Source organism: Podarcis melisellensis, assembly GCF_964234715.1.
Source record: "Podarcis melisellensis genome assembly, chromosome: 6".
Lineage (NCBI taxonomy): Eukaryota > Metazoa > Chordata > Lepidosauria > Squamata > Lacertidae > Podarcis > Podarcis melisellensis.
Genome location: NC_138538.1, coordinates 32,011,661 through 32,151,549, shown reverse-complemented (window position 1 = coordinate 32,151,549; position 139,889 = coordinate 32,011,661). Strand labels below are relative to the sequence as shown.

The following is a 139,889-nucleotide window of genomic DNA, read 5'->3' as shown; positions in this document are numbered from 1 at the left end:
GAACAAGTAAAATGAGAAAAAAGAAATAGTACACAACAACAAATGCGAACCAAAAATACAACCACAAACACTTAAACAATAAAAATTAATTAGTTAATAAAATTTCCAACTTCTTAAACATATTACTTGACTTCCTCTAATCTCTTCCATCTGAATTTCCTTGTAACTAAATGTAGCAGTTTTCCAATATTCAGAAGTTGTTGTTGTATTACTACTACTACCATCGGCCCTTCACCAGCAGGTCCCAGGATGGGTTATGACATTTAAAATTTTGATTTAAAAGCAACTAAAACAGGTTACAATCACAGGAATAGGGTAGGCCCTGAAAACTCACATCTCAGATGTCAAAGGCCAGGGTAAAAAGCTTGGTCACGCCACTGTGCAATGATGGGAGCAGTCTCCCCATGACGTTTTCCCCAATGCCAGTCCAGAATGCATCTGAATATTTCTCCAAACATGTGGAAGAAGCTGGTCACATGAACCTTTTGCACATATGCAACAGTCAACAAAAATGTGATTAAGAGATGCTCCTTGTCCCAGCTGCTTTTCAGACAGCAGATTGTCCATTGGTTGAAGACTTCAGCTGTAGAGTTGGAAGGGATCCCGAGGCTGATCTAGCCGAACCGCCTGCAATGCAGGAATCTGGATTAGTGTTATTGAGGATAAATGTTATTCGTGTTCCCCCCAACTGGCTGGGTTGTGGGAAAATGCTGGTTTGCTCTTATGGCTTTAATCTATTTCAGTGATCACATATTCATTTATTTACTCGATGTCGTAGCTGCCCTTTACCTTAAGGCCCCAGGGCAGGTTACAGCTACCAAAATAATAATAATGTATAAAACAAACAAAACAGTTGCAACCATGAAACAAGAAAAGTATAAAAGCCATGAAAAACAATTCCATATATAAGAATAGCGGCAATTATAGATGCAGCCTGGGATAAAGATCTCCATCTAAAAGGCTTGTTGAAAAAAGAAGGTCTTCCGTAGGTCCCGAAAAAGCAACAGGGAAGGTAGATGCCAAAGGGTAGCCTGCCACCAGGCCTGGTTTTTATATTATTTGGAATGGATCTCCTGATAAGATGGTATCTGCAGAGGGCTGTCTGTTGCAAAGCATAGGGATAAATTGGGTATATACAGGATGAGATGGTTTTTTAGGTATACCTCCTGGAAGGAAACCCGATGAACTATGTAACAGTGTTCATGCACACCCAGTACATATTGCACACTCTGTTTCAACATCACATCCACCATGTGCTTTGGGCTGCCTGATGGGTTTGCTCCGAGCACCGGCACCTTGCAGCACAGTAGTCATTAACGTTCCTTTGGGACCAGGCTTGACTTGGGGGCATTGGCTTGAAAGGTCTGATCATCACATCACTGTAGCCGGAGGAGCATGCTCAGAAATCAACATGGAGCTGCCCAAGTTGCCCAGATACAGCAGCTGTCTGGCCAGCACCATCTAGCCATCTAGTTTGTCTGAGCAACGACAACCAAAAGGGAGACACGCTAATAGGAAAACAGCTGCACACAGTGTACACCATTTAAAAAAGCCATCTGGGAAGCTGTACGCTCCCACAAGCAGCGGCAGATCTTTTGGTTCTGCCCTTTGGGAAAGAAAAAAAGATCCCAAAAGAGGTGGCAAAGCATCTTCTTTTTTAATGTAAAAAGCAACCACCCTCCTAAGCCAGTTTAAAACCTGCCAGGCGGCCACTCTCTTATAGCTGAATGTTTTTAAAATAGATTGGCATTAACTAGCAGGGCGCGGATTATCTCCATAGAAACGGTTCTCAATAGGCTGTGGCATTTTCAGATTGTCTCCTGATCCCCTCTTCCTCCCCCTGCCTGGTATCGCGTTAACTTTCAATGGAGTTTCACATCTCTCTGCCAGGATCGCAGGTGCAGAAACCCCAGGTCCCTTCCTCTGTTGCATTTCAGCTCTCTTTCAGGTTTGCTACTGGCTTGAGTTGAAACCGGCTTGCAATTCTCCCTCCTTCTGCATGGCTAGTTGGATTTGATTTATTTGTTTGTTTAAACTTGTATACCGCCCTTCATTCGTCGATCTCAGGGCAGTTCATAGCATAAAAATACAAGATAAAAACACAAAAGCTTTTAGTTCAACCTCAGTGTGAAGCAACAATTTGCATATTTTTTATTTGCCTTATTTCACATAAAGCGACTTGTAAACATTAGAGCTAGGACACATTTTCACATAAATTTAGCATAATTTCCGGATTTTAGTTCAAAACATTTGAACTTTAAAGCCTCAGACGATGCTTTTGACATTTAATATCCCCCAAAATGTTAGTCGTCCTCACTATATAGTAAAAATGATTTTTATACGAAACCATTAAGGAAGGTTTTGTTTTGTTTTAGCTTGCTTATTTTCTGGACAAAACAGAAACATTTGAGTTGAGATGTTTGTGAGGAGATACACAAATTGGTGGTAGAAAAATGTTCTGTGACAACACAACCCTAATCAACTATTTTGATTGGTCAACTAGTGTGGGGAGGGAGGACCACTGACCTCCCCATTCTGCCTTAGTGATTTGATTAGTAGATATCAGCATTGTAATTGTGTCAATTCATTTCATTTCATTTTTGGATGATTGCCACTGACCTTTTCTGAGTAAGCAAACTCAGCAGGCAGGCTGGGGTTCAGGGCAATGCCTTTTTCAGCACTGAGTGGCTTCTGAGCCTATGATCAAGAGCTGGGCCAGTCTCCCAGGCTGAGCAAGGTGAGCAACCCATCTTTAGAACAAGCTGGCAAAGGAAATGTGAATGCTTCCTTAGCCAAAGGCATACCCTCCAACAATTCCCCAGTGAAAATAGGGACGTCCTATTCAACAATAACAATAGTGTCCTTTTTTTTATAGCCCCACCCATCTGACTGGGTTGCCCCAGCCACTCTCAGTGGCTTTCTACATATATAAAAACATAATGAAATATGAACATTAAAAAAAAAACTTCTCTATACAGATGTCTTCTAAATGTTGTACTTTATCTCCTTGGCTCGGGGGTTGCAAAACACGTTCTACCTTGTCAATATCCTTCTTAAAATATGTGGCCCAGAACTGGACACAGTACTCCAGGTGTGGTCTGATCAAGTAGAACAGAGCAGGACTATTACTCCTCTTGATCAGGGCACTATACTTCTGTTGATGCAACCTAGAAAAAGCAATAGCGTTTTTTGCTGCTGCATCACCCTGTTGACTCATGTTAAGCTTGTGGTCTACAAAGACCCCTAGATCCTTTTCACATGTACTACTAGCAAGCTGGGTGTCACCCGTCTTATATTTGTGCAGTTTGTTCTTCCTGCCTAAGTGCAGAACCATACTATTGTCCCTACTAAAATTCATTTTGTTAGATTTGCCCCGATTCTCCAATCTACTGGTCACATTGAATCCTGATTCTGTTTTCAACAGCATTAGCCTGTCTGCTGGCACAGCAAATTTGATGAGCTCCCCTTCAATGCCTTCATCTGAGTTTGCGCCCTGGGGAGGTCACTGCTAATGCATTGGTTTGACTTCACCCCTGGAGGCACCCACCCACCAACAACCAGTTCTTAATCTGCCTTCCATGCTCCAAGTCATGGATCTCTTCACAAGTGTAAATGAGATTCCATTTATAAGAGAGTCATCCATCCCCCCCCCTTTTAATTTTTGGTATTAGGAAGGTTTTGACACCTCCAAACTACCAGTGGCCCAAGTTGGTTGACCTCTCAATGACTTCCCCTGTGTTTGGGCTTCCACATAATCAGCCTGGGAGATGGAGACAGTAAGTCTGGGCATCACCTGTCCTTTTGTGCTGCTCTTCTGCAATGCAAAAGGAGTTCAGCTGGCTAGGTGTTTATTTTCCTGCTATACAAAGGCAATTGCTTTAATTTAATTCACAGTGACAATCTTTGGCAGAGCACCATATGAGCCACATCCCATTAAGGAAAGCGCAGACCCTCACCCCAGGGCTTCTTCTGACAGCACCAGATATACATACATGGGGACTCACTTAAGTGGGGCCTATTCCCATTTTTCTTTTTCATTCCCCTTCTCATGCACTCGCTGGATCCTACCATCATTCAGTGATTCAAAATGATGGGTAGGCAGGATATGTTTTTAAACAAACAAACAAACAAACAAACACAATAAGCCAACTCTTGCTTTTAAAAAGCTGATACACCCAATAAAAAGGTAAAAAGGTAAAGGACTCCTGGACAGTTAAGTCCAGTCAAAGGCAACTATGGGGCACGGTGCTCATCTCGCTTCAGGCCGAGGGAGCCGGCATTTGTCCACAGACAACTTTCCGGGTCATGTGGCGCAATGGAACACCGTGACAGAAACCAGAGTGCCTGGAAACGCTGTTTAGCTTCCCATCTCAGTGGTACCTATTTATTTACTTGCACTGGCATGCTTTCGAACTGCTAAGATGGCAGAAGCTCAGACAGAGCAACAGGAGCGCAGATTCAAACTGGCAACCTTTTGATCAGCAAGCCCAAGAGGCTCAGTGCTTTAGACCACAGTGCCACCCGCTCCCAATAAGCCAGTTAATATCCAAGTTGCCACAGTACACTTTATTTTCCACCTGCTGTGCTATTTTGGTATTTACCATGGTGCTGACTGCCTTTTCCCCCCAGGGCCAATGAGCCGGCTCTTACTACAGATTCACCCTGCTGATTTGCCTAAACGCATAATTAGCATGTAAGTGCTGCCCATCAAGTGGCAAGTTTCCTGGCTTGCTTCAGTATCCTTGGAGTTTTCAGAGGTGACTGGGTTTAGCCTGCTGAATCACAAGCACCTGCTGAATCACAAAAATGGATTTGTTGCAAGAGGGAGAACTGGCCCAGTTGGCTGTTCTGCCCGAGCAGCCTGGGGCGTTATTTTCCTAGTCAGTTGCTAATATAAGGTTTCACGCCTCAGCTTTCCCCCAGCCTTCTGAAACTGGTGTGCAGTGCAGTGGAGAGCATGATGATGATGGTGGTGCCCTGAAATGATTAAACCCAAAGTTAAGTGCTGTGAGTACTTAACTTTGGTGCACATAACTTAACAACAGGTGCACATAAGACTCCTCTTGAAGCTATAGCTCAGTGTGGAAATGGGAGAAATCCCCTCCAAATCTGGTGGATCTGTGCGTCCCAGACACAGACCCCACCCCAAACAAACTGGGCAATGAATACCTTTAAAAGTTGATCATTGTTAACTTATAAAACACTACAGAGTTATTTTAAATATTTCATTACATCCCCTGCAAGTAGATCAGTCCCATTTGCGCAGATGCAGAGTTAGCTTATGCTTAGTCAGACTGTCTAGTGCAGCAGCTTTCCACAGCAAAGATCTTCTGCTCTCTTTCCCCAACCCCAAATTCACCTGATAAGGGATCCCTTTAACAACAACAACTGGAGATGTCAGGTATTGTACCTGAGACCTTCTGCCTGCATCGGATATGCTCTGTGGCTGAGCTATGGTCTCCTTGCCTTGAAGAACAGGGATTGACAGCTAAGTGCTGTGCATCTGGCTTTTCAGTGAAATATGGATCCAACTGTCTGGACTTTATTGAGCTTAAAAGCTATTGGAGGGGATAAGTTAGGAGCATCAAACACACATACACTGTATAAAGGTATAGCCTCCTGTGTGTATATAAAGGGGATTCTCTTGCATCATGCCCTTTGCAGAGTAATAGCTATGTGAACCTTTTGGTTGCTGACCTTATCAGCAGCTTCCCAGGTAATTCTCAAGAGCAAAACTGGCTGGCAGCACACAAGCCGCACCCAGATTCCGCCAGCTGCATGCTCACCCCTTTCCATGCCTCCCAGTGGCGTTGAGAGGGATTGCTTCCTACTAGGAAGTGAAAGCCCACACTGACTGCTGTAAGAGGTCTGGATGCTAAATATGTGTATACGTTTAGAGTTAATAATCGCTGTATCAAGGCAGCCTTTTCCCAAATAATGTATCCATCTTGTTTTGCTTCTCGTCCTTATTAGTGACTCTTGAGAAAGAATTTCCTCTTTTGGGCCGTCATTTACATTCTGTTTACGTTCCCATTTACAGTCTCTGAGAGCAGGGAATTTCCCCATTTTCCCCAGAGGCTTGATTCAGTGACCTTTGCTTCCTCCCTGGGAGTGTCAGTGCCAAGGTCCCGAGCGCCTGGCAGCATCGCTATGGCAATTCCGCTCACAAGCCAATGGGTGCAGATGATAGCAGGGTTTCTAACTGTGCCAAGCACTCAACAAATAGTGTTTGCTGAGTGGATGTTCATGTGATACTCCCAAGGAACAGGGTTGCCAGGCTTGGAGAATCAACTGACAGGAGCAATAAGGAGCTGAGAGGGGATGGTCATTTGTCGATGGCAGTGTGCAACACACAGTGAAAATGCTCTAAGCTAAACCGTGCAAGCCATACATATCGCCCACACAAAGCAAGCACAGGTGCCTTACCCAGCAGGCAACATAGATTCTGTTATATAATTCATGCACACAATTCTGTTGTGTAATTTATCACATAGTGTACCCATCGTAAACGCAAAATATCTTGACACAGGGTGGAACTGTTTTCTTTTGTCCTCCCCATCCCTTTTTCCTTCTGTGCTGCCTGTCTTTTAGCTTGGAAGCCCCCTATGTAAAACTGGCAGGGTTTAAAGAAGACGAAGTAAACAGGTTGCCTTTTACGGTCCTGATGCTTGCTTGGTCCTGATGATTCAAAGAAGGAAACACAGAGAACATGTGTATTTGTTCACAGAGAAACTATAATCAGTGACGCCACAAGGTTACTAATGCTCTCTCTTTTGAAAGCCCTGCGCCAGATATTGACAGTTTCTCATAACAAGATTATGGCAGTGAGAAGGAAGGAATCGCTTTTCAAAAATAACGTTCTCCACCTTCCAGGCTGAGTGTAGGCCAAAAGATTCAGTTGCCTCCAGGCCAGCCAGGTTACTCTAAACAACCATCTAGGGCAGGGGTCAGCAAACTTTTTCAGCAAGGGGCTGGTCCACTGTCCCTCAGACCTTGTGCGGGGCCGGACTATATTTTGAAAAAAATAATGAACAAATTCCTATGCCCCACAAATAACCCAGAGATGCATTTTTAATAAAAGCACCCGTTCTACTCATGTAAAAACACCAGGCAGCCCCCACAAATAACCCAGAGATGCATTTTAAATAAAAGGACACATTCTACTCATGTAAAAACACACTGATTCCCGGACCGTCCATGGGCCGGATTTAGAAGGTGATTGGGCCGGATCTGACCCCCGGGCCTTAGTTTGCCTACCCATGATTTAGGGCAGAACTCTGTGGGAGGCAATTGTTTTACTGTAGCAACTGATGAAAGGCCTCCCTTCCCCTTCCCAGGTGCCCCCAGGGATGTACAAGGGAAAGCAAGATTGTTACAGGAAGCACACCTGACCTATGGAACTCAGGACCACAAGGGTGAGAAAGCTTTCTTCAGCCTGAGGGTCAGATTCCCCTCTGGGCAGCCTTCAGAGGACCACATGTCAGTGGTGGAAAGGGCCAAAGACCTAAGTGAATGAGGCAATGAATGCAAATTTACATCTGTACAGTAGGCAAGATTTTACCCCTCTCTATCTTCCATCATGAGTGAGAGCTGGACCATAAAGAAGGCTGATCGCCAAAGAATTGATGCTTTTGAATTCTGGTGCTGGAGGAGACTCTTGAGAGTCCCATAGACTGCAAGAAGATCAAACCTCTCCATTCTGAAGGAAATCAGCCCCGAGTGCTCACTGGAAGGACAGATCCTGAAGCTGAGACTCCAATACTTTGGCCACCTCATGAGAAGAGAAGACTCCCTAGAAAAGACCCTGGTGTTGGGAAAGATGGAGGGCACAAGGAGAAGGGAACGACAGAGGACGAGATGGTTGGACACTGTTCTCGAAGCTGCCAACATGAGTTTGACCAAACTGTGAGAGGCAGTGGAAGACAGGAGTGCCTGGCGGGCTCTGGTCCATGGGGTCACGAAGAGTCGGACACGACTAAACGACTAAACAACAACAACAACAAATCTTCCATCCAGGCAAGCATTATCAGAGCTCAATGACATATTCCAGCCAGGCAAAAGCAGGTGTGAACTAGAGCTAGTGAGGGTTGTGGGCTGTGGAGAGGAGGTGCGGCCCAAGGATTGTTCAAGGGATTAGAAAGAGAGAGGCTTGGAAGGCTGCATTTGCCCCCTAAGCCCCAGGTTCCTCACCCTTGCATTGCTGTGAGAGGTGGTGGCAAGTCACTAGCTTAGACGGCTTTTCAAAAATATCAGTCAAATTCATAGAATTATCAGTCAATGGTTATTAACTATAATAGCTAAGCAGAACCTCCAGGTACAGAAGCAGTATATCTTTAGATATCAACTGTTGAGGACAAACAATAGGGAATAGCCATCACTTCCATATTGATTTATTTGCCAGAAATGCTTTTTATACTTCAGGAAACCTTTGTGCAAGCCTGCAGGTAGCTCCTTGTTGTATGTGGATTGCACCACTTTGACTACATAAGGATCCACACTTTTAAAAAGAGCCTAACCTCAAGAGGCCTCTGCAAGCTATCAGCTCAAATTTATCCCTCTCCCTACAGCCCGCCGGATGGGGAGGAAGAGAAAGAGAGGAAGGCGGGTGTCAGAAAGAGAAAAAAGCCTAAGCCACCCACTGCTGACTTAGGAATAACCCACTACCAACATGTGGCCCCCAAGAGATCTCCCCCAAAGGAAGGCAGCCCTAGAACCGAGAGACAAAAGGTTGTCCAGGCCTGGTATGTTGCAGTTCTGAATACATGCATGGTCCCGCCACCTTATTTGGTTATAGAAACATTACTGGCCTTAATATGGACTAGCCTGTTGGTGGTGTTGATGGGAGTTACAATAAAAAATTTTTTGGAGGGTTCCAGTTTGGGGAAGACTAAATAGACACTGCTCACTTCCGCTCTCTTCTCCAAAGCACGGGTGGCCTTGCAGAAGCCCTATGAGATGAGGGCAGAGAACAGAGACCTCAGATGACCTTTCGCAATAGCTCTAATGAGCGGTTGCTTCCAGACTCTCCAGGATCCACTGTGCTGTGTTTGTGATCCAGCCCTTGCCAAACAAAAAGGAAGGGGCAAGTGGGTTGTTGATTCTTCTCCACCCACCATGTGCTGCAAACACTGTCCTCATGCTGGGGAGGGCGAAGGGTCATTGCCCTATCCAACCCAACTGTAGACACACACACTTCTCCCAGAGGTCGCTGAGAGGTGAGGACGAAATCTGGCATTCCCTGCAGCAACCTCTCACTCTCTAACCCCCTGCTCCAGCACCAGCCCCCTTCAGCAATGCCTGCCTGGTTGCCATTCCCAAATGCAAGGTTACATGGAAGGCACAAATTGTTTGCTAAGCCCTAAACAGACAGATCTGCTGCTGGCTGCAAAGGGAAGCTGGGGTGTTATTCCATTCTGGTGTTTGCAATGGCAGGAGTTGCCGTGTGTGGGGTGGGGTGTATGGGGTTTCTTGTTTGTCAACTCTTGGGCAGAAGCAGGGGTCTTGAGCAAAAGTTTACACAACCGGGCAAGGATTCACAAACACTGCAGAAAGGAAGGGCAACTCAAGTTAGCATGTGCTGCCCATGAGAGGAGAGGTCTTTTTGTCAACCTGGGAAGGTAGCCCATATAGAAGAAGGAAAACTCTGGTCCTAAACCTCTGCTGCCTTGTGGGATAATAAGAAAAAGCTAAGGAGGAAACCCGACACAAATCCCTCCTTCCGGCAACCTTCTTCTGGCAACTCCTGCAGCCAAGCTGGTGCCAAACGTATTGCACTGACCACATCAGTGAAGCCAAGAGCAGGGTCTTGTCGTCGGGGCAGCCCAGGTCCTTCATACACATTGCCCAGACTTGCACCCTGAGGACATCACTTCGGTGCTGTTAACACAGCGGTTTGACTTCACTCCTGGAGACAAACTCCATTGTCTCTCGAGGCAGAAGGATGCCAATAACTCTGAGTCGGACATAGCTGAATACAATCTTTAGCTCTCACTGGGGCAGTAAACCTGAATCTATGTTGTACCACTGCAGAATGAAGGTGGTGACTGCAAAGGGGGGGGGGGAGAGATGATCAGTCTGTGTAACATGTAAACTATATCTCAGGGAGAAAACTAGGTTAGATTCCTTTCCCCTGACATCTAGTTTTCTATGCAAAGGATGTGGGTGGGTATTAAAGCATTCAGTCTGTTGAGTTCCCACCTGCGGTCTGAAATGGTACAGGTGAGGCACAGGTTTTTCACCTCAGTGAGAACTCCACCTTGGCCTCCTCCTTCAGTAGACGTGACTAGAGTTGAGCTACAGACAGGCTGGGTTTGCTAAGCAAATGAAAGCTCTTTTAGTCTCTAGGTCAGTCGAGTCACTGATAAACAACTATCGATTTCTATATATATATAAATCAGCAGCTGATTAAAAAAAAAGCCGGTCTAAGGACATTGAAGCAGTAAGGAAACACAGAGTGAGAGCATCTTCTGGTGTCAAGGAGAAAAAGGGAGAGGTTGTGGGGTAGGGGATTTTTCTACCGTTTTTGCAAACAGGTGTATGAAAAACAAAGACGCCTTCATGTCCTCCTTGTGGCTTGTTCTGCCTGTCCCCGATTTACCTGGAGTGACTACGTGCACCCAAAAAGTTTTTGCATTCTTGCCAGCAGAATTTGGCCCAACAGAAAGTGTCGCATTACCTACTTTGCCTCCCACATTCCCCGAGATCAACGCAGAAACAATGGCCTACATAGCAAAAACATTGACAGTTACCGAGAGAAACAAGCCAAGTGTCAAGGGCTGTGAAACTCATAATTAGTCTGAAACAGAAGACTGTCTGTTTTCTACACCAGCCAACGAACGTATTTGTGCAAGAGCTGGTGCTGTATTGGGGAGAAGATCAACTCTCGCATCAGGCATGAAAGCAAGAGCTAATACAGGACTGCCTCTCCCCATGTGAACCAACGGAGACCCCGAAATCATCCTCTAAGGGCCTTCTTCGTGTGCCTCCTCCATGAGAGATCCAGGGGGTGGCAACATGAGAAAGGGCCTTTTTTGCAGTGTCTCCCTGTTTGTGGAATGCTTTCCCCAGAATCAACGTCATCTAACATCCCCATATATTTAATAAACAGGTCATCTGGAAGCAGCCACAGCAACCGGGGGATTCTCTTGCAAGGAAACCTCACCACAGCACTGTTTTCCTTGTGTGATCTTCAGGGATGTCCAGACCAATAGAAATGCAAAGAAATTACATTGTATAGGGAAATTACCACCTGAATGATCCAACAAGGAGGAGAGATCAACAACAGAGAAGAAACATCTAACTCCTACCCAGAAGAAGAATAAGCCTGGACGCAACCTGCTTTTGTTGCTAAGATAGGGAACTCAGTAAAGGCCAGAATGCTGGTTTATCTCCTGTTTTATACTCTACACCTGCAATGTTAGCTGTTTAATCAATAATGTACTCTGTGACTGCACCCTAGCTGCCCCCCCTCCCTGTCACAGCATGTTCTTAATTTGCATCTTGTCCTTTTTTGCCCTCTCAACCTTGCAAGCCAAACTCAGAGCTAAATATTGAAACCTGACCTGTAAAACATTTTTTTTTGTAGGTGTTTCTTTGCTATTCTCTGGCCAGAGCAAAGAGGATACTCTCATTATTCACCCCATGTCAGAAATCTTGACTGTCCCCAAAGTTGCTGGTTGATGTCTTTATGAAAACTATCCTCAAGCCAACAGTTCTGTTTTAGAAGGATCTTTCTCTCTTCTGATTAGGTGTGGGCAGCCCTGCCCATCTATCAGAAATGAGCCAAGGGCTGCAACAGATCGAATTCTCAACCCTGCTAGCGCTACTGCAGGAGGGGAGGAAAGCAAGGACCACAAAGACTCTTACAAATACATTTGGTTTTTCAATTATATCGTTGATCATATCCAAGAGTAGATCTGTGGATCTTAATCCTTCTCTCTCTTACCTGCTCCCCATCCCCAAACGCAAAATTCTATTATTTTATTTTAATTTATTTAATAAAAAAAACTATGCACCACTTGATTGTAAAAAAAATCAAATCCTCAAAGTGGCCTATTTAAAGAACACAACAATAAAATTATGAGTACAAACAATTAAAAACAACTACAGTGGCACCTCTAGTTACAAACTTAATTAGTTCCGGAGGTCCGTTCTTAACCTGAAACTGTTCTTAACTAGAGGCGTGCTTTCACTAATGGGGCCTCTTGCTGCTGCTGTGCCGCCAGCACACGATTTCCATTCTCATCCTGGGGCAAAGTTCTCAGCTCGAGTTAGAGAGCCAGTGTGTAGTGGTTAAGAGCGGTAGTCTGGGGAACCGGGTTCTTGTCTCCGCTCCTCCACATGCAGCTGCTGGATGACCTTGGGCCAGTCACACTTCTTTGAAGTCTCTCAGCCCCACTCACCTCACAGAGTGTTTGTTGTGGGGGAGGAAGGGAAGGGGGAGGAAGGAGAATTTTAGCCACTTTGAGACTCCTTAAAGGGTGTGAAAGGTGGGATATCAAATCCAAACTCTTCTTCTTATTCTTCTCTTAACTCTTCCAGGTAAGCGGAGTTTGTGACCTGAAGCATTTGTAACCTGAGGCATTTGTAACTCGAGGTACCACTGTATTTAAAACATTCAAAAAATTAAAATCAGTGAGAAACTAAAAACATATTCAAGCACACTTCAACATTCTACATATGTGGGTAGGCTTGTCTAAGCAAAAATGTTTTCAGTAGGCACTGAAAAGAGTACCAGCAGCAGGTGTCAACAGGTGGGGAGTTCCACAGTGCAGCTGCTGGCATTCTAAAAAACTGCCCCTGCCATCCACATCAAGGGACAAACTAATATAATGTGGGAGATCTATGATCAGTTTTCTCAATGTTTCATTTAGCTAAAAGCAGCAGGCTGGGCAGACAGGTACCTAACCCACCCTAACCCTCCACAGTAAATAGTATTGGAGTGGGGTTCAGTTTGAAAAACAGCATGGAGGAAATGTTAAAATTTACCACTTTTAATGAAAATAAATATCTCTACTCTGGCTTTAAGGTTATGCTTATCATGAGGCCATTCTGCCAGAAGATCTGCTTATTGGTTGCAGGGATATTAGATGATGTTGGCCATTTCATTCTGCTTGGCTTGCAGGGAGGTTAGATAAAACAAAAAAAATTCCTTCCAGTAGCACCTTAAAGACCAACTAAGTTAGTTCTTTGTATGAGCTTTCGTGAGAAATATCAACAACCTCAGATATGCAGATGACACAACCTTGATGGCAGAAAGTGAGGAGGAATTAAAGAACCTTTTAATGAGGGTGAAAGAGGAGAGCGCAAAATATGGTCTGAAGCTCAACATCAAAAAAACGAAGATCATGGCCACTGGTCCCATCACCTCCTGGCAAATAGAAGGGGAAGAAATGGAGGTAGTGAGAGATTTTACTTTCTTGGGCTCAATGATCACTGCAGATGGTGACAGCAGCCATGAAATTAAAAGACGCCTGCTTCTTGGGAAAAGGGCAATGACAGGCCTAGACAGCATCTTGAGAAGTAGAGACATCACCTTGCCAACAAAGGTTCGTATAGTTAAAGCTATGGTTTGCCCAGTAGTGATGTATGGAAGTGAGAGCTGGACCATAAAGAAGGCTGATCGCCGAAGAATTGATGCTTTTGAATTATGGTGCTGGAGGAGACTCTTGAGAGTCCCATGGACTGCAAGAAGATCAAACCTCTCCATACTGAAGGAAATCAACCCTGAGTGCTCACTGGAAGGACAGATTGTGAAGCTAAGGCTCCAGTACTTTGGCCACCTCATGAGAAGAGAAGACTCCCTGGAGAAGACCCTGATGTTGGGAAAGATGGAGGGCACAAGGAGAAGGGGACGGCAGAGGACGAGATGGTTGGATAGTGTTTTCGAGATTACCAGCATGAGTTTGACCAAACTGCGGGAGGCAGTGGAGGACAGAGGTGCCTGGCGTTCTCTGGTCCATGGGGTCACGAAGAGTCGGACACGACTAAACGACTAAACAACAACAACATGAGCTTTCGTGTGCATGCACACTTCTTCAGATACACTGAAACAGAAGTTACCAGACCCTTCTATATAGTGAGAAGGTGGGGAGGGGTATTACTCAGAAGGGTGGTGGGAATGGGTGATTGGCAGATAGCTGAGATGAGCCTGTTGACGACTCTTAACGACTGCAATAGGTGGTTAGGGAGGTTAGATGATATTGCATAAAAGAAAGTTCTGTTCTACACTTTCTGGGCATTTTCCTGTCCCTTCCTTCTTGTGAAGGTAATCAACTCTAATGGTGCAACTTGAATTTGTTGGTACTTGATTGAATCTGAGGGGAATTCTATGTTCAGTTTCTCTGTTTTAACACCTACCCTGTGTGTTCCTTAATTGGCTTGGGAAATCTCTCTCAGCTCCATCAACACCCTTAGAGGGGATCTGAGGGATGTCTCCCCCATCTCCATCCACATCTCACTGCCACCACAAATGCATCAGCAGCCATGGGAAGGTTTCTGAAAGGTCTAGGGGCCAGCCCTGGCTATATCCCTCACAATAGGAGGCACTTGAGTCTGTGTTTTTGTCTTATTGTTTGCAGGGATCAGCTGGTCCTGGGAACATGGTTGCCATGAAGTATCTGCAAAGTCATGATAAATGCCACCGGTTTCTGAGGAGCTGTTTACTGAGCACTTCTGGGAGTAGTTGGTGTTAATGAGGTACCAAAGAGGAGGCCTGCCAGGAGTTTAACAAAGTGCCAAAGAGCCTGGGTAAAGAGAGAGAGAGAGAGAGTGGAATTTCTAAATCTTTGCCTGGAAACAATGAGGCCCAATTTGCATGCTCTGCATTGAAAGAGGCCAGCAGGCAAACAGTGGGAACACCTTCCCTGCCTGGAGGGACCAGGCAATTCCTGAGAAACAGAGTTTCCCAAAGGACAGGGCTGACCTCCCCTCCATCCCATCCGTGCTGCAAGGAACCAGAGTGCAATGTGCTGGAAAGCAGATACCTATCAGTTGGAATCACAGTTGCCAAAGGGTCTCTCATGGACTCTGTTGCATGCTGCCAAAAGAAAGGCTGCCTGTTTATCTAGAGCCCATGTTTGAATAACTACTTGCCTTTATACTTTCGAAGGGAGAACAGTCATTGTACACTTTGGTGCAGCTAGTGAGGCTATGAACTGGGCAGGAACCAAATCTAATGTCTGCAGTGACTCTAGAGTAACCTGAATCACCCTTCAAAGACTGTAACACTGTGTCCTCCTGCAGGAATGATGTTCACTCCCTTCGTTGTTTAATGTTGGGTTGGAAGAAGAGTTCTGTGAAACTCAGAAGCTAGCTCTCTCTTTGTGATTTAAGTTGTGCCTAATTTAAGTGTAGGGATGCGGGTGGCGCTGTGGGTTAAACCACAGAGCCTAGGACTTGCTGATCAGAAGGTCCTGTTGCTCGGTCCCTGCTGCTGCCAACCTAGCAGTTCGAAAGCATGTCAAAGTGCAAGTAGATAAATAGGTACCGCTCCGGCGGGAAGGTAAACGGCGTTTCCATGCACTGCTCTGGTTCGCCAGAAGCAGCTTTGTCATGCTGGCCACATGACCTGGCAGCTGTACGCCGGCGCCCTCGGCCAATAAAGCGAGATGACCGCCGCAACCCCAGAGTCGGTCACAACTGGACCTAATGGTCAGGGGTCCCTTTACCTTTAAGTGTGGTGATATTGGTTCTGTTTAGATCTTGTTGGATCTATCTATATCTATCTATCTATCTATCTATCTATCTATCTATCTATCTATCTATCATCTATCTGTATCCCTCCACAAATATTTTCAACAAACATGGAGGAGATTCAGTAAATGTACTGAACTGCATCTTCACTGGGAGAAGCATGTAGTTTTAGCATAGGGTCAATACCACAGTATAATAGTTTTGCATGCATAAAGTCCAGACTCCATCTCAGACTTCCCCTGTTATTGTTGTTATTACTGCTGTATTTTGATCATCATCATCAGATGTATACCCATCCTTCAGCAGCAAGTCCTGGGGTGGATTACAACAATTTAAAATTAAAAGTTAAAATCAGATTACAGCCACAGAAATAGGGTGGGTCCTGAAAACCCACGTTAGGTGTCAAAGGGAAGGGGTTAAAAGGTTCATCTTCAGTAGTCACTGAAAGCTGTACAGTGGTACCTCTGGCTACGAACTTGATTCATTCCAGAGGTCCGTTCTTAACCTGAAACCTTTCTTAACCTGAGGTACCACTTTAGCTAATGGGGCCTCCTGCCGCCACCGTGCTGCCGCCGCATGATTTCTGTTCTCATCCTGGGGCAAAGTTCTTAACCCAAGGTACTACTTCCGGGTTAGCGGAGTCTGTAACCTGAAGTGTTTGTAACCCAAGGTACCACTGCATAGTGAAGGTGCCAGATGTACCTCTGTGGGGAAGAAATTCCATAACTTAGGGTCTGCCACAGAGAATGCCCTCTCCTGGGACATCCCCACCCTGAACATCTGAGGGTGCAGGAACTGCCAAAAGGGGCCTCTAGGTGAACTTAAAACTCAGGAGAGTGTGTAGGGAAAGAGGCAGTATTTCGCATATTTGGAGCCTAAGTTTTTTCAGGTTTTAAACACTAAAATGAGCACCTTGAATTGGGCTCAGAAACAAACCATCAGCTAAAAGACGTTCATGCATCAGGGCTTTTAAGAAAGGCATTGGATACTTACTGCCCCCTTGTGTAAACAATTCAGAATCCGAGGTCACTATAAGACAACTTGATATGTTCAGTGTAACTATGTAACTCCCAGGGATGAGAATTTTTCAAGACAATTTTGAATTGGGAAATTTTCCAGAATATTTTCCTCTGCAAATCAGGGTTATTTGCATCAGAAGGTTTTCTGACTCCTTCCAGAGTGATATTTATTTTGCTTGTATTTAGTGAACAAATCAAAACACTTTGCCAAGCTTGCCTAAAATTGTATTTGCAGTTGGCATGCATTAATTGTTATCGAAGAACTTATTAAGCAGAAGAATATCCATGGACAAATAAAACACTGGGAATGTTTCTGGGAAATTTCTCACTCCCACATCACTGGTGACAACTGTGAAAAAACATGTGGAAATGCTTCATTCCTAAGAACAGAAGAAGAATCCTGCCAAAGGCTTAGCCCATCATTCTACTCACCAGATGCCCCTGGGAAGCTCACAAGCTGGTCATGAGCTCAACAGCACTTTCCCACTATTACTGCTTTAGCATGTTTAAATGCAGGTATTAAGTGTGAAAGAATAATATTCCTGACCTGTCACACCATCCTTATCTTGTTTGTCCAATGTAGATTGCAAACGCTCTGGACAACTGCCACCCCTCGTTGTCCTTTAGTGCTGAGTACACAGTTCAGTCACTGTTGTACCACATTCATAACAGTTGTGCTAAGAATAGCAACAGGAAAAAATGCTGGGTGGGGAGAAGGAATCGGGATTCCCCTTTCACAACTGTATGATGTCATTCTTCCACGTGAAAATGATGTCTCAGTGGGCACGGTGGTAGTGGCTAAACAGGACCCTGGAGGCTTAAAGGCTTGGAAATATTTATTTCAGACACACCAGCAGAAGACCAGTGAATGCATTACCTTTCTGCCTTTCTGCCAGACATTCAGGCTTGCTTAAACCATTAGCCAGAGTCCTCTTGATCAAAGTTTGCTTCCATTTCACTCCCCAGCTTCTAGGGGTGATGGCACACAGATTCACCCCAGAAACTGAGCTCAGTAGCTCACTGTTCTTACAATGGCCAACCAAATGCCTGTGGGAAACCTGTAAGCAGAATCTGAGCACAACAGCATTCTGCCCATCTGCAGTTTCCAGCAACTAGTGTTCAGAGGCAAACTATAAGGAGAAGACATCAGAGACAAACTGTGGAGGCAAAGCCAAGCCACCATGGTTAGCAGCCTTCGATAGACATGAATTTTCTTTAATCCTCTGTTAAAGCCATCTAGATTGGTGGCCATCACTAGCTCTTGTGGGAGTGAGTTCCATAGTTTAACTAAGAGTAATTGCCTAAGAAGAAGAAGAAAGTACTCTCTTTTATCTGCCCTGAATCTTCCAAAATTCAGCTGTACAACGCTGAAGAGATCAGCATTCCATCGCAGAGGCCTTCTGCTGCAGCCAGTGAGCTCCAAATAGCCGCTCTTGGCAAAGATGAGATATGCCGAGCGATCAAGCCATCCCTTCCCTGGGGCTCCCCACCCACGCAAACCTTTGGTAGTGCCTCATTGCCCTGCTTACACAACACCACCTGCAGTGATCAAAGACAGCCACTCTCTGTGTTCTTGCAACGCACCATGTTTCCCAGAAGGACAAGTAGGGCTGAGACCCTCAGGGGGGAGGATTTGGGCAGCCTCTCATTCTTACTCAATGTTAAAAATAGGTAACTGGCCTCAAGGGCACAAATTTCAGGTTTCTGGAGAAGAAAAAGCAAAGAGAGCTGCACAACAGCAGATTTCGACATCCAGCACAGAGACTGCACTGGTTTGGAGGAGTTTAGACGGGTCCCTTACGGCACAGCTGGTTCCTTCTGAGAAATACTGAAGGGCCTGTAAGTACAACATAGAACAGGAGCAGTGGCACCTGGAGGCTGCTGGACCCAGTGGGCAGTCTGTGGCCAAGGAGGGGCCAAGGAGCTCACATGACTGGGGCCAGTTTGTTCTGGTGTTCTTCCCATCCTCCTCCCTGGCACAAGTGTAGATACAAAAGCATTGAGGTTGTATAAATACTTAGCCTCTGCAAAGTGTCTAGCCTTGGTTTAGGAAGGGTCCCTGATGTCACAATTTCTAGCATGGATTAATGTCACAATAACCATATGTTACTCGGAAGTAAGCCCCATAGGAATGGCTTCCAGATAGGACTGGAGCCTGATTTGTTAGGAATAATAATAATAATATATTATTTATACCTTTCACAGAGTCTAATATAAGGATTTCCAGAATATTAGCCTTGTTTCGCCGTCCTAGGCTTCATCAGTAGTACAAACTCATATATGATATCACAGGTCAGTGGATCTTATAGCAGCTACTACTACGCTATAAGATCCACTGTTCTGTGAAAGGATTCTGTGGAACTGCAACAACCTTTTGTGTGGATTGTTGGACTCTATGAGCAGACAGGTGGAATAGACACTTTCAAATATATGGACCTTATGCATAAATTGATTAGAGAATGAACGAATCCACTGGGTCTTTTACTTTTTTCATTGAACTTTATGAGCTACTTCTGTTGAAATCTACAATTCAATACAATGAATAGTATATATATATTATTTTTTCAAATGTACAACCAGTTACATCTTGTGTGTTTATTGAATGTGCCTTCCTTTGGAGCACATCAGCGAGGCCAAGAGGAGGGTCTTCTCCTCTGGGCAGCCCAAGGCCTCCATACACACTGCCCAGGCTTGCTCACTGTGAAAGGTCACCCCTGGAGGCGCACTCCATTGTCTCTTAAGACAAACTGATGCCAGCAGCATGTCGGGTTTCCTGTCTCCCTCCAGCTCCCAGGTCCTCCCCCAGGCAGTGAATGTTGTGATAGGATCACAACTGATAATCAGAGCTAGGTCAGCTAGGTATAATATGAACCCAAAGCCATTTCTCTTACAAATCTAATGGCACCAAATATGACAAACTTACAACAATAATGCATTCGAGGAGGGAGGACGACGCAAATCAACATTTGAAATGGATGTGTTTTTGACTGGGCACTTCCAGGTTACTGAGCCTTCATTGTGATTTGTTTGCAAGGAGGTTAGATGACATTGCATCAAAACAAGTGCTATCCCACCCAGTCCCTATCACTTTTGTCATCGCAAGTGCCTTGGGGGAAAGCAGGTTTTTTGCGCAAGACCTCCCAGCCAACTAGAATTGTGCAACCTGATTTTGCTGGCATGTGACTGAATCCCACTTGGGAAAAATGACAATCTGTAAGATGCACCCTGTACACCAGAGATTTCCAAACTTTTCATGTTAGTGGCACACTTTTTAGACATGCATCATTTTGCAACACAGTAATTAGGTTTTCCTAGCAAACCGGAGGTTAAATTAACCCCTTTCCAGCCCCGGGAGGAGCGCAGGGAGCATTCTCGTGACACACCTACATGCTGCAGCTGACACACTAAACGTGTCGCGACACACCGTTTGGAAAGCTCTGCTGTACATCTCACATAAAACAACGTGGAGCTTTGCTAATTTTATGGAAGCTAATGCTCCATGTTGGGACGCGGGTGGCGCTGTGGGTAAAACTGCAGCACCTAGGACTTGCCAATCGCATGGTCGGCGGTTTGAATCCCCGCGGCGGGGTGCACTCCCGTCATTCGGTCCCAGCGCCTGTCCACCTAGCAGTTTGAAAGCACTCCTGGGTGCAAGTAGATAAATAGGGACCACTTACTAGCGGGAAGGTAAACGGTGTTTCCGTGTGCTGCGCTGGCTCGCCAGAGCACCTTCGTCACGCTGGCCACGTGACCCGGAAGTGTCTGCGGACAGCGCTGGCTCCCGGCCTATAGAGTGAGATGAGCGCACAACCCTAGAGTCTGGCAAGACTGGCCCGTACGGGCAGGGGCACCTTTACCTTTAATGCTCCATGTTAACTAAGAATTTGTAACATCCTGGATATAAATATGTGTTAAGAGCAGTGGTTGCTGCTCTGGATTAAGTACTCTCTGAATTGCACTGAAAGGTTAAAAAGAATCACCCCCGGGCTTAGCTAGCTCTGGGGGCAAGCAATAGTGATTGTCAGACTGAAGAAAAGGTGATAAAATATTAATTGCTGTTTGCTAAAGGGTTGCAACAATTGCAAAATGGTAATAACCCCATGCAAAAATTATGCTGACTCAGTTATTGTTCCTACTGGAAAGAGAAACACATTATCTAAAAGTTAAGATCGAGGAAAGTCCAGACACAACAAGCTGAATTTACTAGCAATAAGGCTGCTTTTAGCCTAGTTAATGTTTGCTGGCAGCTTTGAAGATGTGAAAGTCTTTTAAAATAAATGATTGCTACTTCTACTGTACGAACTGACTGCAACACCAGGAAACACATTTCCAAGGAAATTCACTGGCTATGGGTGAGGTCCTGATAAAGTTTTCATAGAACCTGGAATTCTGCAAGCTCTTGCAAAAACCATTTCTTGTACAGAATGGTGACAGAAGGCAATATGACTCACAAAGTGATGGAGACACAGAGGGTCCAAGTGTAAAGGTGTACAGGTCTAAAAAGAGAATTATCTATCTATTGCTACTCTTCTGGGAGAGGAAGGGGCAGGGTATGAATGGCTCAGCAATATCATGAAATGTGGGTCAGCTTGTAAGTAATAAAGTTGGGTGAAATTATAGCATCGCCTCAGTAGTTCAATCAACACAGCAGAACAATACCAAAAAATTAAGATGCTGAGCCTCTTGTCATTTTACTCTACTTTTGGTCTTATTTTATGTGTTTATTTATTTGTCTACCCTTCTCTTAGGCAAAAAGGCTTCCACAGCAGTGCACAAAAATCATTCATAAGATAGTCTCTGCCTTAAAAGGCATGAAGCACAAGGTAAAAGAAGTGAGGATGGAGGAGAAAGAAAAGCAAATACAGGCACCAGTTCTTAAAATTACTGTTTTTGTAATGACCTGCTGGAACTGAAACAGTTCAGGCAGCCTGGTGGAGTGGCTGTCACTTAATAATAATAATAATTGTTGTTGTTTAGTTGTTTAGTCGTGTCCAACTCTTTGTGACCCCATAGACCAGGGCACGCCAGGCACCCCTGTCCTCCATCGCCTCCCGCAGCTTGGTCAGACTCATGTTTGTAGCTTCAAGGACACTGTCCAACCATCTCGTCCTCTGTCGTCCCCTTCTCCTTGTGCCCTCCATCTTTCCCAACATCAGGGTCTTTTCCAGGGAGTCTTCTCTTCTCATGAAGTGGCCAAAGTATTGGAGCCTCAGCTTCCGGAACTGTCCTTCCAGTGAGCACTCAGGGCTGATTTCCTTCAGAATGGATAGGTTTGATCTTCTTGCAGTCCATGGGACTCTCAAGAGTCTCCTCCAGCACCATAATTCAAAAGCATCAATTCTTCGGCGATCAGCCTTCTTTATGGTCCAACTCTCACTTCCATACTAAATAATAATAATAATAATAATAATAATAATAATAATAATAATAGTAATTTATTTGTACCCTGCCCATCTGGCTGGGCTTCCCCAGTCACTCTGGGTGACTTCCAACAAGGATGAAAAATAGATTAAAATACCACACATTAAAAACTTCCTTGAACAGGGCTGCCTTCAGATGTCTTCTAAATTTTAGGTAGTTGTTTATCTCTTTGATATCTGATGGGAGGGTGTTCCACAAGGCGGGCGCCACTACCGAGAAGGCGCTCTGCCTGGTTCCCTGTAACTTGGCTTCTCGCAGTGAGGGAACCGCCAGAAGGCCCTCGGCGCTGGACCTCAGTGTCCAGGCAGAACGATGGAGGTGGAAACGCTCCTTCAGTATACTGGACCGAGGCCGTTTAGGGCTTTAGATAACAACTAGGGAAGGGCCAAAGGCAGCTGGTGTCTCTGCAGGCAGTGGAATTACCCAGCTTTTCTTCTCTCTGAACCACTCTGAGGAATGGTGGGAACTTTAAAGGGGGAGCTAGACCCAGCTGCCCAATACTTCTCAGGGCATTTCCAACACAGGCTGGTAAACCTGCCATGGAAGGTCATGAACAGGTGGAGGGGAGGACCAGTAGAGAACAGTTTGTGCAGGGCCCTCTCAAACCTCAAACCTAGTGTTACTACCCCATAAGTAATCATGACATTTGCCTTTTGAGATCTTCATGCTACCATGGTTGTGGAATATAAGGCTCTCCTGGGCTACAAGCATTGTACACTTTGTTGCTGGCTGAGCAGCTAACAATGCCCAATTATAGCTGGGTCTCCTATGTGACAGTCTGAGCTGTGTCTCTTCAGCATTCTTTTCCCTATAGAAGTATTAGACGGTTGCCCTCAGTCTGCCCCCAGTGCTCAGCAGCAAACACACAGTCAGGCACTTCTTACAGCACATGATGCTCACATACCTGGGTGTGAACTTCTGGTCTTTGTCGCTAGGTGCCAAGGTCTAAATGGGAGGGGAAAAGGAAGTGGGGCGGTTTCATTTCAAATGTTGCCACATTACTTCTCTTGAAAGAAAGGGATGGTTTTCATTCCACCTGGAAAATGTGGTGTTTCTGGACACTGCTAGGGGAAATCCACCAAGGGACTTGCTTAGAAGGAGTTCTTTAGGTAGCACTCTGTTTCTGAGAGCATGCAAACTGTCTAAAGTCTCTTTTATCTTGGAAAACCCATTGCCTAATCCTAGGACAAATCTTTCCCAACCTGGTACCCTCAAGATCCTTTGGGTCACAACTCCCCTATTCCTGACCATTGGCCATGCTGACTGTAGCTGATGGGAGTTGTAGTTCATGATATGTGGAGGACACCTGGTTGGAAAATGCTATCCTAGAGAATTGCCTGTGATTACTTATGGGAACAGTGGGAATTGATTTATACCAAGTCACACCGTTGGTCCATCTTGTTTGGTATCATCTACACTCAGCAGAAACAGTTCTCCAGCCTTACCTGGAGATGCCAGGGACCTTTTGCACACACATGTGCTCTACCACCAAAGGGTACTGCAGATGCATCCTGCACTGTAGACCTTGCATTGAGCAGTGGGGTTGGACTACATGACCACGAAGATTCCTTGCAATCCTATAATTCTACATGTTATAGCCTTTCAACCTACTCCGTGGTTAGAGACATGTACCCTGCATACGCTCAACTGCAATTCCGGTTATAGGGATGACCCTAAGTAAGATGACAGGGACAATAAATCTGCATTTGCTTGTCCTAGTCTCACAAGATGCAATTAGAGGGTTACACAATATGTGACAGGCTCTGAAGGATCTAATATCAAAAAATGTATTGTCAAATTGTTTATTGCTGTTATTATTATTATTATTATTATTATTATTATTATTATTATTATTAGTTCAGTGCTGGCTCAAGGGCAGCAACCACTTCTAGCACTATGTGACACTATAAGACATTTCCTGAGTAATGTTTGCAAACCCACAGGAAGATTAAATTCCTTGGGTCAGAAGTTCAACCACACAGTGACCTGGTTCACACATTACATTAAGCCACAGTTAAAAACAAACTATGCTTCAATGCAACCATGCAGCACGCTGGTGCACATGGCTGAGGAGGCTGTTGTACAGTGGTTAGCAGTGGTTTGCATGCAGAAGGTCCCAGGTTTAACCTGATCAGATCCCAGCCTCGCAAAGCAGCCCAGGGCTGGCCCAGAGTGGGTGGCATGAGCAGCATGCCCCCCCCGAAAAGTGTGTCCAGGGCAATCACTCCAGCAGCCCTCCCCTGCTATGCCCCTGCTTAGCTCCCAGCAGTGCAGCCCGCACGTGGGAGGAGTAAAACGCCTGCAGGTTCAGCCCTATGCACAATTCAAGTACGATCTAAAGTGACATGATGCAGATCATGCCTATATGCATGGGAGGGGAACTCGTTTCTGGTCCCCATTTACTGACTGGCAGGCAAACAACTTGAGGTCGTTCATACAGGCTCTGTTAAACATTGCTTTGTTTGTTGTGCAAACAAATGCCTACCACATCTTAGTCACAGCTTCACCAAACTGGTTTGGATGGAGGCAGCTGGAGGTACAGGGTAAACGGCATAAGAGAAGCGGAAGAATAAACTTTACATCATCTTGTCAAGCACAGCTCACGTAGGCAGAAATTCCCATCGGTTCATGTAAGAGCGAGATCATTTTGACATTTCTTTCTGGACCCTGCTTTATTAATAGAGAAGGTGTGGCACTTTCTAGAAGGGACGATCCTGAAGGATAAAGCAATGCTGGAGATTTCCCATGAATTTCAGCTACAGATTGCACCTCTCCGAACTATCCTGCAGCACCCACCTGTCAGCCTCTCTCCTTCACTTTGGTTTTTGCTGTGTGTCAGAGATTAACACTGTTTTAGATCAAGGGTCCTCTCAATATGCCATCTGTGGGCACCATGTTGTTAGCATCTGTCTACAGGGTTGTGTTATTGCCCCAACTCTATTCATTATTGTCATTGCCATGATCCTACACTTTGTCGAAGGGAAACTCCCCACTGGTGTAGAAATCATATATCGAACAGATGGAAAGCTCTGCAATCTGAGCAGGCTGAAAGCAAAGAGTAAGGTTACCATAACTTCTGTCATAGAGCTTCCGTATGCTGATGACAACATAGGTTGAACACACTCAGAGGATGACCTCCAAACCATCCTAAATATTTTTGCAGAAGCTTACGAAAAGCTTGGCCTATCACTCAACATCAAAAAAACCAAAGTGCTGCACCAACAAGTACAAAATAACCCCTCTGCAGCGCCACAAATCCAACTCAATGGTGTAACATTGGAAAATGTTGATCACTTCTCCTACCTATGCAGTTCTCTTTCCACAAGGGCCGACACTGATGCCGAAATCCAGCATCACCTGAGCTCTGCGAGTGCAACTTTCTCCAGATTGAAGTGCAGAGTGTTTGAGGACCGGGACATTCTCAGGGAAACCAAAATGCTTGTTGTGGGTGCTATTGTACTACCAACCTTACTATATGCTTGTGAAACATGGACCACTTATAAATGCCATCTCCAACTCCTCGAAAGATTCCGTCTCTGAAAATTTTTACACATCACTTGGGAAGATAGGCAAACTAATATCAGTGGAAGAAGCAAAGATCACTAGTGTCGAAGCAATGATTCTTCAACATCAACTTCGTTGGACTGGTCATGTTGTGCGGGTGCCTGTTGATCATCTTCCAAAACAACTACTCTTTCCAAACTTAAAAATGGAAAGCGTAATGCTGGTGGTCAACAAAAGAGGTTTAAAGACTGTCTCAAGGCAAATCTTAAAAAATGTAGTCTAAACACTGACAACTAGGAAACACTGACCTGTGAGTGCTCCAGTTGGAGAGCAGCCTTTACCAAAGGTGTCATGGGCTTTGAAGACACTCGAACTCAGGATGCAAGGGAGAAACATGCTAATAGGAAGGCACGCTTGGCAAATCCACACCATGATCAACTCCAGCCCGGAAACCAATGTCCCCACTGTGGACGTGTGGATCCAGAATTGGCCTCCACAGTCACTTATGGACTCATTGTTAAAACCATGTTTATGGAAGACAATCTTACTCGGCTACGAGTGATCGCCAAAGAAGAAGAAGAGTCTTGAGAGAGAATGGAGGGGACCATTTGCAGCCCTTAAGTGAACACTCTGGGGAGCAAGCCTGAGTGGTGTGTATGGAGGTCCTGGGCAGCCCAGACGACAAGACCTATCCCATCTCTCCTACCTTAGTTGTCTAGCCCAGGGCACTGCCTCAGGCCTAGCATTCTGTTTTTCTAGATTATCAATTTAGCACTCTCTGGCTCTCATAGAGGGGGGACGGAAACAAAATAATGCTGTGTTCTTCACTCCTAGCATACACAGTTTCCCCTGCTCCTCTTCATTTTAGCTTCACAACAACCCTGAGAAGTAGGTGAGGCTGAGAGATGATGGCTCACCACCAGGTGTGCTTCGTGGCTGAATGAGGATTTGAGCCCTAGCCTCTGAGGTCCCAGTTCCACACTCTAACCACTATCCTGCACTGGCAAAAACAACAGATTGCCCACTGGCACCTTAAAGACAAACAGGTTCATTCTCACACATGCTTTGTGTTAAGTTGTGGGTGAACATATCAGACGACACAGCGATTCTTCAAACAGCTCTTGTTTATTCACAGGCCAGAACAGAACTGAACTGAAGGGTTTAGTCAGCCTGCTTATATAGAGCTCCAGTACAACGTAACTGTAGCAATTTTCTAAAACTATCCAATCACTGAATGTCACTTTCGATCCCTTATTTCCATAACTATCTACAGTATCCCCCTGCTGGCCCAGGGTGAGAACTTCAGTACATAACACTTTGTGTCACAGCTTCCAGAGGAACGTTTGTCACACTCCTTTAATTTTACTTTGCCAGAATTTGCTACAAGCTTTAGTCCAATCAGTTGTTCTCTGAATGCCCAATAGGACAATTACTTTATTCAGTTGCAACCCCATGGGACAAGTGCAATAGCTGAGTTTTAATTCAGATATCTAACTTAAGCCAACAGAGTGGAGACAAAGTAGGAGAACAGAGTTAGGGTTGCCCAGATTTTGTTTTCCTCCAACCACTGCTCCTTTTTCCATTAAATTATGAGCCAGTAGTACTCATCTCCATGCTGAAAGAAGATTCGCTGACTATTTTTTCTACAATTCAAGCTGCTATGAAGCTCACCAGGTGACCTTGGGCCAGTCGTAGCTTAATCTACCTCACAGGGTTGTTGTGGGGCTCAAATGACAAGGGGGAGAACTGTGGGCCACCACCTTTAACTCCTTGGATAGATCTATCTATCATCTATCTATCTATCTATCATCTATCTATCTATCATCTATCTATTTATCTATCCATCCATCCCTGGTTCAGCAAGAAGCCTGGCCAGATTTGCTGCTCAGTTTGCAACCCCTGCTGACTGTCCACAAGAATCAAGTAAACCCCTGAGCAGCAATGGTCCTCAATTTGAGATGTAGGAAGCAGCAGACTGCGTCATATTTTCAGGTTAATACCTCCCATTGGAAAAACAACAAAGAGCCTTGCGGCAGCTTAAAGATTAACAAATTTATTATGGCATAACCTTTTGTGGACCAGGGTAGGAGCAACTTTCATAACTAGTGGGAGACTTAATGCCACCAGCAACATTCAGGGACAGCTTTACAGCCCTGTACCTTGTTGGCCATGTAAATAAGACGGCTGCTTTGGCCTTAATGTTTCTAGTTATCATGCAGACGGGGAGGTCAGGGAGCAAGACTGCTCTGTCTGGAGGGAGAGTCACACATTTAACAGCTGAAATCGAGAGGGCAAGGGTTTCTTATTACTTCGGAGCAGTCAATTTGCCTGGAAAGCTGGTTAATGTTTGGCCAAAGTCCTGAAGATGAAAAGGCACCCCCGCATGCAATTAATCTTAACCATTTGTGTTTGGGGGGAGTCAAAGAAGATGAAGAGTGTCTGCAAAGGAAAGGCATTGGAGCCCTGGATTTCATAAGGCTATGCTGGAGAATTATTGTCTCTGTGAAGTTTGACTGGGCCAGCCTATATCAGGGAATGGTACATGAACAGTCTACCCACACAGAGGAGCAAGCCAATTATCTTCCCCCTGATCTCAGCCAGAGAAGGAATTGCTCCATGTCTCAGGTTGCCAACCTTTTTGGAGTCAGTGGACACACTTGGAATTTTGAGAAAGCTGTGGGTGCCAGTCACAAAATGGCTGCCGTGAGGGCCTGGCACAACACAAAATGGCTGCCTCGGGGACACAGGATGATAATGGCCACTTCTAAAAGTGCAGAAAAAGAGACAACTGCCCCATCAGTCAGGTGAAAAACACCTACATATGCCAATGTCATGCTCACTCAGAGAGAAAGGTTTTTGCATTTTTCCTCTTTTCAGAACAGAAAGGAGGGTGGTTGTCCAATTCTGGCATCCAGTGAAATGTGGGCATGTTTAAAGGTGTGTGTTCAATGTGTAGGAGAGGCCAAGCAAGTGCAAACAAGAGCAAGAAGAGCAAACAGTCTCTTGTGCAGTGTGAATTTTTCAGAGGATATTTACTGAGACCTTTCACGGGTGCCAAGGGACGCGGGTGGTGCTGTGGGTTAAACCACAGAGCTTAGGACTTGCCGATCAGAAGGTTGGCAGTTCGAATCCCCCCGACAGGGTGAGCTCCCGTTGCTCAGTCCCTGCTCCTGCCAACCTAGCAGTTCGAAAGCATGAAGTGCAAGTAGATAAATAGTTACCGCTCCAGCGGGAAGGTAAATGGCCTTTCCGTGCACTGCTCTGGTTCGCCAGAAGCGGCTAAGTCATGCTGGCCACATGACCCGGAAGTGTACGCCGGCTCCCTCAGCCAATAAAGCGACAAGAGCGCCACAACCCCAGAGTCGGTCATGACTGGACCTAATGGTCAGGGGTCCCCTTTACCTTTACCTTCACGGGTGCCATAGGTGATACTGGTGGGCACACATGGGCACCACATTGGCAATCCGCATTTAGGCAATTAGACTTACCCTTTTAGAAGGGTAAGGACTTCAGAATGACTCTTCCTCTCACTCCTTGTTGTAATTTGAAGCAGGGTTTTCCAAGGGTAAACTAGCAATGGAAAGGATAAACAAGGGCTGTGCACACACAACATTTTAGTCTAGAATCATGGAGACTGATTACTACACACAATCGAAACCTACTGCATATTTTCAGCCCCTGAAAAGCACTTCTTGAGAAAGTGGTTTCATTCCAAAGATGAATCCCATTGGAGAGTGATTCTGCATTGACACACAGCGTGGTCATTGGACGGCATATGTAGGCGGCCACGGCAGTTGGTGGGCTGTGACTCAGTGCGTGGGCGAATGCCAAGATCGCAATCACCGCTTACCTTTCCAGTCACCTTTGGAATAAACTTTTCCACATATGCTTTTTCTACAGTTGAAGCCTATTGCATATTTTTTGTCGTTGAAAAGCACTTCTTGAGAAACCGGTTTCATTCTGAAAATAAACGCCTATTGCAGATTGATTCTGCTTTATCCTGCAGTGTGTCCATTTGGAAACATCTGTAGGCCATTCCCAGCAAAGCAGTGTGTGTGTGTGTGTCCACATCTGCTCAATGAAACTGTGGACATATACCAAGCTTGCAATTACCACTTTCTTCTTTATTCAGCTGGGGCAAGCGCAAGGCAGAAAAGGCATGGATAACCCGTAGAAGGAACATTTGTGGATGGCAGGATCTAGAATCAATGTAGATTGAAAGCAGCATGTTGAGGGTGATCACGAATGATTCCAGCTTGAGAAAAAACTTCCATTTCAGTGCTATAGATGGGTTATAATGGTAAATTATTATTATTCGCCCTGTGGAACGCCCTCCCACCAGATGTCAAAGAGAAAAACAACTACCAGACTTTTAGAAGACAGCTGAAGGGAAGTTCAGGCAAGCTTTTAATGTTTAATAGGTTTTTCGTATTTTCATATTCTGTTGGAAGCCGCCCAGAGTGGCTGGGGAGACCCAGCCAGCAGGGCGGGGTATAAATGGTAAATTATTATTATTATTATTATTATTATTATTATTATTAGACAGTGTGTGACTTCCAACACACAACTCTCTACTAGCTTATAAGCCCCATGCGATGGACAGAAACTCAGCAGCTTTCAGATCCTTAATTTCTGCAGCTCTTCTAAATTTACAGAGTTCTGTGTCACACTTCTTTATAGCAATGCGGAACAGGCTCAGAGTTAAGATTTGCCCAAGCCCAACACCAGCATTTCAGAGACAAGTGCTAAATTGAGGTGCTCCAAAGCTCATCCTCTTAAAAGGACACATGTTCTAGATAAGGTATGTAACACAGAGCACCTGACCAATTGCATAGTTGCTGCCATTATTATCATGCACATTTACTTTAGGAGGAAGGCAGATCTTTCGTGTAGCTAGGATGAAGCTCTGGGGGCTGCAGTCTCCAGGAAGGACCATCTCTGTGGAGCATGTTCTGCAGATGGAACCCATCTCTCTGCTCCCACCTAGTGGGGGCAAATGCTATTGCAAAAGCAATGTACAATGCAGGTTCTCCATGGCACAGTTCAAAAGCAGTTCAGCCCAAAGGAACCTCATTGTATACACCCTTGGGGGATTTTGCGGTTGACCTTTAGCATTGCAACCTATGAATTTGGGTCTTTCCTATTAAAGTATTATTTTAGTGGTGGGGTATCTAATTTGCCTACAGGCAGAAGATCCCAGATTCCCGCCTCCAGCATCTCTAGGTAGGACTGAGAAGATCCCTGTCTGAAACCCCGAAGAGCCTCTTCCAAACCACATAGACAGTGCTGATCAAGGTCGGCCAATGGTCTCATTCAGTACAGTGCAGTTTTTTATGTTCCAGTTAGAAGCATTAAAAAAAAAAGGCTTTCTGGCTATGCCCGAGTTGCTGGAATATGATGTACGGAAGACCATGCTCCAAGTTCACAATCTGGGCAGAGAGTTTGAAAGCCTACACAAACACTTTTTTAAAAAAAAACCAAGTTTTATTATAACTGAGGGAAGGAATAACTTTTCTCCAGCATACAATAACCTTGCAAGGCTCTATTCCTACTGGTAAAATGAGCCTACCTTTTAGTCAGTTGCTGTAAAATGCTATGGTGTTGCCCGGGTGTTCCTGTGAGGCAACACTCTCATGCAGCTCCTTGGCCTTGACATCCCTCAAACAAATTCTCTCCCCATTGTCTGCTTTTAAAAAACAAACAAACACAAAAAACAAGATTCCTGTAGATTTCTTTCTATCAGCTTTTTCAAAAAGGCAAAGTGATTTCAGAAGTAAACAATAAAACTATGTAAATTTACACCTGTGTCTTTTAGACCTGAATTACAAACAGGATTTCAGTAGCTAAAACTTTTCACATCTTGATACCAGGAAAACACACACGTGCAGCTAATGCAATTCCCAGCTGTAATGCAACTATGAGAGACACAAGAGCCCTGCCTGGAAAAAAGTTGGCAATTCTAAATCTTTTCAAACTTTACTCCACCTTATTTTTTTCTCCTGCTCCTTTCATCCTCATTTGTCATTTTATTGTTATAAAGCGTCCCTCTATAAATGAACTCACATCTCAATCTGCCAAGCACACGGAGCCAGCAGTATTTGCTCATGTAAAGACCTCTACAGGCAAAATGTTAGTAACCTTATTGCAATTATTTGCCTTGTTCAAGTTGAAACCTGTAAGAGGTGCTACAGAATCACCTACACTGAAGCTAGATCATGGGCACACTGGAGTCCTCCACTAAACATGACAATTGCCACCTGCTTACAGGCAGGGAGAAGATGCAAAGGAAGCCAAGCGGAGGGAGGGGAGGATAAGGACACCAAGGAACCAAGGAGAGAAAGGTAGATAAAGTAACAGCAAGACTAGAGAAGATGTATAAAATGTGGGAGAATGTGGCCAAGCCTAACAATGCTAGTTAGTATGTGAAGGGGTTAAGTACCTCAGAGTTCTAAATGACTAGACTCTGCGATGTCACATCCCCTTTTCTCCAAGGAGGGAGGAAGTAACACTTGTTTCCTGTTCCTCTCTTTCTGCTCAGGATAGAGGCAGACATGCCTTAACTGAGCTCTCTGCTTCAGATATGTCTCTGAGGCTGCTTTGCTGTATTTTTACAACTAAGAACATTTACCGGCATTTTATCATTGCTACTAAGGCAAATGCAAATATGAGACCTAGAAACTGTAAGTAAAGCATTTAAACTTACCTCGCAGTCTGTGGTCTGTTTTATTGGAAAAGTGGGGAAAGCGGCCAGTTGCCTTAAGGAGCTTTATTCAGGCTCCGCACTCCTAATAGGGGTGAGGGCAACAGACAGACAGGCCTCCATCCACAATAAGACCCAAGTTGTGCAGTTGCCTCTTTGGTCCCTCCCCTTCAGCAGAACTGCCTGCAACTACTCCTATGCACGTTCCACCTTTCCTCCATGCCTGTGGTAGGGTGGCAACACAGTGGCAAGGAAACAGGCAGGCTGTGTGCTCATAAAAGCCTGTGAAGGTATTGTGAAGGAATGAACCTTTTAAGCCAAGAGAAATCATCAGAGCCTTATAGTACATCTTTTGAAAAATCCTAATTCTATCTCACAGGATAGCAATCCCCAAATTTGTCTGGAATCTAAGTTACTGTACTGGAAGTTAAGTGCTGCACCCCAGTGATCTAGTACATGCTCAGTATAGCTGGCTCTTTTGGAAAGACAAAAGAGGTGGTTATGCAATGGATTTTGATGATGGACATGTTCATTTGGAAGGGATCCAAATGAGGCTTCCTTGGGTGCCCAAGTAGGGAGTACCGCCTTATTGCAAAGTGGCTAGTCAGCCTGCAGTACACAAGAATTGGGCACACTGGCTGTTCTTCAGGGAGAGTCACTGGCACATGGAATCTAGTGCCAATAAAGTGCATGGTCATGTTGTGCTAAGGCATTCAACTTCCTGTTGGGAATGCATGCCCTTGGGTTTACTTTTGATGTTGGGAGATGAAAAGCATAACTAAGCCCTAGAACCAGCTTTTCTTCCAGATCCTGTTGCTAAGGTCTTGGATGATGTCACCTCTCAAAGGTCTCATGGTGCTGGGTGTGTTTTCTTAAGCACATATAACAGGCAAATCACGAGACACTTGGATTGCTTTAAAGAGGTCATTCGAAGGGGGTCAAATCAGCAGTGATAAGCTTGCAACCAGAACCTCATATCTTACAATCAGATATTGTAAACACGGATGCCAGGATCCAATGGGAAAGAAATTGGTACACAAAGAGGCATTACATGTGCACGTTCGTCAGATGAAATGGCTGAACCCAGGAGCAATGCACTGTCCCAGTCTGCCTGCCTTTGAAAGTATTAATCATTTGCAGGAAGCAGAGAATAGGCTGGATTCAGGCCTCTGCTAGCCCTCCATGCTCCCCTTGAGCAGATGATCAGCACTCCTGAAGGCAATTTGAGTGTGGTTGCAGGCATGTTTGTTTCTTCTGAGTTCACAGCTCCTGTTTGCATGAGTTTTTCCTCCGATTGATTCAGGATAAAATCTGAAAACAGGCAATTTGCTTTTCCCATGTGAAGGAAGGAGCTGCAGGTTCCCCCTTCCATTGTGAAAGGGTCACACACTCAAACACCCGAACACATGTACTGCGAGGAATGTCATTATTCTTCAAAGGAGTGAGTTTAATTGAGCTTCATTACTTTCCTGCCCCTCACTTCCCTCTACAGCACGTGAAAAAACTGCCTTCTTGAGTGTTGGGTCAACCATTGGTCTCGTCCGCTCAATCTGTGGGAGCCTGTCTCTGCATGCAGGGGAAGTCCCTAACTCATCAAGGGTTTGAGTCCCGTTGAGTACCCTCACCTGGTTTAGGTGCCAGTTGAAGCCATTTCCCAGAGAGTGGCTGCTGTTGCATACTGGCAGCTTCTAGGAGCCACAGGTGAGAACTGAATGTGGACCAAAGGTGGGCAAACCACCCCAGAAGGAGCCCGGCGTGTACCCCACCAGAGGTACTACCCCCCCAAGACCCCATATACCCCTTAAACAAAGCAGTAGCAAGCAATCTGCTTCTTCTTTCCATGGAGGGAGTGACTGTGCACTGTTCATGTGTTCTATCCAGTGGCGTAGCGTGGGTTGTCAGCAACCGGGGCAAGGCAAGTAATTTGCACCCCCTAACCCGTGGATTTGCTCCCCCTAACCCTATCCCCCAGATGTTGCGCCCGATGCAGCCGCCCCCCCTGCACCCCCACGCTACGCCACTGGTTCTATCTCTGATGCTGCAAAAAAGGACAGAGAAATAATCTGAGGCATGAACGTTTCATCAGCAGACCAATGTGTAGAAGAGATGCCCTGGTGTTCACCTACAGAGAGGGTGGGATTTCCCCCCAGAGAATCCTGGGAAGTTTGTTAAAGATCTGGGGATTGTATCTCAGTTCCCAGGATGCTTTGGGGGAACCAATGTGTTTTAAACATATGGTGTGTGTGGAGCCACAGCCTTACTGGGTGGGCTTTATGAACCAGTGATGGTGTACTGTGACTGGGTGTGAATGGGGTGGTCATAACTGGGAGTGGGGAGCTGCTTTTTAATTGACTCCCCCCACACTGAACTCGTTATGGAGACAGATGTGGTTTAACATTGTGCCATCACTGTGGGTGTGGCCAGTGCTTGAGGGAGAAACTAATCTTCAGATAAAACCTTGGAATCAAGGTCTGCCTGTGGTAGAGTTTCTAGATTGACTTCTTCCCCCTCCCCTCCTTGTTACGGTACCAGAAATGTCAATCAGCAGCCCTGCAATCTCTCCTTTGTACAATAGGCTGTTGTTGTCACTACAGAAATTCCATGACACATCAGCTTGTTGTGCAACCTCTCTGAAGCTTTAAAAAGCTCCCTCAATTATAGGAAATTGCCCACGTGAAATTGCCCAACATCTTAGTCCTTATCAAAGGACAACGTCCCATAAAGAGGCCAAATGCCAATAAGAGGAGTTGAGAGTGCTACTTAAGCTTCCTTGCAACTTCAGCAGCCTCCATGGCAAGCAAATAGTAAGGCTTGGGAATTTTCCAAATGCTTTGAGGGGAGGGGCTGTGCCTCAGTGCTGGTGCATGTGATCTGGAACAGAAGGTCTCTCATGCAATCCCTGGCATTGCCGTGAAAAAAGAATCGGGCAGCAGGTGCTCGGAAAGACTTTCACCCGAGACCCTGGAGAGCTGCTGCCAGACAGAGTAGGTAACACTAAGCCAGAAGAACAAAGAATATGACCTACATTGCAGCTTCCAGCTACAGCAGGGGTGGAACAGAGGAAGCTGCCTTATATTGAGTCAGACAGTTGGTCCATCTCCCTCAGTATAGTTTATGCTCAGTGAAAACAGTTCTCCGGGATTCCAGACAAGAAGTGAAATATACTCGGAGTCAAGTGTTCCGGATCCGTTCCGGAGCCCCGTTCGCATCTAGAAGCAAACGTAGCCCATGTCCATGCGTCTGCATGTGCGCGGGTCACATTTCGGCACTTCTGCGCATGCACATGATGTCATTTTGAGCGTCTGCGCATGCGCAAGCGGGGAAACCCGGAAGTAACGCAGTCCGTTACTTCAGGGTTGCCGCGGAGCGCAACTGGAACGCGCTCATCCCGAAGCACATTCAACCCGAGGTATGACTGTATACATTATTTACACAATGAGCCCTGCGTGATTGGCTAATTCCGGGCTGCTCCTGCAGGCCAATCAGGTTGCTGATTCACTTCCACCTGGAGCTGGATTGGGTGGCTCCTGCGGACCAATCAGACCGCTGCATTCTGTTCTAGGATTCAGATCAGTACATAACAGGAAGCATTCCCAGCCTTACCATGGGGTGCCAGGGATTGAACCTGTGGCCTTCTGCATGCCCAGGGGGTGCTCTCCTACTGAGCTGTAGCCCTTCCCCCAACTGCAGCTCCCATCCTCCCTGACCACTGAGCATGCTGGCTGGGCATAAAGCAACAACACTTGCAAGAAGCTACTTGAACTGGAGGGGGGGCACAATACAGTGGTACCTTGGGTTAAGATCTTAATTCGTTCTGGAGGTCCGTTCTTAATCTGAAACTGTTCTTAACCTGAAGCACCACTTTAGCTAATGGGGCCTCCCGCTGCCGCAGCACGATTTCTGTTCTCAACCTGAAGCAAAGTTCTTAACCTGAGGTACTATTTCTGGGTTAGTGGAGTCTGTAAGCTGAAGCATCTGTAACCTGAAGTGTATGTAACTCGAGGTACCACTGTAGATGGAAATGCAACTTCTTCACTGATTCTTTCCCTTTCAGCAACTACTTGTTGGTAAAGCAGATCATTACCTTTCAAGCTTTACTTCATGTTCACTCAGTATCAGTATGAGTTAGCACATGCTAGTGCTAAATGTTTTGGCTTCCTCTCTTGGCTATGTGGAAAACCCATAAGCATTGTACAGCCTTTATTATTTACCCATATGAAGGTATGTTCATGTTAGGGACTTAAACATGAGCTGTTTTGCCTCAGGTGTTTACCCCAGATGACATAAGGAGTGGGCCTCTGGCTCATCCCTGCAGGTGGGCAGCAGTGAGTGAAGTGGGACACCATGTGCTAAAATAAGGATGGGACAATTGGTTCATCCACGAACCTCCGCCTGCAACAAGGACAACAGGAAAGAGATCAAGGCCTGCTTCTGCCTCACTCAGGTGGAATGCCAGGGCAAAGTAACATCTAAACACAGCATTACTGACATTCCAAAGATTTCTTTTTTTCTAATCCGCATGACTTTGTATCATTCGTCTGCATTAAAGCTTTCGTTTCCATCTCTGGTGTTTGCTAGGGTAGGGTGTGTTTGTGGCTTTGGCTGAGAGACTATCAAGGTTTTTAATCATCTGAAAATTGAGCAACGGCAGAGGTCGGCCTATATCTGTTCCTGTCCCAGGGTACAGTCTGTTCTCTCCCAAGGCACAAAAGGCGGCACCTTTGCTGAAGCAAAGCAGGTCTGGGTCTGGTCAGTATATGGGTGGATGAACCTGGGAGCAGCATGTATATGTCCTTGGGTTCCATGAAAGAAGAAATGAGGTATATAGAAATTTAGGGAAATAAATATATTATATGGCTGTCATTGCCACAATCAAGAAGGGATTGATTTTCATAAACGGTCTGGATTACACCACCTAACATTTTTGCTGCTTGTTTCTTCTGAATCATTTTAATGATTAAATGACCCAGAGAGTTTTATCGTCTACTCTAGATAACAAAAGCTTAAGAGTTAAGCCAAAATTTCATGATATGTTTATTATGATGTCTGCATTTATCTATTCCATAGTTTCAATCAACAAACGGAACGAAGCCATTTGGATTTGTGCGTGCATACGTGTCTTTGTGTGTGCGCATGAAGGCCCTTCCTGATTTTTTTATGGCGAGCACAGGAATGGGAGATACGTTATGACTTGGGTTGTTTACAGAGCTTAAAGCAAAACCTCCCCCTGGTTCTCCGTTTGGTTCTCAAACTTAATGTGTTCCGGAAGTCCATTCTAAAACCTTAGACTAATCATATCACATGTTTTACTGTAGCATTGCTTTGAGAACTCATGAGCAAATGGCTGTTTAGTACAGTAGTACCTCTAGATACGAACGGGATCTGTTCCGGAGCCCCGTTCGCATCTAGAGGTAAACGTATCTAGCGATGGCATGTCTGTGCACGCACACGTCGCGTTTCACCGCTTCTGCGCATGCATGTGACATCATTTTGAGCGTCTGCGCATGCGCAAGCGGCGAAACCAGGAAGTAACGCGCTCCGTTACTTCTGGGTTGCCGCGGAGCGCAACTCGAACGTGCTCAACTCGAAGCGTATTTAACCCGAGGTATGACTGTAAATGGCCAATCACTTACGGTAAATCATGCCTGAGCTTTCATTTCGCTTTAGAGAAATGCATTTTTAATGCAACCCCTTTATGAAATAGATACTGTCTACAACAGCATAATTTCATTTTCCTTTTGTTTATCAGCCAGCATCTTTTGTGTGTGTCCATCAATGTCAGACTTCAAGACAGGTCGGCTGTTGGGTACTGAGACTGTCTGTCTCCCCTTGGACTTCTTGCTTTCTGCTGATTTCCAGCAGAGGCTAGTAACTCATTCCAAAGGGTATTTAGGGGCACAAGGCACTGGGACATTCTGTTGTCTTAACATCTACAGAGCTGTGATCTTTGCACATCACCCAGCCCTGGGCTTTTCTGAAGGGCAGGGGAATGATGGGTGCATAAAATGCCTGCTACTGCCATATTGACGTTATGAAATGAAGTTCATTAACATTTATCGGCTGTATGGTTAATTTCCAGGAAAGTAGATTTATGGTAATAAAACTATTAAAATACACGAGATAACATTGTTATGAGTGCTGTTAACATGCTCCCTTTCTCAGTCTAAAAAGTTAATGAGCAGCCTTATTGAGACAGACTGGAAGGTCTTCACTTCCACCGTGACTCCTGTTCCTGTACAATGGTACTTTGTTCTCAAACTTAATCTGTTCCGGAAGTCCATTCCAAAACTAAAGCGTTCCAAAACCAAGGCGAATTTTCCCATAGAAAATAATACAAAATGGATTAATCCGTTCCAGAACTTTAAAACAACCCCTAAAATAGCAATTCAACATGAATTTTACTATCTAATGAGACCATTTATCTATAAAATGAAAGCAATAATCAATGTACTGTACTATAAAATAAATAAGACAATACTGTAGATGATAAAAATTAAATTAATTTTTTTTTCTTACCTGCGTCATTGTTTTGATGGGGGGCTTTTATCCATTTCTGCAGTCACACAATCAATCAATCAGTAGCCGAACTGGGTTCCACACAGTCACAAAAACAAATTAACCAAAAAAGCCTCAAAAACTCAAAATAAATAGTAAAAACAAAAGTGCCAAATACAGTGGTACCTTGGTTCTCAAACTTAATCCATTCCGGAAGTCCGTTTGACTTCCAAAAAGTTCAAAAAGCAAGGCGCAGCTTCTGATTGGTGCAGGCGCCCTGGAAACAATAGCTGACAGCCATATCGGATGTTCAGCTTCTGAAAAATGTTCGAAAGCCGGAACACTTACTTCCGGGTTTCCAGTGTTTGGGAACCAAGGTGTTTGAGTACTAAGGTGTTTGAGAACCAAGGTAACACTGTATTGCCTTGGTTCAGTTAGATCGGGGCACATAAGTTCTGGCTCTGTGCTATGCTATTACTATTGTGTTTTAAGAACAGGTGAAACCATTTGAGGCACTCTGGTGTGTTTTTTACAAGACTCTCTGGATTTGGCATACCAGGGCAAAATGTCAGACTGGTGAAATCAAATGCCAAAACGTTTATTTTGTCTAAGCTTGGGCAGATCCATAGCATACATCAGGGACGTCCAACTCCCAAGAGACTGTGATCTACTCACAGTATAAAAAAACTGATTGTGATCTACCCATTGTCATTGGATGGATCAAAGTTGTTGAGCTTTTTTTGAGGACAGCTGTTTTTTAGGGAACAAATGAATGAATGAGACTGAATGAGCACTATACACAGAACATACCAATAATCTAAAGTTGATTATATAAAACACACCTTATGGCCCTGAGTCCACAGTCCGATGGTGGAACTTAATCTGATGGCCCACTTTTTTGATAAGAAGCAAAAGTTGCTGAGCTTTTTCAGGAAAACGAAAGTTGTTCAACTTTTCTTAGGAAGCCAGAGTGGTTGAGCTTTTTTTCTTCTTCTAGGATGCAGTAGTTGTAGAGCTTATTTTACTCTTTTTTAAAAAAAAATATTTTGGGGGAAGGAGATCCCTGATGGACCAGAGATCGACCAGGATCTACCAGAAACACCCCGCGATCTACCAGTACATCGTGATCTACCTGTTGGACGTGCCTGGCATACATTTAAAGTGTGTTCAATGGACATTTGAAGGAAATGACTTCACCCAAAGAATTGAATTTTTCTCCCGCAGACCTACAATTCCCTGTACCCTTAACAAACTATAGCTCCGGAAATGTAAGGAGGCTGAAGGGACATTCTTTCACCTCTGGTGGACCTGCCCAAAAGTGAAGGCCTTCTGGAAAGTGATCTACAATGAGTTAAAAAAGGTATTTAGGTATACCTTTCCCAAGAAACCAGAGGCCATCCTTCTGGGCATGGTGGACCAGAAAGTGTTAAAAAAGGACAGAACTTTCTTTATGTATGCTACTACAGCAGCAAGAATCCTCATTGCAAAGTACTGGAAGTCACAAGATCTACCCACGCTGGAGGAATGGCAGACGCAGTTGATGGACTATATGGAACTGGCCGAAATGACTGGCAGAATCCGAGACTTGGGAGAGGAAACAATGGAAGAGGACTGGAAAAAATTTAAGGACTATTTGTAAAAACATTATAAGCTGTATGAATGTTAAGAAAAATGCATGATTAGGAAAATTTAGCTTCAGTAACTTGATGATGTGAACTCAGATTTAAGAAAGAAGAGGCGGAATCATGAAATAATTTTATCATGTTTATTTTAAATATACAAGAATTGGGATACAAAACATTAACTTAGAAACATGATAAATTGAAAGTTACAATAAGATGTGAAACAAGGTAACAAATTGCTGACGTTTTTATTACAAAGAACTCAGGGTTTGGAGGATGTGGGGAAGTCTAGCTGGATTGTAAAAAAAAATTATGGAAAGTTGGATTTTTTATATATTTCTTTTTCTTTTTGTTCTTTTCCTTTCTTTCTTAAGCTTTATATCTTTGACTGTAAGAAAAGAAACTCAATAAAATATTATTTTTTTAAAAAAAACTATAGCTCCAAGAATTCTTTTGGGGGAAGTCAGTGCTGGTCAGAGATCCAACCAGAGGGGAGTCAACCCAGAACGTAACCTTGAGTGGTGCTCAGTACCTGGTGTAAGATGTAAGTGTTGAGACAATTGGGGGCACCACTCAAGGTTACGTTCTGGATTGACTCCCCTCTGGTTGGGTCTATGACCAGGCATTTACAGTAGTGTATCTAGGAATTTTACCTCTTTGCCATGACTGGAACTTGTAGGTAGCCAGTCTACGCCAATGTAGTTAAAGTCACCCATTACTATGACATTTTCTCTTTGGGGTGCTTGCTCGATTTCATTCCTTCAAATATACTCGGAGTCCTGCAGTGATTTCATGCTCTTTATTGCAGCTTGTAAAACAGTGATTGCACCCCCCCAAAAAAAACCTCAGGCCTTTATATACATTATTTACACAATGAGTCCCGTCTAATTGGCTGATTCTGCTTCCCTCCTGGAGCCTGATTGGTCTTCTTCTGCAGGCCAATCAGTTGTTGCATTCTACGATCCTACCAGTCTAATATGCTGATTAACTACCTCCTGGAGCCTGATTGGTCTTCTGCTGCAAGCCAATCAGTTGTTGCATTCTAGGATCCTACCTACTTACTGTTCTAGGATCCAAGCTTATTACAGAACACCCCTCATCTCAAGATCTCCCTGAGCATTATGATCAGGAGGACAACAGCGCATCCCCAGCTCTAAATTACTCTAAGGGCCCGGTATCGCCATCCACCATGATTTGTGACAGAATCTTCACCCTTGAAGTTTTCTGGTTTGCTGAACTGAATGCCCTCTTTGACACACAGACAACGCCATCTATAGTACGTCCTTCCTGTATAATTTATATCTAAAGAAAGCCATGTCTCATTGGTTCTCTGCATTCCTCCAGGTTTCCATTATGCCAACTGTATAGCAATGCCATCATCTAAGACCAAGCAGTCTAGTTCACCCATCTTGGCTCAGAGGCTTCTAGCATTAGCTTATAAACACTTGTATGCTCTCTCTCTCTCTTCAAGTGTCTTGCTCTTGCCTTTTGACTTGTGTTGCTTTGGCCTTTCTGAATTGCTTTCCTGTGCCCTGTACTCACAATGCCTAATTTTTCACCAGTTTTTTCATCTTCAACGCAGAGGATTCATTCTGAATTGGACCCTCCCCAGCTCTTCTCGGCTTCCCTCCCTCCCCACAATCAGCTTAAAAGCTGCTCTGCCACCTTTTTCAAGTGCCAACAGAATCCTCTTTTAACATATACTAATGAATACATAGCCCTCTGAATTGTACTGTGACCTTTCTAGTTTGGCTCAAGGGGATTCACTCAGCAAGAGGTTTCTTATTTCTGATGTAAATCACCCTTGCTTCCCACAAGGCTCTACCACACAAACCCTCCAAGGTCTCTTACTGAGGCAGGTGGTTTCTTTCTGCTATTCTCCTCTCGCCGCCTCAAGCAATGCTGGGCTCTTTTCACAGCAGCCTTTAGCCATTGTGGTTTGGCCACCAGGGGGCCTACGGTTCAATAAAGGATGATTGGAGCGAATTACTGGGAGAAACGGTTTTTATTCTGGCCCAAGATCTGAGGGAATGCAGAACGGCAGTGAGGCTGGTCGAGGCAGACTGAAGACTTTCTCCGTCTTGGCTCAATCCGGGCTGAAGCATCAGGGTCGCCTCCCCCTGCTCCCTGCCCTCTGAATACCTCGAGTCAAAGCGTGGGAATTTTCTCCCTCATTTTCTCCTAGTTTGCCATCTCTGCTGGCTCTTTTTGTAAGTTGCCTTCTGTGTGCACCGTCCTCCCCATCTGTGCAGAAGGAAGGATGCCTTTGCCTTGGACAATGATGCTTTTGCTTCCTTTCCTGCAGCCTCTGGAGACCAGGGGGAAGGAAGGGGCTGCCCCGCTTCTTCAAGAGCCTTCGATATCCTCCAGGAGGGAGCAGAGGGCTGGAGAGGGTCATTTAACAAGGCACTTTGTCTCCCCAGAGGCACTGCTGGAGATGCCTGGAAGACCGGGCAGGCTGAGATGGCCAGGATCCCTTGGCAATCAGAGGGGGCGGCAGCTGTCGGAAGAGCAACTGAGGTGGAGAAGGACTCGCCGGGGAACCAAGGATGAAGAGCCCAAGCCAGTTCAGCAGTACGTTCCGGGAGTAAAAGTGGAGTTTCCTCGGCCAGTGCTCCCTGGCAGCTTACGGCCCACCAAGGCCCTGGCGCCGTCCAGCACGTATCCCTCTGAGCAGCGCCAGCGGAGTCCGGCGGTCCACGGGGCCACAGAACCCCTGGACAATATGACTGTGGCATCAGGGAAGCGCCCTCAGATCCAAAACCCTCTGTACCCAGTGACTGAGAGCTCTTACAGCGCCTACGCTGTCATGTTCCTGTCCCTCATTGTCTTTGCCGTGGGCATCATTGGGAACCTCTCCGTGATGTGCATCGTCTGGCACAACTACTACATGAAAAGTGCCTGGAACTCCATCTTGGCCAGCCTTGCCTTCTGGGACTTCCTCATCCTCTTCTTCTGCCTGCCGGTGGTTATCTTCAATGAGATCACCAAGAAGAGGCTGCTGGGGAGCATCTCCTGCCGCGTGGTGCCTTTCATGGAGGTAAGAGATTCCACTGAGGTCCTCCCTGGTTTCTCATCAGCAATTTTGTGCATCCTCTTTGGGGGGTAATATTTGAGCATGTGCCCAGCTACCGTATTTTTCGCTCTATAACATGCACCCGACCATAACACACACGTAGTTTTTAGAGGAGGAAAATCCATAGGTATGCCACCCGTAGGCATTCCCTCCATAATACGCACAGACATTTCCCCTTACTTTTTAGGAGGAAAAAAGTGAGTGTTATGGTCCAAAAAATACGGTATATATTGTGAGCTTGGACTTACACCCTCTAGAGTGTAACACAGTGCATCCTTTGCAATGTATTCTAACCTCATATGAAAGGCTGGAGCAGGCATAGGCAACCTCAGCCCTCCAGATGTTTTGGGACTACAATTCCCATCATCCAGGGAATTAGATGGTCCTATTAGCTAGGGATCATGGGAGTTGTAGTCCCAAAACATCTGGAGGGCTGAGGTTGCCCTTGCCTGGGGTGGAGGCTACACCAGCCTTCTTCCCAACTGGGTAACAGGTGTGTCCCAGATCACTGAGATGCCTTTCAGAAAGTGAAGATAAGTATGCTTGTTGGATGAGGAAAGTATTGTCACGGATGGTATTTTTAAAGCCTGATTATCATGGGCTTTCATATGAACTGTGCTTCGGCCATTTGAAAACTGCTGAGGGTCTTGGTGGACCACTTCATGGTTTTTCTGCCTCTTGTAGCAATTGCCACTGTGCTGGATGCTCTTTGGTTTCTATTTGTATTTTATTGCTTCTTTTATTTCTTATAGTTATTTCATTGTATTACACTTTGAATTCCATAGAAGCAATAGCAATGCAATTAAAAATCAGTATGGCTATTTAACATGGACATGCCATGGACCACCTGAATGAAGCTAGCCGACCACTGGTGGTCCGTGGAGCGCAGTTTGAGAACTCCTTGCGTAGTGATTTGTTGCTGCATTGACTCCAGATACTCGGAGCTACAGAACAAACATGGGGAAGTTGTGCATTATTTGTCTAGAAGAAAACAATATAGAATGGAAATACAGCTAATTTACGGAGCAAGGTTATAAATGCAAATACTTTCAAGTCCCCTCAGGAAGATAATGCCCCAATTAAAAATAATAAACATATCAAACAGTTGCACTGAATCCATTAACCAGCAGGGCTTCAGGCTGCTATAATGATCTAAGACAATTCAAAGAGCTGTATTCATACCATTGCAAAGTTTTATTTACAACTATTAAAGGTTTGGAGCAAGTTTTCTTCTAAGGCAAGGACAGAGAAGGCAGAGCTGAAGTGGCCATTCTTGGTAAAATTCTCTCCCAATGCATTCCTCTTTAGGATACCACTGCCTTTAACAGTCATGTGACAGGGATACTACATCATGCTGCGAAAGGCTCTACTTGTTGAATTTCTACCTGTTGTGCCTGCTTTTAAAAGAACAGAGACAGTCGCAGCCCTAACTTTAGGATCTCATCCAGGTACTTATCACTGAGAGATATAGACAGCAGTGTCATATGAACGTAAGAATAACCTCCTGGATCAGGCCAATGGCCCATCTAATTCAACATCCTATTCTCACAGTGGCAGGAAACCCATTAGAAGTGTGTCACATTTCTAAATTGCATAGAAGTTCCCCTCTACTTGGGTTGTGTATGCTTGTGCATGTGATGGCGCATGTTGATAATACTTCTGGTGTGTCTTAAGCTTTCACACCTGGGGATAACCTTATCTTTTTTATAGACTGGACAGTTAGTCTGAGGTACACAAAGGCTAAGTACCTCACTTCAGGTCCCAGGGGAAATCTGTGGCAAAGGAAGGAAATGAACCAGGGATTCAGCTAGTATTTGAGGAGAGCCTGTACTTACCATTATGGGCATGTGGATCCTCTTTTGATATAACCAGCAGAGGAAGGAAGAGCAACCAAGTGACAATTCCCTCTTCTACACAACCGTTGAAGGCGCAATAACTCTGCCCTCTTTTTCATCTGCTCATGCTATCAATATATTTGCTTTTGCACATGAACCTCAAGCATCCAGGCAGAAATGACCGGCAGAATCCGCGACCAAGAGAAAGAGACTGTGGAGGAGGACTGGAAGAAATTTAAAGCATATCTTAAAAATTGCTATAAATTTGAGGAATGTTAAAGTGTTAAGGGAGAGGAAGATGTATAATTACAGCTAATTTATCTTTTTTTTCTTTTTTGATTTAAAGTGAAAATGAAATGAGAATAAGTTAAATTTTGATTGATTAAAAGGGTTGCTGAAAAACTGGAAAACTAGGATGCAAAAAGGGGAAGGTATGGGGAAGTCTGAGAAAAGAGGCTCATGAAAATGAGGTTAAGAAAACAAAATGTATGTTTTGTCTGTGTCTGTTGTTGTGTGTTTTGTTTGGTGTGGTTTTGTTGTAAAAATTGGAAAATCAATAAAAATTATTATTAAAAAAAAAAAACCTCAAGCATCCGTGTGTGCAGGCAACTGCATCAGTCATGATAATGTATTTGTTTAGTGTTTCGGCATATCCAAAATACATTTTATTTTCAGCTGCATTGGTTTCTAAGGCAGTGGGGTGAGGGCAGATCTTGCACTCCTGCGAGTGCTCAAAACGTTGCACCTTTGAAAACAGGGAGGCTTACTTTTGAGTAAACATGGATAAGATTGCACTGCACACGCAACATTTGTGCGGAGTACCCTGCCCCCTTCCATGCCTTGCCAGAGTGTGCCTAAAAGACAGGTCTGAATAATCAACCGCTGTCAGTGAAGATGGTTGACGAATGCTCAGTATGGCAGATTTCTGTGAAACTCACTCTGCACTTAAAGACATGAAAACTAGGCTGTCAGGTGGAAGGATGGCAAAGACATGGTGGACCTGTACATTTGCCATGTAATTCTGCCATTAGAATATCGTTCCCTCTTCTGTCCCAAGGCACTTGGGCTTCAGAGGATTCCCATCCAAGGAAAGCAGCTTGGTGTGAGGCTAGATTCACACAACCCTTTATCTCCAGTCAGATGTGGGAAAATAAATTAACATGGCCATGTGGTGGAGCAGTTGTCTGATTGTCCAGGATTCTTTGGGAGAAACCATTATGTTTGAACTGGCACAAAACGGATGTGAGTTAGAGCCAACCAACGATCAGGATCTAAACTACTAGCTCATGTCAGCTTCATTCCGGTTTGACCATAATGGCTTCTCCCAAAGAACATTGGGGATTATGGGCCCAAACTAGACATTAATTACATGCTTGGATTGGCTACATCTTTCTTTTTGTCTCAATTTTCAAATATTATGTAGAATTTTAAAAATCAAGGCAAATAGCTGGTGTAAAACTCAATTTTCAATGGGAACACAGTGCAAGGAAAATGATTTTTTAATTTAAAAAATCCCACTCTCCAGATCAGAATAAGGGGCTTTGAAGCTGCTTTTTGTGAATGAAGAGACATTGCTGGTCCCAAATGCAGGATGCAAAAACATGGTTAAAGTCATGCCTAGTTTGGCTGCTAAATTTGGTGAAGGTGCTAAGAATTCTCTTACTGATCCCTAGTCTCCCCATCAAATTACATTTCCCTGAGGCCCAGCCCTCACCCCCAGGAAAACAGGTGATCAGTGACTGCTAGCCATGATGGCTATATGCTACCTCCAAGATCAAAGGCAAAATGCCTCTGAATGCCAGTTGCTGGAGAACAACAGTGGGAAATAAGAATGCTATTGTGCTCACGACCTGCATGTCAGCTTCCCATAGGCATCTGATTGGTCCCTGTGGGAAGCAGGACATTGGACTTTATCAGCCTTTGGTCTGATCCAGCAGGGCTTTTCTTACAACAGAACCATCAAGACCATTGTGTCAGCTCACGGCCAGGCTGCATTAGAGTTCATTCGACCCACAATTGACCCTGTGAATTTGTGTGGCTGGCTTTGTCTCATATAAGGCAAAGCACATAGGAAAGCTCCATAGAACATAGGCACCTTCCTTTGTAAACATTCATCATTCAGAAAGTAAACATCCATTCTTAAGGAAATCAGCCTTGAGTGCTCACTGGAAGGAGAGATCCTGAAGCTGAGGCTCCAATACTTTGGCCACCTCATGAGAAGAGAAGACTCCCTGGAAAAGACCCTGATGTTGGGAAAGATGGAGGGCACAAGGAGAAGGGGACGACAGAGGACGAGATGGTTGGACAGTGTTCTTGAAGCTACCAACATGAGTTTGACCAAACTGCGGGAGGCAGTGGAAGACAGGAGTGCCTGGCGTGCTCTGGTCCATGGGGTCATGAAGAGTCGGACACGACTAAACGACTAAACAACAACACAAAGCTGGAGTGTTCTCATTCGCAATGAATTGGAACTGCCCAGGTTTATGGTAGTGCTCTTGCACATATCTCAATCATTTCAACAGGGTTTGTACTAGGGAATATCCCAGTAGCTTATGCCTAGGACTGAGAAGACAGGCGATTTATTGAAAGCTAGTGTTTTGCGGACAAACGCAGGCTCCCTCGGCCTATAGAGCAAGATGAGCACGCAACCCCAGAGTCATCCACGACTGGACCTAATGGGTCAGGGGCATCTTTACCTTTACCTTAGAATTATGCAATAAGGAAAATGTTGGAACCTGGAACTGGGTGATGGATGTTTAAATTCCAACTGGAACGGAAATGAAATTTTGTGCAGATTAAAGTTTTGCAATTTCTTACAACCCAATTGTTTACTTTCTGAATGATGAATGTTTACCAGTGTGGGGCTAGGCTGGTAAGTGGGGGAGACCAATGGGACCATGTGTCGGTGGTCCTGAAAGCGCTGCACCATCTGCCAATGAGCTACTGGGCCAATTCAAGGGGTTAGAATTAGCACGGGACCCAAGTACCTAAAAGAGTGCCTTCCCCAATACCAGTCATCTTGGTCCTTATGATCAGCAGGTGAGGACTTGCTGGTGATGCTGCTGCTGGAGGCTGTCCAGTTCGTATTGACCTATAATGGGGTCTTTATAGTAGTGGTGCCCCATTTGTGGAACCACCTTCCCTAGTGAAGTGAAACTGTCTCCTGTCCTGCATTATTGACTTTTCAGAATAAATCCAGACACATTCCTGTTTACCAAGGTTGAAAGACAATGTTTCTGGCAACCCTGAGATCACTGCTTGAGAAAAGGTTTTAAAATTGCTTTTGGAATGTTTTGAACTATTTAGTCCCCCACCGCCCCCCCAAAATAATGTTTTAACATTGCTGTGGGCTCCTTCTGGAGTAAGGACGGGATATAAACCAAATGAATAAATAGAAAATGATAATAATAATAAATAATAAATTTTATTTATATCCCGCCCTCCCCAGCCGAAGCAGGGCTCAGGGCGGCTAACAACAATAAAATAGTACAAAAGTACAGCACAAACAACACTCTAAAATGACGATGATGTTCAGACTTGACCATTGGCATGTAGGTTAGTTTTTATATATATATATACAAGTTCCTTCTTCTCTCCTGTCCTTCCTTGCGAGAGAACGTGCCACACAGGCTGCTTACTCTGTAGCTTCTCTGGTCGGTTCCTAACTCGAAGCAAGATGAGAGCGATGCAGGTGGTGGAACATCTGTGAATGATTCAGTGCTTCGCTATGGGAACAGCTCCATGCATGGGTGAGGCAAGGAAGACAATGCAGCCTTGGTATTGTTTGGCAGGATCACAGGCAGTAAGGGCCTGCTGTAGGAAAATAGGGAAATGCAGTCACGGGTCAAGGACTTATTCATGCAGTCCACACATCCCAACACTGCCAGAGACCACTTCTGCTTGCTCTGGAGAAATATTTGCCAACATCTGAAAGTCCAAAACAGGCTGACGGTGCTTGCAGACATTTACTACCCTCCATCCTAGAAGCTGCAAACCCAGTGCCACTCTGAAGGGAAAGCAAGTGAAACCAGGACAGGAATCTTAGTAACTGCAGTCATTCAGAAAAAGAAAAATCCTGTTAAATGCTAGAATGTTAACATGCTTGAAACTGCTGACTATGAAAGCAGCATAGTACATATTCCTTATTCCACTCTGTTTGTCAGTCTTAAGTAATTTGCAAATTGCCTTTTAATAAAACTTGCAGAGCAGCTGTGCCTTTGGAAGACATTCTGGTTTAACCCAGCAGCTCAGCTTTTGCAAAAGTTACCCTGTGCCTTTGAGTTTCCCTCTTAGAACAAATGTCAAGCACACAGCAGCTAGCATTTGTTTGGCTACCTCTTCTCTACCTCAAAGCATCTCGGAGAGCAGAAGAATTATGGCAGGGAAGACGATGCTGAACTCATCTTTCACCTTCCGCTTTCTCCCAAAACTCCCCATGCAAGCTACTCCTCCCCTCCCAAGTTTTCTACCTTAAAAGCTCTTTTAAGGCTTTGTCTATATGCACATTTATTTGGGAATAAGAGCCTCTGTACAAATGCAGTGGAATAACCAGATTGCTGTTTTTCCTGGGACTGTCGTACCACTCTATATTGCAGATGGAATGTGGCAAGTTTGAATGATTCTTCAGGTTTGTTTTTTTAAAAAAACACCTATGTCAAGAAAAAGATTGTGCGCTGTGGTTTGGTGAGGTGCAGAGATCTGCGATGAGGCTTCACCTGGTGATTGTAAGGCCCAAGATGGGCCTTCTTGGGGAGGCATTCTTTTAGCTACATGGGTTCCAAGCCATTTAAGGATTTGTTTTCTAGTACTAACACCATGAATTTGGCCCGGTAGCTCACCGGCAGACTATGCAGTGTGTTTAGGCCCGGTGGCACATGGTCCCATTGAAGGCAGAGTAGGGATGCACAGCATCACATGCGTACAGAGCAACTGCTTGGAGAAGCAAAATGAAACACTTGGGCTGGGCCTACAATGTTCAAGGCAGCCCCTTCCTCCAGTCTCCCACCAGTTTCTTGGAGAGAAACAAGGGCATCGTGGGGTTTGTGTGTGTGTGTGTGTGTATCTTTAGATTAAGAGGAAACCTGTGGGTACCCATTCTCATGTCTTTAAAAAGCACCGTGAGAAGCAGCCCTCAGGAGTGCAGGCTGTGGCCTGGAAGCCTTCTGTTGGCTGCACTTAAAAGGAGACGGAGGGTTTCTGAGGATTTCTTCCCAATTTCCGATGCTTCCTGCACTCAATGAATGTCCCTTGTTCCCCTCAGAAGTGAGCGGGTGCCTGCAATTAGGGCCCTGGAGCTCTCGCGCAGTCTATGAACAACTGTTCAAATGGGGCGTTGTGTTTCCTGAGCCCAAGGAAAGCACAGCGTTTGTAATGGAGAGGGCAGCGTGAGGGGGAGGGCAGCCCCGGCTGCTATTTATTCATGCTCTTCATTGTCTTTCAAACCCACCCAGAGTTTGGCATTTTCTCCTCCACGCTTTGCCCTCTTCCCTTTTGGCAGAGGGGGATGTTTTCCTGGGCTTCTGAATGCAGCGGAAATTAGCTGGGACTGGCTGGGGACACCAACAAACTTATTTGAACTCGCTTATCCCTCTGAGAGCGGATGCGTTTAGGTAGTAAGAACCAGAAGGGGAGCAGGGTTGGGAGGGGATTTCAATGACCAGCGCTGATTTTGTCAAGAGCTTGCTAGTGGCCTGGGAAGGATTCTCAAGGAGGTCTCTCCCACCCAAGCCGGACGCTCTTGCTTTTAGTTGCTAATTGCAATCTGTAAATATATGAAAAGGTGCAGCAAAATTCGGTGAAGAGTCCCAAGGAGGTAGAATGGATTGTACCACTTCTGGGTGTTCCCCAACATAATAATTTCCTTGCAATTAGAAGTGTAGTGCATCATAGAGAAAAAGTTCTGGTCCCAACCCTTCGCCTGTCGTGCTGGCTTTCTGTTTGCATGAAATGATTAAGATGGGGGGCATTTGTGACTGGGATCTCTCCACCTGTAAGCTGATGTGATACAGTCCATTGTAGCCCCTGTCTTCTGCTGCATGAGTAGAGCCTGTCCGAGTCCGGTTTTCTGGGGAGGGATAGCTAGTAAATAAGAGGTGCAGGTATAGAAAAGTCTCTAGCTATACCACAGATAATGTTTCAACTGATATATATACAGTGGTACCTCGGGTTAAGTACTTAATTCGTTCCGGAAGTCTGTTCTTAACCTGAAACTGTTCTTAACCTGAAGCACCACTTTAGCTAATGGGGTCTCCCGCTGCCGCTGTGCAGCCAGAGCACGATTTCTGTTCTCATCCTGAAGCAAAGTTCTTAACCTGAGGTACTATTTCTGGGTTAGCGGAGTCTGTAACCTGAAGCGTATGTAACCTGAAGCGTATGTAACCCGAGGTACCACTGTATACACAAACCACAATGAGCCCCCTGCCTTCCTACTGTGCACCCCTATGCTGTCACCAACTGATATAAAAATATAGGCAAAAATGGTAAAGGTATAAAATACAAACACTGAGGTTTAAGGAACCAAAAAAGGGTAGTAAGGGGGAACAATGGACAAGAGAATGCTGCTTAGCTGAGCCTTTGAGCATTTTTATTTCAGATACAGCTTTTGGAGAGTCCACCAGATTGCTTTACCAGTATTGACCGTACAAATTTACACTAGTGTTAAAGCAGAATAGCAGCCAAGAGCATCTTAGGCTGAAAAGGGGGTGGGTCAGCCTTTCTATCAGAGCTGATCCCCTCATTTGCCTTGATATATGTGCCTCAAGTTTACAAAGCAAGGAGGGTCATTCTGATAATAGGGCTCATTTAGCACTCTGAATTTGCTTCTTTTCAATCCTTCGGGCTTCCAAAGGTTACTGTCTCTCTTTGCTTAGGCCTACATTGGAGTAACCTTTTCCAAAGCATCTTTCACCTATAATTCATTATGTCTTTTCACACACTTTTGGCCTTAACCAACAACAGTGCTCTTGGGAACATATAAAAAAAGCTGTTGGGGATTTGGGTGACCTTACCTGGTTTTACAAAAGGCATGTATATAAAAATAGCATGGTATAAATTGGGGTCTGCGTCAATCCTTATACAGTAGGCCCATTTCTTGTACAGTGGTACCTCAGGTTACATACGCTTCAGGTTACAGACTCCGCTAACCCAGAAATAGAGCTTCAGGTTAAGAACTTTGCTTCAGAAATCTTGCTCCAGTGGCACGGCAGCAGCAAGACGCCCCATTAGCTAAAGCGGTGCTTCAGGTTAAGAACAATTTCAGGTTAAGTACGGACCTCCAGAACAAATTAAGTACTTAACCCGAGGTACCCCACTGTACTCAGAAAGAGGCTTTTTGCACTCAAAAGAAATAGAGAAACTGATTTTGCAGCTCATCCATTGATGTCAGCATCCCCTTCTCCCTTTAAAGCAAACCGCCCCTTTTGGTCAGTTCACTTACCCTGAACAACAGTCTGTCTCTGTTCTTTGTGATCCTAGGTGTCTTCATTGGGCGTAACCACCTTCAGTCTCTGCGCTCTGGGCATTGACAGATTCCATGCGGCCACCAGTCCGCAAGCCAAGCTTCGACCCATTGAGCACTGCCATTCCATCATTGCCAAGCTGGCTGTCATCTGGGTGGGTTCCATGACTCTTTCCGTCCCAGAGATCCTCCTCTGGCAGCTGGCGCAAGACACCTCACCTGTCTCTGGCATCGTGACTGACTACTGCACCATGAAGCCTTCCCAGGACCTGCCAGAATCTATTTACTCTCTGGTCCTTACTTACCAGAACGCCAGGATGTGGTGGTACTTCGGATGCTACTTCTGCCTGCCCATCCTCTTCACTGTCAGCTGCCAACTGGTCACTAGAAGAGTCAGCAGCCCAGTCAAGACCGACTGCCGTGGCAGTAAGCACGGGCAGTGCGAGAGCCAACTCAACTGCACTGTGATCGGCCTGACAGTGATCTATGGTCTCTGCACAATTCCAGAGAACGTCAGCAATATCGTTGTGGCTTACCTATCTCCTGACATGGCCAAGCAGACCCTGGACCTGCTAAGTCTCGTCAACCAGTTCTTCTTGTTCTTCAAGTGCTCGGTGACTCCGGTGCTACTGCTGTGCCTCTGCAAGCCGCTGGGCCAGGCTTTCATGGACTGCTGCTGCTGCTGCTGCGACGAGTGTGGTCAGGAAGCTGCCTCCAGCGACGGCGGCTCCGACGGCAAGCTGAAAACCGAGATGTCTTCTTCCATCTTCTTTGACAAGCCCCGGGAATCGCCTACCCCTGTGGGGGCAGTTGGCACTCCATGCTAAGCTCAATCAGCTAAGCGGGAGCATTAGCAGTTCTTCCACCAGCTTCTTCCCAAGACCAAAAGTTGTTTTTCTCTTTAGTTATCAGCTGGCGAAGTGGCTGGACGGTGGAAATGGAGCAGGGCTTGTTCCAGCACCAGCTCCGATCAGAGTGACTTAGTTACGAGGCCTCAACAGGCAGCTCTCTCTCCTCTGCTGAACTATTACCTAGGGTGTGAGCGCCCCCAAATCGCAGGCACGAGCAGAGAAGGCTGCTGCCATGAAGGAGGGGGGTGCCGAGGAAAGCTCCGCCTGCAGCCCCTCAAGGACTGAAGAGACCCCAAGTGTCTTAGAGAGGACATAGTACAAATTAACCCATCTTGCCGTCGTGCAGGATCTCACTGTCCCCTTCTCTGCTCCAGGCCCAGAGACAGCCTCCTATAAAAGATAAGCACTACCCTAGCCTCAATAAACCAATACTCTAGATAGTGAAACATGTTTCCTGAGATGACATTTTTAAAAACAAAAGATGTGCTGTAGAGCTAATTGTTGTGTGTCTTCTAAAGTGAATCTACCTATTTAGTGCCTTACCAGATTTCCTCCCTGACCAAGAAAGCACATAAATTTTCTCAAGGAACAGCATAGTTTTCCAGCAAGGTATATATACACTTTTTTTTTAATGTGATAAGGGAAAGCACTGGAAAGGTATTCTGATTTATCACAAGTCTCCAGGTGAGTACTACTCATTGAACTTTGATGCTCCTAACTAAGCTTGTATTTGCACTCATGGTGGTGCATGTGTGGTTTTTGTCAGCACAGCCTCCCAGAAGGAAAGAGTTCAACTCTTTCCCTGCACACCATGGTCCAGATCATAACCAGGATGCCAACAGGTGCTGTTAATGGTTTAACTACCATTACTACATGTAACTACATGTGACACATAAGGTGTGATTCACTCCGTGTATTTCCTATTTGCCTCCTTCGGTGAGGTCAGGCAGAGAACATAAGGGCTCACTAAACCCATCCTGAAGATCAGGAATCCTGCTGCTTAATGCCCACTGAGTTTATTTAATAATAATAATAATAATAATAATAATAATAATAATAATAATAATAATAATATATTTATTGTCATTGCCCCCTCTCAGGGACAACGAAATTACTTGGCTGCTCCATCCACCCAGGTAGGGCACTCCACACAAAATCAAAACAACTATAAAAACCCTAATTAAAACAATACAGTATAATACAGCAAGGAAGATTAGATGACTTTCAAAGTCCAGGCTTCCCATTCAGGGCCGAGATCACTCTGGAGAATAAGCTGTTCTTAAGACGGCTCGTTCTTGTCTTCATCGTCCTGTATCTCCGTCCCGACGGCAGGAGCTCGAAGAGACAGTGACCAGGATGCGATGGATCTTTTACTATGTCCAGTGCCTTCCTATGGCACCTTGTGGCATAAATCTGCTCTAAGGTGGAGAGTGGGCAGCCAACAATGCCCGAGTTCAAGGATATTTAATGTCTCCCTTGTGGAAAGGTACACTGCTGTATTTAGGCATTCCTCCAGTATCTAAAGTATTTTGCTGCCATGGACTTTGCAATGCCCTCCAAAAGGAAGCAAGTCTCTCACATTAACACACACAGACAGGCTCAGATTCCTGTGCGCATGCTGGCGACGGCCTCCCTTGGCAACAACTTTTATCGGGGCACAATGAGCTCTCTCTGCTGGGTTCAAGCAGCACCTGTGGCTGCATACTTTGAAGAGGGGGAAGCAATGGCTTGCCCACAAAGCCAGAATGCAGCGCTTCATGAAACCCGCATACAGCACAGTCACAGACGGAGAAAAGTCAGATAGGCATCTATGCAGACCTTGAGCCAGGAAAACCCATCTCTTTATCCCAGGGCTCTGGGTCTCCCTTTCAATCCTGAGTAAGGAAGTCTCCACCTTCATGCCACCAATGAAAAGCAAGTGACTTGAGGAAACACTAACTGCAAGGACCTTCTTTCAGGCTAGACATCCCTTTGGGAATTTGTAGGTCACTAAATCCTCAAAGGACGTGGGTGGCGCTGTGGGTTAAACCACAGAGCCTAGGACTTGCTGATCAGAAGGTTGGCGGTTCGAATCCCCACAACGGGGTGAGCTCCCATTGCTCGGTCCCTACTCCTGCCAACCTAGCAGTTCAAAAGCACGTCAAAGTGCAAGAAGATAAATAGGTACTGCTCCGGTGGGAAGGTAAACGGCGTTTCTGTGTGCAGCTCTGGTTAGACAGAAGCGGCTTAGTCATTCCACATGACCCAGAAGGTGTACACCAGCTCCCTCGGCCAATAAAGCAAGATGAGCGCCGCAACCCCAGAGTTATCCACGATTGGACCTAATGGTCAGGGGTCCCTTTACCTTTAAATCCTCAAGGGGCTCTTACATTCCCTGCCAATGTGGTGGTTGAGCTGTATATGTCACCACAGGGTATGTTGCACTCTTTTCCCTCCCCAATTGTATGTTAGGCAAATTCATGTAGGAACCATTTAGTTTTAGCTAATAACAGTGATAGCCTGAAGCAGAAGCTCCTTGTTCAATGGAAGTGAAGCCCTGCTTTCTGGGTGAGTATCTCCAAATGCTCTGTACTAGGAATATCTGGAATTCTATTCAGGTGTTAACGCAGGTATGGGGAGGTGGGCATGCATGCATACTGCCTCTGCTCCCAGTGTCCCTGTATGCACTGACCTACCCACCCTGTGCTCAATCTCACCCTTTGTGAATTGGATGGGAAGGTCTGAAGAGAGCATCTAAGCACATTTGACTGACTGTGCTTAAAAAACCCTGCCTTATCAGGGTCCCAGCTGTGCAGAGGCCTCTAAACCCATTCAGCAAGATACACTTTTCAGACCTTCCCATTCAACGTGGGAAGGTGGATGAGAGTGGGGCCTGCATGTATGTTGCATACACTCCTTACTTGTGGTTACATTCCCTATTCGGGCAGAACACTTCAATACAGCTGGCCATTGGAACAGGCGTAAACATGAGCCATGCTTGGTTGAGGCTCTCAGGAATGCATTTGTAGCTTCAGCACAGCGGCATGCAAGGGACAAACAGAAGCTCATGTTTCCCTTTTCATGTGCAGTCACTGCCAGAAAAATGCTTCTGTAGCTCCAGGTAGCACTGCACTAGCATTTACTGTGTGACTCCCAAGGTAGAGGGAATCCATTCAAACATTCACTACCACAGTGATTCCTCCACATCTCTCTTCCCTTTCCTTCTCTCACCGCACCAGCAAAGCTTCCGAGGCGAATGACGTTAGGCCCATGAGAATCTCATTGTGCTTCTTCGCTCTTGCAGAGAATAGCTTGGGAGGACGGCCCGCGTGTGACCTAACTGCTTCAAATCCACAAGACGACAGAAATAACCGTTTATTGATTTGGCCTTCTTTAAAGGTTAGACTTAGTAGTTTAGGCGATGCAAAGGCTCCTTAGGTATGAGCCCGCTGTGAATAGATTCACTTAGCAAGACTGAAAGTTCCAAAAAACAACTCCCAGGCCTAAGATTCTTTGCATCCTTCAGGACTCTGGCAGACTTTGGGCTTTAAAATTTCAGGGGCGCACACCTTCCATTGCTCACTGTTGCGGCAGCGCCCCCTGCAACACGCAGTGCTGGCGAACTGGTCACACTCCCCTAAATCTGCCTCTGCTCAGTAGATTCAAGGGCATAGGTCTTCAAAAGCTGCTGGATCACCAGAGACCAATGGTGTGATCTCAAATGGAAAAGATCCTAAAGTAGTTCTGAGGCAATGATGATGTTGGGGCGCTATTCCTGCCAACCGAGGTGGGGTGGACACTTACAAGAGCATTTGCCCTCAGGCATACTCCACCATACCCCACTGGTAATCAGGAAAACCCACACCATGGACCCAGCTCCTGTGAATGGTCAGGGGCAATGGGAGTTGTAGTCAACTCCTGGACGACAAATGGCTCTCACCTCTGTGCAAGAGACACACTAGCAGTCTGGCACAGTAGGAAAAGGCCTCTTCACCTATCGTCCACCTGTACTCATTCTAGCAGTTTGCAGTAGCCCCTGCATTCAGGCCTCTCCTGCATTTCCCTGTTTATGAGGCTCCCAGCTCTGTTTGTGCAGAACTGTTAAAGGGCCTTGTTCTCTGCTGTCTTTGGATTGCACCCTCAGGAGCAGTAAACGCCACTGCGAGAGGGAGGCAGTTGCTAGGGGATGGGCTGCAACGCAGGGGATCAGTGAGGGCTTTGTATAGGCAATGACACCCACAGTTCCTTCTTGGGACTGCTGCCATGGAGACAAAGCTCCTGTCTTTGTACAAAGAAAGTGATGTTTGGATTGCTGCCCCCATTAGCAAACAAGAGCAGTCTTGGGGTAGGCACACTTGGTATGTATCCCAAGGGCTGCTCTCTCTCTCTCTCTCGTCAGCAGACTAGGCCACAGCTCTCCTCTATGTGCACAGGCATGGGGGAAGCCCTTTTGCTCTGAAACTGTTTACCATTTTGCCAGAGACAGGATTAATCTCTGGGGGGCGGGGGAGAACGGGGAGCTGTAGACTCAGCACCACCAGAGCCAGCCAAAGTCCTCACCCACAATCCCTGGCTCAAATATGGGAAACAGCAAGGCCAAAGAGGGTGAGAAGATCACAGAGGAGGAAACTGCAGTGGTGACCGGGGTAGAAAAGGAATGCAATGAGACCGCTTTCTCAGAGTGCATTTCTGTTTGCTACGAAACAATGGTTTTCTATAGCATCACAGTCCTTTCGACATGAACATCTGCCGCAGAATGTCACCCAGTGCCTACAGACCCTCCCACCTGCTGCAGCAAATTCTGGGAAGCATTTGAGGGTTCACACTCCATTCACAAAGGACACTTACCAGACCTACTGAGAGTCACACTCACTGTGTGCACATTCAACTCTGTTTGGACACTACAGAGGAAAAGTCGCAATGGTATGGGATCACAAGGTTCTGCCCAACTATACAAAAACCAATATGACCATAGGGGTTTTCTTTTTTTATATAATAATTTTATTAAATTTTCAAATTTTACATTTCAAATTAAAACATCTCTTATAACCATACGTTCATTGACTTCCCTCACTCCCCTTTCCAAGGTTCATTTAACTTATCCACCATTCCTGCATATTTTGATATATTCATCAAATTCAATTTTCCTTTCTCACTTTAAAATTTATTAAAGTCAGCATTTTTAACTGCAATCATTTTCAATATACAGAACAAAATTCCACTCTTCTTTAAATACCTGCTCATCTTGTTCTCTTATTCTGCTTGTTAGACTTGCTAACTCTGCATATTCTATCATCTTAAGTTTCCAATCCTCCTTGCTAGGGACCTCTCTCACTTCTCATTTTTGGGCTAAAAAAACCCTAAGCTGCTGTTGTTGCATAAATAAGTATTTTTTTCTGACTCCTGAACAATTCCTAGCAGATGTGCCTCAGGTTTTTTGGGGGAAGTTGTTATAAACACTTTTTTATCTCATTATATATCATTTCCCAATATTCTTTAATTTTTTTGCATGCCCATCATATATGAAAAAATGGTTCCTTCTACTTTACATTTCCAACACAGATCCAATTCCATATTATACATCTTAGCCTATCTACTTGGAGTTAAATACCATCTATGAATCATTTTCCTTTAATTCTTTCAGTGTGTAGCATGCAGTAAATTGCAGCTTGTTCTCCCAAAGTTTCAAATAAAGACTACCATAGGGATTGATGCCCTTACTTTCAGGTTTTATCAACAAAGGAAAACTAAATAGCTGCAGGAATTTCTCTTTCTTTATGGTGAGCATTTATTATGGCGGCTGATCTCATTTGAGCCCCATTCTAGAGTGACATCTATTAGGGACATGTTCTAGCATTTATTGTCTTCCCTGTCTGAAATACCTATGTAAGTTGCTTTCCTCGGTTTGCTGTGGTTTCTGGAGCGAGATGACACACTGCCATTTGTGACTATTGGCCGATCTTCTGCCTTTACTTATTGTCTTTTATTGCTGCTGAGGACACATCCTTCCTTCTTTCAGCTTCTTTATTAGTTCCTTCATTAGGCAAAAATATTTGATTTGCTCAAACTGCTGCTTTCTACCATCACACTCTTACTTACAAATTTACCCTAGTGTTAAAGCAGACACGCTCATCTCTCTCGAGATTTCATTGCTCACAGCAAAATCTGCTTGCAATCTCAAGGGCTGCAGTGTGGCACTTCCACTCCACTCCCACCCCCCAGAATTGGTCAATAGGACAGAATATGAGAAAAATCTTTGGACTAAACAGTCCACCTTTGGGTCAGTTTGCATAGAAGGCGAAAGACTATCTCTTCTGAAGATAGCCTCTGCCTTTTGCTAGCAGGGGGTCCTGTCCTATTAAGAGGATTAGAAATCGTCCCAACAAAGTGAAGCAACCCAGAGCAATTATGAGACAGAGAGTAAGAGGAGGCCACTGTCTTGATCCTCGCCCTGCCAGGGAGGGTGAGGGGGGTTTGTGCATAGCCTAAGTGGTGATGTGACCTGAATATGTAACAAGACAGCAGAGAATGGATGGGAGCTGCTATTCATGCAGTGCTTTCCTGCTGGCTTACCCTGAGCAAGGGCCAAGTGAGAACAATGCTGGGCTTGTTGCAAAGGGTTCTGGTTGGTCAGGGAGCTGGGGGTGGGGAAGGGAGAAGAGAAAACGAGAAAGAAAAGAGATCGAGCCTGGCTAGAATGCAGTTTGGGGGGCGGGGGGAGGAAAGGAGCATGTCTAACATTTCAAAGATGTTGGGGCCATAAAGGGTCGCCCCCTTCAGTCAAGTGTTCAAGACACAGCATCAAGCACATTATGATGCCATTTCCAATAGGGACTAGAGCCCAGGCAGCGGCTGCTGCTGGAGAAGAGATGATCTGGGGCAATCCCAGTAGGCAGGGGCCAGATGGCCGAATCAGCATCATGCAGCCTAAGAATGGACAGTGAATGAAAGAATGACAGAGATGTTTGGGTATGGTGGCTGCATACACACCAGTTTTAATACACATGCAGGTTGCACAGCCCTGATTTTTCCATGCGTACTTTCATGCACATTTGCCCACATGAATGCTTTCAATTGAACTCTCTGGGTTTCCCATTCATACCAGCGAGAGCTGCTTGATGCTATGATTTGCACTGTGCATTGAGCCATCCTCTCTTTCAGTACTTCCTCACTTTCGCAGAGTTCCCTGAGGTCCATTGTAGGGATGCGTACAGATAATTGTTTACCTGTGCATGCAGTCATTTTCAATTTACCTTTGATAGTTTCCTGATATACCAGACCTGTACAAAACAGGTCCTAACAACAACAAAATGTTGTGTGGTGCCCAGCAGCCCACCAAGGAGTGCCTCACCAATGGAAATAGTGGGTGTGGTGATAGAAGGGACCCAGCAAAAGGTCACCACCTGCATAAAATAAATATGCTCACACAGTACATATTAGCATGCAATTTCATTTTGTTGTTTTCCTTACTGCATGATATGCAGATCTGAAAAATCCAAATCAGATGGAGGGAAAGTATAGACTGCCACGAGGATGAGGAAATCACAGGGACATGAAATCCAATTTAAACTGTTCTGTGTGTGCAGCAGGTGCACACCTTATGCAGTTTACATAAGGACAAAGAGAAGGCAGTTGAATTGTGTTCGGAGTTTTGTACTTTACAGGAGCAACCCAGCCAGACGGGTGGGGTATCAATAATAAAATTCTTATTTACAATACCAAACCACAATGGGCTTTGAAAACCACCAGCCTAATCATCCTCAAATTACTTATGAAACTTCGCCACACAAAACCAAGATTCCTTTGCCCATCACTGCACTCCACAACCACAGGGGAGCACTGGACATACCTAAGGGATACAAGATGGTGAGTCCTGGCCACTGCTCACACATATGACCAAGAAAGTGTGTCATAATTTTAAGCAGAGCTACCATTGTGAATGGTTCCCCAGCATACAAGCAATGTGGAAACAATTTCTAAGTATCAAAAGCCTCAAAGAGATAAAGATAAAGAAAACAGGGTAGAAAATAGGTCTGTCATTGGACGATCACCTCCACATGAGAGGCCATATAACTGTAAACTGCCAACAAAGGGATGGATGGTTGAATTTCCCAGGGACATCAGGAAGGCCACTGTTAGAGACAGTGTTAGGTTATGGGGATCTTTGGCCTGCTGCAGAACAGTAATTCTTATATTTCATTCTGAAGTTACCATGGACCCAAAACTGAACTCAAATAAAAGGCACACAAATTAAATGTCAAATGATTGGTCCTCACTAGAATTTTCAAGTCTGCTTAGTATACAAGAAAGAAGTTACTGAGATAATAAAAATTCCAGAAAGGCAGCAGTATTAGCCTGCAGCAACATGAACATGTTTTTGGCAAAGTGCAATGCACCTTAGAGACTAATACAATTGCACTGTTTTCACTTCCAGAAAAATGCCATCAGCTCATCCACTCCAGAGTTCTCTTGTTGTCCCTGCTGAATGACACTCACCCCCTTCTTGGCCATAACTTCATCCCCAGTATTTATGATACTGGCTAGCCACTCTGCCTGCAGCAATAGTGGCCACAAGGTTGACAGGACACACCAGGTACATGTGTGATGCTACTTGCAGATGTTTTTCTCCATTCGGTCTAGCAAACAGGCCTGCCTACGCCTTTACTACTAGGACAAAAGTGGTTGTGTCAAAATGATCTGCTTGTACTGAGAAATGTAAGCAAGAAAAAAAGCTGGACAGGAACTGCTGATGCATATAATCCTGAATTCATAGTTTGTAATGTGTAGGTGGTACATATTTCTCCACCTCCCCTTCAGGCTATATTGGCACATTGCATTTAAAGAGAGGCAGTTATGTCCACATGCTATTCCTGTTCCATGAAGCTACTCTCTCCCCTAGATTTACTGTAGCTTGGATAGGTTTAACTGCAAGGAAATACTGCCAGCACTGGTATTCCCAAAAGATGGAAAGTAAAGAGGTAAGTGCTGTGAAAACAAGCCTGTCTTATGTTCCCTTCAGGAATATAAAAGCCATTTACCGTCTTCCCTATGTGAAAAAGCTACACAATTAAGTCTGCAAGTGGGGAAATTGCAACAGCATTTAGGAGATATACAGAGATATGAAAAAGCAGACTGAGATCCCAGCTAGTTCAGGATTATGCTTCCAAGTACAAATACATCCACAAAAGTTACAAGGGAGGTTCTATTGCACTATCATGAAAAACTGTTGATAGACCTACTCTTCTATTAATTTGTGTACAGTTTAAGCTACTGGCCAGACAGCTGTTGGCAGTGAATTCCACAAGTTAAACTAAGGCATTATATGAAATACTGCCTCCTTTGGTCTAGTCTGTTCCTAGCTACTGCTAGCCAATTTCATTGAGTGGGCCCATGTTCAAACTCAGGCACCCCCAACCTATGGCCCTCCAGATGTTTTGGCCTACAACTCCCCCGATCCCTAGCTAACAGGACCAGTGCTCAGGGATGATGGGAATTGTAGTCCAAAACATCTGGAGAGCTGAAGGTTGGGGGTGCCTGTTCTAACTCCCTATATCAGGGTCAGTTAGCATGGTGTCCTCAAGACACCTGCTGGGCTTCAAGTCCCATTACTGCTGACCAATGGTCACACTGGCTAGGGCTGAAAGGTGCTAGAGGGCATATTGGCCACCCCTGCTCCACATCATCTATAAAGCTCCCTTGTGGACCTGTTTAGTTACTGTATTTTTTTTATAAAAAAAACCAAGGTGCCTCACATTTGGTTTTCTTCCCAAGCACCATAACACAGCCCCAAAAGTTATGCTTGTTCTTTTCTGGTGCTGCAATGTCCTTTTTAAGATGCGGTGACAATAAATGTTCGCAATACTCTAAATGCAACGACACCACAGATTTATCTTATCTAGCTAAAGATTTCTGTTAGCGACGGCTTTGTTTCCATTTCCTTGCCTAGTAATTCTCAACTGCGCTTGTCTTTTTCACTGATGCTACACAATGCACTGACTTCTCCTGTAAGGCGTCCACTGTCACCCCAAGATGGGCAAGCCCTAGCCAGTTCAGTCCCCATCAGCAGATGTACATGTAAGTGTGTGGGTGTGGCAGGCAATTTGCCAAACATGAATCCTGGCAGGTGAACACATCTAAACACACATAGAGAATTACATTTGCAAGCCTCCAAAGATAAACTCCCAATTTCCTTGGTTTGCTGCCGTCATCCTGTAGAAGCTGTGCCCCAAGGCCATGAAGGTGCCGTGGGAAAAGAAGGCTGATCAGCTGAGTTTGAAGCAGAGCAGGCTCCAATAAAGTGAGTGAGAGAGACGATGAACCAGTGAAGAGGAAATAAGTTCACAATGCAACCACCACCAACACAAAATTGTTAATTTATTGTTATTTAGGAGGCAAAAAATGTACTGTTACAAGATTCATTTCCCAACAGAGAAGGTCAAAAAATGAGCCAAAAATATATTTTAAAAAAGGAATAATGACACTTTACAATTCATTAAATTAAAAAAAGTAAAATATCTCCTTGTGCAATTCTGTGAAAATGAGAAAAGAGGAGGGGGAAAGATGCAGTTAGAAAGCCCCCCTCCCGCCCTGAAGGGAGCAGCTCCGTGCAGGATAGGGCCAGGCAAGGGCAGGAAGGGCCCTGCAGTCTCACACCTGTCCAAAGCTTAAGTGGGACGGGGAAGACATGGCCACATGCAGCCTGCTGCCCTTCACAGGGAGACAAGGGGGCTAGCATACGAAGCCTTTTAGTGATCCTTCCCATGACCCCCTTCCTGGACCCTGTTGAGGCTGCTGTAGATTCCAGGGTGAGCAAACACCAACACAGGACAATTGCCTACTCTGCTAGGCTGGATATAGCTCCTCCTTGCTACCACAGCCCTTTACCTATAAACTCAAGCACCCTATTGCCCAGTAGGGTGTGAAGCGAAGCGTCTCCCACACAGCCTCATGTGCGCTTGAAAGAACAAGAACGCCCTCCTTCTGCTCCACTGGTTTAACCCAAGACCAAAGCCTCACACCCTAACTTGAGGGACAGGCAAGTGTGTACGCTCAAGCCCTGGGCTCAAGGAGGGGGACACGCTCAAGCTTAGGAAACTGAGGGACAGCCCTTGCTCCTAAGGACTAGGCTGCGGCCTGCAGAAACACCTCCAAACTGGGCAGAGCACAATTCCTACCCGCTATGTTCTCCACTCTGAAATTTGCAGCAGTGGGATATAGGATTTGAGGGAAGCGCCTTATGCCTTGCCCAAAGGGCTTTGAAGGGAACTCTTGCATAGATGTCTCCTCACGAGCTGAACAGGCCGCAAGTGTTTGGCATGAGTGGGAGGCCCAGGAACAGGGTCATGAGAAACCCAGACCACTCCAGATCTGCTATCTTGCTCTGGCAGCGCACAGAAGCCTGGGCCCTTATTCTGCCTTCACACAGTCAAGGGGTGTGCATCATCCGCTGCCTACTTCTGTTCAGGTGCTGACCGAGAGAAAGACACCAGACCGAGAAGGAAGGTGAGCACAAAGGCTGCAAAGCAAGAGTGCCCAGCATCCACCAGGCATGCCAGTTCATCAGGCAGGGCGCAGAGGGAGATGATACTGGGGGGGGGGGGTTGGGGGGCAAGCTGAGTAGGAGCCAAAGCTCATGTCCAGAAGATTCAACATCTGTCCACTGGGAAGCATTTGCTCCCCAGGGCTCAGTGGACACTGGGCAGGAGGAAGAAATGGCACCAACTCTCCTCTAGAGTCTCAGACCATGAACAATACTGCTCTATGAACCTTTCCCAGGGGCTCATCCCCTAACTATAGTGCTGAGCAGCTTGGGGCAGCAGAGAGGGGAGAGACCCCTGGATCTTGTTGCAGAAGGAGAAGGGAGGGGCTTGAGGTGGAAAAGAAGGAGGTCTCTTGGGGGAAGATACTGCCCAAAGCCAGGGTCCCCTCCAGCAAGATTCCTACTGCCCCTGACTGCTCGTAACATTCCCAATACTGCGTTTGGTACTTTCCCCACCCCATCCATTTGCTGCTGCCCCACCCGCCCCACCCCCTGCGACAGCTGACAGGCCCCATTTAATAACAGCAAAATTGCTTAAATTAAAAAATTAAAATATATATACATATATATATATATATACTGTACACACACCGACGACAACAGAACAGTGCCAAAACCAGAGTAAGGAGCAAGGGGGAGGGGGGAGGAGGCAGACAGTTTCTTTACAATAAAAACAGGAGTTCAATCTCAGCAGAAGAGGAATCTGGGGTCCCCTAAAAATACCCATCTAGGGAGAGGGAGGTGGGCGAGAGGGTTGGAAAGAGCAGGAGATGGGGGAAGAGAAGAAGGAGGTGCGTTTGGGCTTTTACAATGGCATCTTCCCGATCCAAGACCTGGCCAAAGGGCCCTCAGCTTCGCCGGGATTTTGAGTGCTGAATAAGCCACTGTAGGGTGATGTCTGTCAAACACAAGATACGGTTAATGACCACCATGAAAAATAGAAGTTGCAGCAAGCTGCTTAGCTAGAGGTAAGGGAAACACACAGGGGCCTCACAGGAGATTACCAAATTATGAGCCGAGCTCATGATTCACTTCTGTAGCCCTGCTGCCAGCAACCCAACATCTTGTCCTGAAGGGAATGACCTTTGCATGTGAGTGAACTTTTTCTCTACCATGGCTTTCAACAGGGGTGGGGAACCTGTGGTCCTCCAGGTGTTACTGGACTCCAATCCCAACCAGCCTGAGCCAGCATGGCCAATGGGCAGCTGCAATTCACCAACACTCAGAGGGCCACAGCTTCTCCACGCGTGGGCCTACACAAACCTTTCTTGCCCCCCTAATTATGTATGGAGGGGGCCAGACCCCAGGGGCATTCAGGGTCACCACAGAATTAATCTCACAGTGCTCACAACACAGGAGAGCCAAAGAGCATAAGGAGAGATCTCCCATGGGCAGTCTAGGTGTCACTGTGCATTCAAGCCCCAACCATTCCCCTTGAAATTATCAGGCACTCTGACCCTGCAACCTCCCCCTTCCCTTCTACACTCACCAATGTTGTCCTTTTCTTTGCAAGAGATTGAATAGCAACAGATCTCTCGGTCCTGGATGGCAGACAGGTTCCTGCAGGAAAAAAAAACAGAAGCACAAGAATATCAGGCTTCCTTGGGGAAAGAACTGCATACAGAGAAAGGTATCCACAATGAAATGGGCAAAACGTGCCTCCCTCCCTGCAGCAGTGACTCCTGTACCTTTTCCTGCCAGTCCCATGTATAATATCCCACTCACAATCCAATGGGGGCCTATACATGTGGATTCCATGCATACAACACCCACTCATGGATATATGGAAGGTCTGGAAGGCATTACAGTGGACGCTGGGGTTGCGAATGTGATCCGTGCAGGATGCATATTCACAACCTGCATCTGCACACACACGGGTTGCGATTCAGCGCTTCTGCGCATGCGCGACCGCCAAAACCCAGAAGTAACCGGTTCCAGTACTTCCAGGTTTTGGCGGTCCATAACCCGAAAAAACGCAACCTGAAGCAGCTGTAACCAGAGGTATGACTGTACTTCATTCTCTTAGAAAACTGTCTGTGCTCACCCAAATAGTCAGCTACCATCAACCTATTATTTCTAGGTTATCCAACATTTCCACAAGATGTAAGGGAAATCTATTCCTCACAAAACCAACATTTCCTGTCACCTGTATTGATACCCCTTTAATTCCTTCGTGAACTCCAGTGCTATTGCATTGCAATTTTCTTTATTTAGTTATAGTAGTCAAGGTAAAAGCTGGCCCTTTTCTACAAAACTAAACAAAATCTGCACATCCTCTGCATATCTCTATCCTCTTTTGCCATCCACTTGGGTTTCTATTCAGAGTTTCTTTAGCAATATATTTCAGACAGTAAGCTGCTTTCCTTTCCCCTCCAATAATAGCTGAAATTCAGTTTTTTCATTTCTTATTCTCCCCCCTCCAACGCCCCCCTGTTAAAACTCCAGAACAGGAAAGCAGGCAGGGCATTGGGTAACAGTGCCCACTCCTCGGGAAGAGTGCTGCTGCCCAAAAGCACCCAAGAGCATGTGACAGTGTATATACATTGTCAGGAAAGACAATGGGGAGGGGCTCAACGGGGGGGAGCTGGTGACTCCAGTTTGGCCAGCAAAGCTAGCCCCAAACAGCAACCCCATGTGGACAAAGCACCTCAGCTCGATCTCCACAGTGGTGAACAGGGGGGTTATTACTGCTGGATGCAAGTTATCAAAATGTTAACCGTGGTAGACAAATAGCATGGGAGAAGGATAGCACAACTCCTGACTAGGTCTTATACACATAACACATTTGAGAATCTTCTTTTTTCTCTCTCCAGTCCCCTTCCAATCTTCCAAGATGCTCGCCTTGAACCAAGCTTTGTTTTCTTGAATTTCGCCATTTTAGCACGTGACAATCATGAAATTCCTAGACCTCCGTTCAATCACATTATCCAGCCAGTACCATAAAAAGTAAAGATGAAAACAATGGCCTGCCTTTGGCGCCACCCTGTGGTACATCACAAGGCTCCAAGAGTGTGTTTTTTTATTTTATTTTAAGAAAAACAACAACAACCTGATATCAAGTCCAAGTTTTCCTCGGCTCTTTGAATTTCCACTAAAACTTAAACAAATTCTGAATCTCCATATCAATCATCGATCCAACAGAAATGGTAATGTGCCCTATGGCACCTAAGAGACAGGCAAATCACTAGGCATGGCTTAAGCTTTCACAGCTTAAGCCTGTCAGACACATAAGGTCTTCCTTCCATTGCACCCTATGTACAGAGGAAAAAGCACTGTAAACCACAAGGAATATTGTACACCTCTGACATTCCTATGTAAAATGCACAGTACTGAAGTTTGTGGCCAGACCTGCTGTGTTGCCAAGAGGGGAAATCTTCCTTAAGGCTTGTACTCTTCTATACCACTTGGGCACATTCTGCATCCATGATTGCCAGGATGTTCACTGGTGGATTTGTCATGGGCTGCAATTAATTCGGGAAGCCATAGGGCTGGGGCAATATGGAGATATATCGTTCAAAACTGGTTTGTAGTCAACATCGTGATAAGCATTTCATAATATCTGACCTGGCAATATATCACAAACCACGACAAACTGTAAAGCTGGTCATCGCTTCTCTCATGATTCCTGCCACCCTGTTATAACAATATATTAAAGGGAAGTAAAAATGTACTTAAGTACTCCTATGTAGTAGCAGTTGCCAAGACATCACCCCGTTCGCCTCTACATAGTTTCATCCTTATTTCAGGCATCATGATATTTCGGTATATCGTGATGTTTAGGTGGTGATATATTGCGATGTTGAAAACCAGATATTGCCCAGCCCTAGAAGGCAATAACACTCCCCAAATAACGTAATATGGAGCCCAAGAATGGGACACAGCCAGACAACTTACCAATGCCAAGACAACAGGGTGCCAAGCACATCCAGTCACCAGGGTTTGCTACTTTGTGCTCACCCACAATTATATTAGATTTTTAGACTTCCTGGCCCTTCAGGTCAGTGGCAATGCTGTGAGTACACACATAGCTCCATACAACATTCCAACACATTCATGGCCCACTTTGAGCAATGCTAGCTCTTGTGCCCAAACGCCTCACCTCTCCCTGAGAAACAACGGCACCATTATCATCTGGACCCATGAGAAAAAAGGCCCACTAAAGAAAGTGACAGAACATCAACTGTTGCCACCTACAGCTCCAAGTGAGACCCTCTCCAACATGTTTTATCAATGAACTATAGGACATCATGGGCAACTGTATTCCTTGTGTGGTAGTTATGTCATCATTAGAAGACTTCACCCCAATCTTAAATACCTATCTGCCAGAAAGAAAGAAAAAATGGGACTATGACTTATGACAAAGACAGCTGCCAAGTCCACTCAAGCAACACTATTACCAAACCATTATCAACCATACTGTTGGATGTTTATTCAACTGCTCAACTTCCAGTGCAACATATACCCACAGTCCAGAAATAAGGTGCCTTCTAGATAATGTTGGAATCCACCTCCTATCAGCCCCAGACAGCATGGTCAATGGTTGGGGTGATGGGACTTGTAGGCTAGCAATATCTGGAGGGTACCACATTGGCTATCATTGCTATGACCTCTTGATAATGCCCTTCTGCTGTCCACATAAGATAAACAGACCTGGCTCTATAAAAGAAAATGCACAGAACATAATTCAGACACAGAAATGATTAGCACTCGGAAACCTAAGGGAGAACTCTCTCAGAACACACTGCTGGTGACCTGAAAGTCAACATGTCTACAAAACTACTTCAAACTACTCTAATATGAAACACCAGGACTAGAATTTTGTAAGTGAGTTTGATTATATTGCATCTATGGATCTGTGTATTTCTTCTCCCCAAAACAAGAGTTGAATTGGCATAGCTGGAAAGGTAGGTGATAATACTATGACAACTGGTGTGTGTGTTATTTCCACACACGCTCTACTGAGAAAAGCATTTCATGCAGTTGACAAAGCTGGCTCTAGTCCACAAAAGCTAGTGCCACAATAAATATGAAAGGCTTTAAAAGGGCAACACAAGACTCCATGCTGTTTTTCCTGCAGCAGACTGTAACAGCTACCCGTCTGGAATTTATGCCATAACCTTGTGAAAGGAATTAAGGATCTGCATAGCCCAGCCGTGTGGGGGTGGCGGGGGACCAGACCTATGAGTGAGTTCAAAGCAGCCTTAAAAAACAAGCAGATGTCTCCCCATTGCCGTAACAGCAAATTTCCCCTTTAAGGAATGCAGCAAGAGATCCAAATTACTGAAGATTTTTACAGCTGGAGAAATAGATGCCTTGGCCTAGTTCTTTTTCAGTAACTTGGTAGCAGCCTCTCATCTGCTGGAAACATGTGCATGTCTGAGGGAAATAAGTGAGCAGTCAGAAATGCAGCAGCACTAAAGCAATCCTACAGCAGCCTTGCCAGTGTTGACAGAGCATGAGGTCATACCTGCCCCTTAAGAGAGCTTCTTACAAGCACTAGCTCTCTTCCAGCAATTTATGTTATTGGTTATTTGCAGATTTATAAACTACTTCTGATATGGCAAAAGATGGAGATGGGGGCAGTGATGCAGGTTTTCTGGAAAAATTTTGAATTCAAGGTAGGGTGATTTGCATTGGAATTTTTTCTGAAGCCCAAGACAGTGATCTAATACAGAATGCTTCTTTTACTTGCATTCAGCAAACAAAGCTAGAAACTTGGTTGCCTAATATCACATTTGCAAATGTCATGCATTCATTGTTATTAATGAACTTATGAAACACTTTTCTGCAGAAAAGCAGTGCAGATAATTTCACTTTCCACTTCACTGAGGGAGACGCATGCAGATTCGGCAATGGGCAACAAAATGTACAGGACTTCTGATTCATTCAAGAATGCTGCTGTGATCTAGGATTATGATCTTTTAACCACATCAAACATATCCAGATCCAATTTCCCAAACTCTTAAACCGACTTGTGTGTATGAAAACCAATTAATCAGTGCAATGTGAATGCCTCAGTCAAGCTCAACAATGGTGCATTTTGAGATGCAAAAGCCCACAGTAGGCAAATACCTGTAACTCCAAGTCCTAACAGCAAATACTTACATCTTCTCAATGAGCTCCTTCTCATCCAAGGCACCAGGCAGATCTCGCTTGTTCCCAAGAACAAGGACCTGAGAAAGAGAAGAGGGTAGATCTCTCAGTCCACAGCTCACATAGGCAGCTCGCATCGACCACTGCATCAGCCAAGGGTGGCTCCATTGGTTATGATGAATAAACCCTATATAGCCATGTTTTTAATAGAACTGACACCCTTGAAGCAAATAATTTCTTTATAATCCAGGGGAACTTCTTCTAAGCATGGAATCAGAAAAGCCACAACAGATGTAACACAAGAGCTTCAAACTACACGGTCAGTTCCTGAATACAAGGAAAACACTGGTGAAATTAAGATCAGCAGGGTTTCAAAAAACAAAAACCTAGCCAAATATGTCAATTACATATTTTCCTATTCTCTAATAAGCTTTTTTTTTGTTGTTGTGCTCAGCTGCAACGTATGTTGAAAAGGACTTCAAATTCTCTGGTGGCAGACGGACTTTGCAGAACAAGGGTATTTTCCCATTTCATGGATGGAATATTAATACAATAGCAAGCACCACTCATTTGGCTCATCCTAGACTTTCTCACCTCAAACTCACATACATTGTACCCTCAAGGACTCACAGCATTAAGATAACAACGGCAAGTGGTGTGTCCTTTATCTCTTCCAAATGGTGCAGTAATAAATTTTCTATATCGCACTCTAAATAGTTTCCCTGTTCTAACCAAACCTTTCATATCTTGGAAAAGAGACATCCCAACGACACTGTCCAGCAGAGCAAAGCATGCAAATACAGAGGAAGGATTTAATCCAGAGTTTGGTCTGGAAGGCTTGCCGATAATCACCCACTGCTAGTTATGATCCAGTACACACTCATATGGATCTGTTTGCTCACTTAGCCTCTCTCCAGAACTGGAGCAACTTACAGGGATGCCCTGGAGCTGTGGCTTATCAAGCAGGTTGTGAAGTTCATTCTTTGAGGCTTCAATCTTCTCCTGGTCTGCAGCATCTACCATGTATCTGGAATGAAATCAACTACATTAGCACTGAGGTCAAGAAGCTACAGGTGCTGTTGCATGGAGTAGCCAAACCTGAGTAAGAGAGCAATCTCCAGAAAGCAAAGTGGGTTATCCTGAATCTTCATTTGAGTCTCAGTCACTGAATATAGTATCCTAACTAACCACTACCTTGCATTAGATTCAATTACTCTCCCCATCCCACAAGTAGGGGGAATTGCAATTCTGAGACCACATACTTTCAGTGTGGCCACCATAATGCTACACATCAGTCAAAATTTGTAGAAATCCTTTTGGTTTGCAAACTTCATATAAACAGGTGAGAGGGCTAGTGTTGGGTTTGGTTTTGTAATTTATGTTGCTATTTTTTGCCTGGGGATGGGGATAGACTGATTTTCACTGAAGAGTGCAAAGCACAAAGAGCAGGTTCATACAGGTGGGATTAAGTTTAAGATTTTTATCAGCCACCTGCCAACATATGTTTAAATTCAAGAGAGCTAGAAGTTGGGGAAGGGGCGGTTGGAGTCTGCTGAAAATATTTTGTTCAAGATACTTGGTTTTGTGTTAGAGAGGCATTCAGCATAACGAAGGGTTTGGATCCTTAGACCCACTGACCATCTATTACCAAATTCCTAAGCCACCATAGGAATAATGCCCTTGCCACTGCCAGTTCTGATTTCTTGTGGCACACAAATTGCTGCTTGTGCCACTACCTTAATGGGCAATCCTTATCCCTGCCCTTTTCCAGAGTGCCTCCAATGCTCAACACAAGAAGCTGTGAGGTGCTCTTGTGCAATGCAACAATTCAGCTGCTCTAACTGCTGGTTGCACAGCAGGAGCTTGGCAAACCGCATCTATGTTAAATTATTCATCGGGCAAAATGTGCTAGGCTGGCTCACCTAGAAAGCCAGCAGGCAGGGAATATGGGACGCGGTGTGCAGATTTCCTACATGGAGTTTTTATGTTATAGTAGATATTGAACAAGCACAGAACATCTGAGAAGCATTCGATAATGTGGAAATCTACAAGGAAATACTTCTGCAACTGAAACAGCATACACAGTACGGGGTTTCTAACTGAGCCCAGCTTGTATTGCCTCTGGTCATTGGCAGTGGCCATCAAGGTAAGCCCAGCTGAGAAGTGCCAAGAATATGGTATGAAGCACGCAGAAGCCCAGATCTAAGGAAATTAAAGAGCCTCTCTTCTGTACATGCTGGTTTCTGCTGAATTATGTAAGCCACCCCTTAAGTGCCATGTACAAGCTATCTGGAAGAAGCACCTATATTTGCTGCTTTTGTTATTTTGCAAAGTGCCATGTATATTGAAGACACTATATACCCCTTTTAACAGTTCTGAAGGGATAAAGGCTTCCCTTCACCCTACAATTGTGTGTATATAGCTTTTGAGGTACACATAATATAGCTTTTAATGCACGCATTTCATGTTTAGAAGACCAAACCCTGCAATCTGGTAAGGTAATTAAATATTCTTACGAATGGGGGCCTCAGAGAGAGAAGATGCTTCTGAAAAATGGAGATCATAAAAGCATTCGACTCTCAAGGAAAGTACCTGCTTCTTGGAGCAGACTTCTTCCTTTTCAAAAATCACCTGTCTATGAATACTAGTCTCCAACTGTCTATACCAACACACGTCTTCTCCAAAACATGGCATAGAAACCAGCTTATAGTCAAGGCTGTGTAGCCTGCGCATGTAGGAGGAATCACAGGTCAGTGGTAGAGCCCATGCTTTGCATGCAGAAGATCGTAGGTTCAAATCTGCGGCACCTCAGCTTAAAGAAAGTTGCTGCTAGTGAGAACAAACAATTCTAGGCTAAATGCACGAACAGCCTGACCTGGTATATGGCAGCTTTCTAAGGAATCCCAAGTGGGTTCTTTTGCTAAAATTAAATATATATTAAAATCTACGGCTTGAATAAATGTTAGAATTTATGAATTTTATTTGGTTGTTTTTCAAACCTCTCTCTACCTCTAGTAGACATGGAGAAAGGAAGAAACAATACAAGGCAATGAAGTCACATTCCCTGACCACTGGAAAGTCAATCCTTTCCAGTCACTCACCAGGCAATCTCCAGATCAGTCTTGTGCCAGTTTCCTACCAAAAATTGCCCTCCACCTGGCTGCTCTTCGCTCCCTGAAGGTGCTATTCTTCAAAACACAATTGGCTCGTTTTTAAAAGGCGTACTTATAATCAGGTGTCTTGCTCTATTTCAGCCCAAGAGAGGAGAGAAGCAGAATGGCTGAAGGTTATTCCGTCCACCCGTACCAGGTACTCAAAGGAATAAAGAGGGTTTCACAAAAAGCAGCACCAGCAGGAACTGAAGAGTCAGCCAAGGACACTGAGATCTTTCAGAGACAGCACAGAAGTCTGCAGCTGTCAATAAAAGGCCCTGCCCTGCCCCACAGCCTACTGACAGTGAGGGTTTGAACTGAACGGCTGCCTGAAGAACCTTCCTCCTCCTGCTGCCTTCCATACAGTTAATCAGATTCCACAAGCAACCCTTTGTGTCAAAAGTGGCCTGATGCAGAAGCGGTGCTTTATTTGCAACTTTATTTGGTACAGTGTAGCTTAAGTGCAGCCATCCAGTGGTTATTTGTGTGTGCAGTAACCCTCAGAGCAGGGGCACTCACTTATGGTTCAAAGGCAGGTAGGATCCAATGGAGTCATTGTGACATTCTATAAGAAATAAAGAATGGATTTATGGAGTTGTAGTTCAACAACATCTGGAGGGCCACAGGTTCCCCGGGCCTGATATAAAGGAACCCAGCCTGTGCTTAGAAGTGAAGGTAGGTAAGAAATCTCTTTACATTTCCAAATGTGATCCAAGAGACAGTGGATATGTCCTGAGGAACAAAGAAGCCTCAAGGTTTGCTAGCTTGATTTCGTTTATCATCTTTGCCTGAGTTTAGCGGACTGATTTGATCCCACCACCACCACACGGCTTCAGAGGAAGCCTAGGACTTGTCTTGAGAGTAGCGCATGGCAATCTCAGAGCATGGAGACAGAAAATCAAGGCAGGGAATACTTACACTATGGCACTGACTCCGCGGCAGTACCGCTCCCACATGCTACGAAAACGAGGCTGGCCCCCAATATCCCAGAGCTGTGGGGAAAGAAGCAGCAAGTTAAAATATGGGTGAGGACTATGATGTGAGAATTTGCAAGCCGAAGCATTCTCCTTAACTCGCACATACTTGGCCCCACTCCCTGCTCTGCACTTTCCCATGTCTTCATTTTATGCATGGTCATCCACAGTCTCTCCACAGCCCACACTCTTTATTATTAAGGAAACCATCTGAAGGGCTACCAGAAGATTTCAGAGAGCCTTGGGTTTCTGAGCAACAATGGCCACATCACAAAAGCATTCTCACACTTACAAATGCTGTAAAGAACCCAAGTATTCAAATTAAAGTATTATGATGAATTAAAATTTACTAGGATTAGCTCCACAAAACTCTTGAGTGATGGAACTGATATCCAAACTAATTAAATAATATTTGCAGTGTTTTCCTGGTCAAAACACATAACTGGAACTGAAGGAGGCTAACAGTCTATTGATATATTTAGAAATCCTGCATTTAACCAGACACACTCTACTGCCACTACTCTGCTTAGGCAATTCCTTTTAGGATTCCCACCAAACATCTACTCCCCTCTCTAACAGGAGCAGAGCTAATCATTCAAATAATACACAAAAACAATAGGGTATCTAGCAATAGTGAGAGAAAGACCACCCAGAAATTCACATCCACAGTTTTAGAAGAAACCCCAGAATAACCTTAACTTATATTGTAAACCACCCTGTGATATATTGTATACTTCCTTGTTTTCCTCAGATGAAGAGCAGTATACAAATTAAACAAGCAAGCACTTCTATATTTTGTCCTCATATGTATCTATAAGCAATCTTTTGATTTAAGAGTGGTTTACAAAGAGTTATAAAAAATACAAAATTAAACACATCATATAAAAACTGAATAAAATATTACAACCAGAAGCAGCAACCAATTTAGTGCTCAAATTGTGCTGGAAAACAGGGCACCATCAATAAAATAAATTCACAAGCTCCACTCCAGCACCATTCAGTCTGAGTTAAACTTTTAGTTTAAAAACTGCAGGTGAGGGAGGTGGGCCTTGTCTCTCCGCAAACTAAATTCCCCAATAATTTGAACATTGAACCAATTTTTAGAAAAACTTATCAGAGCATCCCAAGAGTCCTCTACAAAAGGGTTGGCTCAGCTTGGCACTCAGAAACCAGTCTGGTGTTCTGGAACAGCAGATAGTTTTAAAAAGCTGGTGTTAATTCAACCCCGTCAATCTGCCTGTGCTTCCTTAAACCCCTAAGCTTGCCTGCAGCACTATGTTGCAAATCTAGCAGCACATCTGGCCAAGACATACTGCATCTTACCTTTATAGTAACATTTCCCTTGGTGATCTTCCTCATATTGAAGCCCACTGTTGGGATCATATCTTCATTGAACTGCCCCGACTAGAACAAAATAAAAATAGATCAGTCTTTCATATGGAAGTCTTGGCTGTTTCTGTCTACCGCGTTCCACCTTGGCTAAGCAAGCTCCCCTGAGAGAAGGAAAAGCGATGAGATGTGTTCATTCCTAGAGCAAAAGAAGTACCTATTTAGCGAGTCCTGAAAAGCAGCACACATTTTGAGCACTTTGAATAATGTACCAGAATAATACTTGAGGGTTAATATCAGAAAACATTACAATATTTCTAAACTGCCTTTCATCCTGTAAGATACCAAATATTTTGGAGGGGTTGGAGAGAGAAAGAAACCAGAGGCAGAGACTCTTAAGTAACACCCTCCTGGCTACCACTGAATAAATCATGGTTGGTTCTACACAACCATATGCTTCACTGGTAGTAATCAGCTGTTATATACAGTGGTGCCTCGCAAGACGAAATTAATCCGTTCTGCGAATCTCTTCGTCTTGCAGTTTTTTCGTCTTGCGAAGCACGGCTATTAGCGGCTATTAACGGCTTAGTGGCTATTAACGGCTTAGCGGCTTTAAGAAAAAGGAAACAAACTCGCAAGAACTCGCAAGACGCTTCGTCTTGCGAAGCAAGCCCATAGGGAAAATCGTCTAGCGAAGCGACGCAAAACCCCCGAAAAACCCTTTCGTGTTGCGCGTTTTTCATTTTGCGAGGCATTCGTCTTGCGGGGCACCACTGTATCAGGTATTCACTGAAATACCCATTCACCAAGTGCCTACTTTGTTTACATTTAGGCACCAGGTAAACATTATTCTTTTTGCTTGAGCATTTAGGGTTGACACTTGCCAGATAGATTACAGTTTGCCTTTATGGGGCTTTAGTGCTGCCTTGGGGGCAATATTTGGAAGAAAGCGCAGGATTTTTTTCAATTTTTATTTTTAAAAACAGCTTTGTTGTTAATAGGCAGTGTTTCAACATGTCTGTAATTAAACTGTTTCTCTGCTGATGAAGGTTCAGAGAATTTATGAGGAGGCAGATAACCTTTCGCTGGCAAGCACTGGAAACAAAATGTGCAGGACACACAGACACATCAGTCCTGTTGACTGCACAGACCAGGACAACAGGAAGCATCTTATAGATTGGAAGTGCTGAAACAAATCAAGGGTGCGTGGGTGCAGAGAACGTATAATTTCTCTATTTTGTGCAAGGTTTTCTTCTTCTCCTTCATTGTATAAAGAGAAGTGACAGGGAAGGTGAGATGTATTTCAGGAGGATTAACCTTATTAACGGACAGAGCCAATACTCAGGTTATACTATGAAAGGACATGGGAAATGAGAGTGCTGCTGGCAATGTTTTTTTAAAGAAAAAAGAAAAAGAATGATACTCAAGGGTTGGATAAAGTTACTTTAATGAGAGGTGTTCTTTATGCTAAGAACGCAAGTAGCAATAATGGAAGCTTGCCACCTTGGCCGTACAGTTATCTGCATGTCAATTAATTTGGTCCCCACAGCCCATTCCATATTTGGCTTCTGCTGAGACACAGCCTATAAGACAACTTAATGCAATGTCTGACAAGCTCCCTGGGAACACAACTTGCATGCGCCGGAACACAGGACACGAATTAAGAGCCAACAAGGAATAAGAACTTTCACTTATGACAGACTTGCTTTGTTCAGACAGCAGAAACCCTGAGCTAGCATGTTTTCACCCTTTTCCCCTCAATTTTGTTCTGTTGGCTTACATTTCTATAATAACTGCAGTATGGTACTCTGTGCTTTGCTCCAGCCAAAGTGCCTGCAGGGAATTAACTTTCACATACCCATTGAGCAATTCTTCAGCACTTGCTGAGTCAAAAAGGTCTATTATATATATTCTGGTCTGTTCATTTTTAACACCCAAATTTCAAATTTTACCTGTTTTTTAAAAGAAAGCTTTCTAAACAAACAGCAAGTGTGCTCACAGTATGTTGCAAATAAATACAAAACTAAACACCTGCAATTCCTATAGGAAGCACATAAATATGCACAGGAAGTGTGTGAACCTCAATGAAACATTAAGGGGCAAAATGGCAATGAAGGTGTCCAGTTCAGACATAACCAACCCCCGCTCCCAGAAAGAACACTTTATTTAAGGTTGACAAACTTAGAGCAGAGGAAGCAGAAAAGGGAATGGAAACATCTGCCCTGTGGAAAGGAATTATCTGCCCTACGTACAATGAGTTGCAACATTAGATTTCTCAATGTCACAAGACCTTAGAAATTAATATGTCTGTCAGCAGAGTTCAGCCCACTGCTGCTTTCTTTCAGTGATTTACGGCTTTAAGATTACCAACATTCTTAAACTTCTCTTGCTTTTAATCTGGCCTCCAAAGTTTTACGAGGCTGCGAGTCTCCAGCTCAAATCTAACTGTCAGCAATGAATTTATGTTAACTCTCTGATTAGAAAAACTGAGTGCTTTTAGCCATCAGCTTCTCAAGATATGACACATCAGCAAATCTTCCAAGGTTCCGAGACTCTTCACAAAGATTTTGTGCTTATTCTCCCAGCGTTTCATTTCAAAAGGTATAACCTGATACTTGACGGCTCAAAAACAACAAGCTTCAAAAAAAGGCCAAGCAGTACAATTTTCACCTGGGTTTTAACCAACCATGCTACTCCAGTCCTTGGGCCAAAAGGTCATTGGTGGGATGAGCTCAAGCATTCTCTGTTTCCCTGGTCTATAGCACTTGTGAAATAGGCTATCAAAATTACCTGGAAAATTGCGAGTGGAGTCAAATTTCAATATGCACACATTGTGTATGTTGAGATTCCAGAACAAAGAGATGAACAAGTCATTTAGAGTTATGGGTAACACAAGAGGCTTTGCAGATACTGAGGTGAACATTTGGTTTTAAAGCCTCAAAGAAGTGTGACTCCACAGGTAAACAGAAAGCTTGGTCTGTCCACTGCTGGATCAGACCAAAGGCCCACCTAGTCCAAAACCATGTTTTCACAATAGCCAACCAGATGCCTATGGTAAGCCCACAAATAGGACATCAGCACGACAGCAGTCTCCTGTTCACAATTCCTAGCAACTGGAATTTGTAAGAAAACCAACCCATTTATTATTTGAAGCATACTATTCTACTCACTGGGCACTCAGAATGGCTTCACAGAACACAGATGAAGGACCTATTGGATCAGAGGATGGACAGTGACCAAGTCACAGTTTCACAGAGCTGTTAAAAGAGTGACAACCACGCTCTAGTAAACTCCATTTGGGGTTAACGTATGTGGAGCTATCCTTGAAGACAGTTTGGAGACTGCAGCTGGTTCAAAGGCTCAGCTGCCAGAGTTCTGACAGATTTTCTGTATACACCCAGACTTAAAGATCTGCAGTGGCTACCTTTTCACCACCAAGCCCAATTCAAGGTGCTGGTTTTGATGTATAAGGCTCTGAACCCAATTCCCTGAAGAAGTGCCTCTCCCCATACTGTCCACCCTGTTGGTTACAACATCTCTGAATGAGGTCAGTGAACCTGTGACATGCCAGAGGGTAACCTCAGCACTTACACTCTGGTTTTGGAATAACATTTTCCCAAGGCTTGGCTGGCACCAATACTATCCATTTTCCAGAGTTTCTAGTATGATCCTACAGGACCTGCATTGGGACAGATGGGCGATGTACTGCTTTGTAATCTCCCTGTTTTCATTTACCATACCGTGTTTTGTTGGTTTTTATTTTATTTTAAAAATTGCTATTACCCACCCTGAGATCACTTTCAACAGTAGGGTAGTGAATAAACTGCATAAAGAAAAATAAAAGCCACACTTTTATCAATACAACTTTCGGGGTATTTTTCCTCCCTCAATTTATTGTGACACACAAGGCTTAGAGCCAGAGGTCATGGTGCTCTCATATGACTAAAGAGCAAAAAAGACCCTAGCATTTGTTTTGAAACAACTCATACATGCACAGAGCAACTTTACTGTTTTGCCAAGAAGCGCCTGTTGAAATCTGGAGCAATTTGTTCTGCATGCAGACTATCATACAGATAGCAGAAACGCTGCTTGATAGCAGAAACAACAACTTCTTTTAGCTTGCCAATTAAGCAGTCTTTGTTTTCAGCTACAAATGTAGCAAGAGTACTGGAAACCAGTTCATTCCATGATAGATACGGAGTACAACTGGGTATCCAGATTTGCTGCTCTTCTTTATCTTCATCCCCTTGAAGTTATTTTGAGTGCTAGTTAGTCTATTGAATGATTGTTCAGAATTCAATTATTACTGCTATTAGACAATCTGTCAAATCAGTGAATTTTGTGATGGGTTTTAGTAGCTGTAAACCACTTTGGGAGCCAATGTTGGCTGAAAATTGAGATAGAAACATAATTTATCTAACAAATTATCTAACTTGACCCAATACCCCTTTGCTCAAGAACTTCTTCATATTTTTCATTTGGGAAAACAGGTCTTTGTTTACAAAAACCCACTTGTAGACTTCTGCAACTCTCCCATATTTGGATATGTACATATATATTTAAAAAAAGATCGACAACTTGCTTATTAATAGAAACAGTGAGACCAGCAACACAATGCTGTTGTGCCCCTCTATCCCTTAAGACTGCTCTATTCACGGCTCCAGCCAGTCTGGAAAAGGATCCTTTGAGTGCTTTTCAGATCCAGGGGAGGGTTCCTGAAAACCTGTCACCTCCTATTTAGTTAAGAAAGGGGCAATATTTTCAGATAAGTGTCCATCTGGTCTCATATCTTTATAATATTTATATAGTATTTTCTGACACTGACTCAATACTTGAAATACTGTAGTAAGGTTCAGTTCTTAAACTTTCCAGTGGCTTCCTGGGGTGGGCGTATGTTTGTGTAAAAGTATTACGCCCATCAACTTCCCTGTCTAATAGTTCAGGATTGTTTCTGCACCCTAAGCAAGGGTTTGAACTTCAGCTGACATGCAAGATAGTAAAGATTAATAATGATGCCTGGATCACAAAAAACCTTTTGAATATCAATGCAGAATAATTCACAATTCAAATGACAAATGGTAGCTATGTTTAAGAGCATGGCAACTAATTTATAAGTAAAGTGCAGTGTCAGGGATAAGGGAAAAACACAGGGCATTTTTTCTTTACATGGTTAATATGCATTACCCAACAGAGATGTGCTCAGCTTGAGTGCATGCGCTCATAATTGGTCATCCTTATTGGATAAATGAGATCAGGCCAATCTCGTTTGACAAATTCACCGCAACCTGCTGAGTCACACTCAGTTCAAGCACACCACTGAGCATTTGGCACCCCTGAAAATATAAAAGGTATTTCCTACAAAAACGGAAAGCACAAAACATATGGGGGGAAAAACCCCACTGTGGTGCACAGCTTCATACTGCACACAAGTAGCTGAAAAAAGAGAAGCAAAACTATGCTAAGGAAAGATTATACGTCTTTGAAGAAACACTTGCCAATATGTTTTCATAAGCCAAGGCTTTTAAAAAAGCAACAAAGAAAGGCCTACAAATACTGGACAGCACAATCCAGAATAGCAAGTGTGATTGGAAGGGAGAGCACACTGTGTGGCTGTTTTTGAAAAACAAGGCCTTGTGAACTCCAACAAAGATATACCCTTCTAGGATTTTAATCTGGAAGAAATCCCAGCCTTAGAGGCACTACCTGTTTAGACTATTCTCAACTGTTAGTGGTTCCCCACTCCCACCCCAAGGATTCTGGAGAAGATAGTCTGTGATAATACTTAAATCCTTATCTTCCCTCACAAAACTATGGTTTCCCAGGAGTCCCTGAGGCACAGGAATGATGCCTAAGTCACTCTCAGTCTCTGGTGTAGATTTATGTTCTAGAGGTTTAATGCTAAACAATGCAGAACTAAGTTAGCCCCATTCTCCAAATGCTTTTAACAAATATGACCTCTTATCCCCACCGCATAGGCAGGTAAGTTCATTTGGAAGGAGATGCACAACATTAAACAAACTCACACTAAAACATACTGTAAGAGACAGGCCTTAAGCTGGTGCCTGAAAGTGGCAATTTATTTTGTGAAGAATGCACAAGTTTCAACCACAGGTGTTGCTGTGGTCTAAACCACAGAGCCTAGGGCTTGCCGATCAGAAGGTTGGTGGTTCAAATCCCCGCAACGGCGTGAGCTCCCATTGTTTGGTCCCAGCTCCTGCCCACCTAGCAGTTCGAAAGCACGTCAAAATGCAAGTAGATAAATAGGTGCCGCTCTGGCAGGAAGGTAAATGGCGTTTCTGTATGCTGCTCTGGTTCGCCAAAAGCGGCTTAGTCATGCTGGCCACATGACCTGGAAAAACTGTCTGTGGACAAACATCAGCTCCCTCGGCCTATAGAGCGAGATGAGCGCCGCAACCCCAGAGTCGTCCGTGACTGGACCTAACAATCAGGGGTACCTTTACCTTTTATATTCTTTAGAGATGTTTTTGGTATATTCTACCGAAAGGTTCGGGACAACAAGCATCTTCATATCATGGTCAAAACATGCTGGACATCATCTACAAAATAGACCACTACTTTGGGTGTACTTTTATGATGTGTTTGATAGGTTTCCCTCAAACTTTACAATGTTACATCTATTTCTGCAAATAATAAGAGCTCTGATTCTGTATTAGTGTAGCTACTGGTCCCAATACAGTGGTGCCCCGCAAGACGAACGCCTCGCAAGACGAAAAACCCGCTAGACGAAAGGGTTTTCTGTTTTGGAGGCGCTTCGCAAAACGAATTCCCCTATGGGGTTGCTTCGCAAGACGAAAAAAATCTTGCATCCCCCCCGCGGGTTTTTTTCGCTTTTTTCGCCCTTTTCTTAAGCCGCTAAGCCGCTTATCAGCTGTTCCGCTGATAAGCCGCTTAACAGCTGATCGCTGGAAGCCGCTTGACAGCTGTAGCGCTAATCTGCTAAGCTGTCAATGGGCTTGCTTCGCAAGACGAAAAAACCGCTATACGAAGAGCCTCACGGAACAGATTAATTTCGTCTTGCGAGGCACCACTGTACTTCCTTCTTTCCCAATAGTTCCTCTTTATTTTTGCTTAAACATAGTGTTGTTGTTTTAAAATATGATTTTCTGAAGCTAGAAATAGTTTACACACATGAACCAAAGCTGAGAAAGTTAAGAGTTTAGAACTACAGTATATAGCATAAAAAGGGAGTGTGAATGTGCATGCTGAAATCAGTGAAGCAAACTGGGTTCCTAGCATTTTGTGCACACTAGGGCTGGATGATACATCAATATAATCATCCAAAACCAGTTTGAAGTCTGTATCATGATACTAATGACCTGGCAATATATCACGAAATCAGTGTGTGTGTGTGTGTGTGTTGTGCAAAAACAACGAAGTGAGGAAATTGTGAAACCAGCCAATGTTTTTACATAGCTCCATCCTTATTTCAGACATGGTGATATATCAGTATATTGCAATGTTTACCTGCTGATATATCACAATGTTGAAAACCAGCCCAGCGCTAGTGCACACAAGAGCACCATTCCACCAAAATTTTGAAGAACCATGTTTAGAATAGAAGGATGCAAACACATGGGAAAGAAAAAGTTTTACAAGGGGAGAGATAGGCTTTTAACTTGAATGCAATACCGTGTTTACTTTGCCCTGCTCTTAACCACAAGGGGTATGCATGGAAAGAATTAAGTGCCATGAACACATATAAATTTGAATATGTCTTAACAAAGCACAACAGACTTACTTTTTTAAAAAGTCACAAAGGAGCTTTAAAGCAAGCATGTGGACATGCCCTGAGGGGTAATCATGCAGCACTGAGTTCTCATGTGTTGAAGAAAACAAGGGAAAGTGATGACTGATCACAACAGCAAAAATAGTCACATGCAAATAGTAAGGAAGCTCATGCTAAAAACATATGAAGCAGCCCCAAGATATTTTAGCTGAACAGGAATATGTAAAATAATGTGTTTATGTGCAATGTAGAGTGCCTCTCTTCCTGTGCCTACGGAGCAAACAAACAGCCTATCTTCTTACATTCTTAAGAAGAAAACATTAGGCTTTTCTGGGCAGCTGTTAACTCTCTTTTTAGAAATTAAGCAATAGGCCTGTCTATGCAAAGCATGCACTATCACTGAACTACAGTCACACACCCTTATCATCTCCCTGCTGCTTCAATGTAGAAGCTCTGAAGTTCACATAAACCAAAACGCCCCAAAAAAGTTCATCAGCTGCCACCCACAAATTTGCCCTTTTTCTATTGTAATCAGATTTTTCACAAAACTCACACATTAATACAAGACAGATTTTCTATATGAGATACATATTTTAGACATTTATTCCATGAAGTTTGCAAATCTTTTTACCCGAAGGAAAATGGTTTCATCTAAGCCAGGGGTGGCCAACTCCCAAGAGACTGCGATCTACTCACAGAGTTAAAAACTGGGTTCAGGTCAAAGTTGTTGAGCTTTTTAAAGAGGAGCCAAAGTTTTTGAGCTTCTTTGGGGGGTGCCAGTGATCTACTGATAGATCATGATCTACCTGTTGGATGTGCCTGATCTAAGCAATCATCCCTCCTCTCACAAGCCCTCTAAACTTAGCCGTGTTGCATTCATATTGCTCTAATAGGTAGAGATATTGTTGTCTGCAGGAAACATCAAGCAGGCAACTGTATCTAGTTTATTCAAGGATAGTAGTGATCTATCATGGCAACTTCAATGTGCACTAATCAAAGAGAGCTCACAAATTAAGAGAAGATGGAGCTTTGATTTCCAGTAAAATAGGAGCCATTAAAGTTGTGACAGTTTTGACCTCATATGGCCTGCAATGTGTCAATCAGAATAAAACTGGGACTACAGTCTGATTTCAAGAGCATCCAAAGCTCATTAGGAAAGTGGCTACCCTAACTACGTTAGAACCCTCCTGCTGGTTCAGACGGAAGACCCATCTAGTCCAGCATTCTGTTTTTGCAGTTTGCAAGCAATGGGAAACCTACAAGCAGGGCATGAGCACGGCAGCACTTCCCTATATACTATCTCTGATATTGGAGACAATATATAGCCATCATGGCAAGCAAACATTGCTAGCTTTGTCCTCCATGTCCAATCCCTTTGAAAGCCATCCAAGTTGGTGGCCATCTATACACATTGCAGTAACCTATTCCAGTTTAACTATGCACTGTGTGATAGAGTAATCCATCTTGTCTGTCCTGAATTTCCCACCATTCAACTTTCTTGGATGACCACAGGTTCTAATCTTACAAGAGAGAGAGAGAGAGAAATTGCACGTAACTTTGGGGTAACAGTACACACACACAAAATCCTACAGCATAGTATAATCTAAAGTCGCAACATTCAGCATATCAGAACAGCATTCCAAGAGAGATACAAGCAGTTGTTGAGATTATTTCAGCCTTTGCCAGCACACACAACCTGATTTTGAGGGATCAAGATCAGAAAGGTGGCCAAAAGTCAATAGTAGTTGGTGCTTCTTGCATCAAGTAATTAAATTGGAACTAGTATTCTACCTGTTTTTCCATCTCCCTCATAAAACTCCTTTTAATGTTGTCTCCAGATGTGGAGATAAGTGCACATTTAAATTTGCCCCCAGGTAAGTGCAGTTGAACTGTCTCCTCTTCCTTCAACTTACAGAGATGCATTAGAACAAGATTCAATCCACTACCATAGGGGATTCCTTGGCTAAACAGTCCTAGGCAGCACATGAAGTACCTTCTCAAAGTCACACAAAATTTGGAAAGCTGCAATTAATGAGGTGCCACTGATATGCTAAAAAACAGCCCATGGTGCCTGCCACAACCATAATGCAATGATCTCGTCCCTCAGCCTTTTCTCATTTATTCTGACAACAATCCTGTAAGGCAAGTCAGTATCATTTTCAATTTATAGGTGAGAAGCACAGTTCAGAGGTAGACTTGCCTCTCGGCAAGTCCATTTATAATCACCAAGTTGAATCCAAGCTTTCCAATCCAATATGTTAGCCCAGCGATTCTTAAATGGGATGCACTTTAGGCAATTCCCAAGACAACTACAAAAGCAGAGGGAATTGCTGGAAATCTTTCCAGAGTAATGAAAATGCACTCTCATCTGGATAAAGTTGCACTGCATATGAAGAGAATGCAAAAGTGGTGCTAGGTAACAAATAAGCATTGTTAAGTTTGCAAAAACCTGGTGTCACTGAGACAACTCTAGCTTTTTTGCTTTGTATGAATGTGAATGCCACAGTAAAGAACATACACACCATTTGTCATGTCTGCAGGGCACATGCATTTCCAGCATGCTACTTGTCCATTTAAAATATGTACTCTAGAACAGAACCTAATAACCTGTTCTCCAAGTCCCAAAATGAAGAGCAGGAATCAGCTCTAGGGTGTTTGTCTATCAAGTTGCCTTATTCCAAGTATTCCAACATGGAGCCTGTTAGTTGCAGTGTTTGAAACTCCCATTGTTATAGGGGCATTTTGTGACAGTTTGCCAGCAGTTTCTGAGCTCTGGGCATAGTACTGATCTTACGATTTCAGATTAAATCTGCCACTGCTAGAAGAAAAGGAGGAGCTTTTTCTGCCTCCCCACTTCCAGCCACTCTTTGAAAACTGGAGAAGAGAACCTCGTAAGAATATTCGGAGGGGTGGGCAGGGGAAGTATGGCTTTGTTTTTTGAAATCTTCAGATGAGGACTAGACCATGTGAAAAATGAACCTAAGATTCTAGCTGCAGAACTAACTAAAACGGTTACTGCAAAATATGCAGGAATGAAAGATAAAATAAAATGAACCAAGGAGAGAGGAGAGAAGTTGTGGGATATCTAACAGTATGTAAAATGTTTATTGTAAGATGGAAAACAAAAAAAAATTATTATTATTTAAATAGATAAAAAGTATTCAGTACACTTGGGCTCCTATTCAAGCACTGCTGTCAGGTAGGGTACACACATTTTTAAATTATTATTTTTTTGCAAATTTAATGAAGAAAAAAAGAATAAAATAAAATAAATTAAAAATGTATATAAATAATAAGGTGACAAAAAACCCCTCATTGGTTTGCAGTCTGAATACAGTAGCCATCAGTACATTCATCTTAAGTTAAACATGTAAGTTAATATAAAGCTCTCCAAATGTCCACACAAAATTGATGTCTATACGAAATATGTTCAGTTGTAGTTACAGTGGTGCCTCGCAAGACGAAATTAATTCGTTCCGCAAGTCTTTTCGTCTTTTCACAAGTCTTTTCGTTTCTCTGCTCTCCCGGGAAGGCAGGCAGGGGGGAGCAAAGACTTTTGCCCCCCGCCAGCCTTCAGAAGAGGTCCAGGACCTCTTCTGAAGGCGGGCGGGCGGCAAAAGTCTTTGCACCCCCCCGCCTGCCTTCAAAAGCGGTCCGGGGGCTTTTAAATCACCCCGGGACAGTCCCGGGGCGATTAAAAAACCCCCGGGAAGGCAGGCAGGGGGGACAAAGACTTTTGCCCCCCGCTGGCCTTCAGAAGAGGTCCAGGACCTCTTCTGAAGGTGGGCAGGGGGCAAAAGTCTTTGCTCCCCCCGCCTGTCTTCAAAAGCCATCCGGGATAGCGAGAAGCGCTTCCCTGCTATCCCGGACTGCTTTTAAAATGCTGGCGGTGGGGAGCAAAGCCTTTTGGCCCCCGGCGGCCTTCCTGGACCTCTTCTGAAGGCCAGAGGGGGGGGAAGGCTTTGCTCCCCACCGCTAGCATTTAAAAGAGGTCCCCGGAGATTTCCCTATGGGCTTTCTTCTTGCGAAGCAAGCCCATAGGGAAATTCGTCTTGCGAAGCGCCTCCAAAACGGAAAACCCTTTCGTCTAGCGGGTTTTCCGTCTTGCGAGGCGTTCATCTTGCGGGGCACCACTGTATATGTATGATTTAGTTGAGATTCCTGCATCACAGGGAGTTGGACTGGATGACGGTTAGGGTTCCTTCCAATTCTACAAGTCTGTTATTCTAGCCATCCTCAGAACATTGTGTAATGATTGAGGGTATTCATCCTTCTAGGCTCTAGTATAGGTCTCTTTTGTTGCCCTCATGTAAATCCCCATACATCTCAATGATTTTGTCAACATAAAACGCAAACACATTTTGAAGCAGTAGAGCTCTGCTTGCTCCTCCCTGATATTTTACGCTTAGGGTAGTCCCACTCCAATACCCACAAGCTGAGGTTGCAAGGGAAGCCCCTATGCATGGGCTCATGCCCCAGTTCTGCAAATATCTGTTGCCCCCAGTACACAGCTCTCCAAGGGAGTTTACATTTTGGACTGGCTAGCCAGCCAGGTTTAGAGTCTCCCGGGAAATGCAGTCTAGACAGAGCACATGGTTATAGCTGAAAATTGAAGCAGTGCAGCAAGGATAAAGTGGCTGACACCAAATAGCTACTGTCTAATGAGACACAGATTTTCACCGAAGGGCCAATAAATTGTCTCCTATAAAATCTATTCCGTGTATTTTCAGGACCCTGCTTCTGTTCAAGCATCTACTATTGCCATCTGCAAGGACAGTGATTATGACTGCATCCTATTACGGCAACAGGAAAGCATGCACATAAACAAGGGCAGCCTTCAAGGGCTCGGCAGGTGACAGGAACCTCTAGTATTCGCTACATTTGCAATAGGGCAGGAACATGCCAGATGTTATCCTTAAAAGTGAACTGTTTATGTCTTTGTAGGCCTACATAATCCATCTACACCAGCCTTCCCCAATCTGGTGCCCTCACGATGTTTTGGCTTACAACTCTGATCACTTGCCTCGATAGTTGGGAGTTCCAATAGTTTGGAGAAATGTGGATCTAGGCTATTATTAATTATTTAATTTATGAATTGCTTCCCATGAAGCACTCAGAAGTGATTCACAATATGGTGACATACATAAACATATAGAAAAAGAGTTAAAACAATGGCCTATATAAGAACAATAAAAAACAACTCTATGTATAAAAGCAATTTGACACAACAGGACATACATCAAATCAATTTCAAGACAGGTAGTAGTTGAGATAAAGATTAGAAGGCTTGTTGAATGAGACCACTTTCCCTCATCAGGACTGTCAAATGAGGCTTTGATGGGTTGCAGCAAATTCTCATCTAGAAATTTCTCGATTTACGCATATTCAGTTCCCAGAAGCTTCACCCAGCCTTGGTAGGCTAGAAGTTTACAGTGCTGGAAAAATACTTGTACAGGAAGGCAACCATTTCGCATGGGGGTTCCGTTATCGGCCCCCGAGTGCATCCTGCCCCGTTCCACCCAGCCGTGGTTCTGCCCTAATTTTGCCTTCTTTCTGTGTCCAAAAGGACCTGTTTGTCGGTAATTGCACATCCATTGGATGCACCTAAAATGGTCACTACTTGTAACAGTATGACACTTGGAGGGGGGGAGAGGGGATTAGCAGACAATACTAGATTTTAGGTGCAATTCATGCCCAAGCCTAAATCAAATTCCTTGGCAGCAATGATTTCTGAGTCCTGTATGTTAAGGGATTTGCTTTTTTATGTTTGCAAATGTGGACACACACACACACACCCCTATCTGATTTGTGTCAGTCTGCTGTCAATAACCTTCTGCTAAAATTACAAATATATTTTGCTGGAAGTATCCAGTATTTTGGACACATGTCAAAGGCGATAGGACCCTTGAAATGCTGTTATTAGGAGAACCTTCATACCAAAATCTCAGGTCACAGCAGACAGCTTTATGATGGACATACACAGTTAGCATCCTAAACAGATCTCCTTCTGATAGTTGATAATGTAAATCACAAGAAACAAATATGATTTTCCTTGAGAGAAGATGAAAATAACACTGAAATGTAACAGAACCAACAATGAGCACCTAATCTGCTATGGTAACGCAGCTGCTTTGATCTATCATAACGGCAGAAAACTGTGAGCCAAGGACAAGCTTGAGAGAGAGGGCCTTACGCAGAAAGCGCTGCTCTGTAACTCACTGCAGGGTGGGGAGGGAGGAAGGACTGCAGATAATTGAAAGTGTCTTCTGTATCTACTCAAATGCAAAAAAGGGGAAAAGAACCCTATCTTCAGATACAACTCTATCAAAACTTATGGGAATAGGAACAAGTGATTATATGAAGGCATATTGCTGCCAGCATTAAAGCAGATGTGCTGCTAAACACACACACACAGAGACTGTACTCACTTACTTGACCTACATTTTAAGATATCTACACACTGGTGCAAGGAGTGAGCTAGAAACTGTTATGTGCGAGTTGCTGATTTCTTTGATGTTTATCTCTATGTTTCATGACTGTACAGCAGCACAGATTTGTTTGTTAATAAGCAAGGATTACAACAGCAGAGTAGGTAAAAAAAAATGGGGTGTGGGTTCTACAGCTCATAATTAAGAAATGGTTCAACAGCATGATTTGATATTTAACAGTGTATAGGAAAAATAGGTTTGAGGGCAGCCCATGCTGAATTTGGAGTAGAAATGGTAAGAAATTGCTTATTTGAAGTGAGTTCATTTAGTAAGAGACTTTGGCAAGCTGGTAAGTGGTGTGTGTTTTCTTTCTATAGACTATGATGGGGAGGGTTTCTTTGTTTGAACTGTGTCTTTTGGGAAGCTGTTTGTTGTGTTAGGTCAAGGCAAAGGTCTACTTGGTATCTGCCATTATTCATGAGTTGTGTAACATGTTAGCAGTTTTTATTAAAAAGGGCATTTTGGTGGCCAATATTACTCGATGCAGTTTCCTAAGTGTGCGATCCCCACCCACCCCCAATATGAACCTGATATGGAGAAGGTTCCGTGTGTGGGGGCTGTTGAATGGAGTGCCGGGTGAAATGTGAGAGAGTCAGAGACGCTGATTTGAAAATGACAGTGTGTGGTTGTGTGAAACAGAAAAGAATGGGGGTGGAGGGAAGAGATCACAGTACTCACAAACCAGGCTTCAGCCTTGAAGTGCTTAAAGTTCAGTTAAGTGGTTAGGTGTGAAAAGAGATGGGCAGAAGAGATCACAGGAAATGTGTAAAAACTGAGAGGCATTGATGGAAGGTGGAAACATTTCTGGGGTGCACAATGACTGGATTACTGATAGACAACTTGGAAAGGCATAGGACATCTTCAGAATACAGTCATACCTCCGGCTGAAGTAGCTTCAGGAGAAGTATTTTCGGGTTGCGCGCTGCGGCGACCCGGAAGTAACGGAGGATGTTACTTCTGGGTTTCGCTGCTCGCGCATGTGCAGACGATCAAAATGATATCATACGCAGAAGCGGCGAATTGCAACCCGCACAGACGTGGGTTGCGTTCATTTCTGGATGCGAACTGGGCTCCGGAACGGATCCCGTTCGCATACAGAGGTACAGAGGTACTACTGTAAAGGGGCAGGAGATTTAGGGGCCACCTGTGTGGTTCTATATGTGCTTTACCTGCTGATTTTCCACTTTTTATATTAAACCTTTAAAAGCTAGGTTTGTCGACTAACTGGAAAATTCATGGCAGGGATTTTAACAAAAACAAAATGAATAAAAATAAGCCGGGGTAATTGTAGGCCACGAGAACCAACATATCTCTCTGCTAATGTCACCCAAAGAGCTGGCTATTACAGGTTGAGAAGCAGCAGCCAGTAAAAGTTGGCAACCCCATGAGACAAGCAGCCGCCTCCTCAGGGAAAAAAACTGGTAATCCTTATTTCTAATCTCTTAATCCTTTTAAAATATGAACTAGTTGTTACAGGTAGAGAAGGAGCTGTAGCCACCAAAAGTTAGCAATCCCATTGAAGATAGGAGCCACAGGAGAACCTTCAGAAAAAAGGGGGAGATATTTAGGGGCCAACTTTACAGCTCTGTGTGTGCTTTATATACCAAGTTTCCTCCTTTCTTATTGCAGGTTTTAAAGGCTATGCATGTGAATATGGCCATTTTCTGTTGAGGGATACATTCAACATTCTCCCTTCCCCAAAAGACGGCACATGTTCTCTGAAATAAGGTGATGCTTCTCTGGGAATCATTCTCCCTCTGATGGATAGAAACACTCTGGGGGAAACCAGGCAACTCCACTCCCACAGCAGTTTCATGAGGTTGTGCATGTGCAAAAGCTATGTTGAGGTTTGTTTTGTTTGGGTACAGCAGGCTCTAAAATCTCTGCTGGTTTTGTCAACAATTCTTTGCTATTCAGTTTATGTGAATATTTAGCAATATAACGTAAGAGTGTTGCAAGCAACTAAGAGCAGCTAAACTCTCCACCCCTCCTCTAACACTACTTCTCCTCCCACTGTCACCTGCTCCCTGTGGTCTCTCACCCTGCTTTTGATTTTTCCTTGCTGGACTATCGTCACAAGTTTTCAGACTCCAAGACAGTGTAGGCAGCCCAGAAAGGCATGTGGCATGGTTTTTTTAACACTGAGAATATCTGCACCACTCTTTTCTAGGATACAAAGGGCAAACCCACACAGCTTACCCACGTGGCTTCCCCCCATACAGAAGAAAAGAGAATTATAAGACTGCTCTCCCTGCACAGCATTCTTCCTCTGGGATGGAATCTCTAGTAATAGAAGGAGGGGCACATTTTCTGCCATTCACCTGAAGGCACCAGCAAGAATCTGTGGCAAGATAGTTCAGGCAAGGAAACAGTCATGGCTTGCATAATAATGTCAAAATCATTCCGTACTACATAACTGCGAAGGTTTACAAAGTATAGCACACTAGAGTCACTTCCAATTTTCTTCAAAACTGTGACCAAATCTAAGTGACCACAATACAGAATATTTCCCCTTCAACTCTCTGCAAAAAAACCTATCCGGTTCCTTCTTTCAGGATACTATATCCAAGTTGCACATACGGAATTTCATGCTCTATCATGGAAGGAATTTCCGGAAGTCCCTTTTCATTTTTTTAAACCCCCATTTTCTAATCTTCTAACCTTTTACAATTTGCTGAGCAGCATGCCTTAATGACAACCCTGTGTGTGTTTACCTCTCTCCCTTTAGATGAGATCTTACACTATATATTCCTATTTTCCAAGCGACACATCCTAGCCTTAATATGAGTTCTAGAACGTAACTGAGTTAAGAAGTTCCACAGATTAACTGCAAGCTTCCAACAACAGGCAAATATTTTATCTAGCACAATCATATTTGAGAGATACAGTTTCCTCAAATGTTTTTTGGAGCGTTACTATTATTATTAAAAAGTTTTTAAACTGGTAACATGTTAACGAAGGAAATAAAACTAACAATAAAAAGTCAAAAACATTTCCCATGAAATTTGGCATTTGCCTTGTTGTTTTTGTTTATGTTTGTTTTTTTATTGTTGTTGTTTGTTTTTATATGTTGTTAATGGAAACTTCAATAAATATCATTTTTTTTAAAAAAAGAAATTTGGCATTTGCCTGTAGGGCAATTACTCTCCATCTAGCCAACTGCCCCTTTCAGAGGGTGCAGACAAGGAGGTTGAAGTTGTCCTTAAGACAGGGCTGTGTTGTCTATTAACACAGTGTAGGGCATTTGCACTGCCACACCCACATTGTGAATCCAGAACACAGGCTAATGGATAGCCCAGCAGACAGCAGCAGCGAGAGGACAGCCATGTAGCAAAAGGTGAGAGGCACAGCTGGTGGGTAGTCAGCCACCGGTCCTCAACAGTTATTTGAAAATATTGTTTTGGGTCTTTCCATCAAACAACAGAGGAACAGATGGGATGCGTGTCTCTTTCTACTGCAGATTTTGCTCCCCATGGTTCCAAATACAAGAATGGAATCAGACTGTTCTCCCAGTGAACTCAGAATAGCATACATGGCACAAGGGGGAGGGTGGAGTTATCCCACTTTAGCTTCACCCCCGCAATTGTGTGAGGTAGATTAGGATGAAGGAATAAGATTGGACCATCAACTGAGCAGGAATCTGAAAGCAATTTCCAGATTTCCCCCACTTCAAACATGCCTACTAGCTTACTAGCTGGAGGGTCATGGATACCAGTTCTGGGTTACAGCCTGCCTAGCATATACTAACACCAACCTCTTAAAACTGCTTTTCAACAGGGCAAATGTGTACCCTTATTCCTCTTTGCTTCACTCTGGCTTCAGGTCTACCAGGATGAATCCTGCAATAATTATAAAGTCTGCCAAGAACTGCCAGATTTGGAAGTCATGGAACTCAAAACAAAGGTAGGCCACCAAGCTAGGCTGCACCGATCCACTTCTTTCTGTTATCCTTTGACCCCCCCCCCTTGCATATATTGAAAGTTGCACATCAATCATGCTCTGTTATTCCCCAAGTCCATTGCCATGCAGCACAACAGCAACAGCCGTAAGTTAATGACCCTGCTAACCCTTCCAACAAGGTGCCCTCCTCTATTTCATCTGTCATATGTTGTTCTCTAACAACCATGACCCCTAACTCCTTGTCTCTTCCACTTCCTCTTATTTACTACGCAACATCCCTTTATCATTCTTTGGGTTTTTTGCCAGTGTGAAAGCCAGTATAGCATACTAGGTTAGAGGGCTAGAGAAAGAAGACTCAAGACCTATGGCTCTCAGTTTAACTTACCTCACAGGGTTGTTGTGAAGCTGAAAAGCAAATCTATGCTGCCTTGAGCTCCCAGGAGGAAAGCCATTATATAAATGTGATTAAAAAAATAAAATAAATGCTGTAATCCTACACACATTATACAGAAACAACCTGATGACAGTGATCACTGCCCACCTTTCACCAGCAAACTCCACACATCTTGCATGAAACCATTAACAATATATCGGGTGAAGCTTCTGACAAGGCCTATATGGCGGCTTCACATTCAGGGTGTTGGATTCCTGCCCAGCCCCAGGTCAAAAGGCCTGCACCAAGTCAGAGGAGGGATTTCTTCTTCTTTTTTACATTTGTACAATCAGGTGTGGTTTTTGTGCAGTGATTACACAAAAGATTAGGCTGAAATGTTACCTTTTTTCACCCTCCAAATGTAGTTATTTATTAGACATTTGCCCAGCCTGCTTTCCCAGAGGACTCTGGACAAGTAAGGAACAAACAGAATGACATCAGACACTAAAACAGCAAAACCTGACTTACTGAGAAGAGAAGCATTCATCTGTTGTCTATCGAAGAACTGGTTTGTTTACATGTTTTTAAAGAGACAGGGTAACTTTATCATACCTGGTATCTAAAGTACCATCTAGCTATATTACAAAAGGCACCTAATAAATCCTTTTATTGAAGTGCACAAAATGTTCTACTGTTCACATTTTTAAAAAATTCAACAACACTCTGTAATGACTGCTTCAGGCATGCCATTACACCACAGAAAATATTATCCTCAGCAAGTAATGTGCTTTCAATTATGTTGCCATATAATACAATACATTCTCACAAGTGACCTCCCTCCTTCCAAAAGTGCTTATGTGGATGATCTGATGCAGCCTTATTTTCCACTTCACACAAGCTATTGCAGAGCAACCATGTATATTTAAAGGAGCTTTATGTAGCCATAAGACATTCCTAAGCCATACAGAACCACACTTAACACATTGATGAAGTCTTTTAGGAAGGACATAACGTGCCCAAGGACACTGTCTCTTTCTCAAGATGGTAGCTTTACTTGAGATGGCTGTTAACAAGAATGAATGCTGCAACAGGATATAAGTGTACCACTGCTAACATGACCAGTCCATTCAGACTACTAACATCAACAACTGAGTGTCATTGTTTCTGTCAAATACAATGAAATAAACCTCTCATCTTCTAGAATTGTTGGCTGCATGCACCCCATACATTTAAAGCACATGATTTCACCCCCAAAATCCTAGGAACTGTACCATGTTGAGGATGCCGAGAACTGTAGCTCTGTCGGCAGTACACTAGTTCCTGGGATTCTTGGAGGACGGTCATTAGCTCTAAATGTATGGTGTGTCTGCAGCCACTATGTAACCAGGAAATTCATTAATAAAAGACCTCTAATATTGATTCCCAACTGAGGAAGGGCAAGCCAAAAAGAAAAATAACTTCATATGTGTTATCCATAAGAGCTATGTCAGTAAATCTTACAACAATCCTGTAAGGAAGACCAGTTTTATTCACATATTACAGGAGGGGGGTGGAGAGACCGAGGCAGCAAGTTGGAGACATGTCTAAGGCAACCTACTTAGCACATTCCTTGCTTGATGAGTGGCTTAAGATTCACAGTCTTCAGCACAGCATTGGTGCATCACTCCAAGGGCATGAGATTTCACAACATGTGAACAGAGCAATCATCAAGCAATCCCTGTTCTGCAGTGCTTACTACGCATCAGCTGTCAATAAACATCTTGAAACAGGATCTTTTTACTGCTGCTAATCATTTATTTAGCCATGCTGAACAGTATATGCTAGGTGCTTTATGGGACACAAAAAGAAAGGCCCTGCATTAGCCAGATAAAAATGGGGGAAAGAGTTGGGAAAGAAAGGTACTGTATAGAGGTTTCTACAGGCAAAAGAAACAGCATGGTAAAAGACTGGAGTGGGAGAGAGAGAGAGAGACAAAGGCAGCTCGGAATAAATGTATACTCCAGGACAACTCTTTAAATCTGACACAAAAGTAGGGCTGAAGAGAGTGGTAGGCCTCTCACTGTGCTGGCTGCTTGCTTACTCATCTCTCTCTCCCACCTTCAACTTAAAAAGGCTCCAGCTGTAACCAGAGACTGGTGAAGATTTCCTCAGCATATGCTCTGTTCTGTCTTAGCAGTGGGCAGAAGGTAGGTTGGGATCTACTGATAGATCTATGAATGATTTGGGGTAGATCAGCAAGGAATCTGACTCTCCAACTGTTTAGCAACACAGAGACCTTTCTTCTTCTAAATTAGAGTGAAAAGATGAAGAAAGCTGGCACGAGGTGGAGAAACAGGAATGGACCTTTGTGTGATAGGCCCGTAAGCTCAGTAAGTTCTGCTACTGAAAACAAAAATTCCAAGGGTATGTTTCCACCCACCCACTATCATGTACCTGGCTCTTGTCAGTAGATCTGAGAGTTCTGCTTAAACAGAGAAGATATCACAAGCCTGAGGTCTACCTGCCCCTGCTCTATATCATCCTGAACACTGAAATCAGCAGTCACTGCAAAACAATTTTGCACAACAAGCTGATTCACCCACTGTATTGTAACACAACGGTTATGCTATGGTAGTATGCTGGCAGCTCGGGATATAGGAGGACCAGGATCAACCAGGATCAACCAGGAGATCTTAAATTGGGGGGGGGGGAGAGAGAGATAAAATGTCCTTACTTTTGACACCTCCCCACCCATCCCATCTACCTTTGCCTTTTTTAACCTTTTGAGGCCAGCTGACACCATGGGGAAATGTAGTTTCCATGGTTCCTGTAATCCAGGAGTGAGGAACCTTTTTCAGTTAAAGGGCCCCATTCCCTTCTAGACAACTTTCCAGGGGACACATGCCAGTAGTGGACAGGGTCAAAGGGTAGAGCAATGAATGTAAACTTTACCTTACTATGTTGGTTAGTTTCTACACATACCCTCAGAGCCTTTCTCTATCTTCCAGCCAGGCAAAAAACACAAGCAGGAGGTGAAGCAGCAGAAGGGGTGTTGTTTGGGCTGAGTCCTAAGGCCATGAGAAACTAGAAGCAGCCTGCTGGATCACTCTAGTAGCCCATCTAGTCCAGCGTCCTGTTCTCACAGCGCCCAACCAGATGCCTATGGGAACCCCTAAAACAGAACCTGAGCACAATAGCACTCTACCCGCTTGTGATTCTCAGTAACTGGCATTCAGAGTCGACACAAGAGAGGTTTGCAGGGCTGCATTCGATTCCCTCCTGTAATCCCTAGACAATGCTGGAAGGACATAAGGAACTGCATTTTAATAGTTCTTCATGCCCCTGAAACCTGACACAGCATGTTGCAGCAGCTACATCCTAATTGGGGGTTTCCATGCACATCCTCCCAGCTGCAGGACTGGGAGGCCTCTGGGCATCATCAGGAGTGACCATCTGTTATGAAAATAAGTTACCTTTCTCAAAGCAAAACAATTTGGCTTGGAAAAGGGATATCCATTTCTGGTTCAATTCACAATTCGTTGTTGTGGGGATAAAACAATGTAATGATCAGTTTATCTATCTAAGGTCTGGGCACAGAATAATTTTTTAAAAAGAATATGAGTATACTAAAAAAAAAGGGTGAAAGGTCCAGATTTCAAATCAAGGATCAGTTTAAACCTTGAGAAATCACATGCCAATTCCATGGCTCTGTCCAGAAAACACTGCTGAATCAGTGGTCAATGATAACGCATCTCTTCTGGAGCAAACACATCAGACAGGACTCACTATTTAGCATATTATCCAGTTTGCATTGTCATGTCTTCGCCACTCAAAATTCAGGAGTACATAAATGAGGTTTAACTCCACAAGGGTTACAAAAGATTATGAATGCAAGAGACAGACATATTAAAAAGTGCATTAAAAAGTGCATATTATATTCAAATTCATACTGAACCACAAAGTTTAATTTAGATGCACTGAAGCCAAATGTCTCTTGATGTGCTTGGGTTCCAGAATTACCTACAAGAAATCACCTACAGTAAGGCAAACACATTCTTTTTAAGAACACATATGGAGTGGGGGAGAATGGTGAAACATTTGGAATTTCTTCTGAGAAATGAAAGCTAGCAGGCAATAAACTCAGACATGCCCCCCATTGCTGTATTATAAAGCTGGAATGAAGTGGATCAGACACTCAAACATGACAAAAGGATTCCAGGATTTGTGACAGACTGATGGAAAGAAGGGAGAGGCAGTAGGCTATGGTAACCTTCATCACTGCCATCCACTTCCTTGTACAGGCAAAAATGCTTAGTATTCAGAGACGGTGTCTCGTGATTCTGAGCAGAACCATGCTGCAGTCCTCTTTCCAGGAAGAGCAAAAGATGGAAGAACTCCAGTTCCGCAAACTCACCTAGAACAATGCCCCTCACTAAATCCAACAGCACAGACCTCACAGTTCTGCCAATTCCATTCAAGGCCCTGGGACAGAAGGCTCAAGATAGCTTATCAATATTCCCCACAGCTAATACTCCTCATTCCATGTGCTATCTAATGTCTTCCCTCTACCACCACCCCCCCTTTCATTAAATGCACACTTTGAAGCCATTACTGCAGAATGCATGTGGGAGGGGGAGAGAAAGTCGTGGCTTTCCATTTGGGAAATTCTCCACAAACTGAAATCTTGCTGCTTTCCTAAGATGGTTTCTTAAGACTGTGCAATGAGACGCTCTAACAGAAAACCACATCGCAATTTTAAATTTCCTTTCTAAATTAAACAAAACAAAGCAACAACGCAGAGAAATCCTGCTAATTGCCATATTGATCAGGAAAGATGGAGATGAAATTACCATCCATCACAGGAGATGGAACGGCGTCCCTTCGTCTCACCAGGGACCCAGCCTGTTCATAGCCATCTCGAGCGTAGATTCTCCGCTCAGAAACCCCCCCCCCCGGCCAGGCTCCCACCACCGCCCCGAAAGGGATTCAAAAGCCGCACGAGACAGACGCTCCAATTCGAATGCACACGGGTGCATAAATCCGGATCGATTATTATTATTATTATTATTGGATCCAAGACGACCTGCCTCTTCCTCCTCATCGCCAGCAGCAAGTAACGGAGCCAAGAAGAGGACACGCACTGCGAACGGCGAGAGGGGCGCGGGGGGGGGAGTGTGTAATCTGAGAGGCATTGCCCGCATTGCATACACCGTCGCTCCCTCTCCCCGCCCCATTTAAACAGGGGAGAAAAGGAGGACAGGAGGAAAAGCCCTTTCTGCGCAAAGGGTAGCTGAGAAACGAAGGCTGCTAATAATGTCCCCCAGCCCACCCCGCCCGGAGAGGGGTGGGGTGGAGACAGGCCACCCTTCCCAATGCACATGATCTGGGGAGGGGCGTCCTCCTGCCTCGGGAAGGGAGGCCTCCATCCTGCCCGGGCGGCCCTACGAGGAAGCGGGGACGGGGGGAGGCCCTTGCCGGGAGCGCCCCTGCCCTGGCTGGCCCCCTTACCGCGATCACGTTGACGAAGGTGGTCTTGCCCGAGTACTGCAGCCCCACCAAGGTGAGCTCCATCTCCTCCTTCCAGAAGAGCGCCCGGAACCAGTCCAGCAGCTTGGTGAAGAGCGCCAGCATCCTGCTCCTTTCTCTGCTCTCCCCGACCTCGCAGCAGCGCAGCCAGGCCCGGCGCCTCTTTATTGTCCCCCGGAACGAGCCGGCCTTGCCGCCGCTGCCGTCACCGCCGCCGCGCTCTGCCTCGGGGCTCCGCTCGGCTCGCAGACGCGCACACGCTCGGCTCCGGCCGCTCAGCTGCTCCTGGGTGGGGTCACGCAGCGACTGAGCCGGGCGGAGAGGCGGCTCTCGACGGCCTCCGCCGCGGGACCCGGCAGCGGCCTCTGCAGGCCGGGAGGACTCGGCGCAGGCGAGGCCTAGCAGTGGACGCTTGAGGCTGCGATCCTATTCACTCCGTTTCCCGCGAGTAAGCCCCACTGAACGCAGCGGGGCGGACTTCGTGGTGGTCTCTCCTCCTGAGGCGGGGTTCCCAGGTTTCCATTAAAGCGGGGCTTCCCGGCTGCCCGGGGGGGGGGGGCGGCGGACCCCGAGGCCCCAACCGGATAAAAAGTCAGAAATGCAGAACAGGTTTTCTGAAAGACAAGCTTGCCGCCACCTGCTCAGTCTTCTTCTTGTTCCCGGAAAGATAAGGCGCTGTCAAATCCCGCAGGCCTTCCCTCCTAATGCGCGCTCAGACCTTGCCATCACTCAGTGTGCGCTTGCTTCAAGGGGCAACAAACACTGCGTCAGAATCTTTCCCAGAATCCTTTCCGATTCCTTTGGAGGCAGGGATGAGGCCAGGATTGGACAGATGGGATGTAAATAGAGGGGTTTCAGTGGGTTTGCTCCCAAGTGTGACTTAAGTTTGGATCCAGTCTATAAGAAGTCTAAAGAGGGATGGCAGCTTTGGCTCCAGTTATTGTTGTTGTTGTTGTTTTGACAACTGCATCAGTTGGCATGATCCAGATCTTATACTTGTAGATGGAGCTGGGCTGAGAAGATGTGTCTGGGGAAAGCAGGTCAGGGGAAGGAAGAGTGGACAATAGAAGCAAAGAAATGCCTTCCATCATACTGAGTACGATTAGGTCAAATTTACGGATCAGTAGCAAACTGGAGGTGGGAATTTCCTGAACTAGAAATCCTTTTTATTTTTATTTTTTGTATTCCTCTAATAGTTCCTAATTTCCCATCCATTATGCATAGACTCTGTGCCCCGCCTTCCCACTCTTATGTGGGAAGGTGGAAAATGCAGGTGGTGCCTTTCCATTTTTTATATTCACTGGGCCCATCACCTCCTGGCAAATAGAAGGGGAAGAAATGGAGGCAGTGAGAGATTTTACTTTCTTGGGCTCCATGATCACTGCAGATGGTGACAGCAGCCACAAAATTAAAAGACGCCTGCTTCTTGGGAGAAAAGCAATGACAAACCTAGACAGCATCTTAAATAGTAGAGACATCACCTTGTCAACAAAGGTCCGTATAGTAAAAGCTATGGTTTTCCCAGTAGTGATGTATGGAAGTGAGAACTGGACCATAAAGAAGGCTGATCGCCGAAGAATTGATGCTTTTGAATTATGGTGCTGGAGGAGACTCTTGAGAGTCCGTCCCATGGGACTGCAAGAAGATCAAACCTATCCCAGTGTTTCCCAACCTTTTTTGGGCAAAGGCACACTTGTTTCATGAAAAAAATCTCGAGGCACACCACCATTAGAAAATGTTTAAAAAATTAACTCTGTGCCTATATTGACTATATATAAAGTAACTCTCTTTAATAAGAATCAAATAAACACAAAGATAGTATTTTATAATTACTTTATTATGAAATAGTAAGTAAACAGAAATATGAAAAATTATAAAATACTTTATTCAGTGCGCAACCTGGGCCTGTTTGGCTGAACACAAAGCTGATATTCTGGCTGGAATCGAAGAAAGACACACACGTAGCTCTTCGTCAACAGCTCTCAGTCTCTCTCTGTATTTAGTTTTTATAGGAATCATGCTTGAAATGCTCAACTCACAGAGATATGTAGTGGAAAATGGGAGCAATGTCAAAATAGCTTTGTTTGCCAGAAGGGGGAACTCCTTGGCAGTTTCCAACCAAAAACTATCCAAAGGTAGATCAGCAAATCTTAGCTTGAAACCACGATTTTGTCTCAGTTCAGTTAGTTCCTCCTGCTCCTATAAAGTCATGTCCTTTCCACCAACTGATGCTGAGCTATAAGGGTCCCTAACCCAGTCAAGGCATTCAGTGGAGACTGAAGAGAAATAAAATGACAACTTCCCCTCGAGAGTTTTTAAATGTTTACCTATTATCTCACACAGTGCAGCAGTGTGAACACCTTGCCATTGCTTGGTGAGTGTGAACATTTCAAGATTGCCACTTTCCACGTGTTTGGAAACTCGCCTTGGGAGCAAGAGCCTTTTGTCTGCTTCGCCTTCTCCTCAGCCACACCTGAGGAGGCAGCTTACAAAAAGCAGCAGCAACAAAGAGGCCCAAGGGGTGCTTCGTCTCTCTCCCCCCCCGCCATTGCGACCCCAGCCCACCCCAACCAGCTTCACCTGAGGGAAAGGATGAGAAGGGGGTGACGGGCTGTGTGGAAAAGAACCCCCCCCGGCCAACACAATCCCCTCACACGTTATCCTAGTTTCCTTCCGATGCCCACCAAGCCCCCTTAGCAACAGTGTTGGGGGGGGGAGGCAGCGAGGCGGCGGCGGGAAACGGCAAACCAACCCCGCCTCATTTTTCTCCACAGGCTGGCGAGGGGCCTGCCCCGCCCCGCTGCGGATCCCAGCTACCCGCCCCCCCGGCTACTCTCGCCATGTCGCCGCCACCTCAGAGCCGGCCGGCCTTTATGGGGGAGGGAACGCGAACCAACGGGGCTTTTATAGCTACCTCAGCTCGAGTGTGCCGTGTGCATCTCCCTCTCTCCGCTCGGTACCAAAAACCGCCGGCGCGCGCGGGGTGCCGCCTCCTCCTCCCACTCCGCAGTGCTGCTGCTGCTCCTCCTGCGGGTGAGCTTGGCTTGGGCTTTCGAGCTTTTACTACTTTACTACTGCCGCCGCTGCGGCCTCGCGCGCTCTTACGGCCATTCACCAAAGCCTCTTACGCCGGCGCCGACCTCGCTGCGCCGAAAACGGCTTTCTCCTGCTCCTCCTCCTCCTGTGCCTCTCGCCGCCCGACTCGCCCGCCTCCCTCCCACGGCACACCAGGCAACGTCTCGCGGCACACTAGTGTGCCACGGAACACCGGTTGGGAAACACTGACCTATCCATTCTTAAGGAAATCAGCCCTGAGTGCTCACTGGAAGGACAGATCCTAAAGCTGAGACTCCAATACTTTGGCCACCTCATGAGAAGAAGAGAAGAGAAAGACCCTGATGTTGGGAAAGATGGAGGGCACAAGGAGAATGGGGCGACAGAGGACGAGATGGTTGGATAGTGTTCTCGAAGCTACCAACATGAGTTTGACCAAACCGCAGGAGGCAGTGGAAGACAGGAGTGCCTGGCGTGCTCTGGTCCATGGGGTCACGAAGAGTTGGACATGACTAAACGACTAAACAACAACACTTTATTTTAAATAGAAAATAAACAGATGCCATGTTACAAAGTTTTGTGCAGTGCTTTGTAATATTTTCATTTGAATACATATTTTTGTTCAGATATATGATTACATATATTTGCTACGAAGCTGCATTGAGTAACTGGTATCTAATGTACATAGAAGTCATACAGGTTAATTTTTATGTTGCACTGAAGCTCTGCTTTTCCTACAATATAATGAAGACAATTGTCCAGATATGGAGAATACTCAGAACTCTGTATTGCAGTTACTAGCCAGCAATGACACACACTTTACAACCCCACAAAGAGTTACTTTGGTAAAGAGTTACTTCCACATTTTTCAAACAGTAGCTTCCTCCTGCTGTTTCCACATGAATTTTCAGTTGTGTGCCTGTCATGCATTTCCCCCCTCCTCCTTTTTTTTCCCCAGAAGGCAAACTCAAGTACAGCCACTACTACAACCCAATTTTTCCAGTTTCCTCGCCACCAAGAGATGACAAGTACAAGGCTTCAGAGTCAAATTCTGAAGTGGAGGCATTCTTAGAGGGCAGATTGCCTTTGGGGAGGAACAATGAAGGCAGGACTGGGGGAGCCTAATTATGGTCTTTTTTCCAGACAGCCTCTGAAGCTTAGATGGCTTTAAGGGATTTATGCAGGATACATCTGTCAACAGCTATTAGACATTGTAGCTAAATGGAACCTCCAAGTTCAGAGGCAGAATATCTGAATATAAAGAGCTGGGGACAGGAGAAGGCAGTTGCCTTCCTGCTCTGCTTTCAAGCTTGGAGAAGCAAGTGGCTGGCTACTAACATAATTCTTGAATAGATGAACCCTTGGTCTAGTCAAGCAGGGTGTTCTGATGTTCTTAATTAGGAGAAGGGAGTAGATTGGGTGTTTATCTCCTCTCCTCCACCATCCTCTGCTGCCACTTGACTCATTTGGAACTCAAGCTGATATAATTCATCTTCCTTCCTTCCACTGACCACAGATCTACACTTGTAGACAACAGCATGAACATGTTTTGAGTAATGCTGTGCACTGTCCAAGGAGGCTAGGCAGGGAAGAGAAACCACTATTCTCACTCAATCCTGGGTTCAGACAAAACACTAAGCAAAACTTTGACTTAGTTGGTGTCCTGCATTGACTTAAAGCCCCAGAGACCAGCCAAGTGGATGCAGGATGCTCTCTGGGAGCCAGCACATTCATACTGTCATGGCACTCCATACTTTGGCTTACTGTGATATGCAAAGCAAGCTGTTATCCTCCTGCTCAGAGATACACACTCTTTCTTCTCTTCAATAACCCACTCCATCCTCATATCTGCCCACTGAAAACATGCCTAGTCTAGCACCAATTACAAAACCCATTCTGCTACATTATTTTTTTTTAACATCCCAATCTTCCTTTAAAGTTGGCGTTGTGAATTTTATTGAATTTTATTTTGCAAAGCAGTGGAATATTTAGTATTGTAGTCTAAATCTTCTCACAATTAGACACATGAGAACTATCCATTGTGAAGTTCTCCTGCACCCATTGAAAAAGAAAGAGGGAGTGGACAGGATTGCTAGCACCTAAGATTAGCTTTGCCCCTCCTTTCATTCAGGTTCTACTTTGAGGAACTGAAGAGCTCTTGTCCTGTGACTTAAAGCTTAAGGCATGGATGTAGAAGTTGCTGTTGCCAGTGACACCTAATTTAAGTGTTTTTCTTCTGAGAATACAGTGTCTTCCCCATCCCCTTGTTTTTGCCCTTTGGGTGGACTCGGCCCGCCAGAACCAAAGAGGAGAGAGGCTGTTGTTGGAGCTCTCTTGGCAGCAGTTTGCTTGTTCAACCACTGCAGCCTGCTAGGAGAGGAAACGGGAAAGAAGGAAGACAGATAGCAGATGCTGCCAAATGAAGTGGAATCAATCAGTTTAAATTATGTGGTTGGTTTGGTATCAGAAAGACTGTGCTTTAATCCTGTTACAACCTCTAGCCCTGAGGTGGAATTGCACCCCTTCCTTACACCACTATGTTGCTGTCTTTTAAAAAAAACATAGCTTTAACTTTTGCTCTGATCTAAACAGGGCCAGCCCTACCATGTGGCAGAATGAGGCAACTGCCTCAGGAGGCAAATTCTAAGGGGAGGAAAGTGGCTAGAAAGGTGTGCCATGTGACTTGCCCTGCAGCCCCCAAGCTATCTTGCTGCCCTAGCATGGCTGGCACACCAGTGAGGTGACCTGCCTCAGGCGGCATGCTTGACAGGGGGTGGGAGATCCCGATCTGGCCTTGGCAATGGTGGCTTCTGACGCAGCTTCCGACGCAGCCCAAAGCTAAAGCTGAGGAGAGCAGCAGCACCTCACGGAATACCCTCTTTTCACCAAGAGTCTCAACCACAGAGCAGCTGCACAGGCCCAGATCTGTGTGGTGGCTTGAGATGTCAGAGCCACATCTTGCCTCAGGGTATTGAGCCCTGAATATAAAGCGTTTTTAAAAAATGTCCCTTTATTTTCTTCTTCCTTTGCTATCTATAGTAAGGAGACACTTCAGCTGGATTCCAAAGCATGGAAGAAAGCCTATACAGTGTAATTTAACTGACCTTCTTGGCTATCATCTTGGAAGGTTTCAAGAACACACTAGTCAGGAAACTAAATAACAAACTTGGAACAGCAACAACTGAGTTCAGCGCCACCTAGTGATTTAAAATATTTAATGACACTATCCACATAGCCACGAGTGCAAATTCTCCTGAATGCCCTTTCATATCAATAGCCCACGAAAAGCAATGGCTCATGATGATTACAGTACCTCTGCAAATTTCCCTGCAGCAACAATGCTAGTTATATTTACTGGGACGAAACAACACAATTTACCTTCCCTTTTGCTTTTTACGTTAAAACATGCATTCTGATGTGAAATATTTTTCTCCTTCCAGCTAGAGGCTGTAAAAGGAGGAGGATCATTAGCTGAGAGCCAGATCATACCTCCCATAACACAATAATTTTCTGCTCATCCATCTCATCTTCAGACAAGCACCCAGAATGTTTTAAAGGGTGAACTATGTCTGTAAACCTGCAGTGGACATACACTTGGAAGCTAATCCCAGGTGCCTAGCACATGTCCTTGTATATAGAGGTTTCCCCTTAAAATATGCTCAGTATTTGAAATACACATAGAACAAGCGATAAATTTGTCTTTCACATAAAGTGTGAATCAGATCTTATTACTTCTGCTTTACTGTTTGTTTTTAATTTAGTTGCAAGTTCACAAATAATATGGCTGTGATATTAAATGCATAGTGTGGGAGCTTAATGGTAGAAGGTGGGAATCCCTTCTGGGTACCAGTAGTGTAGGACTGCAGCAGTGAATGTAGATGAACCTAGAGCCCTGCTTCACATTGGGTTGTATTCAGCTGAGTCATACTCCAAACGGATCACTGAGCTCTGGCTTCTCAATATAGTGCAAGGAGTTTGGTATGCAAATATTTCACTTTTGTTCCTGGAAATCCTGTGAAATAAGGCAAAATCATTATGGATGTCAGATACCTCTGGCAGAATGGGATCCTGCAATGAAATGACATCACAATGTATAAATTCATGCTAAAAGTCTCTGTAACACTTCATCTCTGGGATGTGGGTGTTTCCCCTGGGTTATTTGCAAAATTCTGTGTGCATACAAGTCCCACCTGCAATATGCAGCTGGTGCTGCTAGCTGGAAGGGAAATATTCCAGTAGTACCTTGTCCCTATGGCACTGTTGTTCCTGGGCAGAGCACCAAAGATTTGAAGTGTACACTTGCATTACAGATTCTCTGTGCAGGTGGTTGCCGCCTCTTTTGGATGATGCTCCTCTTTCAGACTCAGATAGGTGGAAATTATCAACCTTCTTAATTATGTTAGCTCCTGGTAGAAGAAAAAGGAGTGGAAAACTAGAGACAATGTTCTAGTCTCCCTTGCAGACACTACACCAGCAGAGGCTTTGGCGAACACATTTGAGAACAGCTAATACAAAATGACAGGGTTCAGTGATACATAATAATTTCTGTAGTACTGGCTATTTTTACTTTTCCAGTGTTCTCCGAGGTGTCCCTGCAGCTCCACTGACTTTGCTTCATAAAAGTGGTAAAATAGGATTGAAATGAACTGAACCCCAGGAAAAAACTGCAAAGTGGTTTTTGAGGTCAGGGGTTCAGAGGAGGGACACAGTTGCCGTGATTAAGATTCTAGTGGCTCCAGCCCCTTCCAATAGCTTGAGTGTAAGGCTCAAGGAAGTTTCCGGATTCCATGCAGAGTCACACAGAAGTCTCTGACAGGGTTTCAAAGCCCCTGCCCTTGTTCTTTCAACCTTTTTTTATCTGGAGAGGTTAGGCAGGTTTCATGCTACTGATCCCAATGACCAACCAACTTGCAGGCTCAGGATGAGAACCTCATTTGAAATTGATAACTCCTGACCTCCCCTTCCTTTTCAGAGCTCTGTGCTCCTCCAGCTAGCCTTGCATTGACTCAATTCACACATTACACATAGCCAAACCATGGTTTACCATGAATAAGGGTTCCGAATATCATGGCCACAGCACTCCTCCCCATTGTCCTGCTGCTGTGCTCCCTGAAGGTAAGCCATGATTTGTTTCAGTTCAAGCACACATGCTCAGTCTTCGCACATGTGCACACAAATAAACCGAATTACCGTATTTTTTGCACCATAACACTCACTTTTTTCCTCCTAGAAAGTAAGGGGAAATGTCTGTGTGTGTTATGGAGGGAATGCCTACGGGTGGCATGCCTATGGATTTTCCTCCTCTAAAAACTACGTGCGTGTTATGGTCGGGTGCGTGTTATAGAGCGAAAAATACGGTAATCACTGTGGCAGGTATTTGTTTCTAAGGAGGAACTTTTGGCCTTTTGTGGATGGACTGTGGGGGCACATTTGACCCCAGTGCTTGTATATTTACCAAATCTACAGAGTGCTTATTTCCATTTAAGTCCTGAACTCATACAAACCCACTGAGTGATTTAACACAGCATCCATGTGTTCCCATATAAATTTGTGACTCGTATATAGGTAATGGATTTCTCTGACGAGTTTCAGTATTGAAACATTTGCTTCTTTATGCATGATCAGCATAATAAAAGCAGTTCAAAGGAAATGATTTCTAGCTTCCAAGGAGGAAATGCAGAGAGGAAATAAACATGCCTAAAAAAACACATGGATGCTGCAGCTGTTGGCCGGAGAAATACAAATATCAAACTGAGTTTCAAGAGACTGGAGAACATCGGTAGAATGAGTGGAGAGAAAATTATTGTTTCGCAATTGATGAAGTCCCTCTTCCTAATGACATTTTGGATGCAAGGCCAGGGGGTGGGATGGGAAGGAGAGCATTCTCCAAAAAAGTGTAACAGGAATGAGGAGAAGAAACTAAATTAGTGACCACATCTGATACCAACAGTCATGTATCCTGAATAGTAAACAATAAACAGAACAAACTATTTTCAAGGAACCTGAAATCTGGTTTAAGTTTGCACACATCATTCAGGGAGTTCAAAACAAGCACAAGAAACACAACATTAGAATTTGAAGTCTGCTTTGTGATAGAAGACATTCCTATGGTATGCAGCAGGCAACCAGGTATTTCTTCTTGGGCAGAGATTACACTCCAGACTGTTGAAACACAAGTAGTTTTCTCTATATTGCTACTGATTGGAGAGTCAGAAAAAGGCTCCGTCAAGCCATGTGTCAAGGAGGAGATGAGCCATTTCCACATGCCAACACAAGAAAATGACACTAGCAGTCTGTGATCTTAGGAAGCTGTGACGCATACATGGCCAGTGTGTGATGGAGGAACTGGTATTGTTCACTGGTTTGTATCATTCCACCCCTGCAATACAAAAAAAAACCTATTGAGTTGTGCACTCACCGGGAGCTACAATGATTCAATTCTGTGAAACAACTAGCATCTTGGGAGAGCAGAACACGGCTTGCAAACAATTCAGGTGAAGCTGCCTATTGTTCAAGAAAGTGAAGCAAGCCTTCTAGTGCATCTTCTGTATGTACTAAAGATAACAAAAGGAGTGGTGGTGGTAAAAACAATGCTCCTAGGGGCCTCACTGCAAGTGTTGTCCAGGGACAGTGGCCCAGGCTAGGGGAAGGAGGGAGGGAGGGACACAGTGAAGCAAGGAAGCATCCACAGTAGGACCATGGAGGAATGCTAGGGAAAAACTTAACACTAGCAGCTGCTATTGAAAAATTGTTGAGGGGTGGGTTAAAGAAGGAAACAGGAAACTGACTCAGACTGCTCCATCTAACTCAGTACTGTATTGTCTACACTCACTGGTAGTAGCCCTCAAGGGTCTTGGACATGTCTTTTCCAACTCAAATGGAGATTCTGGGGAGTGAATCTGGGAGCTTCTGCAAGCAAAGCAGATGCTGTTCTTCATGGTGGAGCTGAAGAGTGCTGTTGCAGAGAGACTGCCATCTCGATCTTTGTCATTTTTCCTGATAGCACATGTGCTACATTTTGGTCAAATCTGCTACTGTGCAATCTCCTTATACATACATGGTAAAACGTTGAAGAAATGAGTCCAATGATGTATATTTGACCTTACAGTGTGTCCCAAGCCTACAATGGTTGAAGGCTGTTGAACAAGAGCACATTGTTTCCCTGTAGTGCTGGCCAGGCCAGGCCTACTGGACTCCACACACACATCCCTGCATGGACTGAGATATACACTCTAGAGCACATCAACAACTCCCTGGTGTCAGCATGCTGTGTAGGCCATGGATGGAGGGAACCTGTGGTCCTCCAGATGCTGCTGAACTACAACTCCCATCATCCCTGAACAATAGCCATGCTGTCTGGGGCTGCTGAGAACTGGATTCTAACAACATCTGGAGGACTACACATTCCCCCACGTGTTGTAAAAGAGATCAGTAGCACTGAGCAAGTATTTCAGGGGAAATTGCCCTCCATTACTGGAAGTTGGTGAAGACAATCTTGTTTATAAAGTCGTTTGCTTCACTCGATGACTGCTAACAGGATTTTATTGGTGTGATTTCCTACTGCTTTTGAAAGTTTTTGTTAACGTTTCTATGCTGTTTTAGAGCATTATTGTAATTAAATTTTATGATTAACTCTGTTAAGAGTCTGCTGGTCCGGACAGGATACTATGAAACAAAATATTGATGATCTCAACAGGCAACTTTTATAAGCTTTCAAGGAACTCCAGAGTTCCCTAAAACAGTTTGAAAACCACCCAGCTAATCAAAAAGCAGCTCAACTAAGCAGAGAGAGAGAGAAAGTTTATTTTTATGCTGTATCCCAGAATGCTCAGGAGTAGCGCCTCAGGAGTAGGACTTTGGGGCACATTTACCACATTTTGAAGCAATGCACATTACCATCTGAAGAGGCCTTCGACCTGGTGCCCTCCAGATCCACTGGATTGCTACTCTCACTTTAGATTGAGCCAGTGGGGTGGAAAAAGCACACGTGTGTAATAGGGTCAAACTGCTCAGTCCCAGTTAATAAGCTTGTGGCGCTGTTCTCAGACCAACGGCAGTTTCCTAACTGCTTTACAGGGCATCACCACATACAATGCATTGCGCTAGGTTTCCCCCCGGCCCTGTACAGGAATTTTACACATAATGAGAAAGCTCAGAAGATTGTCAGCACACACCTGTCTATGCGCAGCTGGCAGACTATCCCCAAAATATCCACCTCTCCTTTATTCTTCAGTTGCTGGCATCCAATCTGCGTTGCAATAAAACAGCCTGTCCGACCAATTCCTGCACTGAACAAAACACCAAGATAATGTCAGATTGCAGTGGCCCCTGAGGCTTTGAGGGGGATGAGGAAGGTTCTGGATGTCAGGAGAAAGGGGCAGACACATTCACACACAAGCAGTGAATGTGAATGCTTTCTGTCTCTCACAATCACAGATCAAGTAGTCTGAGGACCATACATTTTACTTGTTTTACCAGAACCTGCAAATACATGACAGGAGAAAAGTGTGGTGTAGTGGTTAGAGCGTTGGACTAGGATTTGGGAGACTAGGAGTCTAGTCCCCAGTCAGCCATGAAGCTCACTGGGTGACCTTGGGCCAGTCACTGTCTCTCAGCCTAACCTACCTCACAGGGTTGTTGTGAGGATAAAATGGGGAGAGGAGGACCATATACACCACCTTGAGCTCCTTGGAGGGGAAGGTGGTATATAAATGTAAATAAAACAGAAGGTCCATAGGTACTGAGGTTTCAGTCTGGGGAGGTCTTTGTTCAGGCCAAGGCCGCTGAACTCCTTACACTGCTGCAGGGTTATAAGGAAAGCTTCTCACCTGCAGTGCACAACAACAGGTCCTCTGCTCTCTGTGGCCTGTAGAATTTTCTCTACCTCCAAAACCAAGTGCAAGAAGGTCTTGGCTGATTCTGGGGTCTTCTGGTCTGGCCAGGATGAGAAAACAATATGCTTCACCGTGCGACATTCATCGTTGAGCTGAGAATCATTATGAAACAGAAAGCATATAATTATTCCCTCTATTTCTGATGTTCAGATTGTGAGTGCCATTGCTGTTGCTATCATTATTATTATTATTATTTTGATGTATTTTTTTTAAAAAATATGCTTTTATACATTTCACGAATTTTACAATCATTTTAACATTTCACAACTTGACTCCTTTTCCCCTCTTTCTGTGGTTCCTTAAACTTATTATTAATATCTTCTGTATATCCAAATTAACTTAATTTCCTCATTTATTCATCTGCTTTAAATATATACTCTTATGAAACTGCAGGTTATTACAATAATCCTGCCAATGTTCTTATCTGTTTACAATTTATCGGATAAATTTTATCCCACCCTTCACACAAGGTCCCAGGGAGAGTTAAAACCAATCTTAAATGCAATATTAATAACAATTTAAAACAAATATAAGGGTGGGTCCTAATATATGGCTGCATACATACTACACATAGAAAGCACACACAGACCTCAAATCCTGGGAAATGTAGTTTACCTGCCATGGAGTTACAATTCCCACCACCCTTAACAAACTATAGTTTCCTGGATTGTTTCTAGGTGCACGCGGAAGATGTGCTTCAAATGTATAGTGCGTATGTTATGCAGCCCCAAATCTTGGGCAACAAAGGCCAGGCGTCCAAAAGCACTGTCCTCACACAAGGAGGAGGTATCAGGAGAGCAGAAGTAAAGTGGTACCACGGGTTAAGTACTTAATTCGTTCCGGAGGTCCGTTCTTAACCTGAAACTGTTCTTAACCTGAAGCACCACTTTAGCTAATGGGGCCTCCTGCTGCCGCCGCAGCCAGATTTCTGTTCTTATCCTGAAGCAAAGTTCTTAATCTGAAGCACTATTTCTGGATTAGTGGAGTGTGTAACCTGAAGCATATGTAACCTGAAGCGTATGTAACCCGAGGTATCACTGTACAAAAAATATTTGGGGGGGAAGCACTAAGGTGGGATGGGACCCAAAAACAGTCCAGTAAGGCCTGGACTTGTTCAGTAGCCACAGACTGCAGACTGACTTGTGGGTTTCTAGAAAAAAAGGTGGGAAATGAAACGGAATGGAGTATCATTGAGGAGGGTGTGTGTGCAAAAGGGTGCTTCCGAATTGCAGTTTATTATATTATGCTGCTGCTCTCGCTCATAAGTTTTTCACCCTCAAAATGCCAGCCTACACTTTTTATTTATTTTTATTTGTAAAATTGCCTGCATACAGCTGTGGCAACTGCTGGCGTGTGAGGCCTTTAGCACATTTTTTGAGCAGGGGGTTTGTCACATGTGTGATGGCATTTCCATGAGTGGCCTCTATTGCCACACTCCTACTCCCGCTCGCTTCTCACATGAGCAGGTTTGAGCAATAATAAAAATAAATGTTTGAAGCTGCTTAGTGCCCTGTATGAGGCTTGGAAGCATGCCTATCTTTCTGTAAATTAAGATAATCCCTCTCTCCTCACTTCAGTAACATTCCCACCATACATTTTAAACACTCTTATGCCACCTTATTTTTCCTCACTTCCCTCTCAAAGAATCCTGGGAGCTGCAGTTCGTTAAGGGTGGTGGGAACTGTATCTTCATGAGAGGAAAACTACAATTCCCAGGATTCTCTAGGGGGAGCCATGACTGTTAAAGCAGTACAGATTTGCTTTCAGATGTGTTGAGGTGGACCAGGGACTCAGCTACATTAGTAAAGAAACAATTTGAATGTGCTATAAACATGCAACCAGAGATGGTGCCAGAGAGCAGGAAATTTTTATACATGTTTTTCCATAGGGTTTTTTTGTTTTTTTTTTTTTGTTACAATGATGTAATTTCTGACTTGTTTATAGTATTTTTTCCTGTGTGTAGAGCCACTCCATCTTAAAATACCCTTTGGATCATGTTGTTGTGACAACAGAAGGGAATCAAATCAATCTGTTGTTTCTTCTATGCTGTTTCCTATAGCAGAAGGAAGCCCCGCTGCGGATGGGTGGGTGGGTGGAACACACGAGGAAGAGGCAAATGTATCTGCGCAGCAGGAAAAACCCCTTGGCACCTCTTGTTGCTTTTTCCAAACCTCTCCGATAACGCAAATAAGCTTCCTTCTGCTGCAGGAGATTCTTGGAGAAGTTTGCATAAAGAAAAAACAGTGAGAAAAACTACAGGAGACTGATTTGATTCCCTTCTCCTCTGCCAGCAACACTCTTGGGTCTCAGGGTGCTTTGGATATGAAGTTTCGCCATCAGTTGGAGAAGGCTGAGAGAGAGGAATCATATTAACTTGCCAAAAGATTGGCACGTGCACACACCCACTCAGAGCACTAAATATATTTTCATTATCATGGATATTGCGCCATTCTGTTCTGTCAAATTTTGGGGGGGAAACCTTTTTTTAAGGACAAGGAAACTGCAGTTTAATTGTAAACTAACTAGGGACAGAGGGAGGAGTGACTGAGGGTGGGGCAAAAAAACCCCCACCCCCCCATACCCAGGCTACCTTCTGCCAAACTCCACCTGCTGGTGTGGTTGGTGAATAGAAGAACAGGAGTGTGTTCACGAGCTACTTGGTTCTGAATGACCTGTTTGCAAATTAACATTCCCTTCTGGACCTTAAGTCAGGTGGGAAAGCGCCCACTTGCAAGCAAACTCTTGGACTGCCAGACGGTCCACTTTGGCCTGTGAGGCTACTCCCCTCCCCCAAACCATGCCTATTTGTCAATCAGCTGGTGTCATGGGCTGACATCAGCTGATGAGCTTGGGCAGGGTTCAATCCTGCTGGGTGCATTCCCTGCGAGATGTCAAAGGTCAGGGGAAAGAGGTGTATCTTCAGCATGCAACAGACACTCCGTAATGAAGCTGCTAGGTGCACTTCAGTGGAGAGCTACCATATTTTTTCTGTGTATAACACGCCCCTGTGTATAAGATGTCTCCTATTTTGGGGGACTCCAAATTAAGCAAATGGGGGGGAGATTGCCCAGAGTTGCTGAGCTTTTTGGGGGGAGGATTGACCACAGTTGTTGAGCTTTTTCTAGGGGAGATTGCCAAAAATCGTTCACCTGCCGGACCTACACTGGCACTCGCACACGTCGCAAAAGCCACCTATCGTCTGGCAGAAGCTGCCAATCGCCCACACAATTGCCACAAATAACACGTCCAATAGGGACGCGGGTGGCGCTGTGGTCTAAACCAGAGAGCCTAGGGCTTGCTGATCGGAAGGTCGGCAGTTCGAATCCCCACGATGGGGTGAGCTCCCGTTGCTCTATCCCAGCTCCTGCCCACCTAGCAGTTTGAAACCCCGTCAAAGTGCAAGTAGATAAATAGGTACCGCTCCGGCAATATGGTAAACGGTGTTCCCGTGTGCTGCTCTGGTTCACCAGAAGCGGCTTAGTCATGCTGGCCACATGACCTGGAAGCTGTTTGTGGACAAACACCAGCTCCCTCAGCCAGTAAAGCGAGATGAGCGCTGCAACCCCAGAGTCATCCGCGACTGGACCTAATGGTCAGGGGTACCTTTACCTTTAACATGCTCAATAGCTGCTGACCATCTCCGACTTGTGGCAGAAACCAATCCCACATCCCCGCTATGCACTATCCGTGTATAAGACGACCCCCAATTTTTAACATAATTTTTAAATAAAAACACTTTGTCTTATACACGGAAAAGTATGGTAATTCCACAACTGAGGTGCTGCCACAGAGAAGGCCCTCTCCCAGGCCACCCCTCCAAACTTCTCACTTCACATGAGCAGCAATGATTGCACAGTAAACCTTTGCCAGGAAGCACCACTGTCCCTGTTTGTGTCCTCCTGGCCTACCTGTAGGCCAAAGTCGCGGATGGTGTATTCTTCACATTCACAAATGCCTTGCATGCAGATGGTGAAGGGCCCATACGTTGCCTCCGTTTCAGGCCAGTAACAGACACATTTCTGAAACCAGAAAGACGAGGATCCCCATGAGGAGAAGTGGCAACGTAAGTCAACATAAGCGAGTGACTCAGAATATTAGCATCATATAAAAAAGCAGAACCATTCAACCACCGGCTCCAGTCACACCAGAGCCACCTACGCAATCCAGACCACAGTATACCAGGATCAAAGAGTTGTGTACAGCGGCAAGGGGCCTACAGACCAAACAGGTACTCAGAAAGCCCCGACATTCTTTATAGGCTGCTCCAGAAGCTGCCTTATGGGAGAAAATCAACCAAGAGGGATATCAGTGTTTAGATGAGGTAGCTTAGCCATTTACACTGCCTCCCCACTGTACTGAAGATATTTGTGCCAGCCAACGGAGCCTCCAGATATAATAATGCTGCAATCCTGACCTTTTTTTTTAGCCGAAACTCGCTGGAACTCAGTTCTGGGAGGTGGGCGCCATAGCCATTATAAGAGAACAAGTGAGTTCCGGCACCTCTTTCCCTACAAAAATAGCACTGCTGCAATCCTATACACACTTACAGGGAAGCAAAAGACCCACTGAATACAGTACTGTGGTTCTTACTTCTGAGTAAACACTTCCCCTCTCTTTGAATGAGCATGCATAATATTACACAGCTATGATCTTTTAAGGAATGGGGTGTAAACAACTCATCAGCAAGGTCCTGCTATGCTGCACTGAAGTCTTGGGATGCATTTTAGAAGAGTGAGTGTCACTGGGGGCCAAATTAATCCCCTTCCCCCCTGAAGCAGAGAGCTGGTCCATGGTTGGAAATGTCAGCATTCTGGTTGCCCAATTTCCCCCTGCATTTATGACCCAAAATACACAGTTATAGAAACTTGGGTGAGCATTCTTTGTTAAACTGATGGTTTGCTAATCATCTCTAGGAGGTTCTGTTGTTTTTTCCTCAGCGAAAACCAAATTCTGCTCCTGAAAGTGGGAAGCACTTACCAATGCTGTGGGTTTTTTTTTTACCACTAATGCTAAAGGATGCGCTCTCAGCATGAATAAAAGTACCGTATTTTTTGCACCATAACACTTACTTTTTTCCTCCTAGAAAGTAAGGGGAAATGTCTGTGCGTGTTATGGAGCGAATGCCTGCGGGTGGTGGTGGGATCTGCTGCAGTTGTGAGCAGAGGATCCATGGTTCCCCTTCCTTCCCTCCTCCATGGTTACAAAGCGTGGATCCACATGGATCCACAGGATTTTTGCATTGGGCTGCTCCAAACTCACTGTCAGATCACATGTCTGTGGCCACAGCATGAACCACAAAAATCATATATCCACTATTTCGTTTAGAATATTTTTTTTATTGTTTTCCTACTCTAAAAACTACGTGCGTGTTATGGTCTGGTGCGTGTTATAGAGCGAAAAATACGGTATCTATTGTCCATCTCTGTTTGATGAAATGTTTACAAATTTAAGCTTGCTCACTGTTTTTCTCTTAGTGTCTGGAAAGTCCCCTCACCTCCAGGGAATTTGTTAATGCTCACTCACAGCAGATGGAGAGAAGTCCACAGGCCCAATACATTTTGCTGCCTGAGATAAAGACAGTGCTTTTAAAAAAAGAAAAGAAATAAAAAAGGTGCTGGTACTCACCATGAAGTTGTTATAGTAAGTGCCACACTTTTAACTTTTAAAATTTTATTTTAAGTTGCTAGTACTGGGTAGGTACCCTTTTCTGGGTACCCAGGGGAAAAAAAGCACTGGGTAAAGGACACAATGGTGTTCTCTCCATTACATATATAAAAGCCAACCAGACTGGCACTTGAATCACCAATGCATTCACCAATGAATCGTACTTCAGTATTGGCAATGGAGTAGCATTCTCCACTGCACTTGAGGGCAGCAGACTAGCTTAGTGGATTCAGGACACAATCTGTTTGCTCCACACACACACACACACACACACACACACACACAGCATCTGCCATGTGAGGCAGCTACCTCACTCTGCCTAATGGTAGGGCCGGCGCTGCTCAAGGCCCACACCAATCATACCTCTTTTGCTTCCTTGAGTTTGGTGAGCATAACGATGAGAGGAGCTCCTTCCTGCCACACCATTGTCCAGAAGTCATTGACTGTATTAAGCATGGGCCCCTGGGTGGCAATATAGGCCTTCTCCTGCCCAGCATAACCCTAGAAGGTGAGACAGAAATATCAACAAGTGAGACACATCCCAACAGTCATCTTCAGATTTCTCACACCTCAATGACCCTCTGGCTCACCCCGATGTAGTTTGCATTAATGTAGCTCTCATCTTCTTGGCTCAGCACTCTCTTGAGGCACACACGACTCTGGGGATCTAAAGGGACAGTTTGGTTACAGCGGACTTGGTGCCCGAACACAAAGACCATGCACACAGCATCATCTAATTATAATATCCTAACCCGCGGGTGGAAAACCTGCTGGCCTCCAAATGTTGTTGGATTTCAACTCCCATCAGCCCCAGTCTGAATAGCCAACAGTCAGGGATGATGGGAGCCATAGTCCAAGAGAAGGAGGAGGAGTTTGGATTTGATATCCCGCTTTATCACTACCCTAAGGAGTCTCAAAGCAGCTAACAATCTCCTTTTACCTTCCTGCCTCACAACAAACACTCTGTGAGGTGAGTGAAGCTGAAAGACTTCACAGAAGTGCAACTAGTCCAAGGTCACCCAGTAGCTGCATGTGGAGAAGCAGGGATGCGAACCCGGTTCACCAGATTATGAGTCCACCATTCTTAACCACTACACCATATTGGCTCTCGAGCTTATGGATTCCCACCCTTGTCACAAGAAGTCAGAAAGCTGGCCAGATCCTCCTTCAGAGAGATGCTCCCCCCACCTTCCAGCACATTTGACTCAGTCGTTGCTACCTCATTGTTCTTCTGTCCTTGCTCAGACTCATTATTTACAATGAATTTGCCTTTTCAACAGTCATGTCAGAAGTGATGTATGTCACTACAGCAGCTGGAACACAGAGCAGTCATTTTATTTCTGCTCACACAGGTGGAGTTTTCATCCCACCACAATGGCAAGTCTATCTGGGATATGAAATGGCCTTGAGTTGTTTTCCACTCAAACACCCGTCACCATCTTACGCAAACAAGGTGGCATCTACAAGAGGTTCCCCTATGTCTCTGGCCTTTAGAAACTTTTCCACTCCGACTCATCACAACTTCTAAAGCCACAAGGTATTGTTATGATTATGTAAGGCATCCTGCACATCTCAGCAGGGATTGAAATTATGTCTGCTAAAGCCAAAGGGTGGAACTTTTACAGAAGAGGCAGGGAAGCTTTTCATTTCTTTTCTGTTGAGGACTGCATTCCCACGTGGTAGTGGGGAGCTACCTTCCCAACACAAGTATCCCCACAGCTTATCTGGGCAGGGCTGGAGTGGTGCAGCAAGCAAGGACATAGGACACGCCATATGGCACACAGCTCCATCATCCAGCAAAGAGGAATGAACAGAGCTCTCTGGAGGAACAGCCAGGAGTGCTGCAGCTGTGACTGAGCTGTTATTTTCAGAAGCTAAGGAGCCTGATCATGAAAAACAAAATCCAACCATTTGCTCTGTAGGTGCACAACAGAGCTATGTGTGCCTCTTTTATACTCACTGATACAGTCACAACTGACCTAGAGTCATGCCACCTCTCAGTGTGCATGTAAGAGGGGAGAGCTACACATAGGCCTCAAGGGCCTTGTCTAGCGATGGGACTAAAAATAGGGCCATGCTAGTGTTTCAAAGTCTACAGCAAGAATGCAAGGTCACACCCCCCACTGTACATTTAAAGTGCATTGTATTCCCTCAAAGGATCCTGGGAACTGTACTCTATCCCTCACAAAACTACAGTTTCAGGCAGTTCTCAGGATTTTTGGGCCGGTGGTGGGGACACACAATGCGCTTTAAATGTGCTTTAACTATATAGTGTGAATGTGACCTGACACTGGTCAAAGAACACAAATGAGAATAGATGGGTCCATTGGTCTGCCTTCCTTTGCCATCTTTCCACATTCCTTGTTCACAAGAGGCAAACATACTTGGTAGGATGGATTTATATCTGTCTTTTGCTGCTCGTCTGGGGATGTCCAGCTCTTCTGCACTGGCAAAGTTGGAGGGGATTTTCTGTAAAGGAGGAAAGAAGGAATTGCTGAAATATTCCCCTCTCTGAAACATAAAACACCCAAAGTGTTGGAAAGAGGGAATCTAAATGCATATATGTTTTTGCTTCCCAACACATACTCTGAATTGTTCCCCTTTTAACCTGCTGCCAACCGAAAGGGACTGTTATGGAGATCTCTCACCTGCCTAAAGAAGCCCAGTTCTTTATAAAGGGTAGTGGTGTTATTATTCATCTTATAAAACCCAGGAAAAAAGGGAGGGACTTCCTGCTCTGTTAAGATGCTAAACACAAAATGCTTATTGCCAATGCATGAAAATAGTTCTTGGAGATGTTCTTGGACTACAGTTCTCATAATCCATCACCATTGGCCATACTGGGTGGGGGACATGGGAGTTGGGAGTCTACCAGCATCTGCAGAAACACAGGTTCCCCTTTCTTGCAGTAGAACAGTTTTCTAATGGGAACACATAAGAAGAAGGAGCTGGATCAGACCAGTGACCCATCTAGTCCAGCATCCTGTTCCCACCACCTAGAAGAAGCCCAGCATCAGGACCTGAGCACTCTCCCCAGCTGTGATTACCATCAACTGGCATTCAGAGGCACACTGCCTCCCACATTGGGTAGAACATAGGAATCATGGCTAGTTGCCATTGAGAGCCTTATTCATCGTGAATTTGTTTAATCTTTTAAAGCCATCAAAGGTGGTGGTCACCATTGCTCACTCTATCATTTAACAATGTGCTATGTGAAGAATTAGTTTATTTTGTCTGTCTTGAATCTTACAACATTCAGCTTCATTGGATGCCCATGAGATCTAGCATTAAGACAGTGAGATCCTCATGATCTAGTACTATAACTAAGAGAGGGCGAGAGGGAGAAAAAATAAATACTTTATCAACTTTCAGCAAACCAAACCATGCATAATTTTATGCAATTTTATCAGGTTGCCTCTCACACCTTTCCTCTAAACTAAAAATAAACACCCCAATTCTGGAACCTTCACTTGAGAATTCTGGTTGCTCTCCTCTGACTCTCTCCCAGTTCTACAATATGCAGCACTCTAGATTGCAGGATGCTGTGCAATTGGAGGAGCTTAGCTTGGAATGAAATCAGGATGAGGCAGTTCTGAGTGTCTCACCGCAAACTCCTCTTGAAGCTCCTCTAGGCTCCAGTTCTGCTGCTGGAGCATCCTCTGAGTAAGAACATGGCTGGTGGTGTTCAGGAGCTTCACTGTGACATCCCTTGGGGTGGAGACGGATGAAATGGGTTCTGTGTTGCTCAGGGAACTCATGTCCAGCACCAGCGACACGTTGGAGCCCCTTCTGAAAGGGAGAGAAACCCGAATGTGCAAATTATAAGCCTAGAGATAGCCATCTATAGAATAGGGTGGAAGAGTTGTATGAAAGGGGTAAAATGTGCTGCTGCAAGCTAGTGAAAAGATGCACAATAGTAACTGGGATCAAAGGCAATTTTAACCCTGCATAAATCTTATAGAACAATGCAAGTAAATTTCATTTACTTGCCAAGTGTATATTGACAATGCTTCCCTCTCCATCTTCTGAGTGTAAATTGTTTTAAATTCTAATATTATATTTTTACATTTTTGTAACCTACCCAAGGACCTTATGCCCAAGGGAGGCCAACAAATCTAAATAATAAATACCCTAGACTCTAGCTGCAGCATCACACAGCCGCTCCAGACAGAGAGAAACTAGAATGGAAGCCAGAGATTGAGGATTTAACTATTATACGCTGAATATGTAGCATACAGTACCAAAGCAATATTGTCACTACACAATTATTGGGACCCCAGCTCATGAGTGTCACACATTAGCAAGCCACAGAGTTCCTATGTTGGCCCAGTTTCAGGCTGATATTGCAATCATATATTTAAAATAATCCTCAAATTGGTTCTAATGATTATGGGAGTCCATTCCTTCTTCCAGAACAGAAATGTTCCAGACTAAGCACAAACAGGGCAAGAGGAATTCTGCAAATGATTGTGTGAAAGGAATTTTAAAACACCCATACCAATGTTATACCCTTCTCTGTGTCTTCCCTCTAAGGGAGGTCTAGAGAGTGGCAGGACAAAAAAAGGCCTTTTCTGCGGTGGCTCCCTGCTTATAAAATGCTCTCCTAAAGGAAACACACCTGACGTGATCATTCTGTATTTAGGCATCAGGAAAAAACATTTTTATTTACCCAGGCCTTCAGCCCTTAATTTGATGGAAATCATGTATGTTTGTGGCCTCTTTTGGTGTTCAATGAGGTGGGTTAGAATTGCTTTACTATATAATAAAAATGTAAGAATGTCGTCATCCTGCAGTTCACTTATCCACAGACAGGTGGTGCTGTGAAATACAGTGTAATGAGAGGCAGTGAAAAGGTGGCCTAGGCAAGCTGCAAAGGGTCAGCTGGAACAAGCTTTAGCAGCCCCGCAGCAGCTCCACTGGCTCCTCCGCCTACCTGCCCTGGGGCCTCTGCTCCTGGATCTAGACCCCCAGACTGACTGGTGCCACTAATGGCCACCTTGGGGATCTGTTGCTTTTGTGCCGCTGCCAATTAGGGTGAAAAAATAGCCTAATGCAAGAAGGAGGAAGGTGGTCAGAAGCCAGGGTCTGCCAGTCTGGTAATCTGCTTCTGCCAATGCCACCACTTATGATAAAGGGCCAGCCTGGCTAGGAGGGGCAGTGGCAGATCCCCAGACCAGCCACCGCTTCTGGCCTCTTTCCTGTAGTGCTCATCTGGCTGGGACATCTCTTCATCCAACTTGGCTGCAGCAGTGGCATGAGGTGGAAAGCGAAAGGTCCGGGGGGCAGGATGCAGTGTCACGTGAGGGGTCAGGAGGAGTGTGGGTTTGGAAAAGGGTGGGTTAGTGGGAAGAGTGGTAGGTTGACATGTTGCTGAGTAAAATGAGTAGAGGTGCAGCCACTAATTTAGGGCGTTTGTTTCAAGTCACAGGTCCAAGAGATGTCCCTTCACCCCACCCATCCTTCCGCTTCCCCCCAGGAAAACCCACTGGAACAAAACTGGAACAAACATCAATCAGGTTTTTGTACGGATTGACCTTTGTTCTGATTCAGCAGTAAACAGCAGGTTTTCCTAGGGGTGGGGGTGGGGAAAAGCTACCCTCTGAGACCCAAGACTTGAAATCACAGGACCAATGGATAGGCCCTTATATATATTTATGGATGAGCCTTTTGGGGTTTTCCTTGCAGTCTTATAATAGGCTTTAATATGTCTTGGTAGTCCTGTTCTTCCATTGAAAGTCACTTTGAGACACCACCTTGTAAAAAGTGGTAAATAACTATAATAAACAATAATTATAATACTATGCATAGTCAGAGTCTTATTTCTAAAAGTTCCAGGCACCGGTCCTGAGTACAGCTGAATGCCGCTGGAAGCAGCCTGGTTCATATAAAGCTGTCCATGGAAGTATCTTGCTCCTCACTAGGATGCTGAGTCCCCTTTTCTCCCAAAGCACCCCTTTTCATCTGTTAAGTGGCTTTCTAGAACAGCGGTCAGCAAACTTTTCCAGCAGGGGGATGGTCCACTGTCCCTCAGACCTTGTGGGGGGCCGGGCTATATTTTGGAAAAAAAATATGAACAAATTCCTATGCCCCACAAATAACCCAGAGATGCATTTTAAATAAAAGGACACATTCTACTCATGTAAAAACACGCTGATTCCCAGACCGTCCGTGGGCCGGATTTAGAAGGCGATTGGGCCGGATCCAGCCCCCAGGCCTTAGTTTGCCTACCCATGTTCTAGAACAACGACTTGTACATAAACTCTCAGCCCCTGGTATCTGCAAAACACAGAGCACTCTCAACTCACCTATCCTGCAGACGCACATGTTTCTTGACTTCCTGACACTTCTCCATTCCTGCACTCTTTTGCTCACGTAGCAGGCTCAAACGATCGACTTTAGGGCATGCTGAACAGGAGAGGACCATGCTGTGCCGGCAAAGGATTCTCTAGACCGAGGTATGAGAGGCCGGCCACCCGAGGAACCCTGAGACCAGGTGCCATGCGGGTCAGCCAGCCCATGGGGCTGGAGGAACACCTAGAAACCACAAAAAGCAAGCGGTTCATTGAAGAGAGCTCCGTCAACTTCCTGTATGTCACTCACGCCCCTGTTAGGAAGGAAGAGGCTGCAACAAAAAGCCCCATGTACACCTAACAGAGCTTCACTCAGAGAATGTCTAGACCAGGGTTTCCCAAGGGTCTCCAGCTATTTTTGGACTACAACTCCCATCATCCTTAGCTAGCAGGACCAGTGGTCAGACATGATGGGAACTGTAGTCCGAAAAATAGCCGGAGACCCAAGTTTGGGAAACCCTCATGTAGAACATGGCTGTCTTTGGAACATGCCACTTCCTGCAGGTGGCATGTCCCAGTCTAGAAGGAATCTCTGTCTGTAAGGTCTGGAACAGGATTACCGCTTACATCAACACACATGCACATTCACCAAATTAGAACCTGTGGACAGTGAACCTGCAGAGCCAGAGGAGGGACATGTTTTTCCTATGGTAGTCCAGCTTAGGAAAGAGAAAGACACAAACAGCAGAGCTATGGGCAACCAAGTTCACATAAACCAATTGGGAAGTCACAGGCCCCTTAAATGAAATGGGCATTCTTGCACATGGCACTCCTGTTCAGCCCCAGCGTCTGGGCTTTATTTCCACTCCCCTCCGTCTCCACAACACACACTTAGCAGGCACAGAGGTTTTCTCCCATGCCCACCCTGTTCCGACACTCCCGGTTGGATAGTCACTCACCCACTGCTGTCGGCAAACCCATCTCTCCTGCTGTGTATAACCAGCCACCCGGTGAAATAAATAAATAAAAAGCGAGCGCAGGAAATTCCTTATCACTATGCTGGTGGTTGCTCTGGCACTTCCCCCTCTTGCTCCACCCTTGCAGCCACCCACACACATGTGCCGGCCACAAACTTCACAGCTCCATCCGCTGCACAACCCCCCGGGGAGCTCTCACAAGGCAGTGCAGAGACTCAGATCCTTTCTGAGCATTCGGCCCCAAGGATTGCTATTCTTTAGCTACCCAACAGAAAACAGCAGATCTCTGGTTGCAGATAACACAGATGCAGAATGTCTCCTTGAATCAAGGGTGGGAATTTGGCCCTCAGATGGGGCAATCTTCTGAAGGCCACAGTCCAGCGATAGGCAAAAGCTAGCAAAGCAACAGTTCCACTGATTGTGCCACACTGATGACAAATCTAGATTTTAGCAATCCATTTCAGAGGAGCAATTTGTAAAGGGCTTGCCCACATTTGAGCATTATTTAGCTGTTCATCCACTCCACCACCACCACCCCAATCAAATTAGACAAGAGTAATCCATACCCTTCTCCATTTCAATATGGAGAAGCAACTTTGGTCTTTCCTGTGCATCCCCGTAGGCATGGCCTTTGTCTTCTAATTGGTCAATTCAGCTATGTCAGTTAGGTACTGACAGGGCATGTGTGCAGGTAGCTGTGCACACACCTTGGGTTGTTTGTTTGTTTGTTTGTTTAATGTCCCTACCCAAGAAGTGTTCAAATGCACACAGTCAAGCAATTGTAAATTAGCTCGTGCAAGTTTTGATTTTGTGCAAATCTGAGGGATCAAAAGGAATGTTAGACCGAGCTCCTGATTACTATTAGCATATGCCCTTATTAGCATGTGCAGAAGTACATAAATATTTGTGTGCAGACCTAGAACAGGGAAAGGTAGTGGAGGGCAGAAAAGTTGTGAGAAAAGTTGTGATTGAGGTGAGGGTCCATCAGACACACTCCATCAGTCATCCACTGATATGGACAGGAAATACTGAAATGCCTGTGAAAAATGGGTGGTCACTTGCATGTCTGTTTTGCACACAGAAAAAACAGATCTGAATAATCTGAAATATTAAACCCCTACCTGGAAGCATCCTTAATCTGCTACAGCAGGGTTCTTGAACACAATAGGTCACTGAAGCAAAATAAAAAGATTCTTGTTGAAATAAATCCCCTAGTCCAGCATCCTATTCAGTCTACTACTTCCTTTTTACCAATCCCCTCTTTTTTCTTTTTTGAAGTCAATTTTGACCCTGCTGGATTTCCTTGGCAATTAGACATTCACATACAGATTTAATTCAATAGTGCTAGACTCATTGTTCCCAATTGTGTCAACAACATTTACAGATCGCACCAGGTCCTGGGCACCACTCGTAATATTAAGTCCTGGTTCGCCACTCCTCTGGTTGCTTCCATGACCAATTGTTCCAGGGCACGGTCACTTAGAATATCTGGAAATTTCATGTCTTTGTTGTGACTGGACCAATCTTTGTGAAGAACCCATTACTGCAACATTTTTTCTTATGAGTCCTTCTTTGCTCTCATCCTTCATCTCAAAATCTCCTTGAATGTTTTGATCTGGGGGACGATAGCATGTCCTCCATCTTATTCTTGGGGCTTGGTATCACCAACCCACAATGATTTTGTGGAGGATTCTGCTCCTTTTGCGATTTCTTGCTTGCTGGTCTCAATGCCCTCTTTGACCTTCTACCACACTAATGGAATCCTGGCAAATTTATTCATCCTGAGTACAGGAAAAAAACAAACAAAAAGCCAGAAAGGAGTAGATCAATCCATCTCTCTGAATGTTAGATACATTGTTGGCCTGAGATACCTATGACTAACTGCCCAATCCTATGCATGTTTACTTATTCCACTGAGGTCTGTAGTATTTATTCTCAGGTAAGTATGTGTACCCACTCCTATATACTCTGCATGCAGTGCATTCCCACCACTGAATACATATGATGTTAGCCACATCATCAACCCTGTTGTTTTTCACGGAATACTACATTTTGATGTAGTTTGGGGAAAAACATTTTCGATCTGTATTGAGAAATTTTTTGACCTGGCTGTGTTTTACGCAGCTTGAGTTGGGAATTCTTCTTGAATGCTGTTGATACATTGGGCAATAAAGCTTTATTTAAGAACTTAAAGAATTAGGAAAGGGTGGGGGGTAGCAATAATAAACAGACAAAAACTGTGCATTGAAACAGAAGTATTTAAGCTGGTGAAGACAATGGAAGTTTGCACAGCATTACACAGCAACATGATTGGGCAACACAATGTCAGTTGAAACACACTGCAGTTGAGATCTCATACAGATAACCAAAATGAGGAGGACTCTTTCCATTGTAGCCAGAAAATTGCTGAGTTCTGAACAAGCTGCAGGCAAGAAAATGGAAAGGATGTGGGCAGCAGTGTGGACAAAATATGTTCAGCTGACAAACATGGCAGAAAAGTAATCAGAGTTACTATTAGGGTATTGAGGAAGAAACCCAAATTCATATCTGCTGGATGATGCTACAAAGAACCTTATCTTCACATCCAATATTAATGTTGGTTACCCTGTTTCAGAAGGTATAAGAAAAGCAGAATAGAGTCTGTAAGCAGAAAAGGGTCTGTCAAGTGTGCACCCAGGTGTGCAGTTTGTTTCCCCCAAAGAAACCAAGAGCGGTGAGCCAAGAACTAATCTTGGTTACAGCTCCCAGTTTGTCTGGAGTGAAACAAACCAGAGTTTGGACCTAATGCTACCATTCCCAGCACCCTGAGCAAACTACAGTTCCCTGGATTCTTTCGGAAAAGTCATATGCACTGAATGTGCTTTACATTTATGGCACAGATCTACCCACAGATTGAAAGTGGCAGGGATAACCCAGAACAGGGAAGGAAGAGCTTGAGATTAGACATGCAGCTTTCAAGGCCTCCAGCCCAAACTCACCCACCACAACAGCAAGGGAAGAATGGTTTTGAACTCTTCCATTTTATACTGTGGCTTCAGAGTGGCTCCCACAGATGGCGTGGTGGGGCAGAGCAACACTCCTAAGTCCTGACACTGGCATCACTACAGCTTAGCTAGAAGGCACCTAGAGTAAGGTTACCTACTGTCCCCGGACAAATTCCATCCCCGGAATGTCCCCAGATTTGCAAATCTGTCCCCGGAAAACATGGCAGTGGCAGCCTCAGCAGCCCGGAGCCAGCCTGGTAGCATAGTTGGCTCTGGCTGGCTTCAGGAGCTGCTCACTGCCGCGACGCCCACCATTTTTCCTCACTGGAAGTCCCCATATGATGTCTATTGTGCACAACACATCATATGGAGACTTCCGGAGAGGAAAAATGGCGGGCGCCACAGCAGCGGGCAACGAGCAGCTCCTGAAGCCAGCCAGAGCCAACTGCACTACCAGGCTGGCTCTGGGCTGCTGAGGCTGCCGCTGCCACTGCCAAAGGGGAACCGGGGTACAGATCTCCTGCCCCCTTGGGAGTCGAGGCCAGCAGTTGCCCAGTTTTTTAAAAAACCTGTGGATTTATGTTTCACAGGGTGTGAAAGAATGGCTCTGCACCTTTATGCATGTGTGCTTGGGCCCAGGGTCTTTTGCCTCACCATCCCCACTACTGACTCCCTGTTGCTACTCAGCTTCAAAAATAAAAAAAACAGTGTCCCCGGATTCATTGAAAAAAATCTAGAAACCATGACTTAGAGGAGGCAGGGAGAGGAGAAGATGCCAGTAACATGGGAGCTGCATAGACACACTGGTGGGAGGGCCAGATTGGCTCTGCCTGGCACCTGCACAGACCTCGCCAACACCCTATCCAACATGGGGCCATCTAGGTAAACCGCAGTAATGATGGTGGATTACTACTCCTGCCATCCTTGCCCATTGACCAAGCTGGCAGGGGCTGATGGAAGCTTCATCCAAACAGGGAGAGGGGGTTCAATACTGAACTGCCTGGAGTCATAACTTACAATTTCCTAGCTTTTTTTTATTATTGTTTTTACAGGGCAGGGGAGAAGATATATGACTGAATTTATTACAAGTACCCTAACATCCCCCCCAGTTGTTGCTTCTTTCATGCTCGAGTCTCTCATATTTAGTATAAAAAGAAAGAGCCACACTCAGGCAGCATGCATATATGTGTGTGTGTGTGTGTGTGTGTGTGTGTGTACACACACACCATTTAAAAACAACTCTCTTCTGCAAATGCAAACGTTCCGATGCAGAAATCCATCGGAATATTTGCATTTAGCTAATAACAATCAGCAGAATTACCAAATAAGTAATGCATAGATTTTCGTTAACATGTGCAGCCATATAATTCATTGCATTTTTATTTATTTTTTAAAAAAGACCTGTCTGACCTTCCTTTGAGTTTGGGGTGAAATCATCAATAACAGGAAGCGAAATTGACAGGGTGGTTTGACAGAAAGAGGCAAAGAGAGCGGAGGAGGTGGAAGAGGAAGTGGTTAAAAAACGGCTCAGTTCTTTCTTAGATGCTGGGACCCTCTGTGAAATGAAACCGCCAGTAGGCTCTCATCTGCCTTGGGATCATTTCAGAGTTTAATCAGCTAGATTACCAGCTTGCTATTCAGGCTTTATTAGGAAGAGAAGATGCACACCACAAATCAAAGAAAATGTGAAAATCCTTTCCACTTCCAATTTGCCTTCAGCCTTCACCCAACCCTAATATTAAGTCCTACAGCCAAACTGCCTATTTATCTTTATTGACTTATTAAATGCATAGGTCACTTTCTTTGTCAAGCCAAAGTGACTTACAATATTTTAAGCAAACGGACAAACACATACATACATTAAAACCAGAATTAAAAAAGCAACCCTAAAGGCTCACAACATCCCACCCAGGCAAAAAGGCCATAACTAATCAAAAGTAACAGTTCTGATGAAAAAAATGTTTTCTCCTGGCAACCTAAGCTTTATGTCTAGTTTGGCCTTCAGATCTTCTGCATTTGGAAACAGATGGGGTGGAAACGGGAGACTAGAGTTCCTGAAAATATCCCCACAGGTCCAAGATTAACTGCCCTGGATTTGCAACGGGGCCACATCTTCCTCCCTCTGGAGACTGTGGCAAGATGTAGCAAGCAGTCCCACTGTTTTCCCTCTGTGGCTGCTGACTGTTAGAATTGCTCAGCTGCCCCCTCCCATCCAATGCCTTCTGCTGCTGCAAGTTCCTCCTCTGCTCCCCTCTGGCTGCCAGCTAACAGCATAATTGCCAGAGGCCCTGGCCCAGCCTGAGCAGAATTCTAATGAAGCGCAATGCATACAATCAGGCCGTCATTAGACATTAATCATGTGATGATCTCTCCCTTGCTTTTTTATTATTAATAGAAACAGCAGCCGTGGTGAGGGGGGTGGGGGAGAACAATCCAAACTGGTGCCACGGTACACAGGGAGTTACAGCATCTTTTGCCCTGCACCCTTTTCTGGCTGAAAATCACCCTTCTGAAGCTGCTATTTGTCTCCAAAGGTCTCATTAGAGAAACTTGTACCTTTTGGGATGGGGGATGGGAAACAGCACCTTGGGGAGGTGGGAGTTTTCAGCTGAGAAGTGGTGTGGAGAGAAAGGCTGAAACCTCACCTGCCGGCCCCCCTCCACCCCACAGTCCCAGGTTTTCCTCTGCACTGCTACTTCCAAAACCTGTAAGGAATATGGAGAGCAATACAAGAAGGCATAGGGACGTGGGTGGCGCTGTGGGTTAAACCACAGAGCCTAAGACTTGCTGATCAGAAGGTTGGTGGTTCGAATCCCCGCGATGGGGTGAGCTCCCATTGCTCGGTCCCTGCTCCTGTCAACCTAGCAGTTCGAAAGCACGTCAAAGTGCAAGTAGATAAATAGGTACCGCTCCAGCAGGAAGGTAAACGGCATTTCCGTGCGCTGCTCTGGTTCGCCAGAAGCGGCTTAGTCATGCTGGCCACACGACCTGGAAGCTGTACGCCAGCTCCCTTGGCCAATAAAGTGAAATGAGCGCCACAACCCCAGAGTCGGTCACAACTGGATCTAATGGTCAGGGGTCCCTTTACATTTACCTTACAAGAAGGCATATACTTTCTTTTTAAAAAAATTCCTTCTTCTATTCTTTTTTTTTTAACAAATCTTTTAAATTAAGTTTTACATTGCATATTTAAATTCAAACATTAATCATCACCCATCATTTAGGATTCCCTGAATCATTTGACTCCCCTCCACCCTTCCATGGTTACCATTTTCAATCTTTTTTCAACTGCTTCACTTAGTTTCTCTATTTTTCTTAAATAATCAATTTTTACCTTAGTTTTTTAGTACATTACAAGCATTACTCAAATCCTGTCAAACTTTTTAGTTGTTTAGGTAAAAGGTAAAGGGCCCCTGGATAGTTAAGTCCAGTCAAAGGTGACTATGGGGTTGGGGCACTCATCTCGCTTTGTCCACAGACAGCTTTCCAGGTCATGTGGCCAGCATGACTAAACCGCTTCTGGTGCAACGGGACACTGTGACAGAAGCTAGAGTGCACGGAAATGCCGTTTACCTTCCCGCCGCAGTGGTACCTATTTATCTACTTGCACTGGCGTGCTTTCGAACTCCTGGGTTGGCAGGAGCTGGGACAGAGCAATGGGAGCTAACCCTGTTGCCCAGATTCAAACCGCCAACCTTCTGATCAGCAAGCCCAAGAGGCTCCGTGGTTTAGACCACAGAACCACCCACATTATTTACAGTGTTCTCTCAGGAACATGATAAATTTTCCCCATTACTTCTTGTTGTTGTTTAGTCGTTTAGTCGCGTCCGACTCTTCGTGACCCCACGGACCAGAGCATGCCAGGCACTCCTGTCTTCCATTCCTTCTTAAAGTTCCTCTATTCCTGGTTTCTGATTTTCCTGGTCAGTTTCGCCATCTCTGTATAGTCCAGCATCTTCATCAGCCATTCGTCTCTGGCCAGGACTTTATCTTCTTTCCATCTCTGGGCCAGTGGTATCCTCGCTGGTATTTTTTATTCATTGAATCATTTATTTGTTTAAACCACGTGTGTTGTTGTTGTTGTTAAAAAAATCATTGTTTTGTTACTTGTCCCCTTTACTACCCCTTTACTTTTTTGTTCCCTTTTTCTCCTGGCAGCAGTGGCAGCAATGGAGCTAATTTTGGCAGCCATCTCCTGGCAGCTGCCATTCCCCCCCTTCCCAGAATGCCCTGGGCTGAGCACTGCGTTGTTCTGGGGTATCCAGGGAAGAGAGGACAGCAGCCTCCACTGGCAGACTCATCTGTGTGTGTGTGTCAGACACTAAAATCAGCTGATGTGTTAGAGAAAGGTAACACACATTCTCATATGAGTGATGGGGATGAAGGTGTCGTATCTCAGTGGCAGAACATACGTTTTGAATGCAACAGAACCCAGGTTCAATCTCTGGTGTCACCAGATAGGGTCGGCAACATCTGTCTAAATCGCTGAACCAGTGCTCTGACTCAACAAAAGGCAGCTTCCTGTGAATGCAGATAGGAAAGCAAACATGAACCCAATTGTCCCCACTTGTTATTCATGATGGCATTCATTTTGTAATGAAGAAAGGTTGAACCAAACAGACCCCTTTGGTTCAGTTTTTCATTTGTTTTGTGACAACTGCCTGTTAAGTTGTGGGTGAACATATCAGACGACACAGCGATTCTTCAAACAGCTCTTGTTTATTCACAGGCCAGAACAGAACTGAACTGAAGGGTTCAGCCAACCTGCTTATATAGAGCTCCACTAGAACGCAACAGTAACCATTTTCTGTAACTATCCAATCACTGAACGTCACTTTCAATCCCTTATTTGCATATGTGGACCTGAGTGAAAACTATCTACAGTATCCCCCTGCTGGCCTAGGGTGAGAACTTCAGTACATAACACTGCCTATACCCCCTAAGCAATGAAAAAGTGCATTTAAGTGTGATGAAGGCTGCGTGCGCGCCCTTACTACTTGGGAGTGTAGAAACCTGGATTCAAAGTTCAGGATCCTGAGAACCTTTGCTTTTCTTTAAAGAGAGAAAGAGAATGGAAGTTTCTCATCCATGTGGCTGGAAAGTTTTTCTTGAAAGAGTGGGCAATTCCTGCCAAGCAACATTTCCCCTGGCTGAGAGTGAAACTTCAGTGCCTTGTACAGTTTATTTAAAAACCTTGCCCTCACCCATTATTAGCAAAACGAGAATAAAAGATGGAAAATGGCAAAAACTGCAGAAAGCACGATTCAAAATAAGAGAACTTGCGCTAATGCACTCCGCTTGCATGATTTATACAGGCTGCAGAATTCAGTTGTTGAATTTGTGAGGAGCATGTGAGTTGTCCAGATGGAGTAGATTGCACACAGAGCAAAGAGGGTGCAAACAGAACCCAGAGTGTCCCCCCCTTTTTAGAGCTGTGAGTGTGCACACAGTCTTGCGTGACTAATCTTTTAGATAGCCTTTTAAAAAGGAAACCAACAGTTCACTGGAAGATGAGGCTTCTGAGGGATAGGAACAGAAAAGGGGAAGAAAAGTATCTGTCAAGGGTAACACTCACTCTCACTTAAGCTTCTTGAATATTTTCAGGTCGCCTCTCCAGACAAAGTAGTTACATCATAAAGATACCTCGGTTTAAGAACTTAATCCATTCTGGAAATCTGTTCTTAAACTGAAACCATTCTTAAACCGAGGCACGCTTTCCCTAATGAGCCCTCCCGCTGCCGGTGCCCTTCTACCATTCAGATTCCATACTTAGACCAAGGTAAAGTTCACAAACCGGGACACTACTTCCAGTTTTGCAGAGATTGGAAACTGAATAGTTTGTACACAGGGCTGTTCTTAGACCGAGGTACCACTGTAGTGTAAAACCACCAACATTTCTCAGTCTAAAGGCTTTAGAGCAGGCATAGGCAAACTCGCCCTCCAGATGTTTTGGGACTACAATTCCCATCACCCCTGACCACTGGTCCTGTTAGCTAGGGATCATGGGAGTTGTAGGCCAAAAACATCTGGAGGGCTGAGTTTGCCTATGCCTGCTTTAGAGATCACTTTTTGCCCTGCTGCAGCTACCTGTGAAATCCATTTAAATGGAGATGTTGCTGAATAGAGATTGAACCTGGCTGGGAGGGGCATTGGCAAGGTTGTATTTTACTACTGGACTATGGTCCTTTCCGAGGGACACAGGTGGCGCTGTGGGTTAAACCACAGAGCCTAGGACTTGCCGATCAGAAGGTCGGCAGTTCGAATCCTCGCGACGGGTGAGCTCCTGTTGCTCAGTCCCTGCTCCTGCCAACCTAGCAGTTCGAAAGCACGTCAAAGTGCAAGTAGATAAATAGGTACCGCTCCGGTGGGAAGGTAAACAGCATTTCCGTACACTGCTCTGGTTCGCCAGAAGCAGCTTAGTCATGCTGGCCACATGACCCAGAAGTTGTACGCCGGCTCCCTTGGCCAATAAAGCGAGATGAGCGCCGCAACCCCAGAGTCGGCCACAACTGGACCTAATGGTTAGGGGTCCATGGTCCTTTCCCCTTGGTATGTTTGTTTTAAGTATTCATATCCTGCTTTTTTTCAAGCTAAGAGGCTTTGTGGAGCAACCTACAGTAAAAGTTAAAATCCATCACAAAGGACCAATAAAACCATAAAAATGATGAGAACGATGGGTTAGCAACACAGCAAAGACACTGAGTTAAAATCCACAGATCTAAAATGACTGGGTGTTTTTTTTGTTTTGTTTTTTTAAAAGAAGGTTTTAGCTGGTGCTGAAAAGTTATCAGACCCAGCGCTATGCATACTTCCCTTTGAAGAAAGTTCCAGAGCCAGGGTGCCACCACTGAAAAAACCCTCCTTCTGGTCACTGTTTACCTCAGCTTCATTGGCTGGTTTCGGGGAGAGACATTTGTGGCAGATTGCAGAGGACAAACAGGCTTGTATGGGAGCAGCTGGCCCTTCAAAGCAGCCTTGCTCTCTGCCACGTAGGGTTTTAAAATGAACACCGGCACTGCACTTAGAAACAAAGTGGGACTGCTCTTTTCCTCATTGCTGGCGCTATGAGTTTCTAAATGCAATCCTCTTTCACATGTTACAAGACTCAACACCTTTAGGAGCCTGAGATGGCATGCTACTTTATTTTTCTCCCCTTTAGCTAATGCTGGGTGATATTTCAGAACTGTGAGCACTCTCAATATTTATATCCAGGGCTTCCCCCACCCCGAGCTGGAGCTCAATGCAGCTCAGCTCTGGCACCTCTCAGGTGGGTGTCACTGCCGTTCTAAGAGAATAAGGGAGACGTTCGTGGTGAGCTCTGGCACCTCTTTTTCTAGAAAAATAGCACTCTCTGTACCCATATCATCTATAGCAGCCTTAATAACAGCCAAAAGGGTAGCATTACAACCCTGGCTCTGCAACGCTGCCTGGCCATGGGATTTATAGTATGTACCAGACTCCCTGTGCAAGGGCCATAAAGGTAAGGTAAAGGGACCCCTGACCACTAGGTCCAGTCGTGGCCGACTCTGGGGTTGCGGCGCTCATCTCGCTTTATTGGCCGAGGGAGCTGGCGTAAAGCTTCCAGGTCATGTGGCCAGCATGACTAAGCCGCTTCTGGCGAACCAGAGCAGTGCACGGAAATGCCGTTTACCTTCCTGCCGGAGTGGTTCCTATTTATCTACTTGCACTTTGACATGTTTTTGAACTGCTAGGTTGACAGGAGCAGGGACCGAGCAACGGGAACTCACCCCATCGTGGGGATTCAAACCGCCAACCTTCTGATCGGCAAGTCTTAGGCACCACCCACGTCCCTTGTAAGGGCCATACCTCAGTGTTAAAGCATAGGATTTGCAAGCAAAATGCCCCAGGTTCATTCCCTAGCATCTCCAAGTCAATTTAAGAGAAACTGCTGTCTGAAACCCGGAAGAGCTGCTTCCAGTCAGTGTAGACAATACTGACCCTAGATGAACCAATGATTTGATTCAGTACAAGCCATCTTCCTACGTTCCTATGGATATATTATTCAAATCAGGCGTATTAAGCCAATACATGTGTTCACCACTAGAGGGCACAGTTCCCTGCAATCCTGCCAAGCATTTCAATTGAACAAATCCTCCAGCTACACAAATCCTTCCTAAGCTTTGCAAGAAGAGGATGGATCCTACAAGCTACTAGTCAGCTAGTTTCTGCTGCGCTCTGTTCCCCGAGCGTCTGCCTTGATCTGCAAACTATTAATCTTCATTTATTTCACTTCTGTCATCAAACTCAGCCTGCCTTGAGGCTGTGGCAGCTCCTGCTGATCTCCTCGCTGCCCCTCCCAACTTTCATGCTCCAGACCATGACCTCAGCTTGCCTTGCAGCTGCAAAGGAAACCCCTGGCATCTAATTAATCACTAATGCTCACCTTTAATTTCACTTCTCAGCTGGATCCCCAAGCAGACCCCGGCACCAATCATGACTTGAAACAGGACCTGCCAACCAGCACTGCTAGCCACAAATATTCAAAGATTGCACGGCTGATCCCCACTGGCTTTTAAATCTTGCATTTGAAGACGACGCTGCTTATGGACTTCTTTTGCCTCTGCTCTCCTTTGGGAGGTTTTCACATCACATTTCCAGCTGCCACTTAGAATCATAGAATCATAGATACATAGAATCATAGGTTACTTGAAACCAGAAAAGTTAAAATTTGATTTTTTAACTGCTCGGGACAACTTCACAATAGGATTCTAAAAGCTATCAGAAGCACCTGTCTAGCTAATGTTGGAAACGAACAGGGCAGGCCCAAGATAATTTGCTGTCTGAGGCAAAAATGCTCCCCCATTCTGATTCCACATACATATGCTGAATTCTGCTTCAACACAAATGATGGGTAGTGGGGGCTGGTGCCCACTGGGAAGGGCTGAAGGCAGGAGGCCAACAGTAGGTGGCGCCAGAGCCTTTGACAAGCAGAGCCAACTAATTTTTGTCCCCATCCTCTTCCCCAATGAGTTCTTCAAGGACAAAGAGGCGGCAAAAGAGGAGGAAGCTGAGACTGGTTGGAAGCAAGAAGGCTGAAGGAAAGGCATTTTGTGCTTGCTATTGTTAAACGTTTGGTTGTCAGATCTAATGCAGATAGTTCAGAGGTGTGTCTTCTACATCCATTATACAGTTTAATCATTTGCTGAAAATGCACCTGGCCTTTTACCCTTGTGATTTATATATACAGTGGTACCTTGGTTTAAGAACAGCTTAGTTTATGAACAACTTGGAAGTAGAATGTTGCAAACCCGGAAGTAGGTGTTTTGGTTTGTGAACTTTGCCTTGGAAGCAGAACATGTTCTGCTTCCTGTTGAGTGTGTTCCGTTTGTAAATTGAGGCCCCCGCTGCTAATCAGAGGCTTCCTGTTGAGTCTGTTGGCTGTTTAGGACTGAGCACCCACACAACACAGAGGGGATATTTGGTGCTTTTGTTTTTGCATTTTTTTGCATTTTTGTTTGTGCGGCTTTTTGTGTTGTTGTTTTTTACTGTGACTTGTTCTTCATTTTATGGGACTGACTTGTGACTTTGGCTTGTGACTTTGTTTTTGTGTGATTGATTATGGGACTGCAGAAATGAATAAAAGCCCCCATCCAAACAATGGCTATCATTACTGCATGTAAGATTTTTTTTTAAAAAAAATCTATAATCTACAATACTGTCTTATTTATTTTATAGTGCAGTACATTGATTATTGCTTTCATTTTATGGATCAGTGGTCCTGCTAGATAGTAAAATTCATGTTAAATTGCTGTTTTAGGGGTTGTTTTTAAGAGTCTGGAACGGATTAATCCATTTTGCATTACTTTCTATGGGAAAGCACACCTTGGGTTTGGAACACTTTGGTTTTGGAACAGACTTCCAGAACAGATTAAGTTTGGGAACCAAGGTACCACTGTATTTTAGGACCCACTCTATTCTTGTGATTGCAATTTGCTTTAAACTTGGGTTTTTTAATGTTGGGTAGTAAATCTAATAAATCATAATAATAATAGGTCCCCAATCTACCTTCTACCACACCTGTCCTGTGGACAAAAAACAAAGGCAGAAGAGATGAGAAGTAACTAGGGAAGGCCACTGAAAAGTTGGAAAGAAGAGACAAGAAATAGTAGCCTGTGAATGAAGGCTGTCAAAGTTGCCTCTCCCCAAAAATAATATTGTAGAGCTGGGAAAGGTTCAGAAAAAGGCAGCCAAAAGGATCCAGGAGTTGGAGCATGAGGAAAGGTTCCAGCATTTAAGTCTTTTTAGTTTAGAGCAGAGTTTCCCAAACTTGGGTCTCCAGCTATTTTGGGACTACAACTCCCATCATCCTTAGCTAGCAGGAACAGAGGTCAGGGATGATGGGAACTGTAGTCCAAAAACAGCTGGAGACCCAAGTTTGGAAAACCCTGGTTTAGAAGAAGGGCAAGTAAGAGGTGGCACAATAGAAGTTAATAAAATTATGCACGGCATTCAATGAAGCTGAATGTTGGAAGATTCAAGGGGAAAAAAACAAAGTACATAGCACACAGTTAAATTATTATTTTTTATTTTTTTAAAATAATTTTTATTAACTGGCCAATCACATCAAATTAGATCACATCACATAAATTCCGAATTACAAAGCCAAATTTTGAATTTTGTTGGGGGGACCCATACTTCAAGATCCAAAGTTAAATTATGGAACTCACTGCCACAAGAGGCAGTGATGGCTACCAACTTGGATGGATTTCAAAGAGGATTAGACAAATTCCTGGAGGACAAGGCTATCAATGGCTACTAACCATGGTGACTTTGATCTCCCTCCACAGGCAGAGGCATCATGCTTCCTAGTTGCTAGGAATTGCACTTGTGCCCAGCATACAGGCATCCCACAGGCATCTGGTTGGCCACTGTGAGGATGCCGGACTAGTTGGGCAATTGACCGGATCCAGCAGGCTCTTCTTATGTTCTGATGGTTTAAAAATGTTATCTCTCTGATGAGCTCTGGCTCAATACCAGGGGTCAGCAACCTTTTTCAGCCATGGGCCGGTCCACTGTTCCTCAGACCATGTGGGGGGCTGGACTATATTTTGAAAAAAAATTATGAACGAATTCCTATGCCCCACAAATAACCCAGAGATGCATTTTAAATAAAAGGACACACTCTACTCATGTAAAGACACACTGATTCCCAGACCATCCATGGGCCAGATTTAGAAGGCGATTGGGCCGCATTCGGCCCCCGGACCTTAGTTTGCCTACCCCTGCTCAATTCAAAGCTAGGGAGTTGGCTCGG

At 44.7% G+C, this 139,889-nt stretch overlaps 3 protein-coding genes and 2 long non-coding RNA genes across 8 annotated transcripts; 3 read left to right on the top strand and 2 right to left on the bottom strand.

Annotated features, from left to right (window-relative positions):
- Positions 1 to 42,322: 42,322 nt before the first annotated feature.
- Positions 42,323 to 54,118, top strand: GPR37L1 (G protein-coupled receptor 37 like 1). Its single transcript, XM_081917428.1, has 2 exons — positions 42,323 to 43,494; positions 52,839 to 54,118. The coding sequence occupies exons 1-2, from the start codon at positions 42,715 to 42,717 to the stop codon at positions 53,646 to 53,648; spliced, it is 1,590 nt and encodes a 529-aa protein (XP_081773554.1). The 5' UTR covers positions 42,323 to 42,714; the 3' UTR covers positions 53,649 to 54,118.
- A 5,590-nt stretch (positions 54,119 to 59,708) lies between these two features.
- Positions 59,709 to 63,375, top strand: LOC309371638. The gene is made up of 2 exons (XR_014169235.1): positions 59,709 to 60,614; positions 60,761 to 63,375. It is a non-coding gene; the product is annotated as an uncharacterized lncRNA (long non-coding RNA).
- Positions 63,376 to 64,005: 630 nt separating this feature from the next.
- ARL8A (ARF like GTPase 8A) lies at positions 64,006 to 101,684 on the bottom strand. The gene is made up of 7 exons (XM_081914488.1): positions 100,734 to 101,684; positions 76,733 to 76,813; positions 75,354 to 75,427; positions 72,217 to 72,310; positions 71,296 to 71,363; positions 66,680 to 66,750; positions 64,006 to 66,088 (listed from the first exon to the last, which is right to left on the bottom strand). Exons 1-7 carry the CDS (start codon positions 100,854 to 100,856, stop codon positions 66,039 to 66,041), a joined length of 561 nt encoding a protein of 186 aa, XP_081770614.1. The 5' UTR covers positions 100,857 to 101,684; the 3' UTR covers positions 64,006 to 66,038.
- LOC309371636 lies at positions 66,763 to 68,217 on the top strand. Its single transcript, XR_014169233.1, has 2 exons — positions 66,763 to 67,009; positions 67,217 to 68,217. It is a non-coding gene; the product is annotated as an uncharacterized lncRNA (long non-coding RNA).
- Positions 101,685 to 109,795: 8,111 nt separating the features above from the next.
- On the bottom strand, positions 109,796 to 125,754 carry PTPN7 (protein tyrosine phosphatase non-receptor type 7). 4 transcript variants are annotated; one of them, XM_081914456.1, is made up of 10 exons: positions 125,613 to 125,754; positions 124,669 to 124,897; positions 121,969 to 122,152; positions 120,748 to 120,832; positions 118,954 to 119,030; positions 118,727 to 118,864; positions 116,608 to 116,718; positions 112,634 to 112,791; positions 111,980 to 112,093; positions 109,796 to 110,184 (listed from the first exon to the last, which is right to left on the bottom strand). In XM_081914456.1, the coding sequence occupies exons 2-10, from the start codon at positions 124,785 to 124,787 to the stop codon at positions 110,091 to 110,093; spliced, it is 1,080 nt and encodes a 359-aa protein (XP_081770582.1). In that variant the 5' UTR covers positions 124,788 to 124,897; positions 125,613 to 125,754; the 3' UTR covers positions 109,796 to 110,090. The 4 variants fall into 4 exon arrangements, with proteins under 4 accessions (XP_081770582.1, XP_081770585.1, XP_081770583.1 ...); XM_081914459.1 differs by having other exon boundaries at positions 111,980 to 112,088; XM_081914457.1 differs by lacking the exon at positions 125,613 to 125,754 and adding an exon at positions 125,578 to 125,596.
- Positions 125,755 to 139,889: the final 14,135 nt, after the last annotated feature.

What these genes read in the sequence shown, in the direction of transcription:
- GPR37L1 (XM_081917428.1), top strand. Translation starts at nt 42,715, where the DNA reads ATGCCTTTGCCTTGGACAATGATGCTTTTGCTTCCTTTCCTGCAGCCT. An exon ending in GCGTGGTGCCTTTCATGGAG is followed by an intron (nt 43,495 to 52,838) that starts GTAAGAGATTCC and finishes TTGTGATCCTAG; the next exon opens with GTGTCTTCATTGGGCGTAAC.
- ARL8A (XM_081914488.1), bottom strand. Translation starts at nt 100,856, where the DNA reads ATGCTGGCGCTCTTCACCAAGCTGCTGGACTGGTTCCGGGCGCTCTTC. An exon ending in CCTTCGTCAACGTGATCGCG is followed by an intron (nt 76,814 to 100,733) that starts GTAAGGGGGCCA and finishes ATTTTGTTCTAG; the next exon opens with TCGGGGCAGTTCAATGAAGA. An exon ending in CGCGGAGTCAGTGCCATAGT is followed by an intron (nt 72,311 to 75,353) that starts GTAAGTATTCCC and finishes ATTTCATTCCAG; the next exon opens with ATACATGGTAGATGCTGCAG.
- PTPN7 (XM_081914456.1), bottom strand. Translation starts at nt 124,787, where the DNA reads ATGGTCCTCTCCTGTTCAGCATGCCCTAAAGTCGATCGTTTGAGCCTG. An exon ending in ATATAAATCCATCCTACCAA is followed by an intron (nt 119,031 to 120,747) that starts GTATGTTTGCCT and finishes CTGTCCCTTTAG; the next exon opens with ATCCCCAGAGTCGTGTGTGC. An exon ending in CCTGTTGTTGTGCACTGCAG is followed by an intron (nt 112,094 to 112,633) that starts GTGAGAAGCTTT and finishes TGTTTTGTTCAG; the next exon opens with TGCAGGAATTGGTCGGACAG.